This window comes from Rhipicephalus sanguineus, chromosome 6, assembly GCF_013339695.2.
Source record: "Rhipicephalus sanguineus isolate Rsan-2018 chromosome 6, BIME_Rsan_1.4, whole genome shotgun sequence".
In the NCBI taxonomy this organism is placed as follows: domain Eukaryota; kingdom Metazoa; phylum Arthropoda; class Arachnida; order Ixodida; family Ixodidae; genus Rhipicephalus; species Rhipicephalus sanguineus.
Window position 1 is genome coordinate 167737305 of NC_051181.1, and position 108583 is coordinate 167845887.

Genomic DNA, 108583 nt, shown 5'->3' on the forward strand with positions numbered 1-108583 from the left:
TGCTAATTTCGTCCTGCCATGCAAAACGCACAATGAAGTCAGCAAACATATGCATGCAGCAGCTTACCCCTATGTTTTCCGAAATTACGATAAATCGGAACATTTTCCAAGCATGTTTTTGACACTTTCTGCGATGCCGCAGTGGTTATTTATACCACCTGCCAAATCCTATAAGTGAAACACACGGTTGTCTTTAGAAATGTTCACGCACCGAGGGCAAGCTTGTGAAGTATTTGCGCGTTTTCAAAACCTTTAGTACCGATGAAAGTGCCACCTGCATTATATGTTTCGTAGCAAGCCCACTTTTGTAGCTGCCGAGCCATTTGTTCTAGAAAGTCTACATCGTTATCAGTGCCACGGTACAATTAATAGGTCCCCAACTGCTGCAAGTTCATAGGTAGAAGGCAGGCACGTAGCCAGGATTTTTTTTCGGGGGGGGCCCAAGGCCTAACTATTCGAAAGAAAGTCTTTTCATGCAAAAAGAAAAAAAAGTTGCCCGGGAATATAAAAGGATGGACGAATTTCGGGGGGGGGGGGGGGCCGGGCCTCCCCTTGCCTACGTGCCTGGTAGAAGGGTATGGCACACCAGCAGGCGTTTCTTGTGTGAGGCGGTACCGGACATAATACACCTATGCTATTTAAAACTCTGCATGCCTTAGTTGGTTACTTGTTTTGTACTGAGCGCACTATGAGAGTATGTACTTACAAATGCACATTATCATTATCATAACCACTGCTATGCTTGTTAGAGCAAGCTTACTCTCTCTTTGCACTTTGAAAGCTCGACACCTTGGCAGACATCGCTTGGTGTTTAGTCAATGAACTTTTTTCCAGACATGCAGCACTGCACTTTCCCCTGATGTTGGACTTTGGCAAGAGGATGCGCCAGCCAGCAAATGTCCACAGGAATGTGAATGCACCGTGCAGAATTTGCACATTTTCTCCAAACTTGCTGACTATCTTCTGTCCTGATCGGTTGGGACATGCTAGTGCGCACACCGTTGAACCTTCGGCAAACATTTCACAAGGATTTAATTGGCTTCAGCCCGTGGCAGGAGCACCAGAAAGATGGTAGACAAGTCTGCTATCTGAAAGGCTATGCCTTACCACCCTGCAACTGCCAAATTAAGCATAGCACACAAACTCAGTGCACAGATTCCAGACAAGGTAATTGAGCAGCGTTTCCCTATACAAATAAACTAGTTAACATGAAAAGTAATACCGAAGGATTCCAACAAAAATATGCAGATCTTATGCGAATTTGTCTTTTTTTTTTTTTTCGAACGTCGATGAATTTGCATGGAGGTAAAGCATCACCTTCGAGATTGGAGTCCAGGAACTCACCCTTTCCAGTTTTTTTCTTCCTTCAGAAACTAGGCAACTAACAACGCCAAATGCTACTTTGAAAGATGGTGACGATAATACTGAAACTTTCTGCAGTATTTGAGCACATATGGATCTGCGGTATGTGCAAAATCTATCTCATACAGAAACGTACCCATCCCTACAACATGCTTTCAATAACAAACAACGGAAGAAACTGTTGATGTACTTGATGTCTTGAGCCTCTAATTCATGATAGAACATAGCATGGAATGGAAGAATTTAGGAAGCTTGTACATTAACTGCTGACCTAAAACAGCCAGAAAATATTCCGGGATGTCGGTGTTTGTCATAAGAGCCATGCTAATACATGGCAATAGCAGAGGGTAATGAAACTGGCATGCTTTCATCCGGGCTCTTTGCTCGCTCTTGCTAGTAATCTTAGCACTGTTAATGATTACAAGAATCTAAAAAGGAAATTTCCTTTTCCTGGAGGGCTATTGAAGACTGAATGACACAGTTATGCCCTGCCTTCTGTATTTTGCGGGCCTCGAAGATTTCGCATGTCAACTGGTCGTGGTGGCGGAAAAGAATCCTCATTCTAGAAAATTCTGCGGTGTACCGCAATCTTGGCAGTGCATTGCCAAGTGCGTCGAGCGAACATTACTTCTCGGGGAATTTTGATGCTCCCTCAGTTGCGAGTTTACGCGTCGCCCCGATTACCCAATGTAAACACTTCCACACGTACACAATGCCAATGGCACAAAAACATTCGTGTGCTTAATGGAATATGAATCCTTCACCACTGGGCCTTTTTCCGCACTGCTGTGTAGATATCACCAACTTTATTCTTGGTTGCGAACACCACTTCAATGCCATGACGTCGTCATGAGTTTCTTGCCTTGTAAGAGCATGCGCAGTAAGAGTACATCATGATGTTTCTTCAATAAACTTTTCAGTTGAAAGTCAGCACTCTTGTCGTGTGTACTCGTCCTTGGTCTCTGTTATTTCGCACTGTTTAGCCTCTACCAGCTATTAATGTTACCAACTCGCCCAATTGTCAATCATACTAGCCTGTAAACCTTCGGCCTAGATTTCTTTTACCTTGAGCGGTAGTCCTGCCCACGGTTTTTGAACACGAGAGCCTATTGTATGTGTTAGCCTCCTGTAAAGCTTTGAAACACGCTTGAAAATAGAATTTTGAATCACAGCGCAAGTTGCCCTCATTAAAGCCAGACCGATGCAAAAGCTGTGTCCCCTTGAACTTCATGTCTGGCTTCTTGGCAGAGCAGTGGCCTGTGCCCATTAAGCTAATGAAAAAAAGCCCACGAGCAGTGAAGTGGGGACACTACGGCTCATTAGTTTTATTAAATGCTTTTTGTTTAGGGAGTGTCTAGCGTTACGTCTAGACGTAATGGTACGAGCCGGTGCAGTTACGTCTGGACGTAAGAATAGAGAGTCTTAAAAGTTACGTCCAGCGTGGCAGTACAAATAGAGCCCGTTAGACCTACCGAACCGATTGGCCTCAGTGGCGCAGCGGCTAGCGTGTCGTGCTCGGAACTGCGAGGACGGTGGTTCGAACCGCGCTGCTGCTGCAAATTTTTTTTTCTTTTTTTTTTTTGTCTCAGGTGTTGCTGAAGTCTGTTGCCAGAGAAGCGCGACGCGGCTCTTGGGTTACGTGCGCCTCCGCCTGCCCCGAAGGGGCAGGCTGCGCGGGCTAAACAGCGCGTGGCCGCGACAGCGGCCAGTAGCGCGTGACCGTGACCCTGCCAACCGGCCATTGAGCGTTAGCGAAATGGCCGCACTCGCGAAGCGAGGGCGAAGCCACGATTAGGTTGCCGCGCCCGAAGGGCGCAGAGGGCCTTCACTGAGCAACAGGAAAATAATGTACTCACGTTTGTGGAAAGCCACATGACTAGAGTCCCTAGATTTTCCCTGCTCTTCAACAGGGAAAAATCTAGGGACTTTAGTCTGGACGTAACGATAGCGGTGACTACAGTTACGTCTGGACGTAACCCTAGCAACAGCCTTTTGTTTAACGTTGGCAGATCAATTTTTGTGCACTGATTAGTACACCACTTCTGACATATTTCGCAATGGTCAAACGAAGAATATGCACGCACAAAGTGTACTTACATACAGCTCCAACTTTCTCCATGGGCTCGGATCCAACGCCAAAGTGTTACGACTGCACTCGCAGCATGGGCACCTGCGCAAATAAAAGCTTTTTTGCACACTAATGTACAAGCGAAGACCTAGCTTATTGCATTCGTTCTCATAAGTGTGTGTCACAAACCTTTTACTAGTTCAACTCTAGGGCAAGAAAGTAACTACAAGCGGTATTCAACCGCGGTATTTCAACCAACGGAAGCTGCATAAGTTTCTGTCGCACAAATTGAACGGTGTTCCCAGGCTACAAGAAAATACAAAAACTGTCACGCTGAAAATAGTTCTAAGTAGAGACGCGTACTGCGTGGAGAAATTTCATCGTCGCGCGTAGAAAACATCGCAGAACAAGGAATGCAAGAACTTACCTTGAGTCCTTGACGTGAGTTGACACCGGCGCGAAGCGCGTTTAGGGACAAGTGGAGCTAGGGGCGTTTTCCTCCTCAGTACCTAGGCCAGCGGCCGTCTTCAGGGAGAAAAAGTGCCCAGAAGTGCGTTTCAGGCGCTATCGGATGGCGGCGCGGCGGTCGCTCCCTGTAGTGGCCACGAAAACAAATGTCGCGAGCGAGACCGGCGAGACGGAGACGCGTAGACGCGGTGGCTCCGGCCATCGTATCGATAGTATGCGCTCCCCTTCTGCGGTAGTGTTATGTTATTTCGGCAGAGTAAAAAGCTGGGCTTGGTGTTCCCTGACTACTGTGCGATGGAGTTAGGAGAGGCCAGGATAGACGCACATCATTATCTTTGTTTATTGCTAGCGTGCATGCTTGTTGACATCCGACCGTCAGTTCGTACGTGTTGCATATCGTGCTTTAATTGTGGTGTTAATTCTAATGCGGCCGGACTGCTCGCACTGAGCTTACAAGAGTGCCCCCTACCGCTAGGCCGCACACCTTGATTTAACAGCACTAACATTGTTTCATTTCGTTGTTGCTGCAAGTATAAATTCTGAGTGAACAAAGCAGTACAAAGCGTGCACTGTCGGCGCAGAGCATTACGACGTTCGGCGACGAGTATGGCGGTACGAACAAGGTTCTGTCTTCGGGAGAAGAAGCGGCGCGGCGGGAAATATGATGGGAATTCGCTAGAGCATATGGGCCCAACGATGACGGGCCGACCCCGAGTTTCGAGTGAGAGAGGCGTGTCGCCGCAATCTGCACGACAAACTCGTCGGGAAGAGAGACGTCGGCCGCCCAGCAACGAAGGGAATCCGATCCTGACTTGCGAGTGGCCAAAGCAGGAGCTCACGGACCGTTTAGCGGCGTCATATTATCATCGCTGTATCGACAGCTAAAATAGTACTTAGTAAAAAACGCACCCCAAAGCCAAGGAAAAGGCACCAGCTCCGCAGTTTCATCAGTCTTCGCGACGCCAAGTCAGTGAAGCTGTGCTAAATTTTACCCTTGAATGTTGCATTTGTGCGCTGTGACGTGCAGCTCATGCAGTCACTGCTTCATCGCAATGCCCACTGAATACTTTGTAATACCAAAGGAAACATGGCACTGCCTTAGGGTACGAACACACTGGCGGCGCGGCACTCTGCCGCCCGCCGCTCACCGCTCGCTCATGCCGCTTTTCTCTCTTTCTCCCGCGGAGCGTCAAAATCTTTCTCCCGCCGACTCGATCGCTCGGGGACCTATTTTCGCCGCTACCGCCGGCTGCCGCGCAAGCAAACCACCAATCAGCGCCTGCTTTACCTCCTCTTCCTTCTCACGCGGGCTGTCGTCATAGCCAACGTTTATAGAACCAGGTAAGTTGCAAAACTCCCCGCGTCAGCCAACCCGTCGCGCGGCGCCGGGACAGCTTCCGGTTTGGTGGCGCTGGCGGCGCAACAAGCTTCCGCTAGCAGACGAAAACGCGTAGTCTGCGTGGCAAACGCCGGGGCAGCCATTCAGAAAGGGCTCGGTTGTTTACTCGCCGACGGTATATTATCGTGATTTTTCGTTGCGCTGCCGCTGCAATGTAAAACTGAGTAATATTTAGCAGCGATAAGGCAAAGGCAGTAAAGCTATGGCTTTCAAGAATGTCCAAGATAACTGACGCTTGATAGCATAGCATACGAGTCTGTCCATTACCCTATGAGAAATTAACTATATGGCGCATTCTCGTAGCGTAATTATTTAGCTAAAGCGGATGCTTGGGCGTATTGGTACTTATATCTTTTCGTTTTGGACTGTGCAAGTATTGCGTGGTGTTAACGAATAAATCTTTGTTGTAAGTCAGCGCTGTTGTTTGTGTAATCCTTTTTCTGGTGCTCCGTAGTTTTTCGCGCTATTTTTGTTTCGATAATTCTTCACTTTCACTTTTCTGAAGTGAGGAGCTTTCACTCTGTACCGCGGCTGTCGTTACTTGTAATTATTGAGTGGTAAAATCGCCGTGTGTGTACTGCACGCCACAATTTCAGTCCTGCTAGAGAAAGAAAAATTGTATTTATTTTTCGCACGCAATGCAGAGAAACAATTTTTCAGATATTGCATGTATGGTGTGATGCACACAAATGGCACAACTTACTTACAGTCTCAGGCATTAAACCTTATCAAGATAGCTCTAATTAACTGTAAAAAAAATTATTTACAGCACAATTTTTAGAATCACTCAAATCAAGGGAAGTTCGGGAATATCTTTGGGACGCAATCTCCGACGAGGCTCCTTTCCGCTGGCGATTTCAACCTTAATTCTTATCGTTGACCGTGTGAGTGAAAGTCTTTAGGATGCCTTCCTCATGAATGTGCATATCACATACAAGTGATATGTCGGACAGTTTCTTGTGCATACGAGGAATGGCGCGATCCCACGTCGCTCGCTGGTCAAGGTCACGCGGGGCACAAATAGGTTACCAACCGTCTCGGATTTCGCGGGACTGTCCCGACTTTTTATGCAGCGTTGCGAGCCGTCCCTGTCGGGACAGCTATATGTCCCTGATTTATTCCGTACCGTCCCGTTAGAACTTTTTATGTGATCCAACGCACGCCCGACAACGCGCGTCACGCTCCAGAACACGAAGTTCTCACGAATAGCACGCACGAAGCAATGTTGCGGTGGCTAGCGGTGGCTGCGAAGGGCTTCAGTTACTTTGTCTGAACTTCTGTGCGAAACGCGACAACTTTTACGGATACGTTCTCCAGCAAGAGGAAGTATTGCGAGCAGCACGTAGCCAGCTGAAGAGGCCGAAACAATGGACACCCCCCCCCCCCCCCCCCCACCCGTCCCGACTCCCTTCATTGAAGAGTTGGTAACCCTAGGCACAAAAGAAATGTCGGGGTGCCTCGGAACAGAACATGTCGGCATGGTGAAGACACGCAGCATATCCGAAGCACAACAGAAAACGCCAAGCTGTTCGCGCAGAAAGCAGCCTCCACGGATACAGACGCGACGCCCGGCAACGCCGGCTGAAGAGAGCGGGGTGAGTGAATCCTGTTGCGACAGCAGCGCCACATCTGTCGCTGATGGCGGCGGCGCCGCGCAACATCGCTCAGTTTTGCAACTGACCTGGTTCTATAAACGTTGATAGCAACCAGACATTGTTCTCCTCACCCGCGCAACTCCTCTCCGTCTTTCTGGGAGAAATCGCGAGCCGGCAGCAAGCCGGCGGGTGCGCGCTCCTCGACATGTCCGTTCTTGTCTCGTGATTCTCGCGCCGGCAATGCTTGCCGCGCGGAGGCGCCGACGGGCGGGACGCCGCCGCGGCATGCTTCCCGCCAGTGTGCACGTTGTTCTAGAGAACACTATAACTACGGTCCCTACTATAACCGCGTCGTCTGCTACGGCGTCCGCCATTTTCACGCCGGCTCCGATCTAGGGGCGCATTGACGGCGCGCGTGTGAGCTGTTTGCAGGCTGTACGGAGGCTTTGCGTAGAATATAATACTCCGGAAATGCATTAATGTGTTATCATGGTTTATTAAGTCTTATTTTTGATAGTTTACTGTCTAACAGCACTATGAAATTCGCCGCTTCACGCGATGATATGATGCTGCCTGAAACCACCTTTAAACGCCCTGTGACCGCTTGTTGGCGTGAGAGTTTATTTACTTTAAAATAAAAACGGCGTCGTTTGACACCGGCTGATCTTGCGCTGCGGGTGTAAAATAACGCGTTGCTTAGGCTTTAGTGTAGAGCAATGGGTAATTGAGGTTCAAATCACCATATTACTTGGCATTTCCGCTCTTCAGGAAGATTTGCTAGGCGAAGCTGTGCTGGTTCAAAACAGTCATTATGCAGCAATGATGATAAAGTTACTTGAGGAAATGTCTACAGTAAAGGTAGCCAATTATTAAATGACCAATGAATACGTGATTGCTGTCAGTATTTTGATCCAATTGCATATCTTTGTTATCTATTATGATTTAATTGTCACACGTATTTGGCAGAACTCTTGAGGCAAAAGATAACAAGCTAGCGAAATGATAATTTAATAAATTTCAACACGTAAAATAGCCATATCCCTCTCCGGCTCTACTTGACAAGCGAAGAAGAAAAAAAGAAGATACATCACAAAGAGAAACGAAATGGCTCAGTTGTGCCTAATACACCAACACACGATTTCAATGTTCACTGCACGCTCACTCCTGCACATGTCTTGCTTGCATGCCTATTAGCTCCCTTCGCTGCGACTTGACGCAGGTGCACGCGCAGCCTCAGCCTTGCGGAGTTTGAAATTAGCAGCTTTTCCACGGCTTCTTCGTGTCGCTGACAGCATCCTGCCAACTTCGGCCGCGGAACCTTGTTTAGGTGTGCAGTCACAACCTTCAGGGGTGATTTCATCGAAAATACGCTCTCGGTCCAACCGGTAACACTTTAGAGAAGACAGCGCGCAGCATGCCGTCCCAGCCTCTTGGCGTACGAAAAGAAACAGCTTCGGTAGTCTTCCACGTCACGTGCAAGTTTGCATGCGCTGAGTACGAATTAGGTTTCCAAACTGTGCTTCTAAAACCGGTACAGACAAGCGCAGAACTTTACAATGGGATTTGTTTTCTGAATGCTTTACACTCACAGCTAAAAGTTAGCGTAACTTGTAAATTACTTCTACGCTGTCTCTCATCAAGAAACATCCTCCCGAACGCGATGTATAAGGAAAGATCTTTCAGTCACTACCCTCGTGCTAAAAAAATATTGCAGAATAAACAAATATTTTGAGGGAATAGCGTAATACTCACAATTCACAAGGACGAGGTGTTTGTAGGCTGCCAATTGTCGCGCTTGATCTTAGCCACCGAGACATTTATTTTTGGGTCCCTCGAAATGTTGAACAGTCACCAACCATTGCTGGAGCGGTTTGAGCCCAGTGGCACCCAGCCAGTGGCGTAGGCAGAAATGTTTTTCGGGAGGGGGGGGGGGTGCACCTTTTTGATCCGATATTGGGTCTGTGCAGATAAGTGGGGTAGAGTTTCATATTGTGTTCTGTATCCCATGGGAAAAAAATTCCTGGGGCGAGGGGGGGGGGCACGAGCCTGGTGTGCCCCCCCCCCTTTTGTCTACGCCACTGCACAAAGGAGTCAGGCATTTCGCGTGAAAGCGCTCAAAGAACGCCGTAGTTAAACCCGCATCAAATTCCTGCCGACTACCGCCACGTTGTAGCCGCGTCTCGACACGCACGCTCGGCGTGAAAATGGCGGACAGCACTACGAAAACTGGTTTTGGCAACAGGAGCTCAGACAAAGGATGTTTCCACTCTCCGCGGAGGGGCTGGTGAGGAGGACATCGAGGCACTCTAACTCCCCCCCCCCTAACTCCCCCTCCCAGGTAGCACAAAACGGATAATTGACGTTTTATAAACGTTTATCCGAGACGATAAAAACGTTTAGAAAACGTCACGAAAAAGAAGCTAAAGGTCTAGAAAACGTTTTATATCTCGTCTAATGTCCGGCTAGAATCCGTTTTTAAGACCATCTAGAAAACGTTTTTAAGACGATCTAAAAAACGTTTTTAAGACGATCTAGAAAACGTTTTAAAAACGTCGCAGAAAATCCCATTTTTAAAACAGATAAAAATATCCCATTGCATCGTCTTTGAAAAGACGTTTTCTAAACGTTTTTAAGACGATCTAGAAAACGTTTTAAAAACGTCGCAAAAAATCCCATTTTTAAAATAAAAATATCCCATTGCATCGTCTTTGAAAAGACGTTTTCTAAACGTCTTTAAGACGTCATGCAGGATCTCTTTTCTTTTAGCTGTTTTGTTTTTGCGCATGCAATTATAATAGTGCACGTTTTTAGGAAGCCCTCTCTGTTATAGTAATTACAGTTACTTTATTCGGTAATTACCATTACAGAGTGAGAGCTCAGTCGATTCACAGACAAAAGTAGTCATGTAATAATTTATTATGTAAAACAGCAACGACTCCTGTACAGCATAGAAACGTAAAAACCACGAAATGAGATATAGCATGCGAATATATAACATTATTCAGAAGCGGCAAAAGAACGCAAAATATCGCGGTATCACAGCGTATAGTATCCAACCTTCAAGAACACTTTTTGTTGCACGATTCATCATTCGCAGAATTGTTGTCAAACAACGAACAGTGCAATATGACAAAATTTAGGATCTGGCACAGCCATTCTGCAATCTGTAAGCGTCGTCTCATTAGCTTTACTTAATCAAACGCAAGGATGAAGGTGAAGAGAAATTGTCGAAAAGGGAATGTCGCTGAAGCCAACGACTAGACAAGGGGACTAGTTTCCGTCAGGCAGGGGCGTAGCGAGAAATTTTTTTCGGGGGGGGGGGGGGGGTTCCACCATACTTTATGTATGTTCGTGCGTGCGTTTGTATGTGTGCGTGTATATAAACGCGAGCAAAATTGAAAATTTTCGGGGGGGGGGGGTTGAACCCCCCCCCCCCCTGGCTACGCCCCTGCCGTCAGGGCCCTGACGAAGACAAGCATTCATGATGAAACGTTTCCTCAACGCTTCATCTTCCGCTGAACTTTTTTCTTGTAGGAAGGAGAGAGAGAGAAGGAACAGAGGATAGGCAGGGAGGTTAACTAGCGTCCAGTTTGCTACCCTACTCATGGGAGGAGAATGAGGGAGTAAAAATAGAGAGAAAGAGACATTTCACAACACACACACAGAAGAGCGTATCACAGGTGGTCACTCAATTTTGTTGCCTTGAAGTACTGCAGGAGGGCTTGTATGGTTTTCTGGGCTGATGTGCTATGAAGACAGACTCCCAAGATATTTCCTTCAGGAAAAGGCCGACCGTCAAGTCTCCTGAAGGCACACTGGCACACTGGAGAGTCCGGCGATGTGTTTGAAATAGCATAGAGCGGCACAAATGATGATCGAAAGTCTCTACACAGTTGCAGTTATCGCACATTGATGAGTCTGCCCTACCAATCCGATAGGTGAATGAGTTAGAAGACCCTATGAGTTAGAAACTCATAGGGTCTGAGTTATGAATGAGTTAGAAACTACACCGAGCCACAGCAACACAACAAAAAGACGTGGACAGTAGAAGTGGACAGGACAGCGCTTACTCCTGTCCACTTCTACTGTCCACGTTTTTTTTTTTTTCAGTGTGCTTCAACCTAATTTTCCAAACATGAACGTAAACCAACAGGCCCAACTTGCCATCTTGCTCCAACACAGCATTCAAAGCAGGCAAGGAGGCATGAATCAGGCACCTGGTGTGTGTCTCCCTTCGTTTCAAAACAATCGTTCAGAGCGCTACTTAAGACCACAGTTAGTGGAAATCGACTCCAATGTGTTGAAATCACTAATACCAAAACAAAACTGCAAAATAATATTTGGCCCACCCAGCCAAGAATGGGTAATGAAAGAAGAACGTAAAGTGCTAGCAAAATCACTGTTGCTGAAGTGTATTGCTCACAAAATCAAACTTTTAGAAACGTTCTTACAACATGCCTCTGTTGGAACATTTCTCACTGAAAAAAATGTTGGCAAAAAACTCTGGCATCATTACAGAATAAGACTAGACGTTGGGAACAAAAGGCGCCGTTTTAGACGTTGGCTAAAAATATTTGTGGATGCAGCATCCGTGTTTCAAACGGCGCCCACTAAAGAAGTAACGGTTTCAGGCTTCGAAATGCAGCGTACAAAACTTATCCCAGAAATCATGGTCTGACATCCCTAGAGAGCACACAGTTAAGCTTAAATGTGTCACGGCTAGCAGAAAATATGAACACTGTATATTATAGCGACTTATAACAAAAAGTACAACTAAACCAATTGTAGCGCGAAAACAAAATGTATGAACAGAAAACTAATCGAAACGACCAGAAAAATTACAATGAATGAGCCACTTACTAAAATGAATAAATAAAAATTAGGAATATGAAAATGCCAGCCTGATAAAAAACATATTTCTTTTATGATGCCCAGTATTAGAAACTGTCAGGCCAAAAGAACAAATTAATATAATGATAAGACACATCAGCTAAAAAAATTGGGACTCTTCCCCATTTTTTACTCAAAAAGCACACAGCTGTAAACTCAGGATTGTCAGAGGCAGATCAGGGTATTGCACTTAGTACATCACATTGCTTAGCGTCAAAATATCACAATGTGTGGCAAGTCAGTCTGAACACATGGCTTCATGACAGGTACTTGATGGAAATCACTAGGCACATCCGGACATCTGCAAAGTGAATAAATAAATTGAAGAATTGAACAAACGAAAACGTAGCTTTAAAGGGACACTAAAGAGCAAGACGATTTTTCTCGTATTAGTAAAGTAGCCTTCCACGATACCAAAAGCACCACGCTTGCTGCGAGAAGACGCTTAATAAGCGAGAAAACGCGCAAAAAGAAAATACAGGTGGCGACGCCACCTTGGACTTCCCGCACCATTTGCTGTGACGTCACATATTTTTGACGGCGTCTGCTTGGGCCTACGTAGTTCCTAATCGGTTAAATCGAAGTACATTGTCCTTTGATGGGGCCACAGACTTGACATAACGAGTTTGTGGAAATTTCGTCGAGCCAGTGGCGTCAAAATACGTTAAATGCTCTTTGAAATCTGTTACGTCACGAATTACAAAGTTCGGCGCGAAATTTAAAAATGGAACTTTTAACTTTGTTTTCTCCTCTAATAATAAACCTATGGCGGTGAAATAAACTACACAAGAGTTCTTCGAGCACACTTTATCAATCTAAACCAATTCATTGTTTCTCTTTAGTGTCCCTTTAAGGGGAACTCCGGGGATTTTTTGATATTCACCGATTTGAATTAAACTCTAAACATGGGTTTTCTACGGTACCCTGATGATATGTGCCAAATTATACAACCGTAAGTCGTTCAGTTTTTTAGAAAACGAATTTTGAAATTGGCAGCCAATTCTGGAATCACGCCTGTTAACGCAGGCCACCCTGTGCGTGTGACGTCACGCTCAAAAAGGTTAACTGCTTTACAAACTGTGACCTTTTGTTTTTGAAAGTTTCCAAGGAAAAGAGAAAAATGTCACTCTCTTGACATCCATTTTTTTCATACTAAAACCTGTCAGTCAGCCCATCAAAAAGAAGAAAGTAATAATTTAGTTGGTGTAGCCTTTAATTCTAAACATCTAGGCAAATACCATCTGCAATAAATAGGAGAAGAGATCATTTCAGTATTTTTTATTATACCTATAGGACGGTGTGAAAAGCTGAAAACTCGATAACACCGTATGGCGACAGAGAGCGAGCCTGCTATATAACCAGGCACAAGAGACGCGCAAGAGAACCTCTTGGTTCTGCTAAGAGCTGCAGGCTTTACCGAGAAAGGAGGAGGTTAACAGAGTAGGGGAAACATAAATCAGAAGTCCGAAAGCGCATCGAGATAGTCAAGGCAGCACTGAGAAAAAATGCCGAACTCCTCCCGTGAAACGCGTCTTTGACACTCACGCCCTCAGAAATTCGCAACTAACGGAGAAGCGTGACCAGCCTCTCGTTACATGCAGCTAGTACTGTGGAAGAAACCATGAACCAGTACGCTGTCGCTGCAAAGATTCTCGCATCCACAAACTTCAGTGACACTATAAAACAGATGACACATGCCGTAACTTCCAACAATGCAGTTTTAAAATTGGGTGCGCGAAGCTCTGCGCTCGTTCATCGCCATTGCGCATGCATTATGCGCTACGTACGCAACAAACGCTATCTGCGTATCCCATTGTAAAACTGGCTACTCCGTATGCGTCGTACGCCATCCTCTTGCGTACTCACGTTAAGTGGCGGAATAGCGTATGCGCCCAACGAACGCTATCTTTGCGTACCCTATTCTAAAACTTCTTCTTACGCGGCACACGTAGCTTAAGCTAATGTGTATCTTGGAACTCATCAAGCGGCCAAGAAAAGACAGTCATTTTACTGAAATTAGGTTAACAAATATAAATATGGTTTTCGCCGATGTTCGTTCGAGCATGAACGGAAACCACGACGTGCATTTACGTTTAGACAGCTTTATCATGTATGCTGAATAAATTCCGCAGTAACGTACTGCTGAAACATATCGCACATGCAGGCCGTGATGCAATGGAACACGCTTTTTCATTTGCCATAGTTCTGAAATAATGAGCGCAAATGCAGTAAAAATGAACTTACCTTCAAAAATGACAGAAGCCCGTGGTTACAGTATCCGCCAATCCACAGAAAACTAATCGCACATCAAAGTAACCACGCCCGTCCCTCGAGCATAGAAGAAAGGAAGTTGCGAGAGCGTCCCGCGCGCTAGCTGATGAGTGAATTTTTCCGCAGAGAATCTTACGGGACTCTAACCGTCAGTCAGCGTAACAGTCGCTCCACAGAGACATACTTCCATTCGGGTCCACAAGTTTAACACGCAGCGAAGTAGTTTCTTCACAGTTGCGTTTATAGCCTCCACGAACCACGACACAAGCACGAAATATAGCAAAAGAGTGCATGACCGGTGAGCTCGACCGCCCATGCGAAATCGGCGAGCTTAACTGAAATTGTAGAAGCAACGGCCGCGCGGATGGATACAGTCAGCGCTAAGGCCTTCGTGCGGAAGTTAGACGGTTATCGCTGCGAGTAAATTACAGTAAATGACGTAAAGTTTACTGGTTAACGAGCTTTGAAGTCTTCATTATTGCTGATGCAATGTAGACACCATACGCCTTTATTCTTTTGCGCGCTACTTTCTTCATCGCAATGAGAGATGGCGTGCGCAGGCTCCAGTTCAAATTTCAATTCGCGGTGGTTCATGCATGCCCATGCATGCATGGGCCAAGTGGCGCGCGGTCCGCTGCTGGGCGACAAAACGTCTTATAAAGTGCGTCTTCTAGACGTCACAAACAAGACGTTTTTAAAACGTCGAAATTGGTTTAGAATCGAACAAACGTCTTCAAATATACGTTGCAGACCAAAATGGTCTTAACAAATGCGTTTTCTAGACGTTATCAAAAACGGATATAATACGGATTTTCCGTGACGTTTTTAAAACGTCGAAATTGGTTTAGAATCGAACAAACGTCTTCAAATATACGTTCCAGACCAAAATGGTCTTAAAAAATGCGTTTTCTAGACGTTATCAAAAACGGATATAATACGGATTTTCTATGACGTTTTTAAAACGTCGAAATTGGTTTAGAATCCGTTTTATCCGTTTCATCCCTAAAAAAAACGTTTTCTAGACCATGTGTGCTACCTGGGTACCTGATTGTTTCATTTTCTATTTTTTGTCTTAATATTCAAAACGTTGCAGTGCATTTGGAAATATTTTGCTGCGTTCCGATACACAGTTTTTTTTTTGACGTTTTCAGCGCGTAAACAGCCCATCTAACACAAAAGAAGCTATTTGCCGTCTAAAAGACGTCTTGAACGGCTACCAAAAAGGGCTAATAGACGTCTTGGTCAAGACATTGCCGTATCCGTAGACGTCTTTTCGACGTCTGATAGCTGTGCTAATGTCCCGCTATAGTTGACGTCTTTAAAAGACGTTTTGAGAACACCAAGTTAAGCCGTTTTCTAGACGTTTTTGTTTTTTCGGCGTTTTCGAAATTTTGGACTTTCGAAATATAACATAAACTATTATAACTGTCTTTGCAGCATGTTTGGTCGGCAGCCTGACGGCTACCATAGGAAGATAGAGATTGAAGGGACCGAAAGAGCTCCCGCTAGAGCACTTTCCTGTATTTTCTCCCACTTCCTATGTCAGTCGTCGAGCAAGTGACCAAACAATCAAGCAAGATCACTAACATACGTACCCAATGGGCAACCAATAACTTTGGGACGTCTATCGGATCACTTTACTGGACATTACGTACATCCGGCGGATTCACGACAAATACTGTGGGCCGTTCAACGGGACGTCCGCAGGACTATATGGCGCAAAGGAATTGAACATCCCGAGTTAATCCCACCGGGCGTCAAAATCGGATATTCGGACGTGCTTGGACGTATGCAAATTCAGTAAAAATCTTACCCGATGTCCAGAAAACGTCCGTGGAATGACCCATATGCTGGACACAGTGAGGCTTTTGGTCATTATCACGTGCAGAGCTGGACTTTCTGTGTATTTTTGGCACCTTCAGGATATCATATCCTGAAGGTGCCCAAAAATCCACAGAAAGTACAGCTCTGGACGTGATAATGACCAAAAGCCTCACTATATCCAGCGGGGCACCAATGGGCTCATTGTAAATACAGCTCAAAAATCGAGACGCAGACAATAAAAGTAAGGACACAAAAAAGCGCTTCTTTGTGTCCTTACTTTTCTTCTACACACCACTTATATCCAATTTCCATGTAGAATTCACATCGGTTTACTACTGAACAAATAATAAATCTGAACATGCAGAGGATGAACACGTACTTCATAAATGACGTTTAGTGTATGGCGCACAAATAATCATGCTTATAAGAAACAATAAATTATCCAATGATCTTGTAAAAGCGGCTTTATTAATGAATAAAGCGCACCGAATGTGGCACAAAATACGACAGAAGGTGACCGCACAAGGAGAAGCTGATTGACGCAGCAGCAACATAAATTCAAGTTCTGCATGAATGCACTCCAGGTCCCGTCAAAGAAACTGCGCTGGCTTTCACACAAGCTGGCGTGGTCTCGGGCCTCATGTCTTGTACAAACAGCGGTGAAGAAAAGCTGCATACAGGAAGAAGCAAGTAAGCTAGGCATAATTTACAACAAATAATTGAGCATCAAGTCATTCTAAAGACAGATTTCCAATTACAGATGTGCACAAATGCTGTCATGTATTTATTAACGACAATCATAACTACTCACAAAGCGAGGCACCTGTTGTAGAATCGTTGCACTATTTGTCAGCGACAGGCCGGCATGGTTGTAAGCAAGCAAGCAAGCAAACACTCGCTCGCACGCATACACCCACCCACACACGAGCTGTAACCCGCAGAAGAACAAGATGACCGACCTGGAATAGGGCGAGTAAGTCTGGCTTACGATTCGCAATGGCGCGTCCTCCGTATATAGTTTCGCGTTCGACCAAGATTCAACCAGCAGCAAAGAACTGTCAAAAGTTCTAGCAGTAATGACGAAAAGTCAGGCACACTTAATTTCACTTACCGAAAGAAGTAGGTTATCCGAATAGCTGCTTGCTAGCTGCAACGAAGGTGGCGAGCAGATCAGGCCATTGTTGTAACGGACCGTCGGCGAAAACACACAGTAGAGCTTGTTTCACGAATCACTGATGGAAAATATGCGGCAAATGGCATGAGCACAGTTACTTCATGCCAGGGGCGTAGGCAGAAATTTTTTTCGGTGGGGGCACCTTCTTGATCTGTAGTGGGGAAGAGCAGGCAGATGTGGTCGAGTGTCATTTTCTGCTCTGTATGCTATTGCAAAAAAAAAATTTCGGGGGGGGGCACGGGCCCGGTGTGCCCTAACGTGGCTACGCCCCTGCTTCATGCCAGATAACAGCCAGTGAACCGTACAGAAAAGCTGGCACGCTACACAAAATGCGAAACGATGACAGCCGAGCTGCTGCCAACGCAAAACGACGCGACGACGCCAACGGTGTCTCCGCAGTCGCCGGTGCACAGCACGATCGCGAAGGACACGTTTCAACATGAGTGCCGCCGAAGCTGATTGCACGGTGCGCCGCATGGTGCGCCGGGTGCGCTGCGTGCGTGCCTGCGTTTTGCCGGTTTTACTACTGTTGTCAGTCGCTGCTGTGCGAGCGTGCTGTTAGAGGCATCGTTGTGAAACAAATTATTTTGGGGGTATGGTTGTCTGCGTCATTTGTTTGAGTAAAACCGACGGTAACCGCTCTTTTGACATGCCGTTTTTGTATATTGGCCCTTCTCGAGAAAACATCCGAAGAATCATTGAGATAGTCGTTGTGCACTCGTACTTTCAGACAAAATGTCTGAAAAACGTCTCGAACTAGGCGTTATGAACTTCTTTGGCAAAATAGACTCTGGGTATGCTGTAGCTGTTGAAAATGCTAATAAAGAGTATGCAAGCACATTTGAGGGGCGAATTAATGCTATATTTAAAAAATGCATATATTTTTGGTCTTCTCGTAAACTAAGACGTTTTTTAGAGGTTTTGTGTTTCATGGGAAGAAACTGCAGTCACGTTTACGTATGTGCGTCACCCATTCATCTTTCTCCTAAGCACGTAAATAATCGCGAGAAATGCCACGAATGCAATGCATACATGCTCGCACAATTATCCATGAATTATTTCCTCAATCACATATTTTCCGAAATATAAAAATTAGCGGCGGTTTCCATATGTTGAAAAATCAGTTTCACGCATTGTCAGATGAACTAGCGTGTAGCGGTTTGCATCCAAACAGCTTTGAAATGTCCGCACGGCCATCTCCTGTCGACGTCCTCTTGATATCCACGCCTGGATTATTGAAAACGTCCACATGCTATATATTCTTGGACGTCTGTCGGAAGACCTTTTTTGGACATCCAAAACGCGACGTCCGCTGCACGCCCCGTGAACCGCCGTTCTGGGACGCGGACGTTAGGCTCTTCTTCGGACGTCGTCAGGATATTCGTTGTCCATTGGGTACATACCTGTTCACCCACGCATGTCCTCACTGTTGCATATATAAATTTTCGACGCTGAGTTTACTCGCGTTTATTGCGGACCGAATCAAGTTGTTGCGGTCACTCATATATGCCGCGTGAATTATTGGCTACTTCAGCACACCATACATATCCAATTTTCATATAAAACACATCAGTTTATAATAAATTTGAACACGTACGCAGGGGATCAACACGTATACTGTACTACATAAATGACGTTTAGCGGATGGCGCGCAAATAAATAATCGTGCTTCTCAGCAACAATAAATTATCCCATGATGTTGTCAAATCGGCTTTATTAATGAATAAAGCACAACCAAATGTGGCACAAAACACGTCGGAAGGTGACCGCACAAGGTGAAGCTGAGTGGCAAGGCAGCAACGTAAATAAAATTCTGCATGAATGCACTCCAAGTCTCGTCAAAGAAACTGCACTGGCTTCCGCATTAGCTGGCGTGGTCTCAGGCCCAATATCTTGCACAAACAGCAGTGAAGAAAAGCTGCATACAGAGAAAGCAAGTAAGCTACGCAGGATTTACAACAAATAACAGATCATCAAGTCACTCTAAAGAAACATTTCCAATTACAGATATGATAAAATGCTGTCATGTATTAAGAAACGACAATCAATCATAACCACACCCACAGGCGAGGCGCCTATACGGTAGAAGCTTTGCACTTTGTCAGCGACAGGCCGGCATAGTTGTAAGCATGTTATGTCGGCCTGTCACTAGCGTGCGTGCATGGAGCCACGAGCTGTAACGCGCAAAACATAATTACTCAAAATAGGGCGAGTCGCACCGGCGCGTATAGTTTCGCGTTCGACCACGCGGTTCAACCTAGCAAAGAACTGTTCACATTTCAATCACAATTCTAAAACCTTTCAGTAAAAACGACGAAAAGTCAGGTGCACTTACCGAAAAAAGCACTCTATCCGAACGTGCACACGTTCTTAGCTGTTTGTCTGGCTGCAACGAAGGTGGTGAGCAGAACAATCGCTTCTTGAAACAAACGTACCGACGAACGTACCGTCGCAAACACACAGCAATGCTTGTTTCACCAAACACTGATGGAAAATATGCAACAGACAGTATGATCACCGTTACTTGATGCCAAACAGCCCGTAATCCGTTCATCCGTTCACAAACAAAAGCTGACAACGCTACACAAAACGCAAATGACCGCCGGCCGTCGCCTAGCTCTGCTGCCGATAGAGCCGCTGCGAACTGGCGCCTGGCGGCTGGCGCGAACTAGTGGAGGAAGAGGGGAAAGGGGGAGGAAGGAACAAGTATTCTGAAACAAGCCTCACCCTTCACTTGACCGAGCTGAGCACAGCGTCACCATACAACAGAAAAGACACAACGGTTTTCACAAAGTGATCCCGCCTATTGCTCAATATTTAGTGAACATTCCTGCCAATAGGTGTGTCTGCCATCGACATTGAGTCAAGGTGGAGCGCCGAGTGAAAAGATGTTCTCCAATGCAGCGGTAAACCACTGATCTCCACTAGGAGCATGCGCTGGCATGCGCGCTTCGACAACACCCGCTTCGAGCCTCCGACTGCGTAGCATCAGTAGCATGCTTGCCTGGCTTGCCTGCGTTTGCTTCTGTTGTCGTTCGCTGTTGCGCGAGCGTTGCGGGGCCTTAGCCGCCTGCTGATAGAAACCCGCGTTGCGGAGCGAAACGAATTATTAGATGTGAAGCATCTTATAGCAGAGTTCAATCCGGTGGTGGTGGTGGTGTGCGGCGTGACCATCCTTAATGCGCATGCGCAAACCCTCTCCACTCCCTCTCTCCCCTTTCCCTCTCCACATCACCTCCCCGCTTCCGCTTCCCCCTCTCATTTCCCTTTCCCATCCCCCTCTCCACTCCTCCTCTCCCCTCCCATCTCCTCTCCCCTCCCCATTTCCCCTCTCCCCTCCTTCTCTCCACATCGCCTCTCCCCTTCCCCTCCCCCTCTCCACTTCCCCTCTACCCGCTGTCCACTACCCCTCTGAAACGCGGGCTCTGCCAGCCGAAACATTGCTTCGCATCGCCTCATGGTCCCCTTTAGCGGGAGATGGTGTGATTTTTTTGAGGGCTTTGTTTTCTGCGTCTCTTCTTTCACTAAAGCGACAGTCACCGCTCTTTAGACATGCCGTTTTGGCGTCTTTGCGCTCGTGGACAAAACATTTGAAGAATCATTTAAATAGTCGTTGCGCGCGCACTTTCCCCCACAATGTCTAAAAATGTCTCAAAGTAGACGTTGTGGACTTCTTTGGCAGAATACACTCTGGCTATGTCGTAGCTGTTGAAAACGGTAATAAACAGTACGCAGGCATATTTGAGAGGCGAGTGCTTTATTTTGCAAAAATGTCTATTCTTGATCTTCTCGTAAACCAAGACGTCTATAGCCGTCCGTAGCCGTTTCGAGACGTCTTTTAGAGGTATTGTGTTACATGGGAGCTGGGGTTCGGTTTCTGCACTGCTTTTAATTTCAGTTTTTTTTGTAATGCACTATTATTTAAAACTTCCTCGCCACAGTGCTTTTTGTTCTTTTGATCAAAAATAGCACATCCCGGAAATTTTTGTAGCGCATGCTACAGGAACACAGTATGTTTATATACCTAGGGCTCGCATGAAATCGATTCCCCCAATGCGTGGAATCTGTCGCTTTTTAGGGGCGAAGCTCCTTAAGGCGGCACCCGTTCGTCCCTCGTAGTCGTAGTCGTAGTAGTCGTAGTGCGTAACCAGTCTTACGCTTTGACCTCCAAGGTGGTGCCGGTGGGAGATTTTTCCTGTGCGTTGTTGAACAATAAAAAATTCGCAGCGTGCGCGTTAACTAAAAGCCGAATTCTTCTGTCTCTCATTCCCCATTAGCAGCCATTGGCATGTTCCAGTAGGAAACGTTAGTAGAAGTAGAAGTGTAAGTGTTAGCTAAAAGCCGACTTCTTCTGTCTCTCATTCCCATTAGCAGCCATTGTTTACCTCCAAGGTAGTGCCTGGTGAGATTTCTCCTGTGCGTGATTAAACAATAAAAATTTTGTTCAAAACGCCGTTGATTGATGAAATAAACCAACGAAAGACGCCAGATGTTTTGTAAAAGCAAAACGAAAGAACGCCAGATGTTTCTAAAGCAAAACGAAAAGACGCCAGCTGCTTAACGAAAGACGCCAGATGTTTTCTAAAGCAATGGTTTTCTAAACAATGAAAATTCACAGCGTGCATGTAAAATTAAAGTGATCTGCAAGTCGTCATAACTCATCGAACCTTTAGTATAAACGCGCCCGATCTCACGTCGGTGATGATGTACTGGGCAGAATTCACGGAAGATTCACGGTTTACCGATGAACCTCCGCAGCTTCGCCCACTCATCATCATTCACTCCGTGGATATGCTGTGATTTTTTTAGGGGCGAAGCTCCTTATGCCGTGGGTCTGTCCATCCTCCGTTTGTTTGTAGCCACCTCTAGCTCGTGAGAAGCGCGCGTTCTGGTATGCAGTAGAAGAAGAAGACGACGTTGACGAGTGAGACTCTCGTGCGTGTTCGCCTGTGTGGCATTCTTTCTTCTTTACTGCGCGCGTTCTGGTATGCAGTAGAAGAAGAATACGACGTTGACGAGTGACACTCTCGTTTGCGTGTTCGCCTGTGTGGCGTTCTTTCTTCTTTACTGCGTCTCGTGTTTTCAACGACACCAGAAGACAACATTTCAGAAGTAACGCGCCATGAGGCTCCCTCTTGGCACGCTTTCTCTTTAGCTCGGAGTCGCCAGATGGAAGACAAGGCTGCGGAACGGAGGGCACGGAAGGCGGCGGCAGCGGGCGCTCGCAGACAGAATCCTGAGGTGAGAGCCCGCGAGGCCGAAGCTGCACGTCAACGCCGCGAAGCAGATTCCGCCGTTCGAGCCCGCGAAGCCGAAGCTGCTCGACAAGCTGCACGGGTGCAGCGAGAAGCCCCCGCCGTTCGAGCCCGCGAGGCCGAAGCTGCTCGACAAGCTGCAGGGCTGCGGCGAAAAGACCCCGCCGTTCGAGCCCGCGAGGCCGAAGCTGCACGGCTGCGGCGCGAAGACCCCGCCGTTCGAGACCGCGAGGCCGAAGCTGCTCGACAAGCTGCACGGCTGCGGCGCGAAGACGCCGCGGTTCGAGCCCGCGAGGCCGAAGATGCACGGCTGCGGCGCGAATCGGATCTTCAAAGTGTGAAGGACCGTGAAGCGGCGAGAAAGCGCGCGTACCGGCAGGCAGAGCCCGAGGCTGTGCGAACACGTGAAGTGGCTGCAAAACGCATCAGGCGGGCTCTGCCCGAAGGCGCCGACGCGCGCTTCCAGCGGGACTTCCTTGATAACAGTTTCGGCCATACTTGCGGTGTGTGCAACAGATTGTGGTTCTCAAACAATCTAGTCACAATATCTTCCATCAAGAAGGACCACGCTCGCGCCAATGCCATCGCCGTGCTGCAGCGCGAATTCGCTTCGCCCCACTCATCATCATTCACCACGTGGATATGCTGTGATTTTTTTTTTTTTTTTTTTTGCTGTGACCATTTCTCACCCACTAAACAGTATTGTAAGGGTACGCTCGGCGTAATGCAGCATTAGCTACATTTTTGTTAGCAAAAAATTTTAAAAATGCGCTTAATAACATTGCCTTATACCAAGTTTATCAACAAAGTTCCACGCTTCTGTTTTGCGCAATGGCAAATGATCATGCTACAACTGCCTTCGAGGTATACCAGTAAACAGTTATTATTTTAATCTTCGATTTAGCTCTCGTGCGTGAGACGCTTATAACTCGCAATGCACGCACAATCTGTTCCACAGATCGAGATATAAACAGCCGAGCAAATATAAAGGTATGTAGTTTTCAATATTGCTGAACATGGCGAACAGAAAAGGTGAAGTATCCTGTCGCATGAGAGCTTTTCCAGCAAAGTTTCCAGCCAACTATGCAGCCACGTAGAACGACGCTCTTTAGCGTTAATTTTTCTCACACGGAATACAAAAATAAACGAGATTCACAGAGCAGCCAACCAGCAACGTTGGGTTGCTGGTGAGGTACGCTCTGGCATCTGCATCATCATCATCATCAGCCTGTCTACGCCCACTGCAGGGCAAAGGCCTCTCCCATGTTCCGCCAATCAACCCGGTCCTGTGCTTTCTGCTGCCACGTAATACCTGCAAACTTCTTAATCTCATCTACCCACCTAATTTTCTGTCTCCCCCTCACGCGTTTGCCATCTCTTGGAATCCAGTCAGTTACCCTTAATGACCACCGGTTATCCTGCCGACGTGCTACGTGCCCGGCCCATATCCATTTCTTCTTCTTGATTTCAACTATGATGTCATTAACCCCCGTTTGTTCCCTGACCCACTCTGCTCTCTTCCTGTCTCTTAAGGTTAAACCTATCATTTTCCTTTCCATCGCTCGCTGCGTCGTCCTCAATTTAAGTTGAACCCTCTTTGTAAGTCTCCAGGTTTCTGCTCCGTAGGTAAGTACCGGTAAGATGCAGCTGTTATATACCTTCCTCTTGAGGGATAGTGGTAGATTACCATTCATGATTTGATAATGCTTGCCGAATGAGCCCCAACCCATCCTTATTCTTCTAGTTATTTCACTCTCATGGTTCGGCTCCGCGGTTACTACCTGTCCTAAGTAGACGTACTCCTTTACAACTTCCAGTGTCTCGCCACCTATCGCAAAGCGCTGTTCTCTACCAAGATTGTTCCACATTACTTTAGTTTTATGCATATTAATTTTCAGACCTACTCTTCTACTTTCCGTATCCAGTTCAGTAATCATGAGCTGCAATTCGTCTCCCGCGTTACTCATCAATGCAATGTCATCAGCGAATCGTAGGTTACTGAGATACTCTCCATTGACTCTTATCCCTAGCTCTTCCCAATCTAGGGCCCTGAAAACCTCCTGTAAACACGCGGTGAATAACATTGGAGAGATCGTGTCTCCCTGCCGTACGCCCTTCTTTATTGGGATTCTGTCGCTTTCTTTATGGAGGACTATAGTGGCTGTGGATCCGCTGTAGATTTCTTCCATTATGTTTATATAGGCTTCGTCGATGCCTTGATTCCGCAGTGCCTGCATGACTGCTGATGTCTCCACCGAATCAAATGCCTTCTCGTAATCTATGAAGGCTATGTATAGGGGTTGGTTGTATTCCGCGCATTTCTCTATCACCTGATTGATAGTATGAATATGGTCTATTGTTGAGAATCCTGTACGAAATCCTGCCTGGTCCCTTGGTTGATTGAACTCCAATGTCGTATTAATTCTGTTAGCAATTACTTTTGTAAATAGCTTGTAGACAACCGACAGTAAGCTTATGGGCCTGTAATTTTTCAGGTCTTTGACGTCCCCTTTCTTATGGATCAAGATGATGTTGGCATTCTTCCAAGATTCTGGTATCCTCCCCGTCGAGAGGCACTTCGTATACAGGGTGGCCAGTTTCTCTAACATAATCTCTCCACCGTCTTTCAACAGGTCTGATGTTACCTGATCCTCGCCAGCTGCTTTGCCTCTTTGCATTCCCTTTAGGGCTTTCTTTACTTCTCCTGTCAATACTGGTGGGATGTCAGATTCCTCTGCGCTATTACTCCTTCTTACGTTATCATCCTGAATGGCTCGGCTGCTGTACAGATCTCTGTAGAACTCTTCCGCTACCTCAACTATTCTATCCATATTGTTTGTTACCTTGCCTTCCTTATCCCTTAATGCATACATCTGATTTTTGCCTATGCACAGTTTTGTCTTCATAGCTTTGAGGCTTCTTCCGTTCTTTAGAGCATGCTCAATTCTCTCCATATTATACTTTCTTATGTCGGCTACTTTACGCCTATTGATTAACTTCGAAAGCTCCGCTAGCTCTATTTTGTCTGTTGCATTTGAGGCTTTCATAGCTTGACGTTTCTTAATGAGGTTTTTCGTCTCTTGGGCATCTGCATGAAGCGTTTAAAAAAATTGGCCGCGTATCTGCGTGCTTCGCTGCAAATGTCGTGTAAAGACGATAGAAGAGGCGCTGTGTGAGATATGGACGCCATCTGGCAATACGTCGGGAAACATGAGTGCTGTGTTGCATGCTGGTAGTCCCGGCGCAGCAGCAGGCGAAGCCCGGCGGTGACCAACGCGACCGGCGGGGACGCCAGCCAGCCCGAAAACGCGGTTTGGCGCGAAGCGCTGAAGCAGAGAAACGTCCGCACTCAACGAGTACTCTCCACACACTCTTTTATTTACACGTCGCCTGGGTAAAACAGGAACGCCAGAGCGGGGCCCACAACCGGCAGCCTGAAGGCCGCCCACAACGCTGCTTTTTCATTTTTTAAATATTTTTTTTTTCACCTTCTTGGCCTTCTCAAAACTAAAGTTTTTCAACACCAACCCATGGCATTCGTACAGTGCAATACAGAACCGAAACATTGACATTGACTAAATAAATTGTCACCGGGGCCTTGCGGCTGATCTCTGCGTGGTTCCTCGTCATACATTCGCCCAAGATCGAGTTTCGCAACGTCAGTGTGAAAACAGATGCTGTTTCTTGTAAGAACAATAATGAGAATATTGAGGCACAGGACAGGCAGCGCCTGTCCTGTGCCTTCTTTTACTTCGTCGTCGTCTAGTGAGCGCTGTTTCAACAAAGATGAACGCATACCAACTCGCTCAAGCTTCCAATCTTATGCTTTTTCAGCGCAGCTTAAGAAACTAGGGTCCTTAAAATTACGTATGTATGCATTTTCTATTAAAGGAACACGCCACCTAATACTTACCTAGTGATGTTGCACCTCAGATATGCATGATATTTACTTTTTGATCGACAACGTTCACAAGTATGAACAGCCGCACCAGTTCAAGACGGCTGGCCTTTGGGCAAGTGGTTCAACTTTGGCCGAGTGGCTGAATCGAGGGACGTGCCGACAAACAGAAAGACAGAAAGACAGACCAAAATTTCTGCGTTTAAGTTCCCCAAGAAAGACTATCGTCTTTAAAAAACGACGAAGTGCTTCTAGGGACCGTGGTACAGCTAAATGTCCGGCCACGCTGTGCGTTCAACGCGCCTGCACCCAAAGCGCTTGGAAGGGATATGGCGGCGAGAGGTCACGCGGTGAGAGTAAGCCAATCGCGTCGGCGGCGGCGCGCGGAAAACAGATGCGATACTCTGAAATTTTTCCAGTGATTCTAACTCATGGAGGAAGGAAAACTCAGGATAACGCCTAGTGCGCGCCGACGGAAGCGCCATAGGCGGCGAACTCAATCATTGCTCTCGGGAAAGCAAGCAGACGGCCGCCGTGGTTTCCTACGTCGTTGTACGTGTGTTTCCGCGTTGTTCACGTTTCCGTAGTGAAATAAGCAACGTTCGTCGTATGTGTGGTGGCCGAAACTTCAAGGGATGTCGAATAACAATTGCTGTGGAGTGGAGTGCTCAAACACCTACAAAAACGCGCCCGGAACACGGTTTTACTCACTTACCGCAAGGCCTCCTGAGCAAGAGCGACGGAAGCAATGAATCGCCGCTGTTCGTTGGCAAAAACGAGCCGCTTCGTCATTGTGCGGGTTAACACGTCGCGTCTTGTTCTAATGCTTTCATTCTGTCATATCGGTGCTCGCTGGATGTACTCGATCATGTTGACACTGGTAGACGGCCAAAGTTATCAGCCTGAGCATGCGTTGATTCGGTTCGACCGCCGTGCAGGGCACTTCGCTCAAACGTTCTATATTTCAAAAGTGTTGTAGTTCGAGCGAGTTGGTCATCGATGAACTTAGCTTGTACTAGCGCGGTACATGTACCGCGCTATTACAAGCTAAGTTCTGTATTTATTATTTACAGAAACAGAAATGCAGCAATGGTTGACTTCAGAAAGAACAAGAAGTGATTGAGACGTCACCTTTGTAAACAAAAACAAAGCGGATGTTCACCACGAGCTGCACCTCATAGCTGGATCTTGTTACGCTGGTCTGCGCGACGCACCTTTGATATTCACCGGCATGACGATTCACTCCACGCGGACGTTCGTTCTCCTCCGCAGTCGTTCATCACATGTCTTCTCGGCGACCCTCTTCAAAACTTGTCACTGTCATCTCTTGATACTTAACTCACAGCACTAGATAATCAAACAACACGTCTTCTGCGGTCGAGCGAACGATGCTATCACTAGAACGACATAACTTCATCGCCGACTAACTCCTCACTGACTGACTCGCGCGCTTGCTGCGCTTGCATTGCCTGTATCGGCTCGCGCCTGGGTTCGGGAAGGTGCGTATGATTCGTCTGTGCGTAGCACAGCGAAAGCTACGGAAAGGGCGAGATCCTCTCACCGATTCGTCTGCGGAATCAGACGGCGCCGCTGGCTCGGCTTTGCTTTCTCGAATATCCCGATCTTTCGCGTTCGTTGGCTATGTCGGTGGCATCTTCTGCTGAGAGGGTAAGAGGCGCGCGGGCGCGTTCCCGGCGCCTTTTTATACTTGTTTTTTCGATGCGCGCGCTCTGTCGCGCACGAACCGTCGGCGCCAGGCTTTCATGCCGTCGTTCGAAATCGGCGACGTGCGCTTAGTTAAGCGCTCGTTCGTGGCAAACATCGTGCACAAGTCCACTTTCGTAGAGGCCCGCGCCTTTCCTGCAGCTGCCAGTGCAGAATTAGTTGTCTGGCACCCGCACGAAGGGGAAATAGCAGCCGCGAACTTCATTCATCTCCTCACAGCAAGGCTGTGCAAAGCGCTGTCGTCTGCTCGGCTTCCCGCACGTACTCTCGGCGGCGCCCGCTAGGTGGCTATCAGTGGCGCCTCTATAGGCGGTGCACAAGGCGTGACACATACCAATGCATTGCGAAAAGTGTGGCGGAAGTGACGTCAGATTTATGGGGCAAACAAAACAGCAGACGCCCCGCAGCGTGCTCTCCGCGGTGGTTCGCTTCTGCTCAGATTTGTAGTCCCGGCTTAGCGCGTATTGTGCGGTTCGCACGTAGTAAAACGTTGCAAGCAGACGTTTACCAGGCTGTTCGTGCGTGGCAGGCCCGAGCACTGCGTGCTGAAATTCTTTGTGGAGCGTTTTTGTGCAACAGTACAGAAAGTACCGGTACGTGCCGTAATAAAAAACATTCAGCCCCTCCATCACCGTATGCGAACTCACCTAGCAGTGACTTACGCATTCTGCTGGGCGTTAGATCTTTCTTTTCCTTTCTCGTAGCCCGATTTCCCGATCTATTGCCCGATTAGCGGTTCTTTGCTCGTGTATATGGAATGAGCGCAATAGCTATTCGGCGCAACGCCAACCTATAGTTGACGTAACTTCACGTCGAAAAGACGACACCGCTGTATTGTATACGCGATCGTGCACGTAAAGTTTGTAATTCCAGTGCGCACACAACACAAGCACGCAGCGAGCGCACACCGAAAAATACATACATCACGTAATCCGATAATACGAACAAAATTTTATTGCCCTTTCGTTGAACGACACAACCTCTAAAGCGTACGATGCCTTCAGCGCATGTTATGTACGGCGCGTCAGACGCCAAAAACAAAAGTTCACATCAGTTCTGTGTTGGCAGAATGAGTAACAAGCAACAGAGCGCACATCCGAGAGCTTCGCACGCGAATACCATGCATTAGTGATCAGCAATGAAGCCAACGTATACGTACACATGAAAAGTGACACCCGGTACTGTCCGCAGTGCACGCGATTTGCGCTGTCTTAAAGAACACACAGAAAGAGCAGCATGCGTGAATCGACTACACCGCTTGCACGGCGAAAAACAAACAAAAAAAAAGAGCTGCAAAGTTTCGCAATGCGCGCATGCGCTTGCAAACGTCGCGACGGAAATCGCGAAATGTTTCGGTGCTTCTTCGCTAGGAGGCGATGCGGGTGTTTGCGATGTGGAGGCTTCACGAATGTGACGTCAGGGCCTCTCCTTAGTATTCCTTCCTCCATGTTCTAACCACTGACCTCCATTAAAAAGGCTGGACGGCGCATCCTCGCTCTGCGAGGCGGGCGCTTGTGAAGCCACCGGAAGGTGCCCTGTTTGTCCCGGAAGCCGGCGTCTTCTGTGCGTCTCAGTCGCGCAATTCAAATATTCTCGTGTGGCAGCTGTTGTTATGATCGTGTTTATTTTTTATTCTTTCAAGCGCTGCGATTACGCCTCACTTTAGACGCCGACGAACGCTACACAAAAGATGACAGACGCCGTGCCGACCAACGTTTATAGAACCAGGTCAGTTGCAAAACTGAGCGATGTTGCGCGGCGCCGCCGCCATCAGCGACAGATGTAGCGCTGCTGTCGCAACAGGATTCACTCACTCCACTCTCTTCAACCGGCGTTGCGGCGCGTCAGCATCCCCGGAGGTTGCTTTCTGCGTGAACAGTTTTGCGCTTTCTATTGTGCTTTGGATGTGCTGCGTGTCTTCACCATGCCGACATGTTGTGTTCCCGGCTGTACGAGCGGTTACGGGAATTCAGTGGGAAAATTGTTGCGCAAAACAACACAAGGACCTTGTCGTTGCAGTTGGAAGTTAGCGCCAGTCCCGTGTTCTTTGTCGGTCCTTGTGTTGTTTTACGTTACAATTTTACCACAGAAGTCATGAACCAACGAGCCCAAGAAAACGTTTTGCTAGGTTACAGGAAATCCGAGACACCACGACATTTCTTTGTGCCAGAGTTACCAACTCTTCAATGAAGGGAGTCGGGACGGGGGCGATTGTTTCTTTATTGTTTAGGCCTCTTCAGCTGACTACGTGCTGCTCGCAACACTTCCTCTTGCTGGAGAATGTACCCGTAATAGTTGTCGCGCTTCGCACAGAAGTTAGCCAATGTAACTAAAGCCCTTCGCAGCCACTGCAACATTGCTTCGTGCGTGCTATTCGTGAGAACTCCGTGTACTGGAGCGTGACGCGCGTTGTCAGGCGTGTATTGGATCACATAAAAACTTCTAAATGGATGGTCCGGAATGAACGCAGGAAGATATCTGTCCCGCCAGGGACGGCTCGGGACACTGTATGAAAAGTCAGGACAGTCCTGCGAATTCCGAGACGGTTGGTAGCCTATTGTGACCCGCGTGACCCTGACCAGCGAGCGGCGTAAGATCGCAGCATTCCTCGTGAGGACAAGAAACTGTCCGACATATCACGTGTATGTGATGTGCACTTTCATGAGGAAGACATCCTGAAGACTTTCACTCACATGGTCAATGGTAAGAATTAAGGTTGAAATCGCCAGCGGAAAGGAGACTCGATCGTCGAAGAATGCGTCCCAATTGAGGATATTCCCGAACTTGCCTTGATTTGAGTAATTCTAAAAATTGTGCTGTAAATAATTTCTTTACAGCCAATTAGAGCTGTTTTGATAAGGTTTAATGCTTGAGACTGCAAATAAATTCTGCTGATTGAGTACATCACACTATACATGTAATATCTGAAAACTTGTTTCACTGCATTGCGTGCGTAAAATAAATACTACTTTTCTTTCTGTAGCAGGACTGAAATTGTGGCGTGCAGTACACACATGGCGATTTTACCACTCAGTCATTGCAAGTAACGACGGCCGCGATAGAGTGAGAACTCCTCCCTTCGAAAAAGAGAAAGTGAAGAATTATCGGAAAGATAACAGCGCAAAAAAGACGGAGCACCAGAAAAAGGAAGACACAAACAACAGCGCTGACTTACAACAAAGATTTATTCGTTAGCAACGCGCGATACTTGCACAGTCCGAACGAAAAGAAGTACCAACACACCCAAGCTCCCATTTTGCTAAAGAATTACGCTACGGTAATGCGCCATATAGTTCATTTCTTACAGTGTAATGGATAGACTCCTATGCTACCAAACATCAGTTACCGTGGGCAGTCTAGAAAGCTAGAGCTTTATTGACTGCCTTACCGCTGCTACATTGTACTCAGTTTTACATTGCAGCGCCAGCGCAACGAAAATTCTCGATAACATACAGCTGGCAATGTAAACAACGGAGCTCTTTCTGAACGGCTGCTCCGGCGTCTTGCCACTCAGACTAGGCGTTTTCGTCTGCTAGCGGAAGCTTGTTGCGCCGCCAGCGCCACCAAACCGGAAGCTGCCCCGGCGCCGCGCGACGGGTTGGCTGACGCGGGGAGTTTTGCAACTTACCTGGTTCTATAAACGTTGGTGCCGACACCCTCCGAATACGGCGGAGTGCAGCAACGTACAAAATGCGTAAAAAGTAATGCAACTTTGAGGTACTTGGGCGTGAAAGGTTTTCCCTGATGACTTACAAGCAGGTATTTCTTTAAAAAAATCACAGCATATCCACGGAGTGAATGATGATGAGTGGGCGAAGCTGCGGAGGTTCATCGGTAAACCGTGAATCTTCCGTGAATTCTGCCCAGTACATCATCACCGACGTGAGATCGGGCGCGTTTATACTAAAGGTTCGATGAGTTATGACGACTTGCAGCTCACTTTAATTTTACATGTACGCTGTGAATTTTCATTGTTTAGAAAACCATTGCTTTAGAAAACATGTGGCGTCTTTCGTTAAGCAGCTGGCGTCTTTTCGCTTTGCTTTAGGAACATCTGGCGTTCTTTCGTTTTGCTTTTACAAAACATCTGGCGTCTTTCGTTGGTTTATTTCGTCAATCAACGGCGTTTTGAACAAAATTTTTATTGTTTAATCACGCACAGGAGAAATCTCACCAGGCACTACCTTGGAGGTAAACAATGGCTGCTAATGGGAATGAGAGACAGAAGAAGTCGGCTTTTATCTAACACTTACACTTCTACTTCTACTAACGTTTCCTACTGGAACATGCCAATGGCTGCTAATGGGGAATGAGAGACAGAAGAATTCGGCTTTTAGTTAACGCGCACGCTGCGAATTTTTTATTGTTCAACAACGCACAGGAAAAATCTCCCACCGGCACCATCTTGGAGATCAAAGCGTAAGACTTGTTACGCACTACTACTACGACTACGACTACGAGGGACGAACGGGTGCCGCCTTAAGGAGCTTCGCCCCTAAAAAGAAGGGAAAAGCTCTTTTCCGGGACAAAAACGGCGGCTTCCGGTGGCTTCACGCCCGCGTTGCTCGATGCGCCATCCAGCTCCGCCTAGTGGAGATCAGTGGTTCTAACTCCCCCAGAGCCGTCGATGGGGAGCATGGAGGAAGGAAAAAGAAAGGAGGGAGCATTACGTCATGCGATTGAAGCCCACCTTGTCAGCCCAACACGTGATCAAAACGTCAGAGCGCACGGTACGTTTCAGTATTACGGGTGGTGTTCTGTGTTTAAACCTATTCCGTGACCCAGCCGGTCTGCGCCGAACGAGCACACTTCGATTTAAAAGCTACAGGGCCCCACACGCCGAAGTCTCGGCAAATCTCACTTCTTGCGTGGTCTTGACGCAAAAGGTCACGTGTTGGGCCGGCACTGCTGGCTTCAAAATGGGTTGGCTTGCCAAGGCTGCCTGCGTGACGTAATGCTCTCTCCTTTCTTTTTCCTTCCTCCATGATGGGGAGAGTCTGGCGAATGGGCGGGACAGTGACGCCGCGGCGCGGCGATGAGGCTGTTCACGTCACCGCCACGCCTCCGCCTCCGCTCCGGCAGCGCGACGGGCGCACGGCTGAGGCTATGTACGCGCTGTTCGTTCATGAAATCTAGCGCTCCTAAACAAATTGCGAAAGCGAAATTGTGCAAGAACATTGTTATATAAGTTTAATGAAGAATATGGAGTGAATTAGACGTGTCCAAATCATCGTGAAACTGAGTTGTGTACGCCGATTCGAGTCCACGATGTTCTACGATACGCGCTGTGCTTTTAGCCTTTTAGTGCGCAGCTCTTAGGCGCCTGTTTCTGTGTTGTTCGGCATCGCCGTTGGCGTCGTCGGTGTAACCGATAGAGCGAACGAGGACGAAAGACAGCGAACGTGGATTCTGTCGATATCACAAGCCACTAGCCTCTAACATCGCTTCCCATGTAACACAAAACCTCTAAAAGACGTCTCGAAACGGCTACGGACGGCTATAGACGTCTTGGTTTACGAGAAGATCAAGAATAGACATTTTTGCAAAATAAAGCACTTGCCACTCAAATATGCCTGCGTACTGTTTATTACCGTTTTCAACAGCTACGACATAGCCAGAGTGTATTCTGCCAAAGAAGTCCACAACGTCTACTTTGAGACATTTTTAGACATTCTGGGGGAAAGTGCGCGCGCAACGACTATATAAGTGATTCTTCAAATGTTTTGTCCACGAGCGCAAAGACGCCAAAACGGCATGTCTAAAGAGCGGTGACTGTCGCTTTAGTGAAAGAAGAGACGCAGAAAACAAAGCCCTCAAAATAATTGGTTCCGCTCCGCAAGGCGCGTTTCTATCAGCAGTTTGGTAAGTATATTCTTTTCAAGCCAAGGAGGCTAAGGCAGCGCAACGCTCGCGCAACAGCGAACGATGGCAGATACACCTATTGGCAGGAATGTTCACTAAATATTGAGCAATAGGCGGGATTATTTTGTGAGAACCGTTGTGTCTTTTCTGTTGAATAGTGACGCTGTGCTCAGTTCGGTCTAGTGAAGGGTGAGGCTTGTTTCAGAATACTTGTTCCTTCCTCCCCATTTCCCCTCTTCCTCCACTAGTTCGCGCCAGCCGCCAGTTCGCGGCGGCTGCGGCGGCTCGATCGGCAGCAGAGCTAGGCGACGGCCGGCGGTGATTTGCGTTTTGTGTAGCGTTGTCAGCTTTTGTTTGTGAACGGATGAACGGATTACGGGCTGTTTGGCATCAAGTAACAGGTGATCATACTGTCTGTCGCATATTTTCCATCAGTGTTTGGTGAAACAAGCTTTACTGTGCTTTTTGCGACGGTACGTTCGTCGGTACGTTCGTTTCAAGAAGCGATTGTTCTGCTCACCACCTTTGTTGCAGCCAGACAAACAGCTAAGAACGTGTGCTCGTTCGGATAGAGTGCTTTTTTCGGTAAGTGCACCTGACCTTTCGTCGTTTTTACTGAAAGGTTTTAGCATTGTGATTAAACTGTGAACAGTTCTTTGCTAGGTTGAACCGCGTGGTCGAACGCGAAACTATAGTATACGCGCCGGTGCGAATCGTAAGCCAGACTGACTCGCCCTATTTTGAGTAATTATGTTTTGCGCGTTACAGCTTGTGGCTCCACGCACGCAAGCTAGTGACAGGCCGACATAGTTTAGGCAAGCATGCTTACAACTACTCCGGCCTGTCGCTGACAAAGTGCAAAGCTTCTACCGTAGGCGCCTCGCCTGTAGGTGCGGTTATGATTGATTGTCGTTTCTTAATACATGACAGCATTTTATCATATCTGTAATTGGAAATGTTTCTTTAGAGTGACTTGATGATCTGTTATTTGTTGTAAATCCTACGTAGCTTACTTGCTTTCTCTGTATGCAGCTTTTCTTCACTGCTGTTTGTGCAAGATATTGGGCCTGAGACCACGCCAGCTAATGCGGAAGCCAGTGCAGTTTCTTTGACGAGACTTGGAGTGCATTCATGCAGAATTTTATTTACGTCGCTGCCGTGCCACTCAGCTTCACCTTGTGCGGTCACCTTCCGGCGTGTTTTGTGCCACATTTGGTTGTGCTTTATTCATTAATAAAGCCGATTTTACAACATCATGGGATAATTTATTGTTGCTGAGAAGCGCGATTATTTATTTGCGCGCGATCCGCTAAACATCATTTATGTAGTACAGTATATGTGTTGATCCCCTGCGTACGTGTTCAAATTTATTATAAACCGATGTCTTTTACATGAAAATTGGATATGTATGGTGTGCTGAAGTAGCCAATAATTCACGCGGCATATATGAGCGACCGCAACAACTTGATTCGGTCCGCAATAAACGCGAGTAAACTCAGTGTCGAAAACTTATATATGCAACAGTGGGGACATGCGTAGGTGAACAGGTATGTACGTATGTTAGTGATCTTGCTTGATTGTTTGGTCACTTGCTCGACGACTGACATAGGAAGTGTGAGAAAAACAGGAAAGTGCTCTCGCGGGAGCTCTTTCGGCCCCTTCAATCTCTATCTTCCTATGGTAGCCGTCAGGCTGCCGACCAAACATCTGCAAAGACAGTTATATTAGTTTATTTTATATTTCGAAAGTCCAAAATTTCGAAAACGGCGAAAAAACAAGAACGTCTATAAAACGTCTTATCTTGGTCTTTTCAAAACGTCTTCTAAAGACGTCAACTAGCGGGACATTAGCACAGCTATCAGACGTCGGATAGACGTCTACGGCTACGGGAATGTCTTGACTAAGACGTCTATTAGCCCTTTTTGATAGCCGTTCAAGACGTCTTTTAGACGGGAAATAGCTTCTTTTGTGTTACATGGGTTTCTTCATCCGTCATGCAGGCTCGCCCTTCGGTCGGAGCTCGTGGGCATGCAGGGCTGGCGGGTGCGCTGCTACTGTCTCGCTTGTCGTGACGGGGATGTGGATGACGCCTGCAATGCACAAAGTGGCGTCCGTAGCACTCGAGCACTGGCAGTTTCTGTGGCAATATGTAACGAATGTTCCAATGCGGATAGCCAGAAATTCAAAGAGTTCGCGTTGCTTCAAGAGAAAGCTGCGCTCAGAATTCGCATGAGGGAGTATAGTGATCATCGGTGACTTTTCCAGCTATGAAGATCTGTGGGTTTGCGTCTATTTTGTTTTGTTTTTTTTCTTGATCAATTTTTTAAAGCTTGACTTCAATAATAACGACGCTTGGTAATGTTTCTGTCGCTGAAGATGTTAAGTACGGTGCGGCTGGCGCTTCTCTGCACAGTGATCTCGTGAGAAGTTTTTTGACCCAGCGACGATGCTCTCTCCGAACTGTGTACTATACTCTCCTGATCTGTGTACTACATATACAACATTGATTTCTTTATTTGCTTCGGGAAGGGAGTACCGGCGAGTGCGCAAGATCACTATACAGTCAGAAATAGGATCTCCCATGCTCGCGCTTTCAACAGTATGGGGGTGTTCATGCAAGCAGATTTCGCGCATTTGAATGCCTTGGTCATTAAAACATCGCTTATAGGGCGAACGCCTTCGATGCCTCATGGAACGCGCGAATTGACTGGAGTCCCGAGGCTTCGGCGCCAACACGAGGGAGGCAAAAAATCCTGTGAGGACGTCACCAGGACCTCGTAGATAGCTCAAATTTGTGACGTGTCAACGACGTCATGCTGACGTCGGATTACGTTACGTCATGTGTTATTGTCATCACATGACATCGGCGCTTTGCACAGCCTCCGTGATCGCCCGCCGATCACGGAGGCAATGCAAGACCTGGGGACGAGCAGAAAGCTTGCAATGCCTCCGATCTTGGAGGCAGTAAAAATCATGTGATCACTTCACTAGGACATCATAAATGGCTAAACTTTTGCCGTCACAATGACGTCATGTTGACGTCACCTTACGTTACGTCACCTGATAACGCCATCACATGACATCGGTGCTTTGCACAGCCTCCGTGATCGGTGAGCCAATCACGAAGGCCATGCAAATCGGCGAAGTCATGTGCTGACGTCATCGCGCGAAGTCACGTTAGTCGATGTCATCATGACGTCACAAGCTTTGGTCGTATGGTGACGTCATTACGTGATGATTTTTAACATCCCTCGTGTTGACGCCTCCGACGCGGGACGCCGACCCCGCGGACGCCTGGGGTCAATTTTCGCGTTTGCTGAGGCATCTAAGGTTTTCGCCAGAGCAGGTGCATGGCCCCTAGAAGGCGAGTGTTAGATGAAAACACTACTTCGAACTGCTAGTCTGTGGTAGCGGACATCCTGTTGGTTTACTTTAGAAAATCATTTTTCTGCTCAGCTTCACGCTCTATACTTCCTAATCACGAAATTTCATCGAGTACATGAGGGCCCCTTGCTATAGTAGAAGAGCTTCCTGCACGAGCACAGACATCGCGCACATGCGTGAATGAATAAAAAGCGCAAGGCACATTCGCTTAGCACAGAGGCGCGGATTAATTTACCTGCGCGAATTAAGCGTAAAACTGGTAGCATGTGCACAAGCGACAACACACTGCGGTAAATGACATCATAGGCTGACAGTCACAGACGCGCAGACCACATAACGTGCAACACATGCCAGATAAACGCCGCAGCTGACGCGGGGCGGCACTAACCCGCGATATCGAAATAGATCTTCCCCTCACAACATCACGGTAACATTCCAAGCTCGTGCTCAGAACGCGCGATAAATTACGTAAACGCAACACATCAGGCTTGACACTTATAGCGTGATCGCTGCAAAATTTCAATGCGCCCAAGCGTTCGAAACGCGAACCATAAAACTCCTTTTTTCAGCGTGGCAAAATGATTTTTAAAGTTTGTGCGCCTGAAAGGGCCCCCTTGCACAACGAATAATAAGTTTGTGTTAATGGTACGCTGTTTACAATAGCAGCAATATTCAAGCGGAATACTCAAGTACGTATCTCGCATAACACGGAGCAGTAGGGTCGGGGTCCAATTTGCTGCGTCTGATGTTTCTAATCCAAAGGCGTTGTCGCTTTTGGATTAGACAACAGTCCATTCCACGCAACAACTTCAAGCGTGAATGCGAGGAGCAGTCGCCATAATTACGCGCGAGACCATACGCGGCTTCGCAACCTATGACCTACGCGCGCTACTCAGCAATCGTGTAAATGCGGCGTGCCGGCGCTCGCAGTCGAGGCTCCGCGCCGCGCTGCCGCCACTGCCGCCCGCCGCCAGCGAGGAGAGAGGGGTTACGTCATCAGAAGAAGGTGGCGCTGGGGCGGGGCGCGGAGAGCGGCGAGATGAAACAATCGCCAAACTCTCCCGAAGGGTATGTATGGCTCTGACTCCCCAAAGCGCGTTGCGCCGCATGCGCTTCGTATTGTAAAGCAGCTGTGCCCGGCCAATTTCTCGGGCTAATTACTTCTTCCGGTTGTAGGAAGCGGTGAAGTAAGTACAGGTGTGTGTGTGGGGACAGTCTGCCTTTCTCGGCACACGACAAAAGAAGACGCACACGCAGCGCTACAGCAGCAAAAATATTTATTTTTAAGACCCGACCACCTAATATTCGTTGGAGGCAAAAATGCTTGAGGCCCTTGTGCTTAGATTTAGGTGCAATTTAGAGAACCCCAGATGGTCGTAATTTTCGGAGAGCTCTACTACGGCGTCCTTCATGACCATATCGTGGTTTTGAGATGGCCATGCTGATGCAGATATCACCGCGAGTGCGCCCTTCTGCTCAGTTTCTAATGAGACGTGTAATCATCCTTATGACGAGCCACTGAGATAGGGTTGACTTTGTATAAGCATGATCGGTGCAACTAGAAGTATGACATGGCGGTAAAATATGCGACCGGGCAAATGATGTGTCACTATGATACATGGTGTGCAAAAACGATAATGTGGAGAATTTCCTGCGCACAGCAAGCGGCGGCATGTTCAGCGTTTGCTTCAATGATGAAACGCTTTGAAATCGCGAGTATGATGAGACTCCTTTAAACTGCGATCGTAACTACAGTGTTTTACCAGCAGTGTTTCTTTTTTTCAGTTCTTCGTGCGAAATATATTGTTGCAGTATCAAGGATAACATTGTTTCCCATTGAAAGGATTCTCTGAAAGTTTTTATGTTTCCTCTTCGTCTCCGGCGTGCATTATTTCATCTGAATATTTTTCTCGTCTTCACATGCGCACAGACTGCATCTGGACTCGTGTGGGCTTGGGATTCTGTATGTATGCAGGGACTCAGCGTAATGGGGTGCGACTTGGGCTTTTATTGTTTTTTTTTGTACTTTAGTGCTTGTGTGAGGCTATATGAGTGCGTGCTATTTCATGCTATTCTTACCCTTGTGTTTATTTTTCTATTTTGAACAATGTATTATGTTATTATTATTATTATTATTATTATTATTATTATTATTATTATTATTATTATTATTATTATTATATTATTATTCCTGCTACTGTGATTGCGACCTACTTGCGGAAAATAGTGGCCGTCCCCATATGCAGCGACTTTGACCTTTTTCAATTATTTATTTCAATATAAAAGCAATAATATTATTTCAATATTAAAGCCTTCAACAAAAAATATGCAATTTTGTTATTTTCAAGCACAGCGACGGCCAGCATGTGCATTTGAAATCAACGTTTCCAAAACCACTTTTTCCCGAAGTTGTGCGTCATTTTTTACGCCGGTCGGTGACGGATCATGCGGCCGAGCCTTCTGAGTGCGACTCACGATCGCACATGGGCGCCAAATGCAATATTCATCCTCTTACGTATTCTCGAAGTTACAGAAAACTAAAAAAAGGATTATAACCGCGTCGATGCTCTGCCAAGCAACAGAAGCGGGCGTATGAGCGGCCTGCGCCACCCCTTTTGAAAAGCGGAATTTACCAGAGTCATCAGATATATGGTGTAAAAAAAAAAAGTCGGAGCCTGTTAACTGGCCCTTTAAGTTCACCAAGCGTTAATATTCCCCGCGCCACAGCCGCCTGGATCGGGACCGCCGCGCGTCATTGATCCAGGCGGCCGTGTCCGCGCCCAGACGTTCCTTAATTGTAACAGGGGCGTAGCCAGAAATTTCTTTTCAGGGATGGGTTCAACCATGCTTTATGTATGTTTGTGCGTGCGTTTGTATGTGTGCGTGTATATATACGCAAGCAAAATTGAAAATTTTTGAGGGGGGGGGCAGGTTTGGGCCCCCTCAACCTTTCTCCCCCCCCCCCCCCCCCCCCCCTTGGCTACGCCCCTGAATTGTAAACATGGTGACGCTGAGTGGTCGAAGAAGTCGTTCGGCGGAGGAAATTCTTCAGACATTGCTTTCAGCAGTGATGTTGAAAGAAGCCATCTTGACGAGGATTTTTCACTGGACGTAGAAGGCTGTGAAAGCACCGAGAGTGACAGCGACTGCTAGCTCACGAGGGGAGCGACTAAAAAGCCACCAAAACATGCCCACGTTGCCAGACCACTTTTTAGTGCTGTCCCTAGGAAACTCCAAGCGAGATGTACCCAGCTTAGTCCCGTGGCTCTACGTGCGTGCGAGACGTTGATCATGCGATTTAACCATGGAAATGCAGGTGGCTTGATTTAATGGACGCACGAATAAAGGTGCATACTTGCTCCTTTCTTTGGGAAGGGCCACCTTTTGACTAAGGGGCAAGCAGTTCTCAAGGAGGGGGAATCAGTTTTGTTTCAGCTCAATGAGATCAGTTATGCACTCTACGAGTGCAGGCATAGCCGCACAGTGCATTAGGTTTCATTTTTGTGTTAACGCTGCTGGCGTATCAAGCGCATTAGTTTACGCAGCTGATTCTTTTTGGACGACGAAGTTTGAGACATGATCGGAACAGCTAGCATGCTATATATATTCATATGAGCTGCTGTTTGGGCCTTGTTTTGTAGTTCCAGCTTTTCCTAAAAGGTACCTTGGAAAAACGTTTAGCTCCAATATTCCGTGATGGTCACCGAATAATCAATATTATTGCTTGTTTTCAACAAATGCTTGTGGCGATCGAGCCACGTGCCACGCAAACGAGCGTCACGCCGAAGCCGGCCTCCCTACTTGGAGCACAGCGTGTGTGTACTAGGAGGCGCAGCTATGCAGATTGTGTTTAAATATCGTTTGTATGGGCGGCAAACAGGGGATATGAGGGAGACGTGTTCTACTCCATAGAGTTGCCATTTTTGCCATCACATATCAATCCTAAAGAAGCATCTGCACAATTAAAAACTTGCGGATATTGTTTTGTGTTTATTTTGAATACTTCTACAAAAGAATACGACGGCTATTTATGCAATTTACTGCGCGCGGAAAGGAGCGTTTGCAGGCTGGTTAACTAGATGGCACCACCATATCAACACTCGCGAGTACGCGAGTGTGTGCTTCAAAGGTAGCGACAACTACACGCGCGCCCTCTGGAGGGGTCCAAAGAGCAGCGATAGCAGACGACGCTCCGCTCGCTCCCGTGCATATTGCGGGCGCCTGAAACCGAACTCGGTGCTCGCTTGAACCGCTAAATTATTAATATTTGTGGCTTAAGATGCTCATCAGTTATCAAGCTACAGGGACAATAACTTGAACGAGCACGGAGCACGTTAAATATTGAAATAAAACGCGTGCGTTTCCGAAGCAGGTTCCGAGCGGGTTCCCCACAGCAGCAGTCATGCAGGGCATTTATTTTTTCTTTCTTTGCATATTTTGACATTCAGCGTAACTTGAAGAACAGGTGGTGTTTGGGTGAGTTTAAAGTGCTTGTTTTCTAGCTCGAATAAAATAAGCAGGTAGTCAGCGTACTGCTACTTTCGGAAACTTCATCGGGCACCTAGCGCTCTTGTATTGCGTAGCGCGAAATACGCGCTATTATTGGTTTGACTGTGTTTGTCAGTGTTCGGAAGTCTTCACACGGTCACACGGTATTTTTAACTAAGCTTATTTTGTTTATAGTCTAAGAGGATATTCCACAAATGCAGTTGCACTGCATTGAGGAATATCAGCAACTTGAGTACCTTGCTAAGGCACGTTGCCGGGCTAGTTGGTTAGGATTCATAATTCGTACGGCGTAGCGCACCACGACAAGGACAGAGAAGAGGGACGCACAGACACAGCGCTAACTTGCAACTAATGGTTTTATTTGCGATCACCCATTTCACATAATTTGCGAAGGATAGCGAGGAAGGCCGGTGCGGACGTGGTTTTTTCTGCTCCCGAACGATTACAAGGAATGTGCAGAAAGGTAAATGCTGAGAGTAGCGGGAAGCGGGATTGTGCGATAAAGCACCGGGAAAAATTTGTCATTTGCAGTCGAGGAGTTGTGTATTGTATCCCTTTGACATGTGAACGCGTGTACATAGGCCAGACTGGAAGGTGTGTGAACCAAAGACTTAGGGAGCACCAGTACAATGTAGAAAAAGTTGTATCTGGTCATTTAGGAATTCACTGTCAGAGGTGTGGTTGCGCCCCAATGTTTCCAAATACCCGTATTCTCGGTAGGGCCCGCGGCAGAACCACGCGAGAAATAATTGAAGCCTACGAAATCGACAAAAATAAAGAAAAATGTGTAAGTGTGCCTTCTTTGGCTCTGTCAGCTAAAGAAAAGATGTATCTGGAATCTTCGATTTAAACGTTGGCGGGTGCAGATTATTGTGATTAGTGATGACACGTGCAGGCTTTGTGCTGTATCTTTACATGTTTTTCTCTCGGTTTTATCGATTCACTGTTAGTGTATATAAGGCATGTGTGATCGCAAATAAAACCATTAGTTGCAAGTTAGCGCTGTGTCTGTGCGTCCCTCTTCTCTGTCCTTGTCGTGGTGCGCTACGCCGTACGAATTGAGTACCTTTCAAGATTTAGGAAATATAGCATGTCCACTAGTGTCTCGCCCATTTTAATTATCCAAAGCCGTCCCCATTTTACTACCCCCGCTGCCTCCCTGTCCCGCCGATATAAACGTACGTTGCAATGTTACCCAAAGCCATTTCAAATAAATTTGGGGTATGTATACACGTACAAGCCCTAAAACCAGACTACAACCAGAAAAGCTGTGTTAGGTGGCTTTTTGTAGAGATGCAAAAGAACAAAAGAGTACTTATTGAAAAACTGGGTTTTATTGCATGAATTCATAACAAATTTTTTTTTGGTAGTTTTTTTGTGAGCACTGATCCCCCCTCATTCGCTTGCAGGGCGGCTTCCGTTCCTTCTGCCTTGGCAAATCAGCAAATATGTTCGGCGCGGCATATATGGTTTCAGTCTTTTCCTCCCAGCGTCTTGCAATATTATTTATTCGAACATGTCAAAAGCATTCTGGTCCTCTAGGGAAAACATCACGCGGAATGCTTCAACGAAGAAGTCTTAATCGATCTCGCACAAAGCAGTGCGGCAAAACACGGCAAGGTGTGGCAAAAAACTAATCCCAAATGCTCATTTCCCTGTGAGCTTGTAGTGTTGAAGCCACCTCGGTGAGAAAAACAAAGGCAGCTTTATTGGGTTCCGAGCAATTTAATGTTAGAGATACGGGGCGTGACTCTCCATTGACTACTGCGCACAAATCTACGGCATAAAGAATGCCGAAGCAATAATAGCGTTGCTGAGATATTGCTCATGCATATGCACGAACAAAAGCACGCCGGCCAGGCGAAAGGCTGCTTGAAGGTATAACCATAACAAATCACTTACTTGGCATATCCGGGGGTTTTCTTGGGCGGCACAAATTTCTTGCGACTGATTTTGTTGGGCCTTCCTTCAGCATATATTTTTGTCACCACGAGGAACGAAAAAAAAAAGGAAAGCCTTTTTCTGTCCTCCGCGCGGGGAGGCAACCGAAGGCATAAAGACCTGACATACTAGCACGTCACGCTCCAAACATTAAATTCAAACGCGGAATTCCTGCGTCCACTCAACTTCAGGTACATAAACGCTTCTAGTTTGCAACAACAATGCGACAGAGGCGCGTGAAGTACTCTCTACTTGCTAAAATCGCCCCACTCCACGCTTGAAAACACAGTGATCCGTACCTATCGCCGGCACAGCGCTGCCGCCGCTGGACCCTTTGGGCGGGTCGCGAAGGCGAAAAGGTCACGTGTCGCCAACCGACCTATCGCAGGGCGCGGCGGCTAGATCAAGACCTTTCGCTACTGTTGAAAGATGGAGGGACTTTACTTGCGGCCGATTGCGCCGGTTTGCGCGTCGTGTTAATGCCCCTGAAACTTCGTTCGCGACGTGTATCTCGTAGTTGTCATAGTGTCCCGTTGTGTGCGTTTTCTGTCGCCGCATACCACTCGACTTCATGTGACAGCCCTTTTTTCTTTCGAGCTGGAAACTTCAGTGCATGAGTGCAAACCAGGACGGACGGCAAAGAAGAGATGAGACAAGTCCTGTAAGTTATGTACGAACTAGTCGCAACCGATTTTTTTAAATACTTTTTAACGGCGATAAAGCTTCGTGGGCCGTGTAACTTTAGTTTCGATTGAAGCTTTCGGGAGATGTCTCACTCACATTCGCCGCTGCATGCTGCAATCGACATTTTTCTGCTTTACGGCTCTCTGCGCTGAAGTACGGCAGCAATGAGCTGAAAAAGAACGTGGATACAGGTGTCTCGCCATTGCAAGTCGAATCAGCGCGCGACCACGGCCTACGGACTTTGCTTCGTGCTGCGAATCTGTCGAGTGGCCTTTGTGCCAGCGAACGGAGAAACTTTGGTAGGGAGTGCCTAGTAAAAATTACACCATCTCCCGCTAAAGGGGACCATGAGCCGATGCGAAGGCGGAGCACTTGCACGATCGCGTTCCGTTGGCGTTCGTTGGGCATGCTACGACCTCGCGTCGTAGAACGCGAAGAGGGACGCTACGCGCGTCGTATCTTCCGTCTAGCCTGGCCGTTAATTCTCACAGGGCGAGCGGGGAACGCGGTCGACAGGCGGGCGAGAAGGGGGCAGCGTAGGAGAGGAGAGAGAAGGGGAGGGGACGCGCATGCGCTCGAGCTCATCGCGGCGTTGCGCAGGAGAGAATTTCGGCATGTCTAGCCCGCGTTTCAGAGGAAGAGTGGAAAGGGGTAGGGGAGATCGAAAGTGGAGAGGGAAATGGGAGAAGGAAAGGGAGAGGGGAAGGGGAGAGGGTGAGTGGAGAGAGGAAAGGGGAGAGGGTAGAGGACAGGGGGAATGGTGAGGGGGAGTGGAGAGGTGTGTGGGGAGGGTATGCGCATGCGCAGTAAGGGTGGTCACGCCGCACACCACCACCACCACCACCACCACCACCACCACCGGATTGAGCTCCGCCTTAAGATACTTCGCATCTAAAACCATGCACAAACAGGTGGAAATTTTAACTGTTATCATCCGGACCACCTGCACAGACAACCGTACACTAACACACGGCTTCACGCATCAAAACACAGCTGATGTTCTCTGAACAGCGCGTAGCTGCCTTTGGTTGGTAGATTAAAACTGATTACTACCGTCAAATGTAGCGAGCGTCTCAGGGTCTGGCAACGCTGGCAACGATCGTTTTGTTCCATCATGGCGGAACCCATGCGGTTATATGTTTCAATGCATGTGCCCTATGGGGAGCTTTTCCTCTAGAGTCAGTATATTAACTCTATGGACACAACTAAACATAAAAGGGTGGGAGGCAGCTCTGTCCATCTCGGATCCGAAGTCCCAAGAGGCCCTCGTGAAACGTGCGAGGACAGCGGCCCGCGCCAATGGGATCCCGGACTAAAGATCCCACTCACCGATCTTCTCAAGAACATATGAAATAAACGTTTTATTCTCTTTCTGTTTGCTTGATCAACGCCTCCGCAAGCCGGCGTTGGCTTAATATGTTTACCGCTAGATAGACATAGTTGTCCATTTTTGTTTGAAAGTTCGTGTGTGTTTTAGGGGCGAAGCTCCTTAAGGCGGCACCCGTTCGTCCCTCGTAGTCGTCGTGGTCGTAGTAGTGAGTAACAAGTCTTACGCTTTGACCTCCAAGGTGGTGCCGGTGGGAGATTTCTCCTGTGCGTTGTTGAACAATAAAAAATTCGCAGCGTGCGCGTTAACTAAAAGCCGAATTCTTCTGTCTCTCATTCCCCATTGGCAGCCATTGGCATGTTCCAGTAGGAAACGTTAGTAGAAGTAGAAGTGTAAGTGTTAGCTAAAAGCCGACTTCTTCTGTCTCTCATTGCCATTAGCAGCCATTGTTTACCTCCAAGGTAGTGCCTGGTGAGATTTCTCCTGTGCGTGATTAAACAATAAAAATTTTGTTCAAAACGCCGTTGATTGATGAAATAAACCAACGAAAGACGCCAGATGTTTTGTAAAAGCAGAACGAAAGAACGCCAGATGTTTTTCTTAAAGTGTAGTAGTAGTAGTTGCATGTAGCCACCTCGCCCGATCGTCAACGGGCGAGGTGGACCGGCAACGGCGCGAGGACCCTGCCGTACGAGAGTTAAATCACACTAAAGACATACTTTGCGGGCGATACACTCTAGTGAGCTTTCAACTTTTCGTCTTAATGTACATGATAAAGAAATTATTTCTACGAAAAACGCAAGGCACACCTTGAGCAATATGTTTGGTTTTGGGACGCTAAATGGAACCATGAGGCGATGCGAAGCCGGAGCACTTGCACGATCGCGTTCCGTTGGCTTTCGTTGGGCATGCTACCGACCTCGCGTCGTGGAACGCGCGTCCTGTCTTCCCTCTAGCCTTGCCTTTAATTCGCACAGGGCGAGCGGGGAATGCGGTCGCTCTTGGCGCTCTTTCGCTCGGGAGCGGACTTCTTCCTTGCATTTCACCGATCACAAGTGATAATGAAGGGACCACGTAAACCAACAGTACAATAAAAGTTTGATGTTTAATATATACACGATCTTAAGAGAGCGATTCGTTGGGCAAGTTGGTGATCCATAATGTTACTAACAGCGCAAAAAAGGACGAAGGACAAGGAAGAAACACGGAAGGTTCCTTAAATATTTTTCAGTTGATGTCAGCGCTTGTCTGCGTTTCTTCCTTGTCCTTCGTCCTTTTTTGCGCTGTTAGTAACAATATACACGATGTTTCACACTCTTTATATTATGTACTGGGCGCATTTCACGGAAGAGTTTCACGGTTTACAGATGATTCCCTCCGTAGCTTCGCCCCACTCATCATCATTCACCCCGTGGATATGCTGTGATTTTTTTAGCTTCGATGGCTGCATTATCCCGGCCATTTTCGACGTAGTTTGATGGCCTCCCAAATGCGCCTACAAATCGCCGAATGGGCTCGTTTTCGTCGTGACACCTGCCGAACAAAATGCGTTAGGAGACTCCTTCCACTACATGGCATTTATGTAGTGTTTTTTTTTCCGAAGCAGCTGTAACATCGTGGCTTTTTGGTTAGACACCTGCTTGCCACGCGAACGGCGCGGGTTCGATCGTCAATGGGACCGAAGATTTTATTCTTTATTTTATTTGCTTCTTTCTCGATTTTTCGGTCACGGACGATTTTTCGCTCACAACCAACGGTGCCGACGCCAACGGCGGAATTTCTGCGACACGAGCTCTCTAACGCTATCGCGGTAAAAGGCACGAATCTAAGAAAAAACAGGTCCTTGCGTATTGCCCAGATGACGTTACTTAACCTCGTAGTTGCGAGCTACCCTTTTATAACCCAACAGGGCAACCAATAGCGAAATCTAGGGAGTCGCCTCGGGTAGCCGTGACGGCAGCCCGAAGACAGGAGACTGGGAGGCTCGTGATGTAGAAGAGAATCCGTTTATTAGGCGGACTTGCGCCCATAAGAGCAAAACGCACACCTTGGCTTCGGCGGCGGTGAACAAAGTCCTCGGCAGCGGTCGGGGAACAGAATACCCGCTGTAATCACCCGGACTCTATTTTAAGGCTGTATTGAACGTTCGAGATACGCCCCCAAAATCAGCTAGTACATTCGCCAGCAGTATGGGCCTATCTCACCGCCAACGCACGAGGCCACGGTCATCCCAGATAATCGCGACGCGTCTCGCATCTGAGATGATAAGATCCGCATGCAGGCGGCTATCGGCATACACAAAACTAACACTTCGCGGCATTACTCTCCCTTCAAAGAAGCATCGTCCCGATGCTAAAAAACAACAAAACAGCAGGTACAAAGGCAAACAGGCAAATAAGCACAGATCATACACACAAAAAGAAACTAGAAATGCAAACAGAAAGCGTCCTTTAGCGCGCATGGTGAGGCTTTAGGCGGGCGACATGCACCACTTCTGGTCGGGAGCGGCGTCGCTGGGATGCGCTAGCCCCATCAGGGACTACCTCGTAGTAGAATTCGCCAAGTTGGCGGATGACCTTTTACGGGCCGGACGTCGAATGGGAGTCCAAACCCAAACTCTGTCACCTGGCTTGCATTTTACTTCGCGCCGTCGGAGGTTGTAGTGGCGGGCGTCGGTGCGCTGCTGATCTTTTATGCGTAGCCGCGCAAGCTGCCGGGCTTCTTCTGCGCGCTGAAGGTATGCGGCTACATCTAGGTTGTTTTCGTCGGTGACATTAGGCAGCATGGCGTCCAGAGTAGTAGTGGCGTCCCTTCCGTGGACAAGCTTAAAGGGTGTCATTTTGGTGGTCTCCTGCACCGCGGTGTTCACGTACATCACGAGCATGTCTGCAATGGTCTTGTTCAGGCGTTCTGTGAGGCCGTTTGTCTGCGGATGGTACGCCGTAGTCCTTCGATGATCTGTATGACTGTAATGTAGGATGGCCTGCGTGAGATCCGTAAACGCCGTGCCCCTGTCTGTTATTAGTACTTCAGGTGCGCCGTGCCGGATGAGAATTGATTCGACGAAAAATTTGGCGACTTCTACTGCTGTGCCGTTCGGTAGAGGCTTTGCTTCAGCGTATCGGGTGAGGTAATCGGTAGCCACTATAATCCACCTGTTACCGGAGGTTGACGTGGGGAAGGGTCCAAGCAGGTCCATACCAATCTGCTGGAATGGTCTCGATGGTGGTTGAATTGGCTGTAGAAGTCCAGCTGGTCTTGTTGGAGGTTTTTTCCGGCGCTGACATTCACGGCAACTCTTGACGTATCGCGCAACATCTGCTGAGAGACGGGGCCAGTAATACCTGTCCTGGATTCTGCGGAGTGTACGTGTAAAACCGAGGTGGCCAGCAGTGGGTTCGTCATGTAACGCTTGCAGAATTTCTTCTCGGAGGCTGTCTGGAACGACAAGGAGGTAAGCTGCCTTATTCGGTGCGAAGTTCTTTTAGGGGCGTAGCTCCTCTTAGTCTAACCTTGTCACGTCTCCGTTGTCCGGCGTAAACGGATCTCCCGTATGATGCAATAGAAGGCGCTGTCCCAAAGAAGTACATACAAACTGCAGTTCAGGGACGATATTCTAGATGGCGCTGTACACAATCTGTGTCGTCATCACCATTTCTCGTCTCATTTCCTAGATGGCGTTGGTCCAACAGAATTGTGTGCAATATGGCGCTTGTGTGAATCGACACTAGATGGCGCTGGAAGTGCCGCTGCTATCCGATTGGCTGCTGCGCGGGGATGCACGGGGAGCGAGCGCCTCTCTCATGCCATCTTCGACAAATCGCACCGGTGCGCACCGGGGCACCCAGGCGCTACGACGATTGACGAAACGGCGCACCAGGGCGCCCCGGTGCGCACCAGTGCGATTTGTCGAAGATGCCATCATTCTCCTGGATCGTCGCCGTACGTGTCGGATCGTTGGCGGAGCATGGACGATGCGCAGCGGCGGGCGCTCGCTTGGCGGCAGCCAGGCGGATCCCGTGACGGTGCGCGCCAAGGACGCCGCTGCGAAACGGGCTCAACGAGAAGCGAATCCCGAGACCATGATTGCTTCAGGAGCTTCGCCCAAGCTCTTTGTGGTGTTCGTGTGTGATCGGTTTAGGTTTCGGAATGCCATGTAAAGATGCCAGGGGGCGCCGCTCTGGTGTCGATATTCAACCGGCGCACGTGTAAATAAAGTCAGTGTGTGAGCAGTACTCGTTGAGTGCGGAGGTCCTTTTCTTCGGCGCTTCGCGCCAACTCGCGTGTTCGGGGCTGGAAGGCTTCCCCGCCGGCCGCGTTCGTCACCGCCGGTCGTCTTCGCCTGCTTTCTTCGTCGGGACCATCAGCCCACAACACAGCACTCTTCATCATTCACCCGTGGATATGCTGTAATTTTTTTGACGACCATCCCGTTTTGCATACAGAAGGATGATAACCCACGCTTGAACGGTGCAGAGGGCATGGACGCCTTGCCTTCGATGTACTTGACCAGGTGTTGTAGGGTTGGATCTGAGCGCTGCTGTTGCGCAAAGGTGCTGCTGCTGATGGGCCCAAGAAAGGCATCGTCATCATCGTCGTTTGGGGGTGCGCCGACGGGGGCTCTTGACAGGCAGTCTGCGTCGGAGTGCTTACGGCCAGAAGTGTAGACCACTCTGACGTCAAATTCCTGAAGCCGTAGGCTCCATCGAGCAAGCCGGCCGGAAGGGTCTTTTAGATTGGCCAACCAGCAAAACGCGTGATGATCAGTTACAACCTTGGAGGGTCTTCCATACAAGTATGGGCGGAATTTTGACGTGGCCCATACTATTGCAAGACACTCCTTCTCAGACGTGGAATAGTTCGCTTCCGACTTTGACAATGACCGGCTTGCATACGCTATGACTCGCTCGCAGCCTTCCTGCTTCTGGACGAGAATGGCGCCTAAGCCGATGCTGCTGGCGTCCGTATGTATCTCAGTTTCGGCATTTTCATCAAAGTGACCCAGCACCGGCGGTGACTGCGAACGCTGCTGAAGTTCTTTGAATGCGTCGCGTTGCGCAGCTTCCCATTTGAAGGGCACGTCTGACTTGGTCAGCTGTGTCAAAGGTTCCGCAATGTGCAAGAAGTTCTTAACGAACGGCCGGTAATACGCGCACAGTCCTAAGAATCTGCGCACCGCTCTCTTGTCTTCCGGCTGGGGAAACTGTGCGATAGCGGTTGTTTTCTGCGGATCTAGTCGTACCCCATTTTTGCTTATAATGTGGCCAAAGAACTGCAGCTCTTCGTAGGCGAAATGGCATTTTTCTGGCTTCAGCCTCAGCCCTGATGACTTGATTGCCTCCAATACTGTCCGAAGCCTTTTGAGGTGATCGCTGAAGTTCGCGGCGAAGACGACAACATCATCCAGGTACACCAGACATATTTGCCACTTGAAACCTGCCAGTACTGTGTCCATCAGACGCTGGAAGGTTGCTGGAGCGGAACAAAGTCCAAATGGCATCACTTTGAACTCATACAACCCATCCGGCGTGATGAAGGCGGTCTTCTCTCGATCTCTTTCATCAACTTGGATTTGCCAATACCCTGTTTTCAGATCCATGGACGAGAAATACTTTGCATCGCTCAGACGGTCTAAAGTATCGTCGATCCGGGGTAAGGGGTAGACGTCCTTCTTGGTGACGCTGTTCAATAGTCGACGCAAAACCGGAGGCTTCCGTCTTCCTTTTTGACAAGAACGACCGGTGCTGCCCATGGGCTTTTAGATGGCTGAATTACATCGTCGTGTAACATTTCCTCAACTTGCGGTGGTCAAGGATGGATCACCGTTGCTCCCTAATGTCTTCTTCAAGAGTGACTTCGCAGTCTTTACAGCTGATTATGTCATTCCGTTCGCCTGCGGATGTCCTGGGCACGAGGTGCAGTGCTGGAATTGCCATTCTGCTGCAAAGTCTTCAAAATCCACGCAAATTGTGGCCCATTGTCACTGATGACGACATCCGGTATCCCATACCTAGCGAAGTGGGCTTTCAGTGTTTTGATGACTGCAGTAGCTGTTGTAGACTGCAGTTGATCGATTTCCCAAAAGCCACTGAAGTAGTCAACTGTTATGAGGAAATGTTTCCTCTGCATGCAGCTCCATTAGGTCAATCCCAACTCTTTCCCATGGTCGATCAGGTGTTGGGTGAGGCATCAGGGTCTCCTTCTGTTGTCTGTTACCGTGTGCGTGGCATGTTTCGCATGTCCCAATGTAGTCCTTGATCTCAGCGTTCATTTGGGGCCATTGCAATACACACATTCTCGAGCCCTACGGAGACAACTTTCCATTCCAAGGTGTGCGGAGTGCAGTCTCTTCTTGATGTCGTCTCTCACGCTCATTGGTATGACTACACGTTGACCTTTGTAGACCAGGCCATCTTGTGCAGTAAGCTCGTCTCTGTGGGCAAAGTATGGTGTAATTTCAGCTGGGACTTGTTTCTTCTCGTCTGGCCAACCACTGTAGATGACACTCATCAGTTTCTGCATTGTTCTGTCCTGCGCTGTCGCGCTTTTGATTTCATTCAATGTTTCTTTCTTCACACATTCGCGCACGATGACATTTACTTCATGGTATTCCAGGCTGCTTTCTGTGTCTGGAAGGAATGCCCTTGACATAGTGTCTGCAATGACGAGTTTCTTGCCTGCATAGGCGTGCGCAGAGGGGGGGGGGCAGGGGGGGCGGCCGCCCCCCTAATCACCTAAGAGGGGGGGGGCGCAAAATCTGCCTTGTACATTGACTTAGTAGGGTGGGGGGGCGCTGCGACGGACCTTTGCCCCCCCCCCTAATGGGGAACCCTGCGCACGCCTATGCTTGCCTGGACGATATTCAACTTCGATGTTGTAACGCTGTATTTGTAGCAGCATGCCCTGCAGTCGTCGCGGAACCTTACTCAAGGCGTCATGTTACTCAAGGCGTCAATGGAACCTTACTCAAGGCGGGGGCAATGTCACTTCGGAGAACTGAAAACTTTTGACGAACAAAGGCACCAGCTTCCACCAAATACGCACTCGTTGCAAACACGCGTTCCACGGAGGAGACCCGGCTGAAGGACTTGATTGCGGTCACCCTTGCAACATACAGCCGGCATTCCTCGCATACTGGAGCACGGCCGGGCTGGATGGCGCGCGCTCGCTCCTTAGCGCGCGCCTCTAGACCGGCCGTGACTGGAGAGGCCCGCGCGTAGCTGCTACCGTGCAGCCGAAGCGCCCAGCTGAGAGAAAGACGGCAGGTGTAGGTGACAAACCCATTCTCCGCATTGGGGGGGGGGGGGGGGGGGATCGAAGAAGCGGGAAGACTCGTTTGGGGACAGCTGGCCTAAGAACCTCGCTTCTGCTTTGCAACAGTAGTCACTGGATAGGGAGACCAGCGCTGGATAGGTGGCGCGCCGAAAAAGGGCGCCACCTGGATGTTTCCGCTAGGTGCTGGATGTTTCCGCTAGGTGCTGCTAGAGGACGGACGTGTTTTTCGTGGGCTCCGGAATGACAGCGTCAGATAAGTGCTTTTTTTTTTTGCATGATTCGAGCTTGTTTCTTTAGTTAAGCCACTAGATTGCAGCTTAATAGAGCTTACAACTTTGTGCTGTTGGTACAAAGTGGTGTGACAGTCGCTTCGGGTGTTTTTTTTTTTTTTTAATATTTGTTTTTTTGGCCACCACGTGGCTGAAAGGTGCACAGGTGCTTTGAAGTGCGGAGTTTTGTGATATCATTTGGCTTTAAGTGTATCTAATCTGCCGCGTGAATGCTCTATAGCCATGGTCAAAAAGACCGTAAAGTGTTCAGGATGCGGAATGGGGCGGAAAATAGAGGTTTGTGAGGATGAGACGACAGAGAGAGCTGACGCCAAGTGTAAGCAATGCGAGTTAGAGGCGAAGATGGAAATAATGATGGCCGCCCAGAATGAGCTCAAGGTGAGAATCTCCGAGCTGGAGAAAGCGGTAGCGACAGAGCGGGAAAAAACGATGGCTATGGCGGAAAGGCTTAAGTCAGCCGAGGAGGGATTGGCAAAGGTAGCCATGCCAGCAAATGTAGCCATGCCAGGGAACAGGGAAGCAGGCGACAGCGGGAAAAATGGGGCATCGACCCCCACAGTGGTAGGCGCGAAGGGGGAAACAGGTTTGGAAAAGACAGGTGCAAGGGACACAGGACCCACCTTCCGCGAAGTAGTCTTGGGAACGGGAGGGGACAAAACAACAGCAGTAGCACGCGCTAGTAACAGGTGCAGTGGCCAGGTGCGGGAGAGTCCACCAGAAAAGTCGGATCACGTGATAATCGCCGGGGACTCGAACTTAGCTGCATGCGCAGAAGCAGTCAAGGAAAGGGTGAGAGGCGACAAACGAGTTTTAATAGGAAAGTTCCCGGGCCATAGGCTGGGATCAGTGATGAGACAAGCTAACGCAAAACTCGCAGCTAAGTCTAATGGACGTAACCTCGTGATAATCGCGGGAGGTCTAAACGACGTCTTGAGTAACGAATCAGCCGAACTAGCGACCACATTGGCGAAAGGGGTCGATGACATGCGCGCCATTTCCCCTCAGGTGCAGATAGTGGTATGCACAATACCGGAGGTACCGGTGCGTGACGGCAATCTGCAAAGAGCGGTTGTCGACGCAAACAAAGAGATATGGCAGATGAGTAGAGAGAAAGGCATCGAGGTAGTGGAAATAAACAGAGAGGTGCACAGGTGGGGTGGTTTTCGAAGAGACGGAATACACTTCGATAGGAGGCTTGGTCATGAGGTGGGTTGGCGTCTTGCAGGACGCGCAGTAGCTTTTTTGGGGGGCACACGGGCCCTTCGGTGCCCATGGTAGCTTGTAATGAGGAAAACAAACAGGGGGACTCTTTGACAGGTAGTATAGCGAAAAAACAGAGAAAAGGTAAAAGAAGGGAGAAGGCGCGTGTTGCAATTAGTTACATTAACATGCAGGGTGGCAGAAAAAAGGCAAAATGGTTAGAGATTGAGGGACAGTTAAACAAGGAACAGATAGGTGTTTATGCGGTTACAGAAACACACCTTAGAGACTTGGAAGAGCCACCACATATTGAAAATTATGTTTGGGAAGGATGTAACAGGATCACATCAGAAAGGAGAGGTGGGGGGGTTGGAATGCTAATTCATAGCAGAACAAAATGGGAGAGAGTGAAACAAACGTGTTCAGAGCACATGTGGGTTTCGGGCACAGTAGGTGGAAAGAAAACGTGGCTAGGTGTAGCTTACTTGTGGACAGGCAATAACTGCAGAGAAAAGAATCTGGAGATAGTGAAATGCATAAGCACCGATATTAAAGAATTTGGTCATGATGCCGAGATAATCCTTCTAGGGGACATGAACGCTCACATTCATGACCTTGACGGATATTCAGACACCAATGGCAAGTTATTGCTAGATCTCTGCGAGCAACATAGTCTTGAGATAGTTAACGTGGGGCCTAAGTGTGAGGGGCAGATCACGTGGGAAGTCAGAAACAGGCAATCGAGCATTGATTACTGTCTCATGACAGAAGGAATATATGACAAACTTAGAGAGATGAGAATAGACGAAGAAGGCATTAACAGCTTGGGTAGTGATCATAAACGCATAATATTACAAATGGGATATAAAACTGAAAATAAGAACATAGAATCAAAGTTTGGCAGCTCGTATCTAAATGACAAACAAATAACAAATATAGCCGCAAGAGTCGAGGAAAAAGTAGACGAACTACCAGGCAAAGACTGGAAGTATAGTGAGCTGCTACATGTAATCACGAAAGAAATGGAAATAGAGAAGAAAACTATTTGTTGGAAAGGAAAGAAAAAGCCAAAAAGTTGGTGGAACAAAGAAATCCGGGAAGCGATCGAGATGCGACGTCAGGCATCACGGGAGCACAGACAGGCAAAAAAGGAGAAGCGGCCACAGGACGAAGTCAACCAAATATGGGAAATATATTTAGAGCAAAAATCCATTGTGCAGAAATTAGTCGAGGCAAAAATTAAAGGTGAAAGTGAACGCTGGATGACAGAGATTCGCGAAAAGAAGAAGGCCGCGCCTAGGATATTTTGGAGCCACCTAAAAGCGCTGGGTAGGAAGTCTGTCACAATGCAACAACATATGGTAGATGAAGGAGGAAATAAATTGGAAGGATATGAAGCGCTAGGTTACATCCGAAAGATAACAGCCGATTCGTTTAAAAAGGTCCCCCAGGGGATTCCCCCGGTGAGTAAAAATACGCAAAGGAGTGCAACCGACGAAGATGTAGTACTAGAGAATTTCAATTGGAAGAAGGCCGAAGGAAAAATTCCTAAGCGCACTACTCCGGGCTTAGATGGGGTTCCCGTCAGCCTCATTAACGAACTCGGACATAACACTAAAGAAGCACTGCTGAAAGCCGTAGAAAAGTGCTTACAGGAGAGGGAAATACCAGACAGTTGGAGAAAAAGTAGAATGAACTTAATCTATAAAGGCAAGGGAGAAAAGGATAACATTCGCTCGTATAGACCGCTAACAATTACATCGGTGCTATACAGGTTGGCGATGCAGGCAGTAAAATTAAAAATAGAAGCGTGGGTAGAACAAAATGATATTTTGGGAGAACTTCAGAATGGATTTCGAATCGACAGGCGGTTAGACGATAATCTGTTTGTTCTTACCCAGTGTATAGAAATATCTAAAATAGAAAACAGGCCCTTATACGTAGCTTATCTAGATATCACCGGGGCGTATGACAACGTTAATCAGGAAATTTTGTGGGATATATTGAAGGAAGTGGGCATAGGTGACGACTGTGTACAGCTTTTGAGGGAAATATACCGAGGAAATACAGTTTGTATAGAATGGGAAGGAATAAGTAGCAAGGACAGCGTTGAAATTAGCAAGGGGCTGAGACAGGGATGCCCTTTGTCCCCGCTGTTATTCATGCTGTACATGGCGAGGATGGAAAAAGCGCTAGAAGGTAGCAACATTGGATTTAATTTGTCACACAAACAGGTCGGAGCGATGGTTGAGCAGAAGCTTCCAGGTCTATTTTATGCTGATGATATTGTCTTATTTGCGGACAGTCAAGATGATATACAGCGACTGGCAGATATATGCGGAAGGGAGTGTGAGGCTCTAGGACTAGGATTTAGTGCAACAAAATGTGGATTGATGGTATTCAAGGATCACGGAGACCATACGGTATTAATACAGGGCCAAAAAATACCGAGGGTAAGCGAGTACAAGTACCTCGGAGTATGGGTAAATGAGGGGGATAGATATATGGAGGTACAAGAGAAAGCATCGGTAGCAAAGGGAAAGAGGAATGCTGCAATTATGAAGCACAGAGCTTTATGGGGATACAATAGGTACGAGGTGCTTCGAGGGCTGTGGAAGGGTGTGATGGTTCCGGGGCTTACATTTGGGAACTCAGTGGTGTGCATGAAGTCAGAGGTGCAATCAGGAATGGATGTAAATCAAAGGACGGTGGGCCGCCTCGCGTTGGGCGCTCACGGGAAGACGACAAATGAGGCGGTAAAGGGTGATATGGGATGGACAGGCTTTGAAGTGAGGGAAGCGCAGAGCAAAATGAGATTCGAGGAGAGGCTGAGGAAAATGAAGGAGAGTAGATGGGCAGAGAAGGTTTTCAGGTATTTGTATAGAAAAAGCGTTGACACGCAGTGGAGAAAAAGAACTAGGAGGCTCACCAGTAAATATACGGCTGGCAGTGCGGGCGATATGGCAACAAGGAGCATTAAGCGGAAGGTCAGAGAGGCGGAGAGGACTTATTGGATGACAGCGATGGAAAAGAAGCCGGCTCTGAGTAACTACCGAAAAGGAAAAAACGAAATAAGGAGGGAAAGGTTTTATGATAATTCAAGGGGAAGCGCTTTACTGTTTGAAGCAAGGTCGGGCTGCCTTAGAACGCGTAGTTATAAAGCGAGATTTAGTAACGAAGAAGAACAATGTACATGCTGCGGGGGAACTAAGGAAACGATGGAACATGTACTGATTGAATGTGGCGATATTCACCCAGGTATACGTGTGGGCACGAGTCTACATGAAGCCTTGGGTTTTAGGGACAACAATGGAAAGCTGAACACGTCCGCGATAGAAATAAGTAAGAGACGGTTAGAGTATTGGTGGCAGAAAAGTAGAGATAAAGAACAAAAATAAATAATGGCGGAAAAATAAGGTCATTCTGCCTTAAGAGGCAGAGAGATGGACCGTGAATTTATATTTTTTGGTATAATAACATAGATTTAATCAATGTAGATAAGGTATTAGGCCAAAATGAAACAAGGAAGCTTTTTTTTTTTTTTTTCTTCGAGCCTGGTGGCAGACATGTCACCGCCCCGTTTTAAAGGGGACGCTCATAGCATCCATCCATCCATCCATCCTGGCGGCGAGTCGCGACATAACTCAGCCGCTCACATGGCCTCCGCGCCGCCGGCTAATCTCGGAGGCAATGCCGGTCGCGCTCAGACGACCGGCCGCACTGTACCGCGGTGAGCGCACGCGCGGACGCGCGTGCGCCGTTCCCGTGCTTCATTTTGGCGCGAACAGCTCGAGCAGCCATTGCGCCAGTAATACTGCTCTATGGTTTAGAAAAAATTAACTTTGGCTGAAGGCTACTTTCTCACGAAAGCACTGGAAAACGGAGACAAGCCCTGCAAAGCAGACTACGTGTGTGCATACGGCGTCGTAGAGACAGTGCTGAGCCGTGGTGGCGACTCGGCGGTCACCATTCTCTGCTTGCGTCCTGGGATTTGTGTCAAGCTAGTGCAGGCTCACAAGCCTCCATTGATAAGTAGGTGCTGCGTCGATACCAGCTGCACACTACTGCAGCAAAAAAAAAAACGTTAGAGGCAAGGGGTATCTGCGTGAACGTTTTTCTGCCGTGGTATGTATGCCCAGCCCGCGGTATGTTTACAAGCGGACGTTGATCAAGCAAACCACCGTGGTTGCGCGACACCATACCATGTATGGTGTCGCGCTGTTATGCTCGAGGGCGCGGGATAGATTCTCGGCCACGGTGGCCGTATTTCGATGTGTTGAATTACAAAAAACACCCGAGTACTGAGATTAAAGAACGCCACATTAAAGAACGCCAAGCAGTCAAAATTAATCCTGATTTCCACACTATGGCGTGCCTCATGATCATACCTTGTTTGGCACGTAAAACGCCAGCAATTGTCGATGTTGATCAAGCACGTTTTTTCTAAGCAGACACAGGCAAGCGAAAAAACTAAAACAGTACGCGTACGTTAGGCGAAATAAACGGCGAGTAAAAATCCAAGACATTTGACCCTTTTCTAGCGAGGCGTAAATTACGACGTCACTTCGCCGCGGCAGCCAATGCACAAAGAAGCTTTACCGCATCGGCTGACTCCAGAAAGCTAAGCTTCGAGTAGTCCGCTGCTTTGTTCATGACAACAGCTCTGTCTGTAGCACAAGTGAAGTTCAACGGAGGCATCCATCGCGTGCGTATTTATCATAACAGTTCAGCGGCTTCGGCGACCGTGCCCCCGTACGCATCTCGTAGACAGCTTTCCTTCTGCGTAACTGTTTGCAAATAATGTAGACTTCCTGCCTATCGTATCATATTCACTGCACGCGGTGGCATCAGAAGGAGCTTGGTGGTAGTGAGATGAAAAGATTGTTACACATGCCGCATGCTGCATAATATTTGTTTTATTTACGACAAAACACCGATTATATTCTTCTCGTTGGCCCCGGTTTCCAGTGGTGGCCCTCACTATCCAATAAATCTAGCAGAGACGCGCAATTCGGTTTAGAAACCAGCCCGACGCCACTATAGACAGGAGAGCAAAAGCAGAACGTACTGTGCTCGCCTGACTGCCGGGATGCAACGCCGCATCCGTTCCTATTCGTATGTTTTAGAAGGAAAAGCACAGAAGAATACATCCTCCTTCATTTCTACGTATTGTGGCACTTGAATGAGCAACAGTATCGCCAGCATCCTTTAGTTTTGTTTCGGCGATACGCGCCCGCATCGCCTCAACCAGTCGCCACTCTCGTCCGCGGGAGCGGCTGGAGTATGCGCGCTTTCACCGCCAGGGCGGCACTGCCCACACCGCGGAAAGCGCTGGTTCCCTCAGAGTTGCGCACTCCGTGGGAACCTGCAGGCGACAAGGATGACACGAAGCCTCCAGAAGCAGCACACCATATGCGCTTGCTGCAGAACTCAGGCAGTGTCTTGGAGAAGCCATGAAGTATGCTAAGAAGCATAAAGCAGCTGCCTGGCAGGCTCAGTTAAGTCAAGTTACGATCGCCATCGACAGTCAACAACCATCAAAGAAGGTGCACCTTGTGCTCTTGGACACTCACACTTTGAGTGATGCAGCCAAGGGTGTTTCAGCCAAGTTGGCACCGCGGCGTGGTGGACCTTATCGTGTGGTCAAGCAGATTGGTGAAAATGACTTCATCCTCAGTGACCCAGCAACGGGACGTCATCGAACCATCGCCCATGTTGATCAGTTAGCGCTGTACCACGAACCATTACTTCTCCCTTCCGCCACGGATTCACACTTACACTTTGAAGGGGGGGGGGGGGGAGAGTTGTGAGAGATAAGGGAGTGAGGAGTGCGCGTGCGTTGGGTGCGGGTTTCGGAGGCTGTGTGTGGTGGACGGCAGAGGAACGAGATGGCGTGAGTGTCGGGCGAGCAGCGAGGGGGCGCGCGGGGATACGGGAGGATAGAGTTACTGTATATGGTACAAAGGTAGCATATACATTAACTCTACGGGAGGAGCGAGGCGGGGGTCGGACATGTTGGATATGTGGCGCGGAGAATAAAGGGTGTGTAGTGAACGTGGTTGTGGATCGTCAAGTATATCGAGTCTGACAACATATACGGCGCGGTCCTCAGGGTGGCTCCCCGTGGGCAGCGACCCTTTCGGGCCAGGCAGCAATAGTGAGCTGCGTTTCCTTAATGCAGAATCTGCATCAGAATGGGCAACAAGAAATAAACAAAATGTCTGAATTATGGCTAACTACATCAAAACAAGATTTCAAAGTTCACTGTAGCTCACTCATGCACATGTCTTGCTTGCTTGACGTAGGTTCCCGTTTTCAACACTGTCTTCATGTTGCTGACAACAACACAATGCATATAGGTAACGTTTTTGTGTCCCTACCGTTTGCTGCCGCGCTTGATCCTTGCCATTAGACAATTTTTTGGGGTCTCTCGGAAAATGTAGCAGTCTCCAACCATTCCTGGACTGATTTGAACATACTGACACACACCAGCTGGGCATTTATCATAATGCCGGTTTGAACTCACTGCTGGTAATTAGGCTAACCGATAAATTACTTGGTTTTTCCTCAAGAAACATTCTCTCGATCGTAGAATATAAGGGAAATTATGTTTCATGCAGTCACCGCTCTCGTGTCACAAAACTCCGGCACAACAAACAATTATTCCGGGGAAGTAATACTTACACTGCATAGATATGATGTTTTTCTAAGCTGACATTTGTCGCGCTTAATCCTGGCCGCGTATATCTTTTTTTTCATTTCGAGTCTCTCGAAAAATTCAACCATGCCTGGAATGTTTTGAGCACAGTGGCACACAACCACTTGGCATTTCATCCGAGAGCGCTCAGTGAACGCCGAACTGACACCCGCAACAAATTCCTTTCGACTACTGCCACCAACACCTGCTAGACAGCTCGCGCCAAACGGCGAAGCTGGACGATTCTGGTTGCTTCTAGGCTTTAGCTACGTGACGCTAGGTTGCTTCTAAGTACACTTGATAGGCTTTATATGCGTGACGCTATAGGTCGTTTCTAGGCTGCTTCACAGCGCAGAGAGGTTCGAGTTACACCGTCACAAACACGACACCGATGCCCAAACTACAGAAACTCGCGCTGAAGCCGAGTGTTCGCACCTCCCATACATCTTCGGGCACGCCGTCATTCGCGAAAGTGCTAGCATGTCGAAAATGCTAGAGGCCCGTGTACTTAGATTTAGGTGCACGTTAAAGAACCCCAGGTGGTCAAAATTTCCGGAGCCCTCCACTACGGCGTCTCTCATAATCATATCGTGGTTTTGGGACGATTAAACTTACCTAACATTTATTATTACTTCAATCGCTTTGGGGTCTTCTCGCAGCCGCCGTTGCCTTTACCGCTCCCTCTCTCGTTGCAGTACGTACCACTGAAGCACTCTGTACAAATGCTTCAGCGAAGCTGAAACGTATCACTTGGTTAATCCCGACGGTTTATTAGAGCTGTTCTCCATTACTGCTTACGCCTGTCTAGAAACCTTAATTGGTGTTTGCCACCCGTCTGTTGCTTTCTTCATTTTTAGTTGGCCAGTTTGCCTGATTGCTGTGGCACACACCCGTTCATGATGGTGGTATCTTTTTGTACACATTTGTACGCACCAAAGCTTTTATGGCCGGTTTAAACACCTTCGCTGTTAAAAAAAGAGTATTCGGGGAGTATTTATGCCACACAACTATAATCGTCATCTACCTCGCGTACTTTTCTTGCAGGGGCGTAGCCATAAATTTTTTTCGGGGGGGGGGGGGTTCAACCATACTTTATATATGTTCGTGCGTGCGTTTGTATGTGTGCGTGCATATATACGCAAGCGAAATTGAAAAATTTCGGGGGGTCCCCCCCCCCCCCCCCTGGCTACGCCCCTGTTTCCTTGCGTTATCCCCGCGGTCCAGGCACTTTCCGGTCGCGAACGGCGTGCGCGCTATCAGCGTGGCTCAGCATTCTTGATATAGTAAAGTGGTGAGCGCTGGGTTTTCAAGAAAGGAAACGTGAGCAAGCCAGAGGACGATTATAGTTGTGTGGCAGAAATACTCCCCAAATACTCGATTTTTTAACAGAGTGAATCTACCTGCAACTGCCTTGACGTATTCAAAAATAGCGCGGAAATCGATTCGTGAGGCAATCAAATCTGATAGGTCATCCAGTGATAACAGTGTTGCGTTTAGGAACTGCTTGTCCAGCATATCAAATGAGTGAAACTTAGCCACATGATTTGATCTTGCGATTTTCTTCCGTCCAGGCACTGCACGTTGTTTCCACTGCACGTAAGAATGCGTTTGGAAGTCGCATCGCCGTCACCTGCCAGTCTCCGCTTACATACCAGCCAGATTACCACGACATAGCCGGACTCAGAGCCCGTTCTACGTACACGAACACTTCTCAACGTCGAGCATCAAACAAGGTCTTCCGGAAAGCTGCGCACTGCTCGAGGTCGGATCGCAACTCCTGCAAAGAATGCACAAGCGTAAGCCTCCGAAGCTGCATCATTTCACGGTGGAGTTGCATCCTCTGACAGCGCGAAGCCTGCTCCTCGACACGGGCCTCGAGCATTTTCTGCTCGACCATAGCTCGGTCGGCCTGCAGACGGCGTACTTTGTCGGCAAGCGTCTCAGTTAGCCGCGAGGAACACTCAGACAGGGGCGTCGTGGTGCAGCTGCTTCCACAAGCCGAGTCGGTCTGCGGCGTTTTCACTGCCGCGTCGTTGCTTCCCTCGGACTGAAGGAAGTCCTCAGAGTAGGCCTCATCGTCGCTACTGCCACCCGTTAACTCCCGACGGGCGGGACTCACTGACTCGGGTAGCTGGTATAGATCATCGGCCGCGCGCAGGCACCCCATCGAGGCCGTCGGGTCATCCCCGTCGGTGGAAGAACGCGATCCCGCCCAGCCGGAGTCTGCCGAGCTGCAGGAGCTTGGCGCAATCCACGGGTTTGTCTTAATGCGGTTCCTCTGGCGTGCTGGTGACGCCAGAGAGCTGGTGCGGATACCTGCTGGAAGTAGGCTGCTAGCTCGCGGTTCCGCGTCTAGGTGGGCACGACAGCCGGTCTCTGCAGGACAGCTTTCCGACGGGAAGCCGGGCGACTCCTGTTGCTTTTTGGGTGTCTTCTTTGTCCTTCTGCGTGATCGGCCGATGTGTACCTCGACCCAGCGAATCAGCTTCATGGCTGCTTCATCCTGCAAAATAGGACGTCTAATCAGCGACTATAGCCATGCATCCACTGAACCTGACTATACTTTTTCATCGTCGCTTACGTTATTAGAAGGCACCACGCCCGCACTGATGGTTACGTTGAAAGCTAGAAATGGCTGACTTATTGAAAATGACGGGGCCTGTCCCAGCGGGACGGCACCTATATTCCCATTGCCTCCAACGCCACATCACGTGCGCGCCTTGACAAAGCTTACCTGCGGGGCAGAAACCCGGAGGCTTACGGAAGGGGTTACACTTAAATTGAGGACGGCACAGCGAGCCGCAGAAAGAAAGAAAAAAATGATAGCTGTAACCTTAAGGGAGAAGTTTACCGTTTATAACCTTATTACCCGGTTCACACGGGCAAATGTAATGCACATACCTGCACACATGCAAATTATACGTGCAGGGTTCACTGGAACGCTTCTAATGCAATTAGAGATTAAGATATCAAGTGCCTAAATACCATTAAATTGTCGGCCTCACATGGCTTGATTTAATGACACTAATGGAGAGATGACGAACTTGCGCAATAAATATATGTTGGTTTTGCCTTGAATGTGCAACTTTTTTTCACATTCTACGTCATAAAACTCATGTTATAGAAATAACAAGCGTTTCATGTATAGTGGTCAACTCTCATATCTATAACGACGGAGCGTCGTGCTCCGAACTGCACGAGCGACATCTACAGTTGAAAACGGGGCACCTCTGAGCATGCGCAGCCCCACTCATGCGCCTACCTTGCATTTACGATCGTTGGTTATCACCGCGAATGCAACAACTGCTTTGGCCGTTGGAAGCGCTGTCAACAGTTTATCACAAAAACAAAACAGAAAAAAAAAGGAAACGAAGCGAACCGTTGTCAGCGCGCGATGAAAGCTATACTGCGTGTTGATTTGCCGTTCGCGGTCACATTGTCCCAGCAGCAGATTTGCGTCCACTTAAAGTTTATCCATTGTCCGGCGCATTCTCGGTATGATATGATACTGCGAACCAAGAATAAGTGCGCATTATAAAACACGCCGATCCGGTAATTGCACTCTCTCTTTTTTTTAGGCGCTACACGGTTGACAGCGCTTCTGACGCCGAAATCAGTTGTCGCGGCCGCGGCGATAACAAGGACGAAAATTACATGGCGAGCGCATCAGTTACACTGCGCAGGCTCTGATGTGGCCCGTTTCAAGCTGTAGATGTCGCTCATGCAGTTCCGAGCACGACGCTCCGGCGTTATAGACATGAGAGTTGACCACTGTACATTCAATGGCCTTACTCCCTAAGAAACGCCACGCACGCAAACTACAGTCTGCCGCAATTCGCCGCGAGATCGACCTATAGGAGGCAGCACCGTCGCCGGGTTAGTGTGGAGAGGCGGTCGGCGGCGCGTATACATTAAATGCACAGAGCGTCGCTTCGTTGTGAGCTGTTTGAGCCGATTGTCGGCGAATAAAATGCGTTAATTGCAGCTTACTGGTATTATATACGCTCTTCATTGTTGAATCGATGCACGAAGATCATCCAACGTTACTATTACTAGTGAGAGAAGCGCAATCTGCCGATGAAAGGTATGCTCGCCCTGGGTGACAGTCTGCGCTTACGCACTATACGACGTTTTTTGTTGTTTTCTCTGTACGTGTTTACTTTGTGTTCTGTGTACTACGCACTGCTGTAGCACGCCTGAACTACTCAAGTGTTTACTTCTTGTTCATTTGTATGCCAGCCCAAATTCCTGTGCACTGGTTTCAATAGCACTGTTCGCGCGAATACGCATGCGCATGTAAGAGTGTTTAGCACCGAGGTTTCATCGATTGATTGCATGCACGACAGTGATGCAACAAAGGTCCAGTTATTTTATGGAATAAGAGTTTTTGTTCTCCAACTAATCATGTCCGCTGACTTCCATCAATTTATAACAACTCCACACAAACGCTCAAGGTAATGTAAAAAAAAAAAGGATGAGGTTTTGCGTGACATTATACGACAAAATTGTAAGGCACGCCGTCGGGATTAATTTTAAGCATCTGGGTTCATAATAATAATATTATCTGGGGTTTAACGTCCCAAAACCACGATATGATTATGAGAGACGCCGCAGTGTAGGGCTCCGCAAATTTCGACCAGCTGGGGTTCTTTAACATGCACCTAAATCTAAGTACACGGGCCTCAAACATTTTCGCCTCCATCGAAAATGCAGCCGCCGCGGCCGGGATTCGATCCCGCGACCTTCGGGTGAAACATCTGGGTTCTTCAAAGCGTACCTAAATCTAAGCACACGGGTGTTTCTGCATAAATTTCGCCCAATGTAAAATTACGCGCGGGAACTCCGTTTTATCAATGACGTGTCATTCCATTGTCTTTTTTTAGGAGACAGTTTGAGTACCGAAGTGTCAGACTTCACTTGATAGAAATATTTCGCTGTAGTGGGACCACGACCGTATAATAAAAGGACATCTTAAGCACAACTAAAGCTCATCACGAACTACAGTGCCGCAGTTATACACCTAACAACAACGCGAAAGTGCATGAGCCTCGCTTTTGTTTACCACCGAGTCGCTAAAACGCGGGATTCACACATGCACTATTTAATGCTCCTCATGTTTGGGACTATGCCAAGCGCACTTTACGACGCGCTTGAACCAGAAAGCGGCACCAACGCTGAAATGATTCTGGCGAACGAAGGGTACGACACAAATACACAGCCCTCTCAAAAGTCGCACTCACTGATCTTATTACAATGCGCATGCAGGCGAGCAAGCTCATTTGCTTCTGTACACCATGTTAGGTATACGTAAGAGCAGTTAAACTCGCGCTAACATAACAGAACAAACCGCCCTTTGAGAACGTGCAGGACGTACGCGCACACGCAAACACGACGTGGCTAGCAGACGACGAAGGGAGCAATCCACACTAGGCGCGCTTCAGCCAGTAGCCGCTAGGCGGCGACTCTGCTCGATCTCGCGGCCAATTGTGAGGACACCGCAGCAGACGACGCAGGCTTCGGCAACGCGCCAGTGCGTTACATTTCAGCACCGCCGAATCGTGAACTGTCATCAACGTTTTTCGTAGAGACGGCGTGCTGCAATGGTGCAGACGTGCTGCGTTCCCATGTGCCACCATCGAGGATATCGCGAAGAGAAGAGCGATAAGGTACGCGATAAAACGTGAACAACAAACGCACGTGCTCTCTCTCCGTACGTGATGTCAAACGGACGTGCGGAAGGGCGCCGTTTTGTAAACGCGCTACAGAAACGGACGTGCTTATTTCACAGCGCCATGTGCAGCCTTGCTTTTACGAATGAATAGTCTTCTCCCGAGTGCCTGCCTGCGGTGAATTGCGATAGATTGTTTGTGCAGAAATACTGCGAGGGTTCGTAAGGCCAGCCAGAAAAATAAAAATGAAGTTGCGCACCGTTCATTTAGTAGCGACAGTACTCGCATATCGTAAGCCACGTGTCAACATTTTTTAGTACATACAAACAGGGGCGTAGGCAGAAATTTTTTTAGGGGGGGGGGGCACCACCTTGATCAGAAGTGAGGGCCGGGCAGGCACATGTGGTCGAGTGTCATTTTGTGCTCTGTGTGCCATGGCAAAAAAATATTTCGGGGGGGGGGGGCATGGGCCCGGTGTGCCCCCCCCTCCCTGGCTACGCCACTGCATACAAATATACCCAACGCTCATAATGATTTTTAAGGCGCAAAGCAGGACAAACACAAGAAAGGACACGGGACGGAGCGCCACTAACAACTGAAGTTTATTCGCAGAAATTACATATAAATATATGTCGTCCTCAGCGCGTGCGCAGAAAGTTGTATTGCCATCAATGGGGGCGGGACAAAGCATGTTCAATGAACTTTTTCTCTGATTTGTACAATACTATAGACGTGTCGCTGACGCACATGTCACCTTTTTTATCGATAAAAAATGCTTCCATTAATTCTCTGGCAGTTTGGTCTGAGCTTTTAGCGATAACCCGCACGTCAGTAAATCGCGGTCCACAAGAGCTTAACGGGCACTGCCTAATGTGCTTAGGTAAATTGGGGCCCTGTTTATTTTGCTCTACATTTCGTTCGTGCTCCCTGATTCGCTCATTTAGGCATCTGCCGGTTTGTCCAATATAGGAGCAGCCGCACGCAAGAGGAATCTCGTACACTACCCCTTCAGCAAGTTTGGTTTGGTTTAGAACCAAAGGTTACCCCTCACGAATTGATCGCCGTTAATCGCCGAATCGCTCGGAAAGCAGAAGCAGAACAGCGAGAAAAGTGCCTGCTAGAAGGAGTAGACTGCCTTCTAAAATCAGGTTTTCCGAAGCCTGCACGTGGGAAGGAAAGGTCCACCAGATGTATCGTGTCCTATTTTAGCAGAAACTGTTTAACATTGCTCCAAGCTGATAAGGAGGGTGGGTTTGTTGTTATGGCTGATAATGACTTTAAACTAAGAGCTGGCCAGGCAGTTAATAAGAATTTTTCACCCATACCTGTTAAGTCTACGAAGGTTAAAAGCAAAGCTGTGGCGTTGTGTGAGCGCCTCGGCTTGGACAACCTCGCTAAAGGAATCAACAAATGTAAAAGTAGCGCACTCAAAGTCTTCTTTTCAGTAAAAACGCATAAGGATGGTTTGCCGTTTAGAGCAATCGTTACCGAGAAGGGTTCATGGCAGAACCAGCTGAGCCTTTATCTGTTGAAACACTTGCGCATGTTAAACGTAGACGACCCGTTCTTAACGAAAAGGTCCGATGATGTGTGTGAATTTTTCCATGCAAACGATGATGTTGGACGGGCCTCTTCTGTAGATGTGGTTGATTTATTTTATTCTGTTCCACATGAAGCCTTATCTGCTGCAGTTCGAGAGTGCATTGAAAGAAATGACCCGGTTTCCTTTCAAAACACTGCTGGCCTTTCCATTGATGACTTTTTAAACCTTTTAAACTTTTACCTGAAGTCGACTTTTATCGCATTTGACGAGCAGTTTTATCTGCAGAAAACCGGTATATGCATTGGATCCTGTGTCGCGCCTGTTTTATGTAATATTTTCCTTTCACAAATTGACCGGGTCTTGCAGCAGCTTTTACCTTCTAACACTGTTCTTAAAGTTTTTAGGTACGTGGAGGATTTTTTGATCATTTTAACCAAGGAAGGAAGCGTTAACTTCGATGAGGCTGTGGACCAGATTTTATCGCTATTCAGACAACATGGAAAAGGCTTGGAATTTACGAGTGAACTGCCTAATGGTAATCACTTGCAGTTCTTAGATCTGCAAATTGTGTTTTGTGTCAATCAGGTCTGTTGGGGGTATGCCCCTCGTACAAAGAAGGCGCTTCTGCCATATGACTCCTGTCATTCAAAGTTAGTTAAACGGGGAATCGCATTGCTATGTTTGGAATCCACCGTCAGAAAGTCGTGTATTCACAAGATGCAGTCTAGTTTCGACAACCAACGGTCAGGCTGGCTTCAGCTGGGTTCCCTGGCTCGCTCGTCACCGGAGTCGCTGAAAGCCTCTTGCAAAAAATGAAGAAAAGGGCTCCTAGGGCCGCTGCTGAGGTCCCTCGTGAAGAGGTCAGACCGGTGGCCGTGCCGTATGTGCACAAGTTGGCCCATAACCTGAAAAAGGTTGCGAGCAGACATGGTGTTCCGCTCGTTTTTTCTGCGCCCAGGAAGCTCGGAGGGCTTTGCTCTCAAACAGGAAAAGAAAAAGAAAAAGACCTTCAGAATGTAAGAGGCTGTGGAACTCGACATGGGCTATCCTACACGAAATGTGCTGAAGGGGTAGTGTACGAGATTCCTCTTGCGTGCGGCTGCTCCTATATTGGACAAACCGGCAGATGCCTAAATGAGCGAATCAGGGAGCACGAACGAAATGTAGAGCAAAATAAACAGGGCCCCAATTTACCTAAGCACATTAGGCAGTGCCCGTTAAAGGGGTACTGACACGAACATTTTCAGTTGTCGTTTTCTAGCGTCAAATGAAAGGTCAAGCCCTCAAGAGCCTAGAAAAGGTAGTGCTAAGCGCGAGTGCGCCCTGAAAAAGTAATTACAGCATGTTTTTAAAAGCTAGTTTCGGTTCCTACTGTACCCTGACGTCACAACACGGTATGAGCTTCTCGTCACGCGCTCGCACAATATATAGTGACGTTTCCACGCACAAGTGGCAATTTTGGAAGTTTTGATGACGTACAAGCGGCCATCTTGGAAGTTTCGGTACCTAACGTCATCACAACACGCCAGACTGCTGCGTGAAGTCACCAGAATTTGTACTGTAGCCTGACGTCAAGCTAGTGTCGATGTCAGTAGGTGCGCCATGGAAAAAATGACTTTAATATCAAATTAAAATATCTTATCAGCATTTGCTGAGCTTCACACTTGCTCAGAGCCGTCTCTGCATACAGGAGATATGTATGGCAGAGTAAACTCGCCTTCGAAAAAAGGTGTCAGTACCCCTTTAAGCTCTTGTGGACCGCGATTTACTGACGTGCGGGTTATCGCTAAAAGCTCAGACCAAACTGCCAGAGAATTAATGGAAGCATTTTTTATCGATAAAAAAGGTGACATGTGCGTCAGCGACACGTCTATAGTATTGTACAAATCAGAGAAAAAGTTCATTGAACATGCTTTATCCCGCCCCCATTGATGGCAATACAACTTTCTGCGCACGCGCTGAGGACGACATATATTTATATGTGAATTTCTGCGAATAAACTTCAGTTGTTAGTGGCGCTCCGTCCCGTGTCCTTTCTTGTGTTTGTCCTGCTTTGCGCCTTAAAAATCATTATGAACGCTCACCAACTTGCCCATATATACCCAACGCGTGGCATCCGGAAAATAGTTGCGTGGTGTGGCTTGCGGCATACAGGATTTTCAGCGCTTGCGGTCGCATATAGTTCCGCGACAGTGACGTCCTTCCTTTGCTTCGGTGAGAAGTTTGTAGCTTCGGCGAGCCTTCTTTTCCCGGTCCGGGCGCACACGCGAGTTCGCTGTGGTCACGGTCCCGCAACCGCGGCAGTCGAGCCAAACTGCTCGTGCAACCCATTGAAGGGTACAAAATGTTGCTCATTGTGCATCGGAAGCACCTCAGAAAGACCAACGGAGAGTACTAAGAGCTCGTTCAAGCACGCAAACGGTGAGATTTCAGCGGATGACACGGAGAACTAGCCGCCAACACAAACATCACAGCACTCACGCATTTGACGGCTCGCTTTCCATGCCCTCACGATGGCGCTGGCTATCCCACACGCCTTTGCGAAACGAAACTGACGAAAAGCCCACCGTCAGGTGGCGTATTTATGAAAAGGGTCTATTGTGTCAGTCATGGAGCACCTTTCTTTTCCTTTAAGTAGTCAATAGTGTACGCACTCCTTGCCGACAAACATTCTTTTTTCATCACAGATGGGCTCCACAAAACACAAAATGAGAATGAAGGCACTCATTCAACGGCAAGCTCCAAAGTCTACAGCCAGGTCTTACCAATTAGCGCCCCTTTTGACGTGCAAACGTGGTCTAACATAATTCAAATTGACAGGACCGAATCAAGGTAACTATCGATCCTCCAAAACGATAAAAAGAAAAAAATCATTTGAAGCACTTGGGCCCCTAATTCCAGATACGTAATGCGAATCTTCTTTTTTTTTTTGCCTGCTCACAATGCATTAAGTTTGTTAAATATGCTGTAATGAAGGTAGTGGACGTGCGCCTTGACCAAGAGAGGAGACAAGGACGACGACGAGCGATCGCTCGTCGTCGTCTTGCATTATGCATTTTTTCTAACTACTCTATAATTCATTAGTCATAGAAATCATATGTGGCCACTTCTACCTAAAATTAATCGTTTCTTGGCCAATCCCCCAGAGTGGGTGTGAGCCATGCATAAAGGAAATCATCATCATCATCAGCTACCTGTGCTGCTAGTTAGCCCTTGTCGTAGTAAAACCGGCGTCCAGTTGTCGCGACTCCTGCCTTTAACACACCCTCGTTTGAATTGGTGGAGGTGCGGGGTACGCCTGGTCTTCATCCTGGAACTGCTGGAACTGCGTAGCCGGAGACTACCGCGACCCGTCACGATGGCTGATGCGGGACCGTCCCAGGGCGCTCCCGATGCCGCACCAACGCCTGTTTTCTGCCCTGGCGCACTCCGACAGCGTGATCCTCCCAAATTCAGTGGTACAGATGAGCATGATGTGGAAGACTGCCTTGCCGAGTATGAGCTAGTGGCCGCTTGCAATAAGTGGGATGCCAGCGACAAGCTGACTAACCTGAACTTCTACTTGACCGACGTTGCAAAACTCTGGTATAAGAATCACCGAACCGATTGCATCACCTGGTCGGATTTCACGACAACGTTCACGGAGGTCTTTGGACGCCCTGCTGTACGTCGGCTTCGAGCTGAACAGCGCTTGCGTGGCAGAGTCCAAAGACAGGGTGAAACGTTCACGAGCTACATTGAGGATGTGCTCTCGCTTTGCAAGCTCGTCGACTCATCCCTGGACGAAGCAGGCAAGATCAAGCACACCCTGAAAGGCATTGATGACGATGCTTTTCAGGTACTTGCTGCAAAAAGTCCTCAAACGGTTGCCGATGTCATACAGCTCTGCCAGAGTTATGATGAGCTGCGCAGGCAGCGCGCTTCCACACGTGGCGCTGCTCAAGATATCGCAGACATTTCATCTCTGGGCATGCGCCGTGACGGCGCCGACCACACGGCTTTGCTTCCGCAGATAAAGCAGTTCATTCGTGAGGAAGTCGCACGGCAACTCTCTATCATCACGACCAGATCGGAGCCGATGGCGTCCTTGACGCCTTCTCTTCGTCAAGTCATCAAGACTAAAGTTGCCGAAGCATTGCCCTCTAGTTCGACTCCGTTGCCTGTTGCGGCTCCACTCACCTACGCTGCCGTTGTTGCTCGAGCGTGTGCTCCGCCGCCCCCTGCCGTCCACCAAGCTACTGGCAGAGTTTACACGTCCCAGCCACTACCGACACGTCCACCTTCAGTACCTTATTCAGCAAACGGTGCCCCTGCCCTCAACCCATGGCGCACGCAGGATAATCGGCCCATTTGTTTCTTCTGTGGCATTCCAGGTCACGTCGCTCGCCACTGCCGCCGGCGCAGCTTTCTTCTTCGTGACAGTGCAGGGGCCTCAAACTACGTTCAGCCTCAGCCTCCATATGCCGCAGCCTCCAACTACGTTCGCGCTCAACCTCCCTATGCCGTTCCTGCTGATCCTCCTCCGGACCCGACGACCAGTCACCGACCATCCGGTGCACGCCGGTCAACTTCTCCTCGTCGCTGATCTATCTCCCCAATGCTACGTCACCGCAGCCCGCCACGAGGGGAAAACTGACAGCCGCAGTTCCGGAGGCAAGAGCTGCGTTACTGTCGAACATTTCAAGGCCTAATCTTTGTCCTCCGAACGAAATTGAACTATCTGTAGATGGCGTCAATGTACAGGCTGTTTCACACTTAGGGGAAATCTCGGAGCGCGTGGAATCGTGATGCGGCCAGCGCTGCAACCACGCGCCGTCAGCAGCTCGCGCGTGCGCAGATGTACAACTCTACACCCTTGAAGCGTCCGCGCACGCGCGAGCTGCTGCCGGCGCGCGATTGCAGCGCTAGTCGCATCGCGATGCCAGGCGCTCTGAGATTTCCTCTAAGTATGAAACAGCCTGTACGTGCCCTTGTCGACACCGGAGCAGCTGTATCTGTTATTAGCGAAAAACTCTGCCGCAATTTGAACAAGGTGACCACTCCCCTTACCGATATCTCTCTGCGAACGGCTACGTCACACCACATTCAGCCGTCGGCATTGTGCACCGCGAGAGTCGTTATTCAAGGTGTCATGTATGTCGTCGAATTCGTTGTCCTGTTCCGTTCCTCGCACGACGTTATTCTTGGATGGAATTTCCTATCGTCAAATTCTGCTCTAGTGGACTGCGCCCGTTCTGAACTAACATTATCTGTGCCGTGCTTCGACCCCGAAGACCGCCCATCTAGTAAAGTGTTTGCAGCTTCGGACGTCACCATTGCACCGTTCTCCGCCGCTCTCATTCCGGTCTCCTGTGCCCCTATTGCGACAGTACCTGTTCTGTTTACGCCATCAGCCAGTACATCGCACCGTCGGAATGTTTTGCTTCCATTCGCCATTGTCGCATTCGACAAGGGTTATTCTGAGATGTACGTGTGTAATCCTTCGGCTAGCGCTTCATTAGTACTCCGTGGGGAATGTCTCGGAGACTACGAAGTTTTCGACTGCGTTCTCTCCGCTGCTATGCCCGACCCTGCGGTGTCAGTCTCGATTTGTGCCGTCACACCACCTACTGCGACCACTGGCCATGAAGAAGTTTTCTCCAACGCCATTGATCCTGAGCTCACGCCCAACCAACGCGGAGAAATCATCCACCTTTTACAGCGTTTTCGCGCTTCATTCGATTGCGATCAGCCATCTTTAGGCCGAACATCAACAGTCGTTCACACTAGAGTCACTGTATATGCTACCTTTAGGTAGCAGAGTTGCGCATAGGTCCGGCTAGCAACCAACGCTATGCGGTGAAGTCGCACTCCGTTTGTGCAGGCGACATGCCTACCGTGTCGGCGATTAACATGTCTCGCGTGTCGAAGATCGGCGATAAACATTGGCTGTCGATGGCTAGTGTTAATTCAGTTCGCTGCAGCGGCGGCGTCGAGAAATAAAAAAATTGGTCCAAGCGGCTAGCGGCGTTGGAAGACAGATGCGCAACTCTGCTATCTAAAGGTAGCATATACAGTAACTCTAGTTCACACTACTGACACCGGCCAGCAAGCCCCACTACGACAGCGTCCCTACCGTGTGTCGTCTGCTGAACGCCGTGTCATCAACCAACAAGTGGACGACATGATGCAACGTGGCATATCATCGAGCCATCCAACAGTCCCTGGGCTTCGCCGGTGGTCCTCGTTAAGAAAAAAGACGGGTCCATCAGGTTCTGCGTCGACTACCGCAGACTTAACAAAATTACGCGCAAAGACGTGTACCCTTTACCCCGTATTGATGACACATTGGACTGCCTACAGGGAGCAGAGCTCTTTTCTTCACTGGATTTGCGTTCCGGGTATTGGCAGGTGCCGATGGCCGAGGCCGACCGCCCGAAGACGGCCTTTGTCACACCCGACGGGCTCTACGAATTCACCGTTATGCCCTTCGGCCTCTGCAACGCGCCGGCCACCTTTGAAAGAATGATGGATGCTACTCTTCGCGGTCTGAAATGGAACACCTGTCTTTGCTACTTAGACGACATTGTGGTATTTTCAACCGACTTCGCGTCCCATTTTACTCGCCTCGAGCAAGTCCTGACGTGCCTCGCCACGGCGGGCCTTCAACTTAATTTGAAGAAATGCCACTTCGCTGCCCGCAAGCTTACCATCCTCGGCCACGTGGTTTCAAAAGACGGTGTCCTTCCGGACCCTGCGAAACTTAGTGCCGTTGCCGCGTTCCCGAAACCGACCACCGTTAAAGAGCTTCGAAGCTTCATCGGTTTGTGCTTTTATCTCCGACGCTTCATCCGTGACTTTGCTTCAATCATGGCCCCTTTGACCAACCTTCTCGCCGGCAGTTCTGATCTCTCAGCCTGGTCACAGGCGTGCGACGATGCATTTCACCAACTACGGCGCCTTCTCACTGCCCCGCCAATACTACGACATTTCGATCCGTCAGCACCAACAGAGCTTCACACGGACGCTAGTGGCGTCGGGCTCGGTGCCGTCCTTGCCCAACGCAAAGGTGGCTTTGAAGAGTACGTCGTTGCTTACGCCAGCCGCACGCTCACGAAAGCTGAGAAAAACTACTCAGTCACAGAAAAAGAGTGTCTCGCCATTATATGGGCCATTGAAAAATTTCGCCCATACCTGTACGGACGTCCCTTTGACATTGTGACCGATCATCATGCCCTATGCTGGCTATCTTCGCTTAAACATCCGAATGGTCGGCTCGCTCGCTGGGCATTGCGCCTGCAAGAATTCGACATCCTGGTTATTTACCGTTCTGGTCGGAAGCACTCTGATGCGGATGCCCTATCCCGCTCATTTTTGCTTGCGGAGCCCGTCTGCTCATCTATTTCCGTGGGTGGTGCCTTTGCCATCAACATTTCCGACATGCCTTCCGAGCAACGTAAAGACCCCTGGATCACCTCGCTTCTTGACTTCCTCTCGAAAAAGACGCCTTCTCCTGTCTCTCAGACGCTCCGGCGCCAAGCCCAACACTTCGCCGTTCGAGATAACCTGCTCTACCGCCGCAGCTACAACTCGATTGGCCGGAAGTGGCTGCTTGTTATTCCTCGACAACTCCGCTCCGACATCTGCGCCACGGTTCACGATGCTCCACAATGCGGTCACGCTGGTGTCTTAAAGACATACACACGCCTGCACCTTCGGTACTACCGCGGTATGTACCGTTTCGTTCGCCAGTATATCCGGTTGCGCCCTACGTGCCAACGACGCAAGACGCCACCTCAACATATCGCCGGCACGTTACAACCGCTACCGTGTCCAGCCCGACCTTTTGATCGCGTGGGCATTGACTTATACGGCCCCCTTCCTTACACTCCGAGCGGCAACCGCTGCTCGATCACTTGACGCATCGATCACTTGACGCGGTATGCTGAAACATCAGCGCTAATTTCTGCTACCGCAAAAGACGTCGCTGGCTTCATACTCCGGAACATTGTCTTAAGGCATCGAGCGCCTCGAGAATTACTCAGCGACCGCGGCCGTATTTTTCTGTCCGATGCTATTACAGCCTTGCTGAAGGAGTGTCGCATCATACACCGCACTACCACGGCGTATCACCCCCAAACTAATGGGATGACGGAGCGTTTCAACCGCACCCTTGGCGATATGTTGTCCATGTACGCTTCATCAGACCACACCAATTGGGACAGCATACTACCTTTCGTCACGTATGCATACAACACGGCAACACAGAGCACCACCACATTCTCACCTTTCTTTCTTCTTTATGGACGTGAACCTTCTTCCACAATGGATACAATTCTTCCGTACCGGCCTGACTCCTCCGAGCTCACAACCATTTCAAGAGCAACCGCATACGCCGAAGAATGTCGCCAGCTTTCTCGTTCATTCACATCGCACGACCAAAGTCGTCAGAAACATCGCCACGATGAATCGACTACTGCGCCATACTTTGATCCCGGCACACTGGTATGGTTGTGGGTTCCATCTACTCCTGCGGGACTCTCGCACAAGCTATCGTCGAAGTACTGCGGCCCTTATCCGGTACTGCAACAAACGTCTGCAGTCAATTACCTCGTGGAGCCGCTCGACGTGTCTTCAGACAAGCGTCGCCGCGGACAAGATATTGTGCACGTTTCCAGGCTCAAGAAATACTACGATCCCCTTGTGTGCGCTAACCCTTAGGAAGCCAGGATGGCTCCCTTATTGCCCGGGAGTGATTGTAATGAAGGTAGTGTACATGCGGCTTAGGTAATGGACATGCGGCTTGACCAAGAGAGAAGACAAGGACGACGACGAGCGATCGCTACCTGTGCTGCTAGTTAGCCCTTGTCGTAGTAAAACCGGCGTCCAGTTGTCGCGACTCCTGCCTTTAACACACCCTCGTTTGAATGCAAACTTTCTCATAAATGTTTCACTATTTGGAACCCTGTGCCCATGTCTGTCGCCATGGCAAATATAACAGTGAAACATATCGAGGAACAAGCTCTTAATTCATTGCAGCCGCAGCCAAAAATCTTTCTCAGATACGTCTCAACGACTGTCATTCGAGCGTCAGGAGATCATAAGTCACAATTATTGTCTCATCTAAATTTATCGAAGGAGTATTCAGTTCACCCTTGAAACAGAAGACTCCCTGTCGTTCTTGGATGTTCTCGTAACCTGAAAAAAAAAAAACTGCGCAAACACACTTACACAAGTCGATATTTTCAGTTCACTTAGAACCTCCCGAAAATCCGCAATACATCAGTAGTAAAGCTATTAAGAGAGTTTTATTGCAGGGTTCCCGCGGGCTTGGGGGCGCGCGGGCCCTTGCGCTCTTTTAACGCGATAGCGTTAAAGAGCTCGTATCGCAGAAATTCCGCCGTCGGCGTCGGCACCGTTGGTTGTGAGCGAAAAATCATCTTGTCCGTGACCGAAAAATCGAAAAAGCTGCAAATAAAATAAATAATAAAAATGTTGGGTCCGAGTGAGAATCGAACCCAGGCCGTCTGCGTGGCAAGCAGGTGTTCTACCACACAGCCACGCCTCTGCCTGGAGCTGCACTGTAAGTAACGTTGATGCTTCCCAAAAATACGCGTCCTCTATACGGGTGTGACAGTACGAGATGCAATATTGCAGTAATATTGCGTGGTACAAGCGTACATTGCCATCGGGCGTCACACCATGTCAACATCATAACGACTTGGTGGTTTAAAGACAGCCACCCATTACAAGAGGCACACACATTTCTGCGCGTATTCTCTTAAGACCACGTAGTGGGTGCATCGCAACTTCGAAAAAGCTTCTGGTGCATAATTGCTCCTCGTTTCAAGCATGCTACCCATTACATCAGGCGCACACCTTAGTGCGCGCATTCTGTTAAACACCCGTAGTGTTCGAAGTGCGCACTAGAGGCAGGACATCGCTATCGCGTTCAACTCTTAAAGGCGAAGCTTAAGCGTCCCCCAATTTTTTTGTATTCTCAGTGGATGCGGCTGGGAGTACAAAGGAACGCAAGAGCGTGCGTGCGCAGGTGGTTTGGGGTCCCCAGTACTAAAACTCTCTATTAATGCGAAGAGCCGGAACGCACTGCAACACACAACTTGAAGAAGCGAAAACACGATATATTCAGGAAACTCGCCAAAAACGGCTACCCAAAATGTTTTATCCAGAAAACAATTCACCTGCAAAAGCACAACGACGCAAGCTGAGAAATACAGCAACAGGCCTCCCCCGAACAGCGTCACGAGAGAAATACGTCGCTCTCCGCTATCCGTGGCGCCAGCGAAACCATCACCCTTTTCCGCGGACGGCTGAGTCACATGACAGTAAGAAAGCGAATGGCCCGTCTGCTTGCGCCACACGTGCAGCCCGAGACAGGAGGGATAAAGCCCGGGCCGAAACCATTTCGAAACCACAGACGGTGCCGCGCGCGCGACTTCAAAGCGAAACCACATGTTCCAAAAGCCGCCGGCATACTATACACTCTAAAAAGTTTTCGGGAGCAACTGCGCAGTTCATCCGAAAAAGGGCGCTTTACTCCCTCGAAGGACGAACTGCAGAAGCATGCGTGCCGTGCGCAAAGTTCGGAGGGTAACTGCTTGGTCCTTCGTCAAAATGAGAGGAACGGGAGGACGAATGGCAACACTTACTCCCGCATGCCTCGAGAAGGAGAGGGAGGGACGCGGGGGTGAGGGGGTGAGCGGGTAGATCTCCTTTCACTACTGAGCATAATTTCACGCTAAGTGCATTGCGAAGTGTCAGTTCCTGGAAAATGTATATTAGTGGCCGTAACAATGCTCGTTCGTTTCTTGTAAGCAATAAGTGGATGAATAAATAACTAAAATAAAATTGTTAAGAGAGATGACAGGATGACCTTTATTGAACGGTAAAGGTAGGCCCTGTGCTGTGGGGCGCGTTGTGCATTCACATTTCTGTCTCACGACTTGCTGGTATTTGCTCATAACATAGAGCTTCCTGTAATACTTACTCTATGAAACTCTATGGTGTCTATGGCTCGTCAGTCAAAAGTAGTGCTGCGTTTGAGAACATCGCAAAGAAGGAAATTTCTTGTTTGTCTGGTGATATCGCATTAATGTAAACTTTACTAAAAAAAACGTAGAGGTTCCTTTCATTTTTGTAAAAAGACCAAAAAGCAGTAGATTCCGTCGCCTTTTCACTGAATCAGCAGAAATTACAAACATCAGTAGAGCTACTGATAAATCAGCGGTCATGGCAGCGAGGACCGCACGTGGATACGTTCCGTGTGGCGCGGACAGTTTGTTTCGGAGTGCTGGGAAGCCACGCGTCTAGCATACGGCCCCCGCGACCGTGGCCTTGGAACATTGAAAGCGCGCCTGACTGAAACCGCTACTGTTCTCCCCTTCGAAGTGGGCCATAAAACGGGGGACACGTGTGCAAAAGGGGCACTTGCCCTCCTCAAGCCACACCGGCACTTGCCCCCCCACCCCAAGCTATGCCAGCTCTCTCTCTCTCCCCTCCTCCCCCAGACGCGATGTAACACGGGTTTGCACCCCCCAAGGCAAAATCCTGTTGACGCCCATGCCAGTGTCGGTGGTTGTTTTTGTGTGCGTGTGTTTGTGGTGCAAGGAGGAGAATCCAGGCCCAGCGGACCGGGAAAACATCAGTCGCCAGCGAACCTTTTGAGCTGCGTGGACGTTTCCTATTTTGGTGTATCAGTAAATAAGTTCGTTTTGTTTTAATCACTGGCTTCGTTTCACTTTTGGGTGTTTCAGGACTAGAGCAATCGAGTCGTTACACCGTGTATGTGTGAGCGAATGCATGTACCGCGGCAGGCTTGAGAACTGTTCTTTGTCCTGCGCCGTTGTCGCCCAATGTCATCGAAGTGCCTCGTTACATACGGCGACAGAAATGCCGTCGTCACTTTCGACGAGCCGTGGACGGGGCGGGATTCAATGGAACATATAAAGGAGTTGGACATGTTCTCTGAAGTTGACGTCTCCACCATCGGTTTAACGGTGAGTGCTTGATCTTCATGTTGTAGCGGTTGCAGCAGCGTTTGTCATCGATTACTGCAGCGTTGGGTTACATTTTTGAGCTTCGTCCATACTCTATAAAACTCCGGCAGCGCTAAATTTTACGTTATTGCCAAATTTGGTCCCATCTAAGCCTTTATGACAACATTGTTGCACCGAATTTAGCCCTCACTTCTTTCATCATAGAAAACGTGGAAGGTATTGCTGTCTTTTTTTTGTTGTTGTTGCTTGTTCATCCTTGTTAGGAACTGGTTTGTTCATTTTATCTGAGTGTGGAAGATGCATGCGCACGGTGTAATTCATGCACATGTGATAGCTTTCAGTGACAATGTAGTTTGCATACCTGATGATTTTGATTGGCGGTTTGATTGGAATGGCGTGCTCGGCTTGATGCGCTGTAAAAACGAGCGGTTGGTGCAATAAAGATGTCAGTTGTAAGTTCAGCGCTCGTACAGTGTATTGTGTTCCTGCGTCCTCGTCCTTTTTTTGCGCTGTTTTTCCCCAGCTAAGCATGTACCAACTCGCCCAAATCGAAGTCTTGCTCGTAGTCAGTTTCTTTATAAAACAGGCCTCTCAAATGGATAAGCCTCTTTGTTCAGTTGCTAGTTGCAACTTCAATGGATAAGCCCCGCCACGGTGGTATAGTGGTTATGGATGGCACTCAACTGCTGACCCTGTCATTCGATCTCGCGACCTTCGGGTCGCGGGATAGAATCTCGACTGCAGCGGCTGCATTTTCGATGGAGGCGAAAATGTTTGAGGCCCGTGCACTTAGATTTAGGTGCACGTTAAACCCCAGGTGGTCGAAATTTCCGGAGCCCTCCACTACGGTGTCTCTCATAATCATATCGTGGTTTTGGGACGTTAAACCCCAGATATTATTATTGGGTCATTCCATGCCAAGTGTCCCAGACGTGGCGCTCGCACATCGCAGATTTTGCTGATAAAATTTGTGCCTTTTTCCTGTGCCACATAGAGGATTGTGGCAAAACATTTTTGCTCGATAAAAATTTTGACGATCATGGCGCCCCCTCGAAGTTCGCTTGTATTTGTTAAACCGCGCCTAGTAGAAAAATGTATATAAAATATATTTTTCTGTGTTCAGCTTTGAAACCACGCTGGCGCTATCGCAGAGGTTCTGTTTAGATGTCCTATTCACTAATTCCGAAATTTTTGTGTTTCACTACCAGCTACGTATCTTCAAAAACTACAAAACTCTTCAATGTTCGTGATTTTTTCTTGTGCTATCTCGAACTCCCTCTAACCAATCTTAATAGTAGTATGATTTTCAGGAAAGTGTGTTATAGTACAAAAATGTTTAGGGGTAAAAGAGACTTCAAATCTTCCCGAAAAAAATTGTGAACTTATGCGATTTGTCGCATGTTTGACCGTATTTTTCATACTGATGCGGTCCAAGTAAAAATGCTCGTCATGCGGCGTTTGATAGAAGACTTCGTCGTTAAGTAATGAGGAAAGTCTAATGAAATAATTTTTTTGTTTTAAGGAAGAAAATAATTTTTGAATTTGGCCCTCCGAACGCGGCCTGCATTTCATTTTGTTGCCACTTCGCCGCAAAGCACGTGGTCGCCCTTCCAGCTGACACTCGTCACAGGCAGCGGCAAGATGTGAGATGTATGTCAGTGGCTCGTGAGTGCTCGAAAGTCTTGTCGCGTTGATCTCAGGGCGACGAGTAATCAATTCGCGTTACAATGTGAGCTTGCTTGGCGGGCCCAATGGGAAGTATGGACGCCCGAGAGCAGCCTATGGCGTCGTTGGCACAATGTGCTAGAGGCCGTCTGCACAACACGTATACCCCGAAAAAACGTGTATACAATGTGCATTATTTCTTTCAGTATGTGTATGCTAGTTGTGCAGACGGCCTCTAGCACATTGTGCCAACGACGCCATAGGCTGCTCTCGGGCGTCCATACTTCCCATTGGGCCCGCCAAGCAAGCTCACATTGTAACGCGAATTGATTACTCGTCGCCCTGAGATCAACGCGACAAGACTTTCGAGCACTCACGAGCCACTGACATACATCTCACATCTTGCCGCTGCCTGTGACGAGTGTCAGCTGGAAGGGCGACCACGTGCTTTGCGGCGAAGTGGCAACAAAATGAAATGCAGGCCGCGTTCGGAGGGCCAAATTCAAAAATTATTTTCTTCCTTAAAACAAAAAAATTATTTCATTAGACTTTCCTCATTACTTAACGACGAAGTCTTCTATCAAACGCCGCATGACGAGCATTTTTACTTGGACCGCATCAGTATGAAAAATACGGTCAAACATGCGACAAATCGCTTATTTTCTCTAACTTCACAATTTTTTTCGGGAATATTTGAAGTCTATTTTACCCCTAAACATTTATTCAATCATCAATTATTCAATCATCTTTTGCAATTTACAGCCATCTGTAAGGTCACATAGTTCTAAAATGTTTTTTGTGCGAGGTGTTGGCAAAATTAAGGCCACCAAGACCAGAGACGGCATGGTCTTCTCGCACTCTGTTTACTTGCAAGTCATTGCTGTAGTCATGCTAGCATGCTGTGCATGCTCGGCTCTTTTATGCCTCCAATGGAATCGCTTACAATAATGTTTTCGTCGATAATGCAGCTCTTAACTTCACAATTCTGTCGATTGATGAGATCATGGCCGAGTGTGCCAATGCGTGCAGTGGTGGTGAAGTTTGGGAGAAAGGGCTGTGTTTTTGGTCTTTCACTGTTGCGGGACATGCGGCCATTTACAAGCCACACCAACCTGGCACTATGCCGAAAATGCTGAGCAAATGAGCTGAGAACGTCATTGCTCGTTGCATTACCGCCGGTGCATCCAGCGATAATCTTGTTTATGGATGTGAAAGGATCACGACGGAAGGTCGCTTCAAGATACCGTTTTAGGTGCTGGCCACCCAAAGACACTGTGTTTATTCGGAAAAAATGTACACTCAAGTTATCATGGTAGGAGCCACGTGGCACAATGGGTATCTAATTAGTGCAGGAAAGTAAGTCTCTCAAGTCGATAATTCATTCTAACAGCTCAACTCCCACCTACCACAACGAATTTGCTCGCATTGCGCTTATCACATGGAAAAAAGGTACAGGAGCCAACGCTGCACATTTTTTTTTTTTTGTTTTTCATCAATAACCACTGAGATATGATTGTCGATTTCACTACGACTCTCACTTTTACTTTTTTCCCCATTTCCTGGCTCCTACATTCTTTTTGCACATGGCCTTGAAAAATGTATCAGCAGGGTTCTACTTTATAAAGTATGCTAGCATGACGTGCTGCCTGCAAACAGCAAATGCCCGTTTTTTTTTTTCAGAACCAATTAATTGGCTTCCGTGTAAACGAGACCAGTCTCTAACCTGTGGATAAACCTGTAGCCTTACTGCAAGTGCTTTGACTTGTTAAGAATGTTCTTACCAGTGTCGAACCATGTTTTGCAAATAAGTTGCAATTTCATTTATTTGTCAGTGTGTCGTAAAGCATCAGGTTTTATCTGTTGCTACATGAAGCAGCTGCTGTAATAATGAAGCAACAAGCCTTGTGTTAAAATGTGCCTTTTGTTTTGTAGGACCCCACCAAGACGCATCATGTGCCGACAGTGACATACAATGGAAGCTTGTTGACTTCAAGGGAATTTATTGTGCGCCTGGAGGGCCTTGCTATTAAGGAGACTAGCCTTTTGGCAGCCATTGCCACACAAATCGCGCTATACTGGGCGCTGAACATTGTTTTCAGCAAGAAAGCTCAGTGGACCTTCGATCTCCTGTGTCAAGTTCTGAAAGTTCAGAGCGTCTTGCGGCCGACGTCACTCGTCCGTGTGGCTCTAACCATCTTGAGCCAGTGAACAGCCAGACTGATTTCAATAAAGTATTTTTCTCACAAATAGATCTGGATTTCTGCCCTCTCCTGGAGCATTTGTGTCAGACTTGGCGCAACCCGATGAAAATTATGTTCCTCAAAACTTTTTTTCATTTGCCGATGGGAGAGCTGGACTGCTGGTTTCTTGAGGAGCACTCAATACAAGCAAACGTTACTCCATCGAGAGGCATTGAGGATGATTAACTGCATGCTGCTCCGATGAGGAATGTTGTGAAAGAGTAACTGTCGCTCCCATGAGGGTATTGAGAGATAATGTCCATTTCTCCCTGCGGGACTAATGGGAAAGAGTAATTGTTACTCCATTTAGGTGTCCAGAAAGAGCAAGCATTGCTCCCGTGGGAGTATTGACAGAGAGCATCCATTCCTCCTTGTAAAGAGAAACCGTCGCTCCCCTGGGAGTATTGAAAAAGACTATCTCTTCCTCCCTCGGGAGTATTTGTAAGGAGCAAGTGTCACTCCCATAGGAGTATTGACCAAGAGCATCCGTTCCTCCCTTTAGGAGTTTAGGAAAGGAGCAACGGCTGCTCTTTAGAGGAGTAATTGAAAAGAGTAACTGTCGCTCCCTTGGGGGTATTGAAGAAGACTATCTGTTCCTCCCTTCAGGAGTATTGGGAAAGAGTAACCGTCCCTCCCGTGGGAGTATCGAAAAAGACTATCCGTTCCTCCTTTGAGGAGTATCGAGAAAGAGTAACCGTTGCTCCCGTGGGAGTTTTCACAAAGAGCATCCGTTGCTCCAGTCAGTTACTCCCTGAAGGAGCAAGTTCTACGGGGAGTAACGGTTCGTCCCGTCGCAGTTACCCCCAAAAAGGAGTAATGGATGTGGCAGGTTAGTTACTCCCCTAAAGGAGTAACCTCGACCCCCCATTTCCTCCTTTACTTTTTAGAGTGTAGGCTGCCGAAAAAAGAGGAAAAAAAGAAAATAGGGTCTTTAGAATTACGTATCTATCTATTTTCTATTAAAGGAACACACAACCTAATTTACCTAGTGATGTTGCGCTCAGATATGCGTAATATTTACTTTTTGATCGACAACGTTCACAAGTATGAACAGCCGTACCAGTTCAAGATGGGTGGGCGGTAAGCAAGTGGTTCAACTTTGGCCGGGTGGCTGAATCGGGTGACAGACAGACAGACAGACCAAAATTTCTGCGTTTAAGTTCCCCAAGAAAGACTATCGTCTTTAAAAATTGGCCGCGTATCTGCGTGCTCCGCTGCAAATGCCGCCAAAAGACGATAGAGGAGGCGCTGCTTGCGATATGGACGCCATCTGGCAATACGTCGGGAAACATGAGCTTGTGCAGAGGGTTTCCTTCCTCCGTGGCAGAGGGCGTTCGCCGGCGCGCATAGCCATTTTCAACACAGCTTAAGAAAATAGGGTCTTCATAATTACGTATCTATGTATTTTCTATTAAAGGAACACACCACCTAATACTTACCTAGTGATGTTGCGCCTCAGATATGCGTAATATTTACTTTTTGATCGACAACGTTCACAAGTACGAACAGCCGTACCAGTTCAAGATGGGTGGGCGGTAATCAAGTGGTTCAACTTTGGCCGGGTGGCTGAATCGGGTGACAGACAGACAAACAGAAAGACAGACAGACAGACCAAAATTTCTGCGTTTAAGTTCCCCAAGAAAGACTATCGACTTTAAAAAACTGTCTTGTTGACGCCCCATCCCTCCGAGTGCGTGTCCCGCAGCCGACGATGGGGACGGGCGGTTCGTGAAAATGTTTTCAGCATTACGAACACAATTCGCAACTTTCAGCAACTATAGGGGGCGCCACAAGAAATACAATATGGCTGTCGATCCGGTAATCACTCACACAAGAGTGACCTACCCACACGCACAGGGTCATCACCGCATGTGTTGTCGCTGGTTGCTGCCACTTGCCGGCTAGGATCATTTTCCACCGCACTGAACTTCGCATGCAGGAAGTAGCTCACGCTTGAGCGCATAAACTGCGACACACACAGCACGATTTTGCATCCAATTTGACGTCCTACGCACTGGTGTAGCAGCCGGAATGGTGAAGTTTCGTCGTAGTGGGTCGCCGGATCGGGCGTCTGGCGTGCGTCAAACTCGGCAGATTTTTCTCATCCACCCGGTCCGGCGATCGCACAGCTATAGTGGTAAGCAGCACGGGAGACAGGCAACGTCGTGCCGCTGGTCGGGTTCCTTACCGCTCCCATCATCATGTCCGAGGATTCCGAGGTATTTGCCGGTATCGCTGCTATCGGTGGCAAGAAAAAGATATGCTACAATTATTTTACCATGCAAACTAATTCTTAATTCAATAATGTGGTGCGTCCAGTGTGGCACTTATCCAAAAAAGCGCCGGCGTCCAAGTCACTCGCGAGATCGGGAACCACGATGCGATCGCGGATAAACAGCGACACTGCAGGCCGTCTCACCCAACCAGGCTTGCTTAGCTCCCACCTTTGCTCTTCATATTGAGGATGTCGAGAAAGCTGATTGCGTATGTCGCCGCCTGACATAAGAGTACAATCTCAATCATGTTACCAAAATTTTAGCACTCTACGGCGTGCTCGCGGTCGATCGCGGACGGCAGCGGCGTCTGCCCAGCCGCCGCTCGCCGGTGTTGCGGCAGGCTGTTGTGATGTGCTTTTCGCTGGCGAAGGCATAGCTTTATTGACAGTCGTCTTCTAAATCAAGCAAAAAAAGAAAAATAGCACTCGCCTGCTGTGTCCCACCGTGGTAGCACAGCCCGTAAGCTGTCGCGATGCATGTTGACGCGCGTTCAATTTCCGCCCGCGGCGGCCGCGTTTCGATGGAGGAAAACGCGAAAGAACACCAGCGTGCTTAGATTTAGGACCACAATAAATACCCCAGGTGGTCTAAATTAATCCGGAGCTCCTCACTACAGCGTGTCCCATAATCGTATCCTGGTATTGGCTCGTAAAATCCAAGCAATTAAGTTGCGTCCCAGAAGTCAGTCGATTTGAAATGCGCGATGCAAACCATCGTTTTCTGTTGTACAAGCTTCCCAATGCGCACGTGGATATTCCCCTGACTTTTCTGCCGCCGGTACAAGGGAAAACTAACCACGTTTACGACGCCTTTCACGGTATATACGGTTTGAGTATTTTGGCATGCAGTACACGCGATTTCTCTTGTGCTATTTACCCATTACTGAATCGCAAAGGTTCCACAATGTTGCACCAACGAAATCCATCGTAGTTCACTGGTCACACGCACAAGTTGAAGGACACACCGACGACGTTGTCGCCAGGCAAGTTTTCGCTCTATCACCGGATCCCGGCTTTCACCGGTAGCCGCGCGGCGGCGCCACCGTAGCTGAAAGTTGCGAATAGCGCGTTCTCTCCCAAAGACTGGCCACGAGCGAACCCAAGGCGCCCGTTCTCCTGCCCCCCCCCCCCCTCACCTTTTTTTTTCTTTTTGTTCCACTCATACGTTTCTTTTTCTTCTTTTACCATGCTCTTTTCACTCTCACTGTCCCTTCAATCCCCAGTCCCTCGTGAGTGTATCGGTTGAGGTGTCCTCACTTGAGACAGTTATCGTGCACTCTACACCCAATTTTCATTTTCATTTCCTTCTTCCTTTTAAGAATCACCCCCCCCCCCCCCCCCATCTTCAACAAAACTGCTCGTACTGACTGCGACGCCAGCTGCATCAGCGGAACTGAGAACCTGTAAGAAAGACGGGAAAGACTTCCACAATTTCGCAAAGACGCGGGCCGCCGAATCAATTTTCTTGAAACTGTAGTCCTCGCAAAGGAATGCCGTCAGATCCAAGCGACCCCAATCGTGAATTACGCTCAAGGCAACCTACACGTAGCGTCTTCGCTTTTCCCTGCGCAGAGCGCAAGGAAAAGAAAAAAGATGGTTGATCCCTTCGTCATAGGAATCGGAATAACACGAAAGTAAAGCGCGCCCTTACAGAAGTAACTGAATGTTTACTGTACATTGATATAAGATAGCTTGCACAGTGTATATTGATGTCTAGCAGCTATAGCGCCGTTTAACGTGGATGCACCCACTTTGATGATTCGTGGTACATCTCCATCCCGACGACTAACGTCCATGTTAAATGATTACACAAAACCTTGTGGTAGTAGTTAATGGTGAAAGCGTAATCAGAGAACGAGGTGTGATAGCCCTGCAGAAGAGCGTCGCATATTGGACGCAAAACTTGGTCGCCATCCCGCGGCATGTTAAAATGTGATTGAACACTACGGCCGGACTAGACGGAAACGCAAAGCGCGTCGTGCCGCCCCCCGGCCGCGATTTTAGGGGCGAAGCTCCTTAAGGCGGCACCCGTTCGTCCCTCGTAGTGGTAGTCGTAGTCGTAGTGCGTAACCAGTCGTAACGCTAGTACCAGATCTTGACCTCCAAGGTGGTGCCGGTGGGAGATTTTTCCTGTGCGTTGTTGAACAATAAAAAATTCGCAGCGTTAGCTAAAAGCCGACTTCTTCTGTCTCTCATTCCCATTAGCAGCCATTGTTTACCTCCAAGGTAGTGCCTGGTGAGATTTCTCCTGTGCGTGATTAAACAATAAAGATTTTGTTCAAAACGCCGTTGATTGAAGAAATAAACCAACGAAAGACGCCAGATGTTTTGTAAAAGCAAAACGAAAGAACGCCAGATGTTTCTAAAGCAAAACGAAAAGACGCCAGCTGCTTAACGAAAGACGCCAGATGTTTTCTAAAGCAATGGTTTTCTAAACAATGAAAATTTACAGCGTACATGTAAAATTAAAGTGAGCTGCAAGTCGTCATAACTCATCGAACCTTTAGTATAAACGCGCCCGATCTCACGTCGGTGATGATGTACTGGGCAGAATTCACGGAAGATTCACGGTTTACCGATGAACCTCCGCAGCTTCGCCCACTCATCATCATTCACTCCGTGGATATGCTGTGATTTTTTTTTTCTCGGGGCGAGCGCGTGAGCGAGGAACGCGGTGTAACAGCACCGCAGCATTTTTTACGCTGAAGCTTTCATCGCGCATTACCTTGGGGTGTTATCAGCACTCGTTCTTTGCCAGCGCGTGTTTTTTCGTGGTTTGAACGTCCCCAGGAGCATGAACCGTGCGTTGCTCGCGTGGCTTATCGCGAGGCCGGCAACATGTTGAGATCTTGAGACGATGTCGCTGCGGCGGCACGCTACAGCTGAACTCTCCGAGTACGCCGTGTTAAACTCTCAACGAAATACGTTTACGCAAAGTTGCATTCTTTAAATATTATACTGTGCATTAAATAATCGAACAAAAAAACGTTGAAAGCACTTTCAACACGTCTTACACTTCAAGTAGCCACAGCCAAGCCGGCCAAGCCTGGCCACTGCGTAGAAGCAGCAGCACACGCTCGAAAACGCCGTACTCGGGTTGCTCCGCGCTCGTACAGTGCGCTCACTCCCGTGTTTGTGAGACATTCGTACTACCAACGGCCAGTTGCAACAATGACGTCACAGGTGAGGGCAGGCGCGCGCCACAAAGCTATTTTTGGTTTGGATTAGCGTGATGGCATGAGCGAGGCCGACGCTTTTACGACGCTTTAGGGTGCCTTGATGCGCGTTTCGTTGCGCGTTTGGGGGCGCACGCATCGAGGCACACTACGACGCTTGGGCTACGATCGCCACCTCGCGGTGTGTTAAGGCATTGACAAAATTGAACTTCTATTGAAAACGCGCCGAATGGGACGGACGTGTAACGCGTTGCAGGTGCTAATGGCGGAGGCCACAGTAGTGACGAATTACTTTATTTTAGCGCTCCCAGAGGGCAACACCACTCCGCCGACCGGGAGAGTGGTAGATATAAAAGGCGCGTTTGTAAAGCCTCTTTTCCAGTATAACACGATGTGAAGAACTCTCACCGTTCTACTGCACGTTGTGTTAGCCATCGAGTGTGCACTTAGTAACGCTGGAGCGCTTATTGTCGCTATGTGTTTGTACTTTTGCTTCCTTTATTTGTGCTCTTATTGTGCACTGTAATACTAAATGTGATAAATACCATGAAATAAAAAAAACGGTGGCGCAGTGGGTAGCGTGCCCGGCATCTGTTGTTGCTGAACGAGCGGTCGTGGGTTCGATGCTGCCGACGGAACCTTTTTTAACACGAAAGTGTTTTATGCCGGGATCCACCAAGACTTCAGTGACGTATTTCTGTCACGGAAATGTCAGGGGGAAAATTTACACGATCAGATGGCAAAGAAAGAAAAGGTTCCGTCGGCGGGCATCGAACCCACGACCGCTCGGTCAGCAACAACAGATGCCGGGCACGCTATCCACTGCGCCACGGTTTTTTTAGATGCGAAGTATCTTAAGGCGGAGCTCAATCCGGTGGTGGTGGTGTGCGGCGTGACCTCCCTTACTGCGCATGCGCATACCCTCACCACTTTTCCTCTCCCCTCCCCCTCTCCACTTTCCCTCTCCCCTCCCCTTTCCACTCTTCCTCTGAAACGCGGGCTATACCAACGCCACCTAGACAAACTTCGTCAAGGCCGGGAAGCCAAACTCCATTTGCCACATGTCGTCAGAGGTAGTGGGCTGACTTTTTTCAGTAAGCCGCTCTTGCTCGGCGGACGCTAGCACCCATGCATCACTACAGGGCTGCGACGCTGGTTGCGTTGTGCGCTGTGTTTGGTGGCGGATCGTCACCTACGCCCGCGTTCGGCGGCATGTTCGCAACGGCGTTTTGGTCACTTCAGCATTACTAGTGTTCGAAGCTGGACGTGTATCGAATCTCTCACGCGCTGGCTGCCATCCGATGCCGAGTTAAGTTGAAAGCAGTGGGAAACGCTAATGTTGCGTTGCTCTGAGTGCCGTCGGTTCCTTCGAAACTGTGATGTGTGCTGCTTGTGTTTGTGCGCGTGTTGGTCGTTGAGTGGCTAGGCTGTGATGCCAGAGAAGTGTTGTCTTCCACATTGTTGTAGCAACTACGACTCGAAACCCAAGGTACAGGTATTTGGATTTCCAACCGATGAAGACACGCGGAAGGCATGGATACGTGTTATCGCAAAGGATAATTTCAGCCCTGCAAAACATTCAAAGGTAAATACACGCCTTCTCTTTTGTTTTTCGTGTATTCCTTTTTATGTAGTATGATATTATTACGTTTAATTTTTGTCATGTGCGTGCGTTTCGCAGTATGCTAGGGTGAACTGCAGAAACGTGAATCGTAAAGTTGTCACTCTCTTGTCACTTGCAGGTGTGCGAAAAACACTTCAGTGCGGACGATATTCTAGGAGGTGTTTGCAATAAGCAAGGCACAAAAGCAGAATGAGATGTGTATGCTTATTTAGGTACTTTGAAGCATGCGTTGTTTTTCATTATTAGAACATTTGACACGCAAATAACGAGGGTTCCAATCGAATGTTTTTCCTGCATTCATGCATGTACATTTCGTTAAATACCGTGCTATAAAACTTACATTCTGGTATATACAATAGATGGTTGCTCACTGATATTTGTCACGCACTTATTTCACGTCCTACTGCTTTCCGTATAAATCCGGTTAGCGAAACAGCCGGAAGTGTACTTGGACAATATCATACAATTCACTCCTTACTTGACAAACATGTCATGATTGGCATGCTAGGACCTGTCACTTATGCTCCTCATGCAGTCACGTCACGGCATACCATTTTTGGTACACATCTTGCTAGCCAAGTGATTGCGAGCCCACCATGAGCGTGGCATGCAAGTCATGCCGCACGTGGCATGACTCATGATTTGTACGTTACAACCTGTCTTTTATGTTCGTCATACAACCATGTCACGCTATACCAATTTTGGTATACATTCATTTATTGAAACGGCAGCGAGCGCTCCAAGAGTGTGTCATGTAAATCAAGCCTTACATGACATGCATGTCATAATTTACATGTTACAGCCTAAGAATCCTGTTTGTCATACACTACTGTCCCGCCATACCGATTTCGGTGTATAATAAATGAACTAAACGGCCGCTAGAGCACGAATACCGTAGCTCACGCAGGTCGAGCGTCAGCCCACTGGCGACACGTCACTCGAACAGCTTCCAGGCCTTGACGAAGTTTGTCTAGGTGGCGTTGGCTATACATGCCGAAATTCTCTCCTGCGCAACGCCGCGATGAGCTCGAGCGCATGCGCGTCCCCTCCGCTTCTCTCTCCTCTCCCACGCTGCCCCCTTCTCGCCCGCCTGTCGACCGCGTTCCCCGCTCGCCCTGTGAGAATTAACGGCCAGGCTAGATGGAAGATACGACGCGCGTAGCGTCCCTCTTCGCGTTCCACGACGCGAGGTCGGTAGCATGCCCAACGAACGCCAACGGAACGCGATCGTGCAAGTGCTCCGGCTTCGCATCGCCTCATGGTCCCCTTTAGCGGGAGATGGTGTAATTTTTTTCTTTCATGGTATTTATCACATTTAGTATTACAGTGCACAATAAGAGCACAAATAAAGGAAGCAAAAGTACAAACACATAGCGACAATAAGCGCTCCAGCGTTACTAAGTGCACACTCGATGGCTAACACAACGTGCAGTAGAACGGTGAGAGTTCTTCACATCGTGTTATACTGGAAAAGAGGCTTTACAAACGCGCCTTTATATCTACCACTCTCCCGGTCGGCGGAGTGGTGTTGCCCTCTGGGAGCGCTAAAATAAAGTAATTCGTCACTACTGTGGCCTCCGCCATTAGCACCTGCAACGCGTTACACGTCCGTCCCATTCGGCGCGTTTTCAATAGAAGTTCAATTTTGTCAATGCCTTAACACACCGCGAGGTGGCGACCTTACCCCAAGCGTCGTAAAAACGTCGGCTTCGCTCATGCCATCACGCTAATCCAAACCAAAAATAGCTTTGTGGCGCGCGCCTGCCTCCCCTGACTGTTACACCGCGTTCCCCGCTCACGCGCTCGCCCCGAGAAAAATCGCGGCCGGGGGGCGGCACGACGCGCTTTGCGTTTCCGTCTAGTCCGGCCGTAGTGTTCAATCACATTTTAACATGCCGCGGGACGGCGACCAAGTTCTGCGTCCAATATGCGACGCTCTTCTGCAGGGCGATCACACCTCGTTCTCTGATTACGCTTTCACAATTAACTACTACCACAATGTTTTGTGTAATCATTTAACATGGACGTTAGTCGTCGGGATGGAGATGTACCACGAATCATCAAAGTGGGTGCATCCACGTTAAACGGCGCTATAGCTGCCAGACATCAATATACACTGTGCAAGCTATCTTATATCAATGTACAGTAAACATTCAGTTACTTCTGTAAGGGCGCGCTTTACTTTCGTGTTATTCCGATTCCTATGACGGAGGGATCAACCATCTTTTTAGGGGCGAAGCTCCTTAAAGCGGCACCCGTTCGTCCCTCGTAGTTGTCGTAGTCGTAGTGCGTAACCAGTCGTAACGCTAGTACCAGATCTTGACCTCCAAGGTGGTGCCGGTGGGAGATTTTTCCTGTGCGTTGTTGAACAATAAAAAATTCGCAGCGTGCGCGTTAACTAAAAGCCTAATTCTTCTGTCTCTCATTCCCCATTAGCAGCCATTGGCATGTTCCAGTAAAAAACGTTAGTAGAAGTAGAAGTGTAAGTGTTAGCTAAAAGCCGACTTCTTCTGTCTCTCATTCCCATTAGCAGCCATTGTTTACCTCCAAGGTAGTGCCTGGTGAGATTTCTCCTGTGCGTGATTAAACAATAAAAATTTTGTTGAAAACGCCGTTGATTGATGAAATAAACCAACGAAAGACGCCAGATGTTTTCTAAAAGCAAAACGAAAGAACGCCAGATGTTTCTAAAGCAAAACGAAAAGACGCCAGCTGCTTAACGAAAGACGCCAGATGTTTTCTAAAGCAATGGTTTTCTAAACAATGAAAATTCACAGCGTACATGTAAAATTAAAGTGAGCTGCAAGTCGTAATAACTCATCGAACCTTTAGTATAAACGCGCCCGATCTCACGTCGGTGATGATGTACTGGGCAGAATTCACGGAAGACTCACGGTTTACCGATGAACCTCCGCAGCTTCGCCCACTCATCATCATTCACTCCGTGGATATGCTGTGATTTTTTTTCTTTGCCATCTGATCGTGTAAATTTTCCCCCTGACATTTCCGTGACGGAAATACGTCACTGAAGTCTTGGTGGACCCCGGCATAAAACACTTTCGTGTTAAAAATTCCTGCCATCTCCCCAAAAAGGGAACCCTGCGTAGTATGCGAAGCAGCCATGAGTCTACTTAGATTTCTGTAAATGTTTTATTTTCTTAATCACTGTTCATGGTCCTTCTATTCGAGGTTCCCCTGATGTTGCTACTCGTCATATATGACTTTAAGCTCAGGGGAATGTTTTCCCTTGAGTATAACGGCCTTGTGGTCCGTAAAGTGTAAAGAATGGCTCTTGCAGCAAAGGTTGCGGCTTGAAGTTTGATAATGCGATGTCAACGCGCCCGTTTCGCTTCGGCTTCGCGAGCCTGCCGCTCCGGATCGGCTGGGGCTCTGGCTACGTCGACGCGACGCCGCGGAGACAGCCTCGTTTATAAGCTGCTTCGCATCTAAGGGCACCTTGCATGATTTATGGCGTAGTGGGTACCTTGAATGAATGACGATGATTTATGGCGTAGTGGGTACCTTGCATGAATGACGATGATTTATGGCGAAGTGGGTACCTTGCATGATTTATGGCGTAGCGGGTACCTTGCATGATTTATACTAGAGCACGCGCCGCTGTGGAGCGAGCGCTCTATCGCACGTCCATATGTGAGACAAACATTCCTTTCTGCACACCATGCGCGAGCTCTCCGCTCGTGCGAAAACATCGTTCTCTTCTATCTTCCATAAATCTAGTGGCACCGTTTTCTCAGGCAAACATTCCTTTCTGCACACCATGCGCGAGCTCTCCTCTCATGCCAACATTTCGTTCTCTTCTTTCTTCCATACATCCAGTGGCACGCGGGGCACTGGTCATGCCGGGGGGACAGGCCTCGTTCATAAGCTGCTTCGCATCTAAAATATGTCTGCGTACAGCCTCACACAGTCCGGCAATCCAAGTGTCCCCCCTTCCCTGTCTCTCATCCACCTCGACACATCCACACGCCAAAGGAGCTCCCCACCCCCTTTTACTCTTCAACTCATTCCCACCGGTCAATCCGTCGCACTCTAGCTTTACTTTTGCTGACGAGCACCGCCGCCGGCGCCTGACTCACCCCGTCGAACAAGAAAAGAAGCCCTCTTCATACGTCTTCTACCTCGAACTCTCAAGAAGGAACCGTATGCATTCCGAAACGCAGGGACAAAGCTCAATCAAAGCTCCAAAGAGGGCGTCGGCGGCGCTTCCAAACGAGTGCTTTCTGTTTTCTGCAGACAAATGGTGTCGCCAGCGGGGTGGTCGTGCATGTTTTCTGAACTTTGTTGACAGCGGACGGACGAGGTGCATTGGAGCGGCGAGAAGAAAGGCGACATCGTATACGCGGTACATTCTTCAAAGCGACCGCAAACCAAAACCCGGAGGCTTTAAAGCACGAGCACATGACGATATTAGTTGAAGCACGTACTTACACTGTGGTTCCTGCATTTCTGAGGAAGCCTTGGAGCAGCTAGTGTGCGCGTCGCCAGCTATGACGCAGTACCGCACGCACGCAGGGACCCAGAGCAAGCACGAATGCTATGCGAAATCCATACGTTGCGAAGATGGGAAGACGACGTGGCAGAATGAGTAAATGTTTTCAAGGACGTGTGACAAAATAAAAAGGGCGTTGGAAAGTGCGAAAGGTATATTGGGGTGCCACGTTTTCTTTTTTTTTTCTTTTTTTTTCAGTAGACAAGTATCGCCCTCTCTCTTTTTACCACTACTTTTTTGTATGCTGTATGTCGGACGGAAGCTACAAAGTTTGATGTGCACCCATGTACACGTTCAGTTCGCTTGCTAGAACTTGCTTGTGTGTCTGCTGCTCGAATATGCGTCGACAATGAGCTACGACACCACCGGCATCTCGCTGAAGCACCAGTCGGAACACGATCCTCACCTACTTCCCGACAAAGATTCCGTGTTTCAATTCAAGAGACGCAGCAACAACATCGGAATGCCCGATTACGGCAAAAAAGGAAGCGATTACTCAGCACATATCGCATTCAGATGCGTCAATCGATCAGTCACTGAGGATACTTTACTCGACGAACCTGCGCACTCGAATGACATGGCAAATCGGTAATAATATCTGGGGTTTAACGTCCCAAATCCACGATGTGATTATGAGAGACGCCGTAGTGGAGGGCTCCGGAAATTTCAACCACCTGGGGTTCTTTAACGTGCACCTAAATCTAAGTACACAGGCCTCATTTTCGCCTCCATTGAAAATGCTGCCGCCGCGGCCGGGATTCGATCCCGCGACGTTCGGGTCAGCAGTCGAGCGCCATAACCACTATAGACCACCGTGGCGGGGCGGGCAAATCGGTAAGCGTGGTTACAATGCAGTTTATCTGTGAACTGAGAATTGTACTGTACATTTGCTGCATTGTGCTGTACATACTGTTTATAATCGATGCCACAAAGTTTATAATCAATATTTACGATGCACTTTCAGATTTGTAATTTGGCGAGGCTCGAAGGAAGTATAATATTGGATGTTCTGCTCGCATTATGCACAAAATTCTCAGTTGCAGAGTTTTAAAGGGCCCCTCACCAGGTTTGACAATTTTGAGCTAACGAGCGCAATGCATACACTGGGCGTTCACGATCACGTCTGCCAAAATTTGCAACGCTACGCGCCGCGGAAATGGGTGAAATTTCAAGGTGAACGCTGCTTGCCCTTCTTCTCGCGGGCGCGCGCTTTAGAGAATAAGGAAATGACGTACATGAGAAAATGGCCCTACGTAGATGGTAGCGCTGTGACGTCGCTCCTCTACGTAGACGACTGTGCTCTGACGTCGCCAACAGTAGCACGTGACACTGCGATAATTATTTAACACGACATGTGTAGTTTGTGTAATTTGTTGCTTGAATAGATTCATAAAACTTGAGAGAAATAATGAGACACACAAAGGGAATGTGTGCGTCTTTTTCATTTTTTTTCGTGAATAGCAGCGAGATGCGGGGCTAATGTGCCTCCCTTTCCCATGCGTTCGTGTCCCCGCGGTTAGCGCATCGAGCAGACGCCAGCCCTGGAAAAGAAAGTAATGTTCTGGCGCGTTCGAGCACTCATTATGCTCATTTATTCTACCGCGTCCAAGTAAACGTTAATGCGGCACTGGCTCATGATACCGCCACTCTCGTGCCCGTACAAATGTCTCAACTTTCATGCCCGTCCCGCAGAAACAGGCAGTACACCACAGAGAACGCCGACAAAACGCCCACGGCCGCTACATAAAAAAAATCACAGCATATCCACGGGGTGAATGATGATGAGTGGGGCGAAGCTACGGAGGGAATCATCTGTAAACCATGAAACTCTTCCGTGAAATGCGCCCAGTACATAATAAAAAGAGTGTGAAACATCGTGTATATTAAACATCAAACTTTTATTGTACTGTTGGTTTACGTGGTCCCTTCATTATCACTTGTGATCGGTGAAATGCAAGGAAGAAGTCCGCTCCCGAGCGAAAGAGCGCCAAGAGCGACCGCATTCCCCGCTCGCCCTGTGCGAATTAAAGGCAAGGCTAGAGGGAAGACAGGACGCGCGTTCCACGACGCGAGGTCGGTAGCATGCCCAACGAAAGCCAACGGAACGCGATCGTGCAAGTGCTCCGGCTTCGCATCGCCTCATGGTTCCATTTAGCGTCCCAAAACCAAACATATTGCTCAAGGTGTGCCTTGCGTTTTTCGTAGAAATAATTTCTTTATCATGTACATTAAGACGAAAAGTTGAAAGCTCACTAGAGTGTATCACCCGCAAAGTATGTCTTTTAGTGTGATTTAACTCTCGTACGGCAGGGTCCTCGCGCCGTTGCCGGTCCACCTCGCCCGTTGACGATCGGGCGAGGTGGCTACATGCAACTACTACTACTACACTTTAAGAAAAACATCTGGCGTTCTTTCGTTCTGCTTTTACAAAACATCTGGCGTCTTTCGTTGGTTTATTTCATCAATCAACGGCGTTTTGAACAAAATTTTTATTGTTTAATCACGCACAGGAGAAATCTCACCAGGCACTACCTTGGAGGTAAACAATGGCTGCTAATGGCAATGAGAGACAGAAGAAGTCGGCTTTTAGCTAACACTTACACTTCTACTTCTACTAACGTTTCCTACTGGAACATGCCAATGGCTGCTAATGGGGAATGAGAGACAGAAGAATTCGGCTTTTAGTTAACGCGCACGCTGCGAATTTTTTATTGTTCAACAACGCACAGGAGAAATCTCCCACCGGCACCACCTTGGAGGTGAAAGCGTAAGACTTGTTACTCACTACTACGACCACGACGACTACGAGGGACGAACGGGTGCCGCCTTAAGGAGCTTCGCCCCAAAAGAAAGGTAGCGGCCGTGCAACGCCGCTCGCGTGCTCGGGCTGGCTCGGGCCAACACCCTCTCTCGGGCACGTCATGCGCACGTGACCATGCATGCGCATGACGCGTTCATGCGTGTGTCAAGTGAAGAGGGCAGGGAAGGAATTTGGCTTGCTAAGGCAACACCCTCTAGAAAAATATTTTTCTAGAGGGTGTTGACTAAGGCTACACGGGGCGAGTGGCAAGGGTTTGAAACTCGAATCCTCGCATCATGGTTTCGCACCGCTACAAATTATTGTTTTTCTCAGCTCGTAATGAACCGATTTGAAACATTCTTGCGGCATACTGCTCTTCATTCGGCACACAACTTCCAGCGTCTAACTAAAATTTGCTATGTGGCCTGGTGAGGGGCCCTTTAAATGCGAAGTATTTCTTAGCGAACTTCTGCGACTTTGAGCGTATCTATCTATCTATCTATCTATCTATCTATCTATCTATCTATCTATCTATCTATCTATCTATCTATCTATCTATCTGTCTGTCTGTCTGTCTGTCTGTCTGTCTGTCTGTCTGTCTGTCTGTCTGTCTGTCTGTCTGTCTGTCCTGTCCGTCCGTCCGTCCGTCCGTCCGTCCGTCCGTCCGTCCGTCCGTCCATCCGTCCATCCGTCCATCCGTCCATCCATCCATCCATCCATCCATCCATCTATCTATCTATCTATCTATCTATCTATCTATCTATCTATCTATCTATCTATCTATCTATCTATCTATCTATCTATCTATCTATCTATCTATCTATCTATCTATCTATCTATCTATCTATCTATCTATCTATCTATCTATCTATCTAGCCGCCTACGACTTTGTGCTCTCCTGGCCGTTTCGTTAATCGGATGTATACCAAAATTGGTGTGGCATAACATGACCTTATTACGAAGATAAATGGCAGGTCATAACACGAAAATGCTGACATGCATATTATGAACAGCATGATTTACATTCCACGGCCTTGGGGCTCTTGCGGCCGTTCCGTTAATTTCATATAGTATGCCAAAATTCATATGGCGTGACAAGAGTTCATGACGAACATAATGACAGGTCCAAACGTGCAAATCATGACACGCATGTCATGTGCAACACCATTTACGTGACATGGCCTCGGGGGCTCGCGGCCGTTTAAATGAATGGACATATACGAACACTGGTATGACGAGACATTTCTGTATGACGAACATAACTGACACGTGGTAACATGAAAACCATGGCATGCATGTCATGTACGACATGATTTACATGCCACACTCATGGCACACTTGCAGCCGTTTCACTAGATTGATATACACCAAAATTGGCATTGCGCGACGTGACTGTGTGAAGAACATGAATAACAGGTGGTAACATGAAAACCATGACATACAGTACTCACGGATTCAAATGGGACATCAAATTTTTCAGTATAACGACTAGTATGCGCAATAGCTCGAGATAACCGTGTCAGGTCGCGATGAATGTGGTCTCTAAATATAGTGATGGCTCCGATCTACATCTCCAACTCAAAATTACGCCGATATTATCCGAACTGAAGACGCTGCAAACGAAGGAATGTGCGTTACATAGCCCTAAGTTGTCCTATTTCAATCCGTGAGCATTGTACATGTCATGTATGTCATGATTTACATGCCACGCTCATGGTGCATTCGCGGCCGTTTCGCTACCTTGATATACACCAAAACTGGTATTGCGCGACGCGACTGTATGACGAACGTAAATGAGAGGTGGTCACATGAAAATCATGACATGCAAGTCATGTACGAATGATTTATATGCCACGATCATGGTGCGCTCGCAGTCGTTTCGCTAGCTTGATATACACTAAAATTGGTATCTCGCGACGTGACTGTGTGACGAACACAAATAACAGGAGTTAACATTAAAATCATGACACGCATGTCATGTTACATGCCACGCTCATGGTGCACTCGCGGCCGTTTCGCTAGCTTGATATACACCAAAATTGGTATTGCGCGACGTGACTGTCTCACGAACACAAATAACAGGAGTTAACATGAAAATCTTGACACGCATGTCATGTAGGGTATGACTTAGACGCCACGCTCATGGTGCACTCGCGGCCGTTTTGTTAACTGGATATATACCTAAATCGGTATGACATCAAAGGAGTGCGTGACGAACATAAATAGCAGGTCACGAATCGTATATATGTAGCAGAATATATGTTTCATTAGCATGGCATATATCAGATTGAACACGCACGCATGTATGACAATCTCGCGATATATAGCGAACTATACTCGCCGACAACTTTTCTTGGCACTGAAGGGAAAGCTACGGGGGCGGAGCGTCTGCACATGTACTGCTACGCGAAGTAGTCCGGTTTGGCGCGCGTCTCGTAACGCCGTGGAGTGTGATGGCTAGCGTTGCACTTCGACCAAAACTCTGCTTAGCGTCTAAGGTACGGGTAAAAGGCGCGACTTTTTCGCGCACGCAAAAACGCGAAGTGACAACGTGTAAAGTAAAAGAAATGCAGATATCTCGCTTGTGTGTGCTGCGTTCCGTCACAAAAAGCTACATGTAGAAAATGAAGGAGCATTTTATATATCTCACGCAGAAAATATGGACGCAATTGTGAGACTACATTCATTAGCGGTAGGATACGTGCATTGTGGCTCTGTAGCCTTCGCTTCAATGCCAAGAAAAGTTGTCGGCGAGTATAGATGTAACGACATGAGTGACTTCATTAGCCTCAATGACAAACAAGACGATGCATGCAGCTCTTTGTTGGCTGCTTCGCATTACATCGATTCCCACAGTGCGTGGGATCTGCCGATTTTTTTAACGGCTAAAGTTGCAATGGGACTTGTTTGTATGACATTTCCTGATTATTCTGTGGTAATCAGACACAAGACACAATAAATGGGACACAAGAAAGGCACACGGCGCCGGGTGTCCTCGTGTGCCTTTATTACGTCCCATTTGTTTGCGCTACCGTAATAATGAGTTTTTTTAAGCATTGCGCGACCGCCAGCCGGCCGGCACGTCAGCACCCTTATCACTACATGGAGCTTAAAAATTTACAGAAACAAGTATTTGCCAGACATATTTGTTGGAACTATATTACGCATTGGCTTATTCAATTTGCCGTTTATTTTCTACGTGCACTGCTTCACTGAACGGTTTCTTGGCCCTCTCAAGATTTTTTTCAAGATCTTGCTGCAAAACGCTGAAAGGTCATCATCATCATATCACATGTGGCATTATTAGTATCATCATTATTACCTCATATTTTATTTGTCGTTGCATTTCTCCAGCCAAAGCAACGAAATGGCGTATTATGCAATGCCCCCCCATCCCGCATTCCTGAAGTCCTCATCATTTCAACCCCTCCCGCTGAGAGAAATCCTGTGTGCGCTAATGGCCCAAACTATTGCAGCGCGGTTTTGTAAAATGTTCTCTCTCCTGCTGATTACGAGCAGCGCCTCTTATTTTCTTTTCGTTCACTCTTATTATTATTCTTTTTTTTTTGTGGCGCTCATCTAAGAAATCAGAGCTAATCGCGGAGGCCACGAGCCGGCCACCATGGGTGTAGTGAGGACAGCCAGCCGAAATCAGCAATGTTCGCACCGAAGCACATATACAACTTGGGCACCGCCACAGTCCACAGCGGGTTGGTGTACACATACCCCACCCGGCCACACACACAAAAAGCACTGCCGAAGCAGCGACGTGACGTCTGCCTTTGTGCTCCCGTGCAAAAGTCCAGAAAGAAGGTCCTCCTTCTCTCGGATGGAAAGATCTCTTGGACCAAACTGGACCAAGTTCGACATGTGAGGAACAACATCCGATGACCGCCGTAAATTTCATTCGCCGAAAAATGACACCATGAGGGAGCGTATCACCCCATGACTGCCAGTGAAATCATTATATATATATATATATATATATATATATATATATATATATATATATATATATATATATATATATATATATATATTATTCGTTCGAAAAAGACGTCGACAAACGTGCGAAACACAAGTTTTACTAACGTTTCGGCAGGTGGGCCTGCCTACGTCCATATATATGTATGCCCTTCATCTTTTGCAAAGTGGCATCAGCTGCCGCGTGATGCCGACTTGCCATGTTGTTGGCTGCTCAAACGATGTTGCATGCAAAAGTCGTTGAAAATAAAACGTCAAATGGCGAGGGAGATGGCTATCGGGAGGAAGGCCACCGAGGGACGTAAGTCGATTATGTATTACTGAACTTGCTTCTTGAAGAGCCGCCCATTTCTTTTAACCCGAATGCGCCAGCGTCGACCACCTAGTCGATAAGCGCTGAAGCGCAGCGGCGAAATGAACGAAAATACGCGCTATATTGATCACCGGACGAAGGCGTTTAAACGCGTGTCGCCCAAGAAAGTGTAATCAATCCGCTGTTACCGTCATGAGATGGATTGTTTTGTTGGTCCAGTTCTTGGCGACACATCGGAAACCTATCTCACATCTTCTTGCTTTGAATAACACCAATAATAACAGAAAATAAGTGTGTACTGTTTGCGAAAATTGTTCTTGGGGATACAGTATATGTGCAACACTGATGCTTATCTGCTTTTGGTGCTAAGGCCTATGCTGTGATGACTGGTTTTTCTGGTTCATTACAAATCAAATGTTGCTATATGTGTTCGCTTAAAAAATGTTTAATTTTCATGCCTCAAATTTTTAAGGCGGAGATGCCTCATCCAACGCGAAAACTGACCGGCGTCCCGCGTTGACGGCGTGTACACGACTGATGCAAAAATTGCTGGCCTAGCCAGGGGGTGGCACCACCGAATTTTTTGCTGAGACAGAGCATAAAATGACACTCGACCACACTTACCTGCCCGGACCCCACGTCAGATCAAGCGCGTGCCCCCCCCCCCCCCCCCCCGAAAAAAATAATCCCCACGTGATGACGTCACCCCATCATGACACCACAGATCGTCAGATTTTGTGACGTCATCATGACGTAACTGTGATGTCACATGGCTGGGCCGATCCCGGAGGCTGCAGTGTAAAACCAGGTGAGGTGCTTACCTTGCCTCCGTCCTGCAGTGGAGGCATTGCAAAACGACGCTAGTTGTAGAAAGATTTCGTAGGGAGGTTCAACACATCGACTTAGGAGAAATAAGAAGATTGCTTTCGCCTCCGAGTCGACTGAGGCGGACGCAGTTATAAAGGGACCTTGTGGGAAGCTGGCAACACAGTACTATACCGTAGTCACTGAAGACCTACAGTTCCAGTCACTGCTGTATACGAGCTAACCTCACTTTGCAATAATGTGACATATTTTGTCGTTTACATGTAGCGTCGTGATATTCATTCTAAAAAGACAGGGCGTGCAAACACGGACACAAGAAAGAAGTTAGCTAAGATTTGTGCCGCTGTGCAGAGAAAGAATGAGCGAGTAAAAGACAAGAAGCGGACCGATATTTGTTTCGTAAAACACACCAACAAATTCACTGATTGCAGTACAAGTGTGGCGTATAAGGTCCCTTTCAGCTGCGGCCGCTTTTACGTATAGGACAGACGGGCCGCCGCGAGTTTGCGGCTTCTGCGGACCTCGCCACCTTATAGACGAGCCCTTTGGCTTCGTGCTCCCGCCTTCGTGGACAAGACACTCTTGCCACGCTAATCACTCCTTCTATCTTCCTTTCTTCTATCATCTTTACTTCCCCTTCCCCATTCCTAAGGGCGCTGAGCCGTGCCCCCACGACGGGAGGCAGAAAATAGCGCCCCTTTTCATTTCCTTCACGAATCACTCTCTCTCATTAACTAGAGATTATTGAAAAATAAGAGATCTCTAACCAGAGGCTCACCTTCTAATCCATCTTTACATTGTCGAGAGTGTAAGCGCGCGCCAAAATTCGATGAATGCGCAGTCTTGTACCGGTAAAGGAATGAAGAAACGCGCCTGATGATTGAGGCATCGCATATATCGATAATAGTGGTAGCGCATGCAACCGTCGATTAACTTGCATAAAGATGAAATGAAATGCCTTAACAGTTATCTGTTCATAGGCTCGCCTGTTGCTTGGGCATGCGCAGATAAGTTTTCGTGCCTTCTTTCTTGTGCATGCCCCGTCTTTTTAGAATGAATACTTACCAACAGCTCAGCTCTCTTTTAGTCTAAGTAATGACATTCGTTGGTTACGGTTTGTGAATATTTGTTTCAAGTACAATAATGCAATGAAATTCTAGGCCCTTTTATATATGGTCAGCTTCTATTGGAAAATCATTGCCGCTTGATTGCGGGCATGAGTCGCCGTGATGTTATTTAGCGATAAAAACACAGCGCTAACTTAAACACGGACCAGGAAGCATCACACGAGGGCGGGCGCTGGTCACATCCAAACACCTCTATAAGTCATCTTGTTATTTAGCTTCAACGTGTGTAGTTTATTAGCTATTTTTTCACATTTTACACGCATTTTCGTTTTCTTTTATACTAGTTTACCGTACTTTTTGTCATATGTTGGCTAGTCATTTTCATATCATCATCGATTACCGTACATGTTCTTTGTATAACGTTGGTTCCTCTATTTGTGCGCCAATATTAATGCTTCAAGGGTGCTCATTGCACATTATTCTTTTTTGACGTTGTCGCCATTGGTAACAATGTTGTACACTTTCTTCGGGCCGCGAACGATGTGAAGAGCAAGTGCAGCGTCGGAGAAGCCTTAATATCGGCGCAGAATCGATTTTATTCGCGCTCCGAGAGGCGACCTCGCACATGCGCGCCATGCAAGAAGAAGCCGTGTGTTTCAACACTATTCACGCGAATGTTACGCCTTTAAAATGGAGTATTTTGGGAATGCCTGCACGGCCAACACATCGAAACCCTCGATACCGCCTAAGGCAGATTGAGCAAGTAGAACGGGCGCTCACCGAGCTCTCTGGTCGGTCCCTTCAGAGAGGTACGCAATGCAAGTAGCAGCGTTGTCGGGCACCGCTCACGGTTGCTTTGCGGAGACGCGCACAGTACGCTGCGCTATAGCCGGCTCTGCCGCCATAGCGGCAGCGGTGGCTCTTGTAAATACGGCACCGCTTCGCCGCAAGCCAGCCACCGTACGGACCGAATCAACCTGAATCTCCGCGTCTGCTGCTCGCGCATGCGCGTAAGCGCCGCGTGGAGGAAGAGAGAGAGACGCGGTCGCAAACGGTCGTCCTGGCAACGCCAGGACACGGTGCCAGAAAATTCACAGCCACGTGGGCACTGCGCTGGGCGAATAGCAACATTACAATTTTGAACATTTGGCGCCACATTTGCGCGATTGGTTGCTCCTTTTCAACAGCAGAAACGGTAAGCAGGCACGCAGTTTCTCCCTCACCCTGTGGCGCAGGCAGAAATCTGTTTCGGTCGGGGTGGTGGGGGTACGTCTTTGATATTAAGTGGTGGCCTGGAAGGCAAGTGTGGGCAACACAGTCGAGCGTCATTTTGCGCTCTCGCATGGCAGAAAGAAACTTGGGCGAAGGGTGAGGCACGTTCCCTCCACCATTCTTCTCACGTTCCTTATACGTTATGTGCTTCTCGCGGACGCTTTCCGCGAAAGGTATCACATTTCATCACCTGGCATTGGACATGTTCTAGCTCTTGCGCCCGTTAAAGAGAAATTTGTGTGCCAGAGACTCGGCCAGGAGAGGCGCTAAGAAAAAGTAAAGACCGCCTAGCTATTGGAAGATTCTGATATAAAAGCTTTGATCGGAAATGACAACACAGGACGGACGAAACACACACCGCAAGCACAACTGAAGCTTTACAAGACGAAAGAAAATACATACATATACATATTGTGCACGTGCGTCACGCAGCGCCCCTTCGTCACTTCCGGTATGCGCCACCGACATGTTGACCGCTGCCGTGTTGTTTCCTCGTGCTTGCGCCCGCACAGTTGGCCTCGCGATGCAAGTTTGTGCATTATCAGCTGCAGGTGAAGCAAGTCGACGTAGCAGCCCACGAGCAAAGGGAGGGGACGTTCTTTTAAATGCGAAGCATTTCTTAGCGAACCTCTGGCACTTTGAGCGTTTCTATCTACCTATATATCTATCTATCTATCTATCTATCTAGCCGCCTACGTCTGGCTGTTCTCATAATCGCCCCCTTAGCTTGGTGGAGACCGAAATTGGCATGGGAGGGTAAGAGGATTTGACGAATATGCAGACGTAATGTCAGTGCAAAGTCAATTGTGGTTGTGGTGCTGGCTGTCTCATTTTGCAAGAAAGCAATAAACACTACATTATACTCCTACGATGTGTACTCCGACGATACAGGCGTCATATCAGATTAACGTCGGTGGTTCCGGCGTTGGCTCCATTTGTATTCCTATGATTCAGCAAGCTATGTTGAAGCACTGCTCGACCCCGGAGGAATATATTAACGAAAGTTACGTATGATATTCACATCATCGCACCGTAAAGTGCACTTAGTCCGCAAGAACGAAGCAGTATCTTCTTCATTTCTTACGAAGCTGGGCGATGGCCTCATGCTGACTAAGGATGATGCCAGATTGATTGACAGCCGCTTTGTAGACTAGGCTACGTAGGACACATACGCCCACGTAGTCTATGAATACGACAAGCGCCAACCACTGATGTTGGTCTACATAGCACTATCCAGGCCTACCAGCCTCGACGGCCTATATCGACAGACAATTTGTCGACGAAATGGCCGAGGCATTCACAATTTCCAACAGCTGTACTATACCTCATACTTCAGTACACGTGGACCCCTCGTCACCGCTATCACGACCGGATCCGATAACAAGTCATGGCCAGCTACTGGTGCTCACTGATCACGGTGATGTTGGCCTTGTTCAAGAACTGTCAAGAACCTCTTCCACACGTGCAGACGGGTTCGTGAAATGTGCGTGTGTTCTCCATCGTAAGGGACAAGTATAAGGACTACATATCAGTTTACCGCTTCTGGTGTTGGTAATACCCACGTTGCCGTTGGCAGCGTTACCCAACTGTAAACAACTGGTTATATAACACATATGCGGCTCTTCAACATGTATGTGTGCGTATAAAATTTATGCAAATATTTAGCGTCATTTTGTAACGTTTCGCTCAGTAAAAAAATTACGCCACAGTCACCTTCCCGCCGCATGCTTCGCATAACATCGACTCCCACGGTACGTGGGATCTGCCGAATTTTTGCCTGAGGTGATTACCCGGCAATCTGCGCGCACATTGCCACTTTCCGAAGATGATGATATCTGGAGTTTAACGTCCCAAAACCACGATATGATTATGAGAGACGCCGTAGTGGAGGGCTCCGGAAATTTCGACCGCCTGGGGTTCTTTAACGTGCACCTAAATCTATGTACACGGGCCTCAGACGTTGTGGCCTCCATCGAAAATCACTTTCTGGAGAGCACCGGCGTGTTTGGATGACGCGGATTAACAGAAATGACTTGAAGAACCTCGATAATATTCACGTCTTCAGACGTAGCTTTCGTTACGGGTAAGTGCTATCCAAGCACTTACCCGTAAACAGAGATAGCTTACCGTGCATGGTTACTGTACCTACAAACTTCGCCACGACCGCGCTGCGTGCACAGTTAGCGGGTAAGCGAGGCTGTTGAAATCATGATGACAATCGCATTGAAACAAACAAATGAACTGTGAAACAAATTTCATTCGCTGCTAGCTTGAAGTACAGCGCGAATAGGTTAACCTTCCGACCGGTCCGAGTGGGGGGGGGGGGGGGCAGGTAACGTTTCTTTAACAGTTGGTTAATTCTCTAAATCAGTCTCGATCATTTGCAGGACCACCAATGCACATTAGTGCATAACAACAGAGGTAAAATACAAGGTAAAAGAGCAGCGAGAGCATACACGAGACAGAAAAAGTTACAGAACCATGTGGGGATGCGAAGCAGCGCATAGGTCGACTTAAAGTTCCGTT

The 108583-nt window shown here is 48.2% G+C and overlaps 1 protein-coding gene across 1 annotated transcript; it reads right to left on the reverse strand.

The window, feature by feature from the left end:
- Positions 1-58223: 58223 nt before the first annotated feature.
- Positions 58224-105755, reverse strand: LOC119397023 (uncharacterized). Its single transcript, XM_037664447.2, has 2 exons — positions 105566-105755; positions 58224-63601 (listed from the first exon to the last, which is right to left on the reverse strand). Exon 2 carries the CDS (start codon positions 63587-63589, stop codon positions 62810-62812), a length of 780 nt encoding a protein of 259 aa, XP_037520375.1. The 5' UTR covers positions 63590-63601; positions 105566-105755; the 3' UTR covers positions 58224-62809.
- Between the last annotated feature and the right edge of the window lie 2828 nt (positions 105756-108583).

Bases quoted from the DNA above. Each gene is read 5' to 3' on its own strand.
- LOC119397023 (XM_037664447.2), bottom strand. From the start codon at position 63,589: ATGAAGCTGATTCGCTGGGTCGAGGTACACATCGGCCGATCACGCAGA.